This window comes from Mus caroli, unplaced genomic scaffold (assembly GCF_978045245.1).
Source record: "Mus caroli unplaced genomic scaffold, Mus_caroli_1 scaffold_13, whole genome shotgun sequence".
In the NCBI taxonomy this organism is placed as follows: domain Eukaryota; kingdom Metazoa; phylum Chordata; class Mammalia; order Rodentia; family Muridae; genus Mus; species Mus caroli.
In genome coordinates this window covers 70682688-70810980 of record NW_028227268.1, presented here as the reverse complement: position 1 = coordinate 70810980, position 128293 = coordinate 70682688, and the positions used below count along the sequence as shown (strand labels likewise).

General features: G+C 47.7%; 2 protein-coding genes and 1 long non-coding RNA gene across 5 annotated transcripts; 2 read left to right on the top strand and 1 right to left on the bottom strand.

Annotated features, from left to right (window-relative positions):
• Nucleotides 1-65504: 65504 nt before the first annotated feature.
• LOC147001524 (uncharacterized) lies at nt 65505-68473 on the bottom strand. Of its 2 annotated transcripts, none has more exons than XR_015045068.1 (3): nt 68372-68473; nt 66092-66372; nt 65505-65943 (listed from the first exon to the last, which is right to left on the bottom strand). It is a non-coding gene; the product is annotated as an uncharacterized LOC147001524 (long non-coding RNA). The 2 variants fall into 2 exon arrangements; XR_015045067.1 differs by having other exon boundaries at nt 67788-68409.
• Nucleotides 66915-97814, top strand: Vdac1 (voltage dependent anion channel 1). 2 transcript variants are annotated; one of them, XM_085830028.1, is made up of 9 exons: nt 66915-66976; nt 82457-82526; nt 83080-83129; nt 84940-85092; nt 85197-85249; nt 92145-92372; nt 94058-94208; nt 95869-95926; nt 96868-97814. In XM_085830028.1, exons 2-9 carry the CDS (start codon nt 82460-82462, stop codon nt 96957-96959), a joined length of 852 nt encoding a protein of 283 aa, XP_085686154.1. In that variant the 5' UTR covers nt 66915-66976; nt 82457-82459; the 3' UTR covers nt 96960-97814. The 2 variants fall into 2 exon arrangements, with proteins under 2 accessions (XP_085686154.1, XP_085686153.1); XM_085830027.1 differs by lacking the exon at nt 66915-66976 and adding an exon at nt 68414-68690.
• Nucleotides 97815-104514: 6700 nt separating this feature from the next.
• CUNH5orf15 (chromosome unknown C5orf15 homolog) lies at nt 104515-116302 on the top strand. Its single transcript, XM_021177772.3, has 3 exons — nt 104515-104695; nt 110991-111502; nt 114555-116302. Exons 1-3 carry the CDS (start codon nt 104560-104562, stop codon nt 114684-114686), a joined length of 780 nt encoding a protein of 259 aa, XP_021033431.1. The 5' UTR covers nt 104515-104559; the 3' UTR covers nt 114687-116302.
• The last annotated feature ends 11991 nt before the right edge of the window (nt 116303-128293 follow it).

Below are 128293 nucleotides of genomic sequence, written 5' to 3'. Positions count from 1 at the left end.
GGACTGCTCATTTCATTTTAAATTCCTTCACTGGCAGAGAATGGCTGCACCGTGTGTACTAGCTGGCCTGAGGATGACTCCAGACACATGCCCACCACTTCACTGTTTACCAGTGTCTTCCTGTCTGTTATCTCCTGGGTACTGCAACGCTCAGAGGTCTCAGCCCATTTTACAGACTAAGGAAATTGGTTGCTCAGAAAACGGAAGTGAGTCACCCAAGGTCACACAGCTCCGAGTTGATTCTAACTCTGCAGCCCGAAGACATCTTCCATTCCTAGCGTAAGAATGCTAGAGGGTGAGAAGCCTCCAGGTAAAGGTTCCCTGGTCTCCTTCAACACACAGGTGCTCCCAGAGGCTTCTCCCGGATGCTCTGGAGAGTGTGATGGCTGCCAGAGCCACAGCCCCTAGGTTTTCTGATGGGACAGGGTGCCTCAGGGGTCCCGTGGCCACTTGTTAACCAGACCAGCTCTCCAAAGCCGTCTTCCAGATACTAGGACTGTCTAGTTCCTTCCTAGTTCTCACAGGGATGTATGTGGGTTTGATAGCTCCAACCATTTTTTCCCCAAAGTCATCCCATCTCTTCCTCACATAGTTGGGGGGTCCCCTGCCCTTGTCTCCGGTCTCTGGGTGGATCTGTCTGGGAGCAGGGTGGGGGCTAGGTGCTCAGAGTGCCAGCGGCTCTCACGGTGAAAGTAGCTCCTTCACCTGGGGTCACCGGTGGCCTCTGCTGACACTGCGGTTTTCCTCAGCGTCATTGAAGCTTTTGTTCCCTGCTCTGTTATTAGTGACAAAGGGATTCCCCTCAGGGTCAAGCTTGCCTTTTTTTTTTTAAATGACTTTGGAGTCTCTGTCCTCTCCCCTTATGACTTTTCCTATCTGCTCTTGTGAAGCAAAAGTTGGTAGGGGTTGGTTTAAAAGTAGCCCCATTTGTACCCCTGTCTTCCTGTCCTTGATTCCAGCTGGGCCTGAGGGGTCCCCACAATATCCCCAGCTCTGAGAGCCTCTGGAGAAGATGGTGCCTTTCTGAGCTGGGGGGTGGAAGGTTTGTTTGTTTTCGTTTTCGTTTTTTTGGAGATAGGGTCTCTTGTAGCCCAGGCTAGCTTGAGACTCACTGTTTACCTGAGGATGGCCTTGAACTTCAGATCCTCCTGCCTCTGTTCCCCAAGCACTGGGGTAATGTTCTGTTTATGTGGTGTGCAAGCCAGGCAACTGCACAATCAACTGAGCCATATTCCCAGTCCCCGGGGATTCTTTTTTCCTGCTGTAAGCTCCTTGTAGAGCGACCCACTCGTTCCCACTTTCTCCTTGCCTCCAACTTTACGCCCACCTAAGGCTGCTCCCATGACTGGGGGGAAGCATCTGGCTCAGAAGCCTGTTGACTAAAAGGCGTGATGGCGCACGTCTTCAATCCCAGCACTCGGGAGGCAGAGGCAGGTAAATTTCTGAGTTTGAGGCCAGCCTGGTCTACAAAGTGAGTTCCAGGACAGCCAGGGCTACACAGAGAAACCCTGTCTCTGTGAACAAACAAAAAACAAACAAACAACAACAACAAAAGAAGCCAAGTCCCTTTCCTTCCTGGGTGCAGAGCAGAGAAGAAACGGGAGATGGTCCCCTCTGTAACTCCTGATTCATTGTGGTACTGGCTCTGTGGCTGAAACCCCACTTTCTGAGGTCCACAGCCCATGGGGCTCCAGTGGGGTCTCGATTGTTCATTTGAATTCAGAAGGGCCCCCAGACCTGACTACTTGGCAGTTGGATTTTGGGAAGGCAAGAACCAGGATTGAGGAACATCACGAGATTCACCCCAACTCCTTCATCTGCCTTGCAGTCAGAGAACTACTACCAGCTCTTTGTGGGCCCGTTCTGAGGACCCCACAGTGGGATGTCTCTGTGACAGTTTCAAGGAATCTATTCCAGCCTCAACTTTGTAAAGCAGTGTGTGTGTGTGTGTGTGTGTGTGTGTGTGTGTGTTTGCCAAACTACTGCTGCCTGGGTGAGTGGCTGCTCTCCTGTTGGCTTTGAGGAAGAGATACAGACCTGCAGGGGAAAGCCCTCAACCCCCTTGGCTGCTGAGAATCTTGCGTGAGACTGACCCACAGAGCCTCTGTGTTCCCCACAAGACCTTTCCTTTATACCCACAGAAAGTCCCAAAGTTGCCCCAGACACAAGCTTTCAGGCTAGGTGGGAGCTCAGTGGAAGGATTAACAGGGCGTCCTTGTCACCCAGGCAGCCCAGACACATAGAACAGGGAGCTAGGAGGCAGCACTGTATGGATGGGTGTGAGAGATGCCAGGCAGATCTCAGAGAGGTTGGAGAACAGCCAGGAGGAAAAGTGTGGGGACAGGGAGTAAGGGGTTCTGTGGAGTACATGTTGAAGGTACTCCCTAAACACTGAGGAGAAAGACTGCTAGACCTCAGAGAAGCTAGGACAGAAGAGCAGATGTGGTAGACATGCGTGTGCCCAGGAGGAACTGAGGCTCACAGTCATTGAGAGTTCCTCTACCTTGTTGCCCAGGAATATAGATACCATGTTAAAACAGGATCTCACTCTTTAGCCCAAACTGACCTGGAACTTGTCACCCAGGCTGGTCTCAAACTTCTGACAAGCCTTCTCCCTCAGCCTCCCCCAAAACGCTGGGATTGTAGATGTGAGCTACTGGGCCTAGCTCTAAGGGAGTCTTATATAAATCTAGATATAAGACAGGCAAACCAAAAACACCATTTCATGTACAAAGCATTATTGCTCTTGGAACAGAACCTGAGACTATTTAATGTTATTATTCTAAAAAAATGCATGAGTCTGGTAGTGGTGGCACATGCCTTTAATCCCAGCACTCAGGAGGCAGAGGCAGGTGGATGGATCTCTGTGAGTAAGGGTAGCCTGGTCTACAAAGTGAGTTCTAGGATTGTCAGGGCTACACAGAGAAACCCTGTCTTGAAGAACAGAATAATAATCATAATGATAATAATAATATAATAAAGAATGAAATAAAAAATTCATGAACTGGGCTGTCGATTCAGTGTGTAAAGGTCTATAACTCCTGCTCCAAATCTGAGATCCCCTCTGTCCTCCACAGGCACAGGCACATTTAACATACACACATCGTACTTTAAAAAAAAAAAATCGAATGCAGGTGGAAATCAGACCTTCAGCTGTGGGTACTGGGACTAAGCCCTTGCATTGCCAAGCAATCCATTTATTATTCGTTGCCCCGGGGCCAGCCTTACCCAGGGCCCCATTCAACAGCCCCCTGCTCTCTCTGTATGGGGAGGCTGTGATTCAGTGTGGGCAGCAGGGGCTGTGCATAGGCGCCCCCTGGTGGTTGGCTCCGGAAGAGGCCGATCTCTGCCCTGCAGTAGTGTGAAATTAAATTCTGCTGTTCGAATGCTGGGTCCCTCAAAGGAGAATCCATTCCGCCTTTCCTTTCCCATAGTGCCTACCTCTGCATTCTGAGGAACTCCATCTCATACAGGCCATCAGGGGCTGTGGCAAATGTGTTCATCGGGGCTCTGAAGCAGGCCAAGTGGTCAGACATATTGGATTCCACAAGAATCTTTTGTAATGGAATTGTCATCACACAGGGCCCAACAGAAATGACAGGCTGTGTCAGAGCTCTGGCAGCTTCTCAACTGTCCCCAGCTCTCCTACAGTCACCTCATCCTCAGTATTGATGACTGATTGGTGACAGAGCTGACAAAGACTCCAGCAAGTGTTAGTGCTAGGTATCTCTGACAGGAGTCCTGGCTGTACTTCTTGGGTTGGTGGGCTAACGCCAGGCTCGACTGTGACAGAATTCACTCCAATTGACTGAACACCAACATCCTTTGACACCCAGTGCAGTCCCTCCCTCAGGAAGGGACTCTGAGTTTGGTGTTTTGAGACAGGCTCTCGTGTAGCTCAGGCTAGCCTCAGATTCACAGTGTAATTAAGGACAATTCTGAGCTTCTGGTCTCCCGACAGGTGCTGGGATTACAGGTGTGGGCCAGGCTGAGAATGACCTTGAACTTCTGATCTCCCAACCTCTACATAGTTCTGAGTGCTGAGATCACAGATAGTTGCCTGGTTTAAGAATATAGATATTTTCAGCTGGCAGCGGTGCCTCGTGTCTTTTATCGCAGCACTCGGGAGGCAGAGGAAGGTGAATCTCTGTGAGTTGAAGGTCAGCCTGATCTACAGAGCAAGTTCTAGGACAGCTAACGCTGTTACACAGAAAAGCCCCGTCTTGAAAAAAAAAAGAAAGAGAGAAGAAGAAAGAGAGAAAGAACGAGAGAGAGAGAAAGAAAAGAATATAGATAATTTCTTTGCCCATCAAGATGACTCAGTTGATAAAGGCTCTTAGTACCAAAACTGAAGACCTGGATTTGATCCTTGGGAGAAGAAGAGAACCAACTCCACATAAACACACACATACTAAATTAATTTAATTAAAAATTTATTTTCTTGTATGGCCACAACGCCATGATCACATTCTTCGAAGTCAAAATCCCCCACGCTTAAGGCAGGAGGAACTAGTCACTTTCAGATCAACAGACTTGAAGGACACAGATAATTATGACCAAGGTCACACAGCTTCTAAAGTCTGGCTGTGGGATTTGAACCTAGGGAGTTGGTTTGGAAGCCCATCTCTGGGCCTCAGCTTCTCAGTCTGAAGTGGGTGTGATAGTGATTGGCTGCCTCTCAGGGCAATGGATGCGATGCTCTTCCACGCTTCCAGTAGCCAGGAAAGAACAATGCAGGGCAGGATTCACAGAAATGAGTATAATTGAGAAAAAATACGACAGCTAAGAGAACCCAGGTGTGCTGGGCCCGCCCCCATTCAAGTAGATCTCTCCTTATCTCATTTATGCTTTACCTGAGCAGGCTGAGCATAATTAACAGCTTCATTTTACAGGTGAGGGGACTAAGGGGCTCAGAGGGAGGAAGTGCGCGGGGTCGAGGTGGGGGCTGGCGAGAGTAGATTTTGAAACCAGGCTGGTCTGTTGGAGGGGTAGAGCAAGAAGATGGTAGAAAACCCAAGGGTGTGTCAGGAGCTGAACACAGCCTTTGTCAAGGGCTTCGGGGCAGCCTGCCACCCTGGAGTGTGTGTTTCTGGAATTATTCCTTGAAGGCTGGAGGAAGTCAGCTCTGGTGGTCCTGGGCAAAATAGGATTTCATTGGAAGCATGTGGGATTGCTCACGAGATGGATTAGGAAGAGGAAGCCATGCTGAGAAAAACAGGAGTGTGGCCTAGCCCCTGGTGCCTCAAGTCAGCAGCTTGTCCATCTGGGCCCAACCTTTGGCATGAATCTCCAGCTGCCTGGTTCTCTGTTCGGGTGTGCTTTCTGAGACTTAGCTTCAGAGACTCAAAGGGCCAGGCCAGGGAGTAGCAGTGAAACCTAGTGCTTGCCCATCACAGAAGACCGGAGGCCGGCACTTTCTTGGAAGGTTCTAGAGCACTCGGGGCATGGCCAGGGTGTTTTAGCGGAGTGAAGTAGCTTGAGTTGGAGGGGGTTCCCCACCACTCTCCTCCCCACCCCAGACTCAGCGAGCTCTGGTTTTCACACTATAGTTTTGCTTCTGGTCCTCCGGCGTGAGTCACACGTCAAAGTATCTTGTTTTGCTCTGCCTGTGTCTGTTGCTGCTGCCACCTTCACCGCAGCTGCCACCTCAAGGTAGGAGGCTGGGTCCCAGGCTTCTAGATAAAGAGCAGGATACCCTGTCTGCTATTGGGTGCTGTAGTTTAGAGCGCAAAGCCAGTGTCAGGGGGAATTTTCCAGCCTTTGTGGCACATGCAAATTGGATGCAAATGACCGGGGAAGAAAAGGTGCCTGCCCTAGAGGACTTGGGCGAAGAAGGTGCTGCTCTGGCTTAAGGGGCACCTGTTCCCTATGATTCTCAACATAGCTCACTCCCTGTAAGAGAGTGCCCTGGCCACTTCTTCCTTCTCCTGGAGCTTGGCCCTTAGTATATCCTGAGGGCCTCCGTGTAAAGGCTGGGGAGCCATAAACAGGGTGGCCAGAGTTCATTATATACATCTATGGAATTGTGAAATAATAATTAATAATTTAAAATTTGTCCCAGCTGTTTTGGTCGTGGTAAGCAAGCTTGAAAGACAAGGAAGATTATGGAGACATAGGGAAGACAGAGGCTCTGCCTCTCACTGTCCTGTTGAAGCCTCTTGTTAGCTAAGGATCCCTGGGTCTTGAATTAATTAGTTTATTTATTTATTTATTTATTTTTGTCTTAACACAGCAGCCACGGTTTAAGGCCTCTCTCCCTTCCCAGTCGTGATCTGTAGTTCCCCCGGGACTCTCACCAGGAACACCCTTTACAATAGAAAGACATGATCTAACCCCCAGTGTAACCCTAGTGGAGCCTGGTCTTATTTTATCAGATTGTCATCCCATCTCCAGAGCCACCCTGCAATCTCACTTATCAAAAAGAAAGAAATGAGAAAAAAAAATTTCTTAACAATCCTTTGAGATGTAACACAGAAACTCACCTAAATGGCAAATGTGATTAATGCCAAGATCCTGCCTTGTGACTCCCAGGAGAAGCCTACACCCATACTTGGGGGTGGTTTTTGTTTTGTTTTGTTTTGGTTTCTTGGATGTCTTTCTCTATTCTTAACTCCTGCTTTCATACTGGTCATCCTGAGATTCCTTTCTGTGTTGAAGTCAGCCATCCATCTATACCCGAGTCAGGTCCTCAGATGATTAAGGACAGTCCTCTTGCTGCTGTGGATGATGTCATCGAGCTGTGTCTCCTGCCCTGCAGCCCCGCAGCCCCGCAGCCCCGCAGCCCTGCAGCCCTGGCCAAGGATAATGCATGCCTACACTTGTGGTCTTAACGGCAGAGACCTATTCTAAAGCCCTGGTTTTATATATATATATTTGTGTGTGTGCATGTGCACATGTGTGTGTGTGTGCCTGTGTGCCTGTGTGTGTGTTTTGCCTATATGTATGTCTTCATACCACTTGCATGCAGTGCCCTTAGAGGCCAGAAGAGAGTGTCATAATCCCTGGAGCTGGATTCATATGTGGTTGTAAGCTGCCTGATGTTGTGGGGGCACTGGGAATTGAACCCAGGTCCTTTACAAGGGCAGCCAGTGCCCTTAACCTCCTGAGCCACCTCTCCAGTTCCCAGAAAATATTCTTTTTTTTTTTTCTGTTTTTGTTTGTTCATTTTTTTCATGGTGTGTGTGTAGGTCAGAGGACAACCTTTGAGAGCTGATTCTCTCCTTCCACAGAATCTGAGAATTCACCTCAAGTCCTCAGGCTTCATGGCAGGTGTTTTTACCCCTGAGCCATGTCATTGGCTTGAAGAGAGGAGATATTCTATGAAAATCTCATGGCAATCCTCCCACCTTAGCTTCCTCGAGTTCTAGGATTACAGACATGAGCCAGCAAGCTATGCTTGCTTTTGATATGGGGCGGGAGTGAGGATAGCTTTTTTTTTTTTTTTTTTTTTTTTTCGGTTGGTTGGTTTTTTTGAGACAGGGTTTCTCTGTATAGCCCTGGCTGTCCTGGAACTCACTTTGTAGACCAGGTTGGCCTCGAACTCAGAAATCCACCTGCCTCTGCCTCTGCCTCCCCAGTGCTGGGATTAAAGGCGTGCACCACCACGCCCAGCGAAGATAGCTTATTGACTCATGTAGACTGATCCCCATGTCTGGGCCCAATTTCCTGAAGGCTGAGACTGTTACCAGGCATTTGGGTCCAGACTCTGTGTCACACAGTGAAGGCAGGAGGGCTAGAAGTTCAAAGTTATCTTTGGCCATATAGCGAGTTCAAGGCCAGCCTGGGCTACATGGAACCCTGGTGATAGAGGAACACAGAGGGAACAGGAGGGACAGTGAGAGGGAGGGAGGGAAGGAAGAAGAGAGAGACTTGTGTCCTTCCCTCCTCTTGGTTGTCAGACTGTCGAGGCAATGGGCTTCAAAGAATTAACATTTCTCTAGGATTTCCAATCTGGTGAAGACCAACGCCAGCTAGAAGAGGAGCTCCCTGACTCTCACAACTCAGCTAGTGCCTGCCTAGTTCCTGGATTTTAAAAAATCTTATCTATAAAACCGTAACAGCTTTATATAAAACTGCTCTAGGGAAGATGTAGAAAACTGGAGTCTTTCTCATCCCACCTTAGTCCAACTGTGTCTTAACAATTTTCAGACTCAGATTCTATTCACCCATATTCCACTTATACCTAGGTAGGAGGATAGGGGGCCCATCTAGCCTAGGGTGGTTTTGAGTGTGTACACATTAAGGCAAATTCTCCTCAAAGCAAACATTGAGGGGAGAAGCCCCTATTTACCCTCTTACGCATATGCATAACTGAGTGTGCATGCGATTAAAGTAGATGCATTAGCTGTGTGGTGGCGGCGCACATCTTTTTTTTTTAATTTATTTTTTTATTAGGTATTTTCCTCGTTTACATTTTCAATGCTATCCCAAAAGTCCCCCATACCCACCCACCCCCAATCCCCTACCCACCCACTCCCCCTTTTTGGCCCTGGGGTTCCCCTGTACTGGGGCATATAAAGTTTGCAAGTCCAATGGGCCTCTCTTTGCAGTGATGGCTGACTAGGCCATCTTTTGATACATATGCAGCTAGAGACAAGAACTCCGGGGTACTGGTTAGTTCATATTGTTGTTCCACCTATAGGGCAGCACACATCTTTAGTTCCAGCACTTGGGAAGCAATTCAAGGCCAGCTTGTTCTACATAGTGAGTTCCAGGATAGCCAGTCCTACATAGTGATGAGGCCAGGGCTACATAGTAAGACCCCTGTCTCAAAAAATACTTTTTTACTGGGTAAAAAAGAAGAAAAGAAAGAAAGAAAGAGAAAGAAAGAAAGGAAGAAAGGAAAGGATGAAAGAAAGAAAGAAAGAAAGAAAGAAAGAAAGAAAGAAAGGAAGGAAGGAAGAAGTCAGATGCATTATGGGAAGGATAATGTACAGTAGAGAAATGGTTACTTAATCTGTTAATCAAAATAAAGCCCCACCCAAACTATGAATTTAACAATTAAAAGTCTTCTTTAGAACCCTATAAAAGGAAGCTTGCCCCATACAATAATCCGAACCTGAGTATCCTCACTCCTGTGGTCTGGTGTCAATCTTTTAAAAACTATTTTGGGGCATTGGATAGATGACTTAGCAGTTAAGAGCACTGGCTACTCTTGCAGAGGACCCAGGTTCTGTTCCTAGCCTCCATACAGCAGCTCACAACCATCTGTAACTCCAGTTCCAGGGGATCTGATGTCCTTTTCTGGCCTCCATTGGCACCAGGTACTCATGTGACATACACACATGCACGCAAAACACTCATAATATAAAAGAAAAAAATTAATCTTAAAAACATTTGCTGGCCGGGCGTGGTGGCGCACGCCTTTAATCCCAGCACTCGGGAGGCAGAGGCAGGCGGATTTCTGAGTTCGAGGCCAGCCTGGTCTACAAAGTGAGTTCCAGGACAGCCAGGGCTATACAGAAAAACCCTGTCTCGAAAAAAAAAAAAAAAAAAAAAAAAAAAAAAGCCATTTGCTTTGGGCTAGAGAGATGGCTCAGCGGGTAAGAGCACTGACTGCTCTTCCGAAGGTCTTGAGCTCAAATCCCAGCAACTGCATGGTGGCTCACAACCATCTGTAATGAAATCTGATACCCTCTTCTGGTGTGCCTGAAGACAGCTACAGTGTACTTACATATAGTAAATAAATAAAATCTTTTAAAAACAAAAACATTTGTGTTGTTTGTTTATTTGTTTGTTTTTCGAGACAGGGTGTCTCTGTGTAGCCCTGGCTGTCCTGGAACTCACTCTGTAGACCAGTCTGGCCTCGAAATCTGCCTGCCTCTGCCTCCCAAGTGCTGGGATTAAAGGCGTGCGCTACCACCGCCCTTGTTTTTATTTTTTTTTTAATTTTTTTTAAAGATTTATTTATTTATTATATGTAAGTACACTGTAGCTGTCTTCAGACACTCCAGAAGAGGGCGCCAGATCTTGTTACGGATGGTTGTGAGCCACCATGTGGTTGCTGGGGTTTGAACTCTGGACCTTCGGAAGAGCAGTCGGGTGCTCTTACCCACTGAGCCATCTCACCAGCCCTTGTTTTTATTTTTAAGTGTGTGTGTGTGTATGTGTGTGCGCGCTAGAGTGTGCATTTCTACACATGAATACAGGTGCCTGAGAAGCCAGAGGAGGCATTGGATTCCTTGGGACTGGAGCTACACGTTGTTGTGAGCTGTGATGTGGGTGCTGGGAACTGAACTTGGGTCCTCTACAAGAGCTGTATGTAGTCTTAACCACTGATCCATTCTTCCGGTGCTTGCTGTCATTCCACACAGTGTGCCTCTGATCTCTACCAGCAATTTGCTTTGAATAAAGCTACTTTTATAAACCTATGTGAGCCTTCACTTTAGTTCCCTGAATAAGAAGCCAAGAATCTGAGGGTTCATTAAGAGAGCTTCCGAGGATGATGCTGCCCTGGGTGAAGTTGTAGATGGTCTGACCTGAAAAGACTCTTTCCCCAGGACCCTAGGTGAGCTGCCACAGGGCTGAGTCTCGGGCTAATGAACTCTGTCCGGACTTTTTGTTCATGAGTGTTTTCTATCCTTACTTTTTAATTAGAGACGTTGTTTAGTGTCGGCCTTTTCTTTCAGTGTGTGTTTCTTTCCGAACCAAATTCTGAGGTTAACTAATAGATGCATTTGTTAATCAATCCAGCCTGGGTTTCCAAGAGAAAACAAGATGCCATGATCAGAATGTCGGGCTGGGGGTAGGGATGTTTGAGACCTCGGGGGCTTCTGTGATCTGATCTTGGCTATGTGAAGGGTCCTGAGGGTCTCTGGTCAGGACTCACAGGTATTGATGGTGTCTGGTTGCACAGTGATGGGCTTTGCAGAAGCAGAGAAGCTGAATCTGCTGTTGGAAAATGCAAATTCGATCCAGTTGAGGAGTTGCTATTGAGGGCAGAAAGCCTGGAAACTTAAAGCTCCCTGAGAAGAGGCTGCTGGACTTGTGAAGGCTTTGGTGTGCCTACAGGGAGCCCCACAGTCTATCTGAAGATGTGGAATGGAGAAAGGATAGCCATCAGGCCATAGACCAGGTCAAACCAGCTCTTGGAACCCCTGTGTGATGTTTTTAACAGAATATCAAACATTCAGTTTTGCCAGTAAAGACTGAGGAGCCAGATGCTGGGGTGAAAGCCTGCTAGCTCAGAGAGGCAGAGAAAGCATCCAGTTAGCCTTCCTCCACAGCCGATGTCCCCAAAAGAGGTTTTCCTTCTCCAAACCAACTCAAAAACCCTTCAAGCTGAATGTCCCTCCTTTCCACTTCTGTGCATCTCTCTATCTGTCCTCCTGACTCCTCTCACTCCCTATGTTTTCCCCATGTGCATTCCCTGTCAACTGGTTGCTTGTTCTGCCTCTTGGCCTATGGTTGACTTGATTTAATTCTGTTTACAATAAACAGAAAGCTGCCCCTCTTTTGAACATCATCCCAGGTATTTCTGACACTTGTAGCAGTAATCCATGCTGGGGGTAGTTCACACATAGGCAAGTCTGTCTGTGGCTAATCCCTAGCTGTAGAAATCTTGCCCAAACAGGAAGAGCATTTGGCCTGCCATTGTGATAAGAATGTTGCCTCCATAGGGGAGCTCCCGGCTCAGAGCTGTGTGGTTCACCACAGCCCCACTAGTTACCAAAAAGGACGATGGCCTTCTGATAGGAGCGGCCCATCCACTGGATCTGCGTTCTGTTCTACCAGAGGATTGAGATCCCATTTTTTAAAAAAAGAATTATTTATTTTATGTATATGAGTACACTGTAGCTGTCTTCAGACACACCAGAAGAGGGCATCAGACCCAATTACAGATGGTTGTGAGCCACCATGTGCTTGCTGGGGTTTGAACTCGGGACCTCTGGGAGAGCAGTCAGTGCTCCTAACTGCTGAGCCACCTCTCCAGCCCTGAGAGCCCATTTTTAAATTCTTCATCTCTTAGCTTTCTATGACTTTCATCTATTTTCCTTTGGGTTGTTAGACTTCTGAGTTTTTAGGGGTGACATGCCTGAGCTAAGCATGAGTGTATATGTGTCTGTAATCCCAGAACTTGGTGGGGCTGGAGCAGGAGGGTCAGCCTGGGCTACATGAGACCTTGTCTCAAAAACAAACACGCCCCCACCCCCACCCCTGGCAACATGAAAACGAGAGACTGGGAGATAGCTCAGTGGGTGAACCTGCTGCTGTGCCAGCATGGGGACATGAATCCAGGTTCCTATCACTCATGGAGAAAAGCCATGCACAGGGTGTATGTGTGTGGGTGTGTGGGTGTGTGTGTTGTGCCAGTGCTTGTGTGTACATACAGACAGGAGGACTCAGGGCACCATTGACCAGCCAACTGGTGAACTCCGGTTTCAGTAAGATAAGACAGTCTCAAAACTAAAGTGGGAGCAAATGTTCCTCCTAGCTCTAGAGAGGCAGAGGGATCCCTGTGAGTTCTAGACTAGCAAGGGCTAAGTAGTAAGACCCTCTATCAAAACAAAACAAAACAAAACACAAAACAAAACAAAACAAAACAAAACAAAACAAAACAAAACAAAACACCCTAAGAGTGATTGAGAAAAATAGCCCACATTGACTTCTGGCCTAAATCGATTCCTGCGTGGGAAAAGAAGTCTCTGTGTGAATGAACGTGCATAGGCACACTCAGGCACGCATGCATGCAGTATGAATGACCCCAGTCCTGGCCTCTCGCCTTGGCTGAAGCTCTATGCTCGGCTCTGTGGAACTTGCAAGGCTCTGAGGAGGACTTGTCTGGTCATTGAGTCTCCATGGTGACTGGTGGGGAGAGAGGTGAGCTCCAAGGTCCTGTAGTCTCGGCCTTCTCCACAGGAAATGTCAACGGTCTGTCTGGCTTCAGTTGCTACCAAGGCTGACACTGCACACAGCTAGGAGGGAGGTACTATTATATAGAGACTGTGATATAAACAGTACTCCTGACCATAGGACTATGTGACATGGCAGTTCTGTGACCTTCTCCTCTTCCTCCTCCTCTTCCTCCTCCTCCTCTCCCTCTTCCTCCTCCTCTTCCTCCTCTATTTCCTCTTTCTCCTTCTCCTTCCTCCTCTTCTTTTTCAAGACAGATTTTGAGATACCACTGACTGTCCTGGAACTCACTCTGTAGACCAGACTGGCCTCAAACTCACTGAGTTCTGACTGTCTCTGCCTCCTGAGTGCTGGGAATAAAGGCAGGTGGGTGCCACCCCTGCCGGCAATAGGTCTTCTATTCTAAGGAGCCCATGGTCAAGCTCTCAAGTGTGCCTTGGTCCTTCCCTGGAGGTCTCTCTTTCTTACTTTTTTCTTATTTATTTGTTTATTGAGAAAAGGTCTCATTTTATAGCCCTGGCTGGCCAGAAACTTACTATGCAGATTAGGTTAGCCTCAGACTCCGTGATTTTTCTGTCTCTGCTTTTCCAGTGCTGGAATTAAGGACTTGTATCTTAAAGTGGCCTTAGAGTTTATTTTTATGTGAGTGCACACACCTGCAGAGGCCAGAAGCATCAGATCTCCCTGGAGCTGGAACTATCTGGGTGCTCTGTAAGAGCAGTGTGTGCTCCTTAGCCACTGCCCTGCCTTTAACCTGTCCCCCCTGTCCTTTTTGTGTAGAGCTGGGCATCAAATGTGTGTCCTCAGACGTGCTAAGCTCTGTCACTGATGTATCCCCAGCCACATTTTTTCCCTAATGTTCAGTTGCACCAGCATTTTGCATGTAAAGGGCCAGGGTTGTCTGGAGGTCAGTGGCCCGCACCCTGCAGGAAGGATCCCAGAGGACCCAAATGGAACAGATGGTGCCTGCTGGGATGAGCAAGTTCTCTGTCTGCTGACCCTACATTAAGCCATGTAGCAGGGCAGCAGGGGCCAACCACCCCATTGGGCCCTCTGAGCTGGCAGTCAGACAGCTCTGAGCACCTCAGTGGCATTGGTGCTGCCAAAGGTAGGTGAATAGCAGTTGCTCCTTGTGAGGCCAGAGTGGACTCACGGTGTGTGGGGGGCGAGGGGTCAGTGGAGTCCTACTGTGCTTCCCAGAACAGGAAATGACCTAAAGGGGCATGGATGTTTAGGCTGCACTTTGGGCTGTTGCCCTCTGAGGAACTTCAGCTCAGTTCTCTCAGGGCAGCAGGGAGGGGTGGTTCCCTAGTCACCCCTAATTGATCTCTAACTACCCCAGAGCTTCGCTGATGTGGAACTTGTCCTGCCTTCCTGGTACTGACCTTTCAAACCAGCACAGTGTTTAGAGCCCAACGTGCAGTTTCTCCAAGGACTCCACTCTGACAATGGGGCACATCTGGAGTTACATCTGGAGTTAGGTAAAAGACATCACCAGCCAGTGAGCACTCACAGACTTGCAAGGGTTGGGCCAGGTGGGATTTCAGCTTTGGATATTTTTCTTTCTCTCTCTTTTTAAATCATGTGTGCATCAGCCTTGCATCTTGTAGGGACAGGCTACCTCAGTCTGCAGCCTTTCTGGGTTTTCTTTTTATTCTGTCTCTGTCTGTCTGTCTATCTGTCTCCTCTCTCTCTCTCTCTCTCTCTCTCTCTCTCTCTCTCTCTGGTGTCTCTTATATCAGGCTGGGCCCTTTCTCTCTCTCTCTCTCTCTCTCTCTCTCTCTCTCTCTCTCTCTCTCTCTCTCTCTGGTGTCTCTTATATCAGGCTGGGCCCTGATGTCCTTGAATTGCTGATCCTCCTGCCTCTGCCTTCCAAGTGCTAGGATCACCGAGCAAGTTTGGTGTGTGCGATGTTAGAGATCAAACTCCAGGCTCTGTGCATACTAGGCAAGCACTCTACCCACTGAGCTACATCCCCAGGCTTCTGCCTATCTGTCCTGGAACTTGCTCTGTAGACCAGACTGGCCTCCAGTTTAGAGATCTGCCTGACTCTGTCTCCAACATAGTTTTGACTCACACCCCAGAAGGCTGGGGACTACCTGCAGGACATCTACAGTGGGGTATCTTTTGTATCTAGCCCTAGAGGATCACAAGGTGTACCCCAGTGCCTATAGCTCACTGCAAGCCAGAGAGCCATATATTCTCACCTGGAGCAGATGGCTAGGAAATTCCTAACTTGGGGTCATGAACCTATAATCACCTCTAAGTCCCTGCAAAGATGGTGACACATAAGTTGAAGGGGACTTTGTTGCAGATGTTCGAAGGACTTTTGGCAAATCCTGGTAAAGGTGTGAACCATCAGACTGGCTAGTCAGTCAGTGCCATCAGACTGGCTAGTCGGTCAGTGCCAAGGGTCCTCTTGTTTCTGCACTTGGGAGGTAGAAGCAGAAGGATCAGGAGTTCAAGGCTAATGACCAGAACTGAAGCCAGCTGGCTACATGAGACAGGACTCATGGCAATTAATCCTCCATTTTTAAATTATTTATTTGTTTATTTAATGTATATAAGTGCTCTATCTGCATGTACACCTGCATGCCAGAAGAGAGCATCAGATCCCAGTACAAATGGTTGTAAGTCACCATGCGGTTGCTGGGAATTGAACTCAAGGCCTCTACAAGAGCAGACAGTGCTCTTAACCAATTAGTTAAGTAATTAATTAGTTGGGGGGAGCTTAATCTCTCTAGCCCCCTCCAATTCTCCATTCCTGTCTTCCTTATTTGAGTGCTGATATTTCTATCACTAATTATCCTAGTTTTTAGATGAGAGGATCTTGTAAACTTGCATAAAGTTCTGCGGCTGATAGGTGCTCTGGCTGCCTCTGTCTCTGACCCTAGACCTCCTCACCCAGGGCAGGACCAGCTGTGAAAGCTGTCACCAACTGAGCATGTGCAAAAGGTCCAGGGACTACCATGCCCAGCTAGGGATTCAGTGTCTTGGACATGTAACCCCCAAAGGAAGATGGCAGCTTCAGGCTGTTATTGACAGTAAGTAAAAGGGCTTGTGTGAAGATCAAAGCCCGGAGGAAGTAGGTGGTTCTCTGACAAAAACATCATATTTTTAGAAGTTCTCTGTGGGGTAGGATGTTTTGCCTCAGGCTGCCTGGTGGTGAAGGGATGCAGCTGGAGGTGCTCCCCACCCCGGAGGCTGCCATCTTGAGCTGAGGGGTCCTTGGAAAAGGGTTGCCTGACACGGGCTAGCTGGAGCTGGGAGGCTGCGGATGGGAGGGGCATCCACTTTTCCTAAAGGTCAGAGTACCCACTTAGGCCAGTATTGTTTTGGGTTGGGGGAGGGGCCTTCAAGCCCCACCCATCATGTGGCCCAGGCTGTCTTTGAGCTTGTTTTTATGGTTCTAACTCTGCAGGGCTGGGGTCTCCCCAGTGCTCCACCACATCCTACTGAGAAGATCGGAAGCTTGACCCACCTTCACCTCCTGCTTCACCTTCAACATACACATCCCCCCCTCCATCTTCTGAAGACCAGGGTCTGCACACAGCGGCCAAGGAGAGCTATACATTCATTCTGTAATCAGGGCTAATTGGTATGGTCTATAAGAAGGGAGAAGCCAAGATCCAGGGGGTAGAACATCAGAGGGTTGCTAAACCAAATGCCCAGAATATTCCATGAAGGATCGGAATAGTTCTTGGGAGCTGGGGAACCTCAGATAGTGGGGGACCCAGCTTGGCTGGAGAACAAGAACGGAGGAAGGCAATGTTCGTGTTCATAGAATGGGCGAGGTTTGAGGACGAAGCTTCAGGTCTCCCTTGCTGGTTGTTAGGATGCCTGGTCCTTAAAGATGCCTGGGTGAATTGAGTTGGCCCCTTCCTTTCATGCAAAAAGGAGCAGAGAGAGGACAGGTTGGGTCCCCCACCCTTCCTAGCTCTCTGCAGTGTCTCTCCCTTATAATCAGTAAACCTTTGCCTTGATGTTTATGCCACAATCCCAAGCAGGCAGGCTGGAGTGGCCAACTGTAATTTATATCATTTTGCATCTGGGCTACAGGCTCTAAAGACTCAGCCTCATGCAAATGGGAACCACATTGGAGAGGGGGAGACCGAGCTGAGGCCGCATTAGGATACACTCGCAGGAAGCCACCTGTTTCTCGTTTGGATTGTGCCTTGGTTTGTTGTCCTCCCGTCCCAGTGCCCAGTGGTTTTTGGAGACGGTGGAGCAGCCATGTGCATTTTCCTTGACTGGCATCCGGCACTGAGTCTGGGCGGAGCCACTCGCAAACCTCAGAATGCCCTGTGCAGAACTCTGCAGAGGTCGTTGGGCACACTCTGCTCTGTGTTCTCATCGGTCTCCACAGAGAAAGCAGCCTCCTAGAGAAAGTAGAATGTGGTCAAACCTTAAAGTCTGTGGGAGGCCTGGGGCCCCTGACTGGGGGCAGGGCCTTGAGGATCCTATATCCCCCAGTTCTCTTGAAACCCAAGAATAGATACACTGAGGTAGGCCAGGGAGCCAGCTATGCTGAAAATGAAGGGACTTAAGATCAGTTAGGTCTGCTGGCTCAGATTTGTAATCCTAGCGGTAAGGAGGCTGAGGCAGGAGGATTGCAGTGAGTTGAGGCCGGTCTGGGCTACATATAGTGAATTCAAAGTCAGCATAGTATATACTAAATGAGACTTAATCTCACAAAAGCAAAAGAAGGTATGGAGATACTGCCTATAATTCCAGAACTTGAGATAGTCAAGAGGGTCAGAAGTTTAGTAGCAGGGCAAGGGACGTAGCTCTGTTGGTAGCGTGCTTGCCTGGCATGCAGGAATCCCTGGGTTTGACTTCCCAGCACTGGGAGAGGTGGTGTATACTGTAATCTGAGGTCTCAGGAAGGAGAGGCAGGGCAATCTTCAGACATATGTGGGGCCAGCCTGAGCTACATGACACTGTCTTCAAACAAACAAAAACGCTAAATAAGCAAATGTACAATGGCTGGGACAGCACACACAAGCGCACACATGAGAGTGAGTGAGCGTGCGCGCGCGCACACACACACACACACACACACATTCACCTTTTTTTTTTTTTTTAAAGATTTATTTATTTATTATATGTAAGTACACTGTAGTTGTCTTCAGACACTCCAGAAGAGGGAGTCAGATCTCGTTACAGATGGTTGTGAGCCACCATGTGGTTGCTGGGATTTGAACTCCGGACCTTTGGAAGAGCAGTCGGGTGCTCTTACCCACTGAGCCATCTCACCAGCCCACATTCACCTTTTAGTATAAGTAAAATAACTTTTAAGAACACTGTCACAGGGGCTGGAGAGATGCCTCAGCAGTTAAGAGCCCCGGCTGCTCTTCCAGAGGACCCCAGTTCAGTTCCCAGCAACCACATGCAGCTCACTGTCTGATGCCTTCACACAGATATGCAGGCAGGTGAAGCACCAATGTACATAAAATAAAAATAAATAATTAAAATGAAAGAATGTGGTCATAATGGCGATCTTGAATGCGGGCTATGTGTGGGTCTGGGGCATTTCCAGGAGTAATCATGCTTGCTTTCTGTTAGTTCATTAGTTTGTTCGTTAGGGTTTTGTTTTTTAAATAATATAATGTTTTTATTCATTCTTCAGACGTGTCATGTAAGGTATCTTGATTATATTCACCTCCTTCTTCCTCCCAGCTCTTTCTAGATGCCCCTCCTCCATACCCACTCTGCTCTGTCTCCCTCCCCCATCCCACCCAGAACAGACAGTCTCACAGCAATATTCCTGGGCTTCTGGCTTTAAAAATCTTTCCTTCCCCCCTTCCTCCATGCCTCCTGAGCCTCAAGTGGAGGGGTTGTGTTGTAAATGTCTCAACGGGGGTCAGGCACCTCATGGCCAATTGATCTCTGCAGTTTAGCCAGTGATGGCATTCTGAAACCATCTCTGCTTCTTTGATGAGGAGTAAGAGCTACACATGCCTGTGGGTGTGGGGATAAGTATTTAAAATGCAGCTAGAGGTTATATGAATATATTTATATATATTCTATATAAGTATATAGAATGGAGTTAGAGATTATATGAGAATATATAGATTCTATGTAAGTGTATATCTTCCCTATAAATATTTAGAATGCAGTTAGAGATTTTATAAGTATACATAGAGATTCAATATAAATATATATATTCTCTATAAACATACAGAATACAGTTCGATGGAGCTTAGTGGTAGAGCTTGTATTTGGAATCTGTAAGATACAAGGCCCTGGCTTCAACCTCTAACACTGCAAAAAAGAAAAATCCAACTTAAAAAATATTTGGGAACCTACAACACGGGCATGAATAACAAGCTGGCCTCATTACACTCTCTAGTTGGCCTTCTTCTGGCCTCATGTTTGTCCCCTTAGTCCTTCTATAAGGTTTTCTTTGTCCCTTCTTCCATACCTGTGGTCAGCTCTCCACCCACCTGGCTCAGGTCTAGGACTGTGCTGTGATTTGAATGTGTGCCCCATAAAGGCTTTGCCAGCTCAGTCTTCCCAGCCACGGGTGGATGGCATTTGGCTATGGAGACCTGGGAAACTGGTCAGGAATGTGAGAGAGGTTCAAGTGTCACTCTAATGGCCTTATAGTGCAGCCAGAAGACACTCACCAGATGCTGCTGTTGTGCCTCTGAGCCTCGAGCCAAATAAACCTCTATTCTTTTTTTGTTGTTGTTTTTCGAGACAGGGTTTCTCTGTATAGTTCTGGCTGTCCTGGAACTCACTTTGTAGACCAGGCTGGCCTCGAACTCAGAAATCCGCCTGCCCCTGCCTCCCGAGTGCTGGGATTAAAGGCGTGCGCCACCACACCCGGCTACCTCTATTCTTTATCAATTATCCCAGCTTTGGAATTTTGTTCGAGCAATAGAAGATGGACCAAGGCAATTTGGCTTCCGGCTGATCAGATCACAGGCTGATGGGACTCCAGAGGGCCTGAAATTTAGGGATCATAGAATAACTTCTTCAGTAGCCCCTGACACTCTGGCCTTAGTCTGGCACTGGGACCTGGAGAGGGCCTCCTCCTGGACTTGGGGACCCAGTCTCTTGCTCAGAAAGATTCCATGACTTTCCTCTGGAGTAAGGAATTGTCAGAATTCTTTGGCCATTTTGACAGGACCCTCCCACCTGCCACTGTCCCTAGCAGAAGCAAATGAACCTTGTGTGTCGCCACACGGTGTTCTCTGGTAGTATTGCCTGGACAATGTCAGCTGACTCTTAGAAACACCCAGTAGGCCTTTTGCTGTGATATAGAGCATATCTCTAGACATAAACATGTTCTTTGAGATGAGGTCTCACATAGCCCAGGCTGGCCTTGAAATCACTAAATAGGATACCTTGAGGTTCTGATCTTCCTGCCTCCATCTCCCCACTGCCGGGATTAAAGGAATGAACCACTACACCGTTTATATGGCGCTGGGAATTGAACTCAGTACTTCTGTGCATGTGAGGCAAGCACTTTACAACTGAGGTAGGTCCCTAACCCCATGTACCTTTCTTTTGGGGGGGGGGTGGAATCTCTGATCTTCAAAGTTCTGTTTGCTCACTTTATTTTCTTCAAAAACCAGGGCATCTCCTTCAGTAGAAGAAACCTATGACAACGAAAATAAACACTGTGGGCCAAGGGGGCTCCTGGGTGGGAGGGGGCTGGCTTTCTCAGGCTTCTTATTTTTCTGGGGCATACGAGTCTCCCCGGGGCACACAGCACTCCCCTTCCCCTCCCCCAGACCTTTCAGGTGAGAAAACTTTCCATTGTTGCCCTATCTCGTGGTAATCCACTTGCCTCCTTGCGGGAACCACAGGTGCACAGATCTGAGGCCTGATCTGTTCCACTGGGTGCCAGGCAGGGCCGAGGACGCGAACCCCAGCAAGAAATAGCGCCCGCAACCGCAAGGCCCGGTGTGTGCGCCCTCTGAAACCATAGGTAAAGACAATTACCGGCAGTTTCCATCCACCGTTTTGTTTTTTGTTCAAAGGCCACCGAGCATTCTCAGCAGCAGACCCGAGACGTAGTATTCCCACCACACGCCACCTTCATAAACGTGCGATAAAAGCTGTGGTCGCTTTGTCCCGGCTCTTCCTTTTAACAGTCAAACTTTCAAGTTTGATGTTGAAACTGCTTTTTTTCTTCAAGTGGGCTTTGATGCTTAGATAACGCTTAGAGATAAGGAACCTGCCTTCAAAACCGCTCACTGTACCTCCAGCTCACCACTAGGAGCGTCACAAGGGAAAAATCAGACACCTGAGCTCATGAGAGGGAAGAATGTGCTGAGTCTGTGAAATGCTCCTCCTGCCTGCCTGCCTGCCTGCCTGCCTGCCTGCCTGCATGGGAGATTTGCAGGGGAGAGAAGGAGAGGGAGGGAGAGAGGGAGGAAGGGAGAGGAGAGAGAGACAGAGAGAGACCCGAGAGACACAGGGATTGCCTCCTGGGGGTGCAGCTTAGTTGATAGAGGGCTTGTATAACTTCAGTGAAGCCTTAGGTTCGGTTCAGTATGATGCAAATGAGGAATGGTGGCTCATGACTGTAATTTTGGCACTTGGAAAGGGGAGGCAGAAGGATCGAAAGTTCATCATCCTTGGTTATCAAGTTTTGGGCTAGCTCTGTTTAAATAAACAAACAGAAAGAAGGAGGGAAAGAGGAAGGGAGGAGTAGAGAGAGAGAACTGAGGAACGTAGCTTAGTTGGCAGAAAGCTTGCCCTTCATGTACAAAGCCCAGGGCACTGCATAGATTAATGACGGTGACATTTGCCTGTGATCCCAGCACTGGGGGTGGAGGCGGGAGGATCAGTCGTTCAAGGTACATATATCTCTATGTACCATATGTGTTCAGTGCCCACAGAGGCCAGAGGAGGGCTTTGGATCACGGGGAACTGGAGTTAGAGACTATCATGAGCCACCATCTAGCTGCTGATAACTGAACCCCCATCCTCTGGAAGAGCAGCAAATGCTCTTAACCACGGAGCCATCTTTCTCCAGCCCCACTTCTCCCCACCCCATTCCTTTTTTAGAGTCTCATGTAACCCAGGCTAGCCTAGAACTTCCTGTATAGCTAGGGTGATCTTGTACTCCTCATCTTCCTGGGTCTACTTCCCAAGTGCTAGGATTACAGGCGTGAGCCACCAGGCCGGATTTATGATGTTCTGGGGGTGGGATCCAGCCAGAGCTTTGTTCATGTGCACTACAGGTAGATCTCTGAGTCCAAGGCCAACCTGATCTATGATCTACAGAGTGAATTCCAGGGTAGCCAGGAATACACAGAGAAACCCTGTCTTGTCTAATAATAATAAATATTAATAATAATAATGATGATGATGAGTTGAGAAAGAAGCACTGTCTAGTAATAATAATATAATAATAATAATATAAATGGGATAAAGACATTAGCTCACTCCTAAGCAGCCTTCATTTTTAGCTATGTCTTGTGTCCATGAACCCCAAGGATATGAGTCTATGAGGTTGAGGGGTGAGAGCCAGTTTAGATCTGAGAAATTAAGTCTTAAACTGTCTCTTACTAGCTGTGTGACTTTAGGTGAGTGACTTCACTTCACTGGGCGTCAAGTTCTTCATCAGGAAGATGCAAGTTTCATAGTAAAAGCTCTCTAGATGCGAGTGCCACTGCCAAGCAATCCGGTCCGTGATTCTATGAATTGCCAGGATTTGCATAAATATAACATTTAGGTTTCTAAATGTCTTATATCTTTCAGCAGCTGGTTTGATCTCTGCTACGAGAGCTGTGAGTAAGCAGGCAGATGTGCCACACTTTCATACTCCCATTTCAGAGATGGGAAAATGGAGGCACAGAGAAATCAAGTGGCTAACAGGAGAACAAACAGTGACAAGTTGGTCACTGTCCAGGCCTGGACAGACATAGAGGGAGCCATGGACCCCTGTCGTATGGGGCAGCCTCACAGGTGGAAAACACCAGTACCACAAAAGAAAAAAAGACAAAATCTTGCTTTGGTCTTTGGCAGCTTCATGACCCCAGGGATTGAACTTAACTTCTGAGCTGGGATTAGAGTTTCGGGTTTTGAGCTGCAGAGAATGAGAGCTCTACCTCACCCCAGCCCTGGAACCCAGAATCTGAATCTTAGGAACTTTATGATTTGACACCCCTCTCCCAAACACACACTCCTGTCCCTCCCTATAGAACCTGGCTATATGATCTTGAACTTTTAGCATCCTCCTGCCTCTATCTCTGGAGCGTTGAGACTACCGATGAGTGCCAGCATATCTGGCTATGATCTCACTTTCAGAGCCCAAGGCTTTATGTGGAGACAGCAAGGTCAGAAGTTCAAGAGAGACCTTGACATGTCAAATTCGAGAGCATCCTGGAATACAAAAGGCCCTTTCTCATGAGGCGTGTAAAATGGCTTCTTGAGTCAAAGCCTTTGTCACCATGCCTGATGACCTGGGTTAGCGTTCTGGAACCACAGGGTGGGACAAGAGAACTGAGTCCTGAAAGTTGTCCTCTGATGTCTACTCATTCACTGTGGCATGAGCATGCCTTTGACTCCCAACATACACATGTCATATATACACACACAATATACACAGTCATACATATACACACACAGCATACACACATCATACATACACACACAACATACACATGTCATATACATACACACAACATACACATGTCATATACATACACACAACATACACATGTCATATACATACACACAACATACACATGTCATATACATACACACAACATACACATGTCATATACATACACGCACAACATACTCACACACAACACACACACGTCATATACATACACACACAACACACATATATACACACAATGGTGATAGAAATGAAATTTGAAAGGTTTTCTCTTTAAGGAAACTTTGTCTTTGTTGGGCTGTGGTAGCACATGCCTTCAATCCCAGCACTCAGGAGGCAGAGGCAGATGAATCTCTGAGTCTAAGGCCAATCTGGTCTACAGAGTAAATTCCAGGATAGCCAGGAGTACACGGAGAAACCCTGTCTTGAAAAACCAAAACCAAAACAAATGAAAAAAGAAAAAGAGAACGACAAGAAATGAAACACTGTCTATAAATAAATAAATAAATAAATAAATAAATAAATAAATGGGGTAAAGATATTAGCTCATGGGGCTGGTGAGATGGCTCAGTGGGTAAGAGCACCTGACTGCTCTTCCGAAGGTCCAGAGTTCAAATCCCAGCAACCACATGGTGGCTCACAACCATCCGTAATGAGACCTGACGCCCTCTTCTGGTGTGTCTGAAGACAGCTACAGTGTACTTACATATAATAATAAATAAATAAATAAATATTAAGAAAAATTTTAAAAAAGATATTAGCTTACTCTGTGTATACAGGATAGGGCCACAGTTAAGTCAGCTGCTGGTGCCCAACACTTGCCCTATTGGGGAGCCTAACCTGGAAGTTTCTATAGGACTCTTTTTCTTTCATGGATCTGAAACTGGGAGAGGAGAGGAGAGGAGCCCCTGTCCCTCAGGAAGTTTATGCCAACAGCAACGTTCTTGTACAGAGCGGATCCCTTGACCTCAAGTAGGGCAAAAGAGGACACCACCAGTTTCCAAGGACCTAGCAATGGCTTACTTTTTTTTTTTCTTTTAAATGAGGGCCAGTGGGGACTGTGACTACAGATGCCCTCCATCTCTGATGGCGCATTCTTATCGAGGGCGACCGACCACAATGAGCAGCCTTTGAGAGACCGCAGCTCAGCTGGCTTTGATGTCGCCTGGCCTGTGGCCTGCCTGTGTGGATGCAGCGATCCTTCTACCCGGCCACACGCCCACTGGGCCCCGCACACCCTGCAAGCAGCTGGAAGTCAGGCTTTGCAGCCACTGTGAGAAGCCCCCACCGCAGGCCACCCTAACATCACTCACAGCTTCCAGTGCCTGCCCAAGTTCAAACAGGAAGCCTGGGTTTTTCCTGTGTTGACGACAGCTTGTGTTCTCTTTCTGTTCAGCTCTGGGGTGCCCTGATGGCTTGGGCTCCTGGGGATGAATGTTTGAGGGTATCAGTGTGCTTTGGGGTCTTTCTGGCAAAGGTCTCAGCAGAACCACTTCTTCCGGGAAGGCTGGGCAAAGGCCCAGAGGGTGACCTAGATCATCAATTGCTTTGCCAGTGAAAGCGGACTCTGGCCAAGCACTTAGTGAGCCTGCAGTACACACATGTTCTATCAATCCTCACTGAAGTCGCATGTCTGCAGACAAGCCAGGCTCTTTGCATGTACCTGGGATACCACCTGCTCTGTGCCCGTGGCCTAGACAGTCACCCAGGAGGTATCTCCTGGCTTTCCTCTTCCTCATTCCCTTCCCCAGCGGAGACAAAGACTGTCTGTCTCTTTTCCTTGGTGTCCCCACGTGCAGCTCCTCCCCATGGCGCCTATGAGGGTCTTCCTCCACTATGTCTTCACAGTTCTGCCTCATCTCTTTCCACCCACAGACCACATGGTGGTCAAAGCATCTTCCTGGATGCCCGAGGGACCGTGTCAAAACCAGACATCTTTGCTTCTCATCCTTGCCCACCTCCTGTGTGCTGAGTCTGAACGCCCTACTATGGAGTCCCTCATCCATAGGAGCCTTCGACCTCCTGGAACGCACCCTTGCCTCTGTCTGTGCTGATGGCACTCAGGCCTTTGTGGGTCCCTATAGAGGCCACAGTCTTATTAGTTTCCTGAGCTCACTGCATGGTTCTGACTGAGCCTGCTTGTCCTGTCCTCTGTAGCATGCCAGCTCTTACCCTCTGTTGACCCCTGTCACTCTCCTCTGATATTTGCTTGCTGGCTGGCTGGCTGGCTGGCTGGTTTTAATATAGGGTCTCTTGTAGTCCAGCTTGACCCCTAATTTACTATATAGCCGATGATGACCTTGAACTCTCTGATCCATTGGTGCTTCCTCCCAAGTGCTGGGACAACAGTATTTGCCCCACACCAAATTTGATCTCTTTTCTCTGCATGTGTATGATAATCCATTCTGCAAGCATCCTCTTCAGGGGTCTCTAACCTCAGAGGGCAGGGATTGGATGTGGCTTCCTGTCTGAAGATCAGCCCCACCCTGCTTGGTTAAGAGGAGCCCTTCTCGGTTGGGAGTGGAGAGGGGCCCAGGCACTGAGACCCCTCTGCCTAACTCCCCGTTGGAGCATGGGAGTGTATGTTTTTCTGAAATGAGGCCTTTCCATAGCTCAGCCTGCCTGCTCTCACCACATTTGGGCCTCTGTGGAAACATAACATAGGTTCCCAAGGGAGGGCTGAAGAGATAACCTGGTAACATTTAATGTGCATTAGGGTGCCTTCTAAATAACTCCAAGCATTTCTTCTCTTAAGAGACTAAACCTTCCCCTTAAACCTTCATTTTTCTCAATCAAAAACTCTTCCATCCTGGGCAAAGGGGGAAATTAGTGAAGAGCAAACCTCACCCCCACCTGAGCTTGAAAATCAGAGACTTCAAACGCACCCACCAAACTTCTCCTCTCTCTCTAAACAGGGTCTTGGATTAACCTGAACTGGCCTCAAACTCATTACCTTGGGTGACCTCCAGTTTCTGATCCTCCTGCCACCCACATCCCCAGTTCTGGGGTTGCAGGCATGCTCCACCCTGCCCAGTTTTATGCAGGTTTGGGATCTAACCCATGGCTTTGTGCTTAGTGGACAAACTCGATACCAACTGAGAGGCATCTCCATTTCCAACCAATTAACTGAGGGCTTACCATGCACAGCCTCTGCCTTCACGGTCACCCAGGTGGGCACTGGGCCTGTCTTCTCTACACTGGGACTTGTAGGCTCTCTGCTTTGCTGGTATGCCCCAGAGTCATGTCTGCCGTCATTATTATGACATCAGAACTGAGAGTCAGCCTGGTAACACTGTTGTCAACACAACTCCCAAGAGGCTAACTGAGGCAAGAGCATTGGATGTTCAAGACTAGCCTAAGCAACATAGCAAGACCCTGTACCAAAATAAAAGAACAGCTGTGAGTCACTGTGGTTAGAGTTTTGCATGTATTCTCCCAGTTAATCAATATTACAACCCTACATGCTAGTCATTCGTTGTATGAGGGGACTGAGGCACAGAGAAAAGCCAGGCCTCCCTTTGGCCTTCCCAGTACTTACTCATGCTGGCATAATGACTGTGTATGTGTATGTGTATGGGGTATGGGTATGGATATGGGGTATGGGTATGGATATGGGGTATGAGGTATGGGGTATGGGTATGGGGTATGGGTATGGGGTATGGAGTATGGGGTATGGGTATGGGGTATGGGTATGGGGTATGGGGTATGGGTATGGGGTATGGGGTATGGGTATGGGGTATGGGGTATGGGGTATGGGTATGGGGTATGGGTATGGGGTATGGGGTATGGGGTATGGGGTATGGGGTATGGGGTATGGGGTATGGGGTATGGGGTATGGGGTATGGGGTAGTTTCTTCAGAGCCAAGGGAAAATGGAAGGTGGGTGGCCTGGGGAGGAGGGGTGTCCCAAGACTTGGCTGAGGTCAGATCTCCAGTTAATACCGCGAAAGGACATTAAAGGTACTCAGTGAATGTCCAGAGGAATTCCCCCACAGGCCAGAAGGGACTTTGGCCTTGCTCCCTAAATTTAATGTCACAGAATTTTCCTAAAGCAAGCTGCCCAATAGGGCATGATAGCATACTTCAGTAATCTCAGCACTCAGGAAACTAAGGCAGGAGGATCACAAGTTTAAGGTCAGACTAGGTTACAGAGTAGAATCTAAGCATTCATTTGTTCAAAACAGCCTGATCCTCTAGATGTGGCAGTGCAGGTCTTTAAGCCCACCTCTCAGGAGGCAGAAGCCAGTGGGTCTCTGTACTGCATAATGAGTCCCAGGCTTGTCAGGGCTACATAGTGAGACCCTGTCTCAAACAGAAGACAGACAGACTGATGGACTGACAGACAGACAGACAATAAATAAACAAATGAATAAAACTAAATTATAATTGGGCTTGGTGTCACAGGCCTGTGATCCTAGCCCTTGGGAGGCAGGAGCAGGATGAGGAAGGAGTTCAGAGCCTTCCTGGCTACACAGGGAGTTTGAGGCCAGCATCACTACCTGGCATCAAGCCCCAGTACAAACCCTAAGCCCCAACTTCATCTCCTGAACCAGAAACGCCCTGTTTGGCTCAGCATCTACAGCTTTAGAAGCTCTCCAGGGAATTCTCATGCACTACAAAATTTGAGCATCACCAAACTCCAGAGACATTATTTTCTCTCTGACTTGAATGCCTTCTCTGATAGAGAGCTCATTGCTCAACAAAGCAGCCAACCATTAGCTGAAGTAGGCTGAGGTAAGCACAAGGACATTGGGTAGAATGTTGTTTACAGTTGTGGTAATCCAAACACGATGTACATTTTCAACAGTGGGGGAGTGGGTACACACTTGGAATTCTGTATAGTCATCTCAGCCAAGCAGGAGGACCCCCCAGATCAAGTTCTGCCTGGCTACAGCATGAGATCAAGGCTAACTTAGGCAACTTACTGAGAACTTGTCTCAAAATAGAACATAAAAAGAAGGTGGTGTAGCTCAGTGGTGCTTACCCAACACGTGTGATGCCCTGAGTTTAATCCCCATACAAGAAAGAAAGGTGGCTAGCCGGGCGTGGTGGCGCACGCCTTTAATCCCAGCACTTGGGAGGCAGAGGCAGGCGGATTTCTGAGTTCGAGGCCAGTCTGGGCTATATAGAGAAACCCTGTCTCGAAAAACCAAAGGGGGCGGGGGAGAGGGAGGGAGGGGCAGAGGCACACAGAGAAAGACAAAGAGAGACACAGAGAGACACACAAAGACAGAGATATACAGAGACAAAGAGACAGAGAGACAGAGACAGAGAGAGAAAGAGATAGGGGGGTAGATAATCTCCAAGATGTGCCATTAATAAAAAAGGTGCTAGGAGCTGGAGAGACTGCTCAGTGGTTAGAGCACTGGCTGTTCTTCCAGAGGACTTGGGTTCAATTCCCAGCTGCCTCCCACCCCCATGGTAACTCACAATTATCTGTAACTCCAGTTCCAGGGGGTACAACACCCTTTTTTGGCTTCCATGGAAACCAAGTATGATGCAGGGAAAACGTACCTACACACAAAGCAAAATAAAGTATAAAAAAGGAGTTGCTAAAGAAATATATATGTGTATTTAGCTCAGCTGTAGAGTGCTTGCCTAACATGCACAAGACCTTGGGTTCCATCCCAAGCCCTGCAAAAAACCCCAACCCTCTCAGGCTTATCTAATATTCTGATATATTCAGGTATACTGAATATACTGCAAGCAAATCCATCTACCACTGTGTGTTTATATATATACACATGTAAATGAGTATATGTGTATATATATATATATATATATATATATATATATATATATATGAGAAAGTATATTGAAAACTGACCAAGAAGACCAATCCATCTGCTGCCTCTGGCTTTTTTTTTTAAGATTTATTTATTTATTTATTTATTATAAGTACATTGTAGCTGTCTTCAGACATCCCAGAAAAGGGCATCAGATCTCATTATGGATGGTTGTGAGCCACCGTGTTGTTGCTGGGATTTGAACTCAGGACCTCTGGAAGAGCAGTCAGTGCTCTTAACCACTGAACCATCTCTCCAGTCCCTGAGAGCTTTAGCTATACTATTTTTCTTGGGAATTGGTATTATTGATGTTGATAATAGAAGTTTATTTCATTTAAAAGCCCATTTTAGTGCAGGTGAGAGGGCTCAGCATGGAAACCACCTTGCCTCCAGCCTGAATTTGATCCCTAGGACCCACATAAAGGTGGAAGAAGAGAATTTACTCCACAGAGTTGCCCTCTAACCTCCATGCGTGCACTGTGGCAATTGCCTGTACACACACACACACACACACACACACACTCAGAGGGTCAGAGAGACAGAGACAAAGTTTATTTTAAAGGATGTTGTCTCAGAGAGACAGGAGAGGGAGGGAAGGGGAAGGAGGAGGAAACAGTAACAACCCCCTCCTGGGGGGGTCTTCTTTAGGTTTGGGGGCTTCAGGGTTAGGAAGCCATCTATGTTCTTCATATAGGTGCAAGAGGTCACACAGGATGAGGAGAAGTGGGATTCTGGACCCCTCCCTCTAAAGGCCATCCAAAAGGAACCTTTGCCTTCCCAGGTCTTCTTGGACTTTAGAAGTTTCTTCTGCAACCCGTGCAAGCAGCTCATCACTAGCCTGAGGGTGGTCTGGTAGTGGGCTGAAAGTCAGATCTAGGGTGCATTCATCTTACACCTCTGCCAAAGAGCCATGAAGGCCTTCTGCTCACTTGAGTCCTTACCCATTCCTCCCATGAACATGGGCAACCTGATCTTCAGTGGGAGGCTCCCTCTGGACTGCTGTCTCCTCTCTGTATTGCAGGTATTCCATGGGAGGCTGCTACAAACAAGATGAGAAGAGAGCTGCTCAGGACCCCAGCATCTGTGGGGGGACACAGCTCTGATCCAGTTGTGATGCTAAGATGCCATGCAGCTGCTGCCGGGGCAGAGGTGTGCCGGCATTGGGTGACATCTGAAGTCCTGTCTGTCCTGGCTGACATGTACTGGTGTGTGACCCCAGCACGTGTCACGTTCGGTTAGCAGATTGCTGGGTGAGTGAAGAGAGGTTTTGGAAGGCGTCTGCAAGGTGGGCTCAGCAGCTGATCCCCTGAGAGTGGGGGCTACAAGGGCTAGCCGTTTAGGTATCTGAGGTCCCCCTTGTACCCTACAGTGAAGAGGGCTGAGTCCCACCCCTAGAAACTTCTGTATCCAGTTAACTTGAGACGCTTAGCCTCAAGGGAGAAGAGCCCTTCTAGAGAGGGTAGGATGCGATGGATCCATGAGCACTGTCTGAGGCTGCTGGAGCCCAAGCTCTCAGTGTGAGGCAGGGGGCTGTGTCCAGGATCCCATCAGACAACACTCACACTCACCCAGCTTCCCCGCCAACTCTGCAGTAATATTGGAACTAGGGTGGGGGTGGGAATGGCAGAAGTTTTTAATCCTTTGTGACTCAAAACCTGACTTCTTATTTCTTTCAAGCCTCTCCTCTAACCCAATAGGGGACAACGGAGCTCAGGGGAATTCTGCTCGGTGGAAAAGCTTCAGGTGTTACTTTTGGTCTGGGTGGAACAGGCCTCCTCGGCCTTCCTTACTAGCATCTCAGACGGAAAAGTGCCCGTTAGTTGGAGCGCCCGCCCGCGTCGCTGGAGGGTCTGCGGATCTGACCCCTAAGGGACTGAGCCTGAGTAGGTAGGCATAGAACAGGGTCACCCCTCCGTGGAGTCCTAACGGGTCCTCTTCATTTACAGTTCCCAAGCAGAGAGCTTTGAAGTGGTAGTTGTCCCAGGTATATCAGCTTCTGCTCTGGCTTCGTCCATCCGTCTGTCCGTCTTCCAGTCTGCAATCACTCCACCCCCCCCCCCAGCACCAGCACCTTGGGAGTGGCAGCCGGTGCTTTGCAGAGCAATGGGTTGGTGACACCCACTGGGTGCTTTTTGTTCTTTGTGAACCCAAGTCCAGGGAGGAGAGCTAGGGACTTCCCTGCAGGTTCCTGTTTTGAGTGTCATGGTGTAGGCATGTTCAGCTAAGAGGGGCGGGAGGGACCATACCAACACACAAGGATTTCCTTTCAAGGAGTAGGGAGGTCTGCGCAGGGCCAAAGCCCAAACGGACCTGCACCTGGCAAGTCAAGGAGCCAGGACCAGTTTCCAGTGGAATCCCTGCTCAGACTTCTGACGTATGAATAGCATTGCTAACAAATAAGCATAGAGGATCTGGAGAGATGCCTCTGCGGTTAAGAGCACTGACTGCTCTTCCAGAGGTCCTGAGTTCGATTCCCAGCAACCACATGGTGGCTCAAAACCTTATCCGTAGAGCCGGGCAGTGGTGGTGCATGCCTTTAGTCCCAGCACTTGGGAGGCAGAGGTAGGGGGATTTCTAAGTTTGAGACCAACCTGGTCTACAGAGTGAGTTCCAGGACAGAACTCACAGAACTATGTCTCTTGGAAATCTGTCATGGCTGAGTTCTTCCAGTTTGAGGGATATGGATGGAGCCATAGAGTGGAAAGCAGGAAGCACGAAGATTAGAGCTTCCTGACCAGATACCCTTAGGCTGTGCCCAGTGGTCTGTGCCAGTGTTCAGGGCATGGCCAGCATGCAGGCATTCTTAGCCTCTCTGGTACTGACCACACTAGGATGTCTCTGTCAGTGTGAGAGGGAGTGAGACAGCTCCATACTGCTGCCCCAGTAGCCTGAGAAGTTCCCCCTGGACTTTTAGGGACCTTGAGTCAAGCCAAACCTGGGTTTGTGGCTTTGAAGCTGAAAAAATTTACAGGACTGGATAGTTTACTGGGGCTGACAACTTTCATAAATACATTTTTAATGACTTTTTAAAAACATTTATGTGTCTGGCAGTGGTGATGCCTTTAATTCCAGCACCCGGGAGGCAGAGGCAGGGGGATCTTTGTGAATTCTAACTCTAGGCCAGCCTGGTCTACAGAACAAGTTCCAGGACAGTCTGGTCTACAGAGTGAGTTCCAGGACAGCCAAGGCTAGACAAAGAAACCTTGTTTTAATAAACAAACAAAACAAAGCAAAACAAAAATTTTATTTTATTTGTGCACACGTGTGGGTTCTTATGCCACGGTGTTTGTACAGAGGACAGACGACAGCCTACTGGGGTTGGTCCTCCCTTTCCACACTCGAGGTAGGTAGTAGGGATTGAACTCAGGCTATCAGGCTTGGTGGCAAGTGTCTTTGCCCCTGAGCCATCTCACTGGCCTAGAGGTATTTTAGTATGGGCTTATGCCTGAAGAGGAGGGGCAGTCAGAAGAAAGTTTAAGACATACCAAGTGGGGTGGGGCGGGGCGGGGCAGGGTGTGTGTGTTTTAGGAAGAGTAAGGAGTAAATCAGAGGCCGGGCATAGTGGCGCACACCTTTAATCCCAGCACTTGGAGGCAGAGGCAGGTGGATTTCTGAGTTCGAGGCCAGCCTGGTCTACAGAATGAGTTCCAGGACAGCCAGGGCTACACAGAGAAACCCTGTCTTGTAAAAACAAAAAACAAAACAAACAAACAAACAAAAAACCCAACAACAACAAAAAAACCTGCTACATTTTAGGCAAAGGTTTCCAGGCAACAACCTTTCTACTCCAGGCACATCTTAGGAACCTCTTTACTAAGTACATGCAGCCATAAGGGTGGGTTCTATAGCCAAACCGCTAGAGTCTGGAGGCGGGGGCGGGTCTGACCAAGATAACATAGAGCTCAATAGGCCATAGAGTACACATGACATCTCCCCTAAGCATAGGTAATGGTCCAGGGAGGGAAGAGTCTGGGATAACCAGTCTGGGAGATTTGGATTCTGTCTGCCTCTATAGCAAAAGGTGGGTGAGGTCTGCCTCTACATAGCAAAAAATGTCACCAGGTCATGAACAAAATCTACTCTCAAATCCCTGGATGGGAAAATAGACATTTTATCTCCTCCAGTGAGAAAAGGTCCCTGTGTGTTTAACATGCCTGGCTTCCTATTGATCTGTGGGCATAAAGATCTTTGTGCCCCCAACCCTTTGGGGGTTCCTTCTTCTTTCCCACTTCTCCTGTCCCAAGATTTCCCTCCTTTGGATCCTGCCTCAGCCCAGCCTGCATCTTCAGAGCTCGCACTTTGACAGAAGTGTTAGACAACAAGAGTGAGTACTCCAACCCCAGCAAAGCCCCATGAGTCCCAGGGGCCGTGAGTCCGTCACCTTTGCTCTGTCTGCTCAGGACACTTGAGGTGTTTGAACACGGTCTTTCTGCAGCTTCTCTCTGAAAAGGTGGTGGCTAGTGAGGGGGTGGGCTGTGGCAGAGACCCTACACCCTGTGCAGTCGCTCCCATGATTACCAACCCTGGTTTTTAGGGGATGGCCAGTGGGAGACAAGCAATGAGGCATGGGTCATGTCCTCTCCATTCACTCACTACACACACACACACACACACACACACACAAAATCCCCTTCATTCCGAAGCCCTGGTTATCCTTTGAAGTTTGAACTTGGCAGTTCATTACAGTAAGTCATTCTAAACTTCTGATTTTTTTTTTACCATTCATATTTTACTTTCATTTGAAAGCAAGTGAAACCTGGGGGGGGGGGATGCAGTATGTGGGGAGACTTGTTGTGGTTCCCAGGGGCACGGGAACTAACTAAAATTTGCTCTAAATCAATCTCTCTCCCTCTCCCTCCTCTCTGTCTGTCTCTGTCTCTCTGTCTCTCTGTCTCTCTGTCTCTCTGTCTCTCTCTCTCTCTCCCTCACACACACACACAAACACATATACACATCCCATGGAAGTCTTTCTTCTAAATATGCTTTAAAATTTGGGAGGAATGTAACAATTAAGCCTAGAGGTTTAAGGTTTAGTATGTGTGACTGTTTGTATGTATATATGTGTGTGTGTGAGTATGTTTGTGTATGCATATGTGTGAATGTGTGTATTCGTGTGAATGAGTGTGAGAGTGTGTATACATGCATGTGTGTGAATGAGTGTGAGAGTATGTGTATGAATGTATGTATGTGAGTGTGTGTGTGTGTGTATGCGTGTGTGAATGAGTATGTGTATGTGTATGCATTTTTTTGTGTGTGATGGGGTTTTATATTTTCTGGATTAACCTCAAAGTAGCAGTCTTGCCTCAGTCTCCTGAGAGTAAGGATTAAAAGTCTGTGTCATCATGCCCAGAGAACACAGCGTTTAAAAGACTGAGAAAAAATGGTGCTGGTCGTGTAGCCAGGTGGGCAGAGTGCTGCTGGCTAGTGTGCACGAAGCCCCAGGCTGGGTCCTCAGCACAGACTGCATGCGGTGCTGTGTGTGGTGCTGCGTGTGGTGCTGCGCGGTGCTGCATGCCTGAGCCCTGCTACTGGAGAGGTGGAGGCAGGGAGACCAGACGTTCAAGATAATCCTCAGCAACGTAGAATTTGGGGACAGCCTGTATTACATGACAATTTATCTAAAAACTTACTTTTTATATTTTTATTTTAGTATCGGTGGGGTGGAAGGGTGTGTAAGTCTCAGTTGGTGTGCAGGAAAGAAAACAGTTCACTAGAGTTGGTTCTCTCCTTCCGCTAGGTAGATTCCCGGGATTGAACTCGAGTCCCTGGGCGCTTTTACCCACTGAGTCATCTTGCCGAACCAAATAGGTTTTTGTTTTTGTTTTTAAGGAAAATACTGGGGAGTCAACGCACCCCATAAAGTGCTTGCAAACACCAGGACTTGAAGCAGGCCCGGAGAACTCACATACAAGAGCCTTGCAGCCTTAGAGCAGAGGAGGTTGAGACAGGGGTGGGGGTGGGTGGGTGTTCCTGGGGCTCACTGGGCTAGCCTAGCCTAATCAGCAAACTACCTCCTTTTTTTGAAAACACAAACAAAAGGAAGTACTCCACAAAGAAAGCATAAGGAAACATCCCTCTTGTCAGCTACAAAAAGAGGTCAGAGAAGTGTCAAGGGAATCGCCATCCTAAAATACCACAGAAAGGATGCGCTGATCCCCAACGAGCGACAGACATTTCTTCTGGCCTCTGCAGTCACCTGCTGACTTACACATGAAAATAAAAATGGGAATACATCTTTTTTTAAAAAAATACTTTCTTTTGTTTTCTTTTCTTTTTTCTTTCTTTCTTCTTTCTTTCTTTCTTTCTTTCTTTTTTTTGAGGCAGGGTTTCTCTGTGTAGCAAAAAAAATACTTTCTTTCGTTTTCTTTTCTTTTTTCTTTCTTTCTTTTTTTTTTTTTTTTTTTGGTTTTTCGAGACAGGGTTTCTCTGTGTAGCCCTGGCTGTCCTGGCACTCACTTTGTAGACCAGGCTGGCCTCGAACTCAGAAATCCGCCTGCCTCTGCCTCCCGAGTGCTGGGATTAAAGGCGTGCGCCACCACGCCCGGCTTTTCTTTTTTTTTTTTTTTGAGGCAGGGTTTCTCTGTGTAGCCCTGGCTGTCCTGGAACTCACTCTGCAGACCAGGCTGGCTTTGAACTCAGAAATCCTCCTGCCTCTGCCTCCCAAGTGCTGGGATTAAAAGCGTGCGCCAACACTGCCCCGCAGAAATACATCTTTTTAAAAGAGTAAATATAATGAGAGATGCCGAGGTGAGAGGACAGTGGCCAGCAACTTCTTTTTCCCAAGTAAATGTCAAAAGATGTCGTATTTGTATTACCAGTAAAAAGATTTTTTTTTAGGATGTTGCATTTTTTTGTTTTGTTTTTTTAAATTTGTAATAAAATAGTGTATATTTTTAAAAAAGAAAGAAAAGAAACCCGAAAAGCCCCAATCCTACTCAAGGTCTCAGAGGAGGCAGCTGAGAGGCAGCTGGAGAGGTTAAAGCTACCCAAACTTGAGGACCAGAGTTGGGACAGAAACCCCATAAAAAGCTGGGTTGGTAGCTCACAGCCTCCTGTATGTAAATCCAGCATGGAGGGTCTGAGCCTCTTCTCCCTCCTCAGGCCTCTATGAGGAAACACACAGACACACACACACATACACACAGACATACAGACACACAGACACATACACACACATAGACACACAGACACACAGAGAGACACACAGACACACACACATACACAGAGACATATACACACAGACATACACACAAACAGAGAGAGACACATAAATAAAAATTAAAATTTAAAAAGAATATACAAGAAAACAGAATAGTTCTAACCATTTGTATCAGTTATCTATTGATGGGTGACAAACCACACCCAACCATTCCTCATGCTTTGGACGCTGGCTGGCAGCTCAGAAGGGCACTTTTGAATAGCTTGGCTGCTGGTCTCTGCTGGGGTCCCTGCAAGGGCAGCCATCCTGTAGCGTGGTCTTCCCTCATGCACCTGGCAATTGCATTGAGTCACAGTTCCATTAGGTCATTGCAGACCCTTATGTTTGTAGGATTCCCCGCAGGCCACTGAGCAGGGCAAAGGCCATAAATGGCTGCTTTTGCAAGTCTTTGTTGGCATCATGGTTGTTAATGTCTGATTGGCAAATTATAACAGTTCTGGGTCAAAGCAAGTCACCGAATCAGTGTGGAAAAAAATTGTGCATAGGATTAGATAATGGGGTAACATTCCAGCCAGCCCTGGTAGTGCAAGCCTTTAATCCCAGTACTTAGGAGGCAGAGGCAGGCAGGTCTCTGAGTTCAAGGGCTGCCTGGTCTACAGACTGAATTCCAGCCAGGGTTGTGCAGAGAGACCATGTCTCAATCCCAAACACAGAGGAGTAGGTGGGAGGGCTTATTAGACTATTAACCAAATTACCAAATGTGGTGGTTAGAATAGGGATGGCCCCTATAGACTCATGTGTTTGAACGCTTGGCCTACAGGGAATAGCACTATTAGGAGTGGGTGTGGCCCTGTTGGAGGAAGTGTGTCACTGCGGAGGTGGGCGCTGAAGTCTCATATAAGCTCAAACTATACCTGGTCACACAGTCCCCTTCTTCCTGCGGATAAAGATGTAGATTTCTCGGCTCCTCCAGCACTGTGTCTGCCTTCACACTGCCATGCTTTCAGCTGAGAGACCAGACCAACTCCATCTTGGGTTCAGGCTCCATCTTAGAGAACTTGACCTAAGATTGAACTCTAGTTAACCACCAGGCCTGCACCTAGCACTGGTTTCCAGGTCACTTCCTAGCAAGCACCAATCAGGAGGAATGCAGGCGTTGTACCTAGAGGTCTTTACCTATGAAAGTTTATGGTTTGGCTCCTAACACCAGCCAATCATTTCAAAGGGCAACAAATCCCATAATACGCCACCACACATAACCAGATGTGTGTCATGCTGGATCCCTCCTTGCCTGCTTGCTTGCCTCTATAAATGCTTGCTTGAAACTGGACTCAGGGGTTTACCCCCCACCCCTTGTCCTGCCACATCATGTGTATATTGCATCAGAGTCGGCTCCTTGGTGGTCTTTTGGGGCTCACGAAATGGGCCATGAATTATGGACTGAACCCCTGAAACTGTAAGCCAGCCCCCAAAGAAATGCTTTCCTTTATAAGAGTAGCCTTGGCCATGGTGTCTCTTCACAGCAACGGAAACCCTAACTAAGACAACCAAATTAGCAAGAAAATCCATATTGCTTTGGGCACCAAGACAGAAAACTGTTAAAATGCAAGCAGAGAGTCCAGAGCTGGCAAGATGACTTCAAGCTGGCGGTTGTCACAGGCTAGAGAGACGGCTCAGAGGTTAAGGGTACTTGTTGCTCTTGCAGAGGACCAGATTCAATTCTCAGCACATATATAGAGGCTCACAACCATCTGTAACTCCAGTTCCAGTGAGCCTAATGCCCTCTTCTGTCCCAGTCCATAGCCACTGGGCATGTGCACAGTGAACATACATACACATGCATACATGCATACATACATACATGCATATATACATACATACATATAGGTAAACACTTATACACATAAAATATGTAAAAAAAATTCTAGCTGGTTCTGGTGGAACATTCCTTTAATCTAGAACTTGGAGGCAGAGGAATTCACAGATGAATTTCTGTGAGTTCAAGGCCAGCCTGGTCTACATAGTGAGACCCCGTCTTAAAAACAACCAAACACACAGACACACAGACACACACACACAAAACCAGAGTGGGGGGAATGGCTAGAGAATTGGCTCAGTAGTCAATAGCACTTGTTTTTGTTGTTATTGTTGCTGAGAGAGAGAGTGAGAACAATTAACAAAAAGTGAACAAATGAACTAAATAATATAAGAGAAAGATGCACAGTCCCAGTGAGAGGCTCAGCAAGTAAAGGTGCTTGTTATTCAAACCTGGAAACTGGAGTTCAACCCCCGAACCGATTTTTAAAAAAGGATGGAGGGAAGGGACACCACAAACTCATCCTTTGACTTCCAAGTTGCATGGTGTCACATGCCTTCCCGCACTGAGAGGAAACATCCGGGTGTGGTGGCTTGTGCCTGTAACCCCAGCATTTGGGAGGCTAAAGCAGGAGAGGATTACTGCGGGTTCCAGGCTCACACATCTGTAATCCCAGCACTGGGATCACCCTGAGTTGGAGGCGAGCCTGAGCTACATAAGGAGTTCCTGGTCTGCAAAGAGAGAGCCCATCTCAAGAAACAAATCAAAAAGGGAAAGGGAAATGGAAGAGAGGGGAAGGGGAGGGGAGGGGGAAGGGCAGGGGGATGGGGAGGAGAGGCTAGCCTGAGCTACATAAGGAGTTCCTGGGCTGCAAAGTGAGAGCCTGTCTAAAGAAACAAATCAAAAAGGGGAAGGGAAGGGGAGGGGAGGGGAGGGGGAGGGGAGGGGAGGGGAGGGGAGGGGGAGTAAAAGGGGGAGGGGAGGGGCAGGGGGAGGGAGAAGGTGTCAAGATACTTTGCCTGGGAGAGACGAGGTGTGGCTTTCTGATTTCCTGGGTGCACCGACCTCAGTGCATTTAGTCCTGTATTTCCCGAGGACCTTCCCGATGCCAGGCACTGTGCCAACTGGGAGAACGGTTGGGAGAGCGGTTGGGTTGCTCTGGGATAATGTGAACTGAGCATCCTGGCACGGAAGCCCCGGGTCAGCTGTGGCTCAGTGGTGACCCTGTGATCATTATGTTCATATTTTTCTATTGGTTTCTAAGACATGGCATTGAGCGTTCCGGTGCGGAGGTGCAGGGCCGGGCTCTCATTAGTCCTGCTTGGTTGTACCTGAGGCATGCTCATTAGTCTGTGTTTGGCTGTTCCCCGCGGTTGCTAAGGCTCCCAGCCCAGAGTGTAAACAAGTCATCACTAGCAGAACCCTGGGTGAGAGGCCCTCTGTGCAGCAGTGCAGGCCTTGTCGGGGTCAGGAGGAGGCATCCCAAGGAGACACACAGTCTCCCTGGTCCTCTGCCCAAGCTGGGCTCTGGCCCTCATTCCTTCCTGAGTGTGCCTCTCTGCATCCACTTCAGCCACACAATCAAAACATTTCTAACAAAAAGAAGAACCTGATGAGACATCACATTTAGGGAGTGTGTAAATTTGCTGTTATGGAGCTGTGGTCCTGAGCTTAAAGGAACTTTGTTGGGGGTAGAATGCAGTTAGCTTCATTTTATCAGCGTGAGAGTTCTCTGAACATTCTAGAAGCCCTTGATGCCTTGACTAAGCATATGCGAGAGCTCAGAAGGCCTGTGGTACCATATCTGTTTGGCCTCAGAGGTGGTACATTGGCCTCTGACCTCGTGCTCTTAAACAAGGCAGTTCCACATCCTGGAGTATCTTGGGGGACAAAGGAGCAGCACCCCAAGAGGCCACCCACTGCAGCACAAAGCATTCTGTCACTGTACTCTCCTTAGCTGAAGTGGGAAGACTCTGGCTTTGAAATTCCACTAGGCTCCCAGTAAAGCCAGTTTCCTTCTGGTCTGAGGCCGAGGAAGTCCTGTGTCAGAGCATGTCCAAGCCTAGGCGTTGGCACTACAGCTTGGCGGCTGGTGGGAGAGAAGCCATAGGAGGGCCCTACAGTGTGCAGGCCTGTCTGGACCTTTCTTTTCCCATGGCCCCAAGCCTAAAGCTCCGGAGTTCCCTGCCAGCGTTGCCGCCTCACAGGCTGGCACCGCCTGCTCATGTGGAAGGCCTATAATTTGTGACTCATGGCCTGTCGCCGACTAGGTGTTGGCAAGCTCAGTGCCCGGAAGCACTGACTCACCAGGCTGGTCTGTGCCCGCAGCCTCCTCATGGGCATCAGGAGTAGTAAGGTCCACCAGGAGTTGCTGAGGACAGCTAGTTCAAGGGCGAAGGTGAGAAGCAGGACTGTCTTTGGGGCTCGGATACCAGTCAGAGGTTATTGAATCCCAAAACATCGGTGCTGTGTTAGGTATGACAGCTTCCATCTCAGAAAGGCTCACGAAGGCCTTGACACCCAGCAGCTTGTATTATAACCATAAAAAAGTGTCATGGGGGGGGGGCTGGTGAGATGGCTCAGCGTGCAAGAGCATCCGACTGATCTTCTGAAGGTCCTGAGTTCAAATCCCAGCAACCACATGGTGGCTCACAACCATCCGTAAGGAGATCTGACTCCCTCTTCTGGAGTGTCTGAAGACAGCTACAGTGTACTTACATATAAAAATAAATAAATCAATAAAAAATAAATAAATCTTAAAAAAAAAGTGTCATGGGTTGGTCTCATGCTGCCTTCATTCAAATGCTAAATTCTGTACCCCAAGATCAGGTTGCTCCAAGACAAGCAGATCCTCACGTATACCAGCTTTTGTTGTGTAAACCTTTCCCCCAAAGTTATCCATGATTGGTTAATAAAGATGCCTACAGCTTATAGCTGGGCAGAAAAGAGGTAGGCAGGGCTGAAGGTTCCCAGGCTTAGAGTCTCAGGGAGAGACCATGAGGAGAGAGAAAAAAGGACACCGGAGAAGAAGGAAGTCATCGTGGGGTAGGTAGGTGGGTCATGAGCGCGTGGACATGAGGGCTGGTCAATTGGAGTAGGAGCGGCCCAGGAGGAACATGATGAGTGATATCTCAGGGTTATTGACAAAAAAGCAGACAAAATAGCACAGAGAGCTGACATCTGCCCAGCTCTGGTGCTTTAAGGCTTATTATAAATATAAAGGTTTGTGTCTTTTATTTGGGAACTAAATGATCTAAGGTGGGGTAGGAGCCCCCAAATAATATTTACCACAACACTGAAGACTCATTAAAGCAGTGTTGTTCAGCCGGTGGGTCATGGCGCCTTTGAGAGTCAAACACCCCTTTTACAGAGGTCACCTACGACCATTGGGAAGCACAAATATTCACATTACGATTCATAATAGTAACAAAATGACAGTTATGAAGTAGTAATGAAATAATTTTACGGTTGGGGAACTCACTTTGTAGACCAGGCTGGCCTCGAACTCAGAAATCCACCTGCCTCTGCCTCCCAAGTGCTGGGATTAAAGGTGTGTGCCACCACGCCCGGCAGGAATTCTTTTCCCTTATGGTCAAGACAATGAAAGCTCTGGCCTGGGTTTTTTGCTTTTTTTTTTTTTTTTTTTTTTTTTTTTTTTACATTTACTTCAACAGATCAGTCGTTGGCTAAAGGGCCACCCCTCTGGAAGATGGGGCTACCCTCTTTAGGAGTGTGGATTTACCCTGGCCACACTAAAGAGAAAGGAAGAACAATTAATTATCCTTCAATGAGATAATGTACTGTTTACAGTTTTCACTCCTATTATTTGTGTGTGTGTGTGTGTGTGTGTGTGTGTGTGTGTATGTGTGCTGTACCTGAAGAGGCCAGGAGAGGGCGCCAGATGCCCTGGAGCTGTTGTTTATAGCTCTTATGAGCTACCCGACCTGGGTGATGGGAGCCAAACTCTAGTTCCACAGAACAGCCAGGGCTTTTAACTACTGAGCCATCTCTCCGGCCCCGAGATAACACACTTCTCTTTCCCACAATTCCTGCCTCTGTGTGCATTTGCTGAGCTGCAGCCACACGGCTGACTTGGTAAGTTGGCTGGATTTCCTGAAGCTCGGGAAAGTGAATCTTTCTCCTTTTCCTAAGCTTGCTGTCCATAAGCATTTAACTTCACTCTTTCTCTATGTCCCCCTCCCTGCCCTGGGCTCTTTCTCTGCAGTGTGGCTGACTCCATGCTAGCCAAACTCAAAGCAATGGCAGACTCTCTTTCTTCGCCACCTCCTTCCCCTATGCAGCCCACGAGGTTCGTCGCTTACCTGCTTTGGAACTTTTCTTCTAAACTGAAATGAGATGGGATTCCTTTAGAGTTGGTTCTTAAGTTCTTTTATGGCTGAGACTGACCCAAGAACGAACCCTGATTTCCTGCTAACCCCTGGGAATGGAAGTTCCTTCCCTCTTCCACCCCACTGTGTCTGGAACATACTGTATACAGTCTGCTGCTCTACTAGGCTGCCCAAGACTGCTTATGACTCACCAGCCGGGGATTCGCAGTAAACCTGGGCCCTCCTGCATTCAGCCTGGCAGAGCACGAGCCCAGACACCACACCTGTTTCTTTTCCTTCCTCTCACTTGTTTTTCTGCCTCTCAGACTGGCAGCAGAATGTAAATAAAGAACAAATGCTATTCAGTGTGGAAAAGGGTGTAGGGAGCTTCGTACTGTGGGGTGCAGCCTGTTTCCTAATTTAATTGTATTTATGTGTATATGTATGTATTTAGTGTGTGTGCACGCGCGAGAGTGCAAGTGTGCGTATGCAGACATGCCGTAGAATGTGTGTGGAGGTCAAGGAGCAATGTTGTGGAGTTACTTCTCTGCCTTCACATAGGTTTGGGGGATTGAACTCAGGTTGTCTGGCCTGGACAGGAAGTGCTTTTTTTTACTGGATTCATCTTGCCAGCCCTAATTTTTATTTATTTAGGTTTGAGCCAGGGTTTTACTGTGTCTCCTGTGTCCAGGAGCTCACTATGTAGACCGGGATGGCTTCAAACACACAGAAATCTATCAACCTGTTTGCCTCCTGCTGAGCACTGGACTTAAAGGTGTGTACCACCACACCCAGTATAATTTTTATTTTTAGAATGAGTCCACTTGCTTTATTGAGAGGATCAAAAGTTCAAGTCAGCATCAGCTGCATAGCAAGACCCTGTCTCATTAAGAGAGAGGAGGTTGGGAGTGGTGCCCAGGATCCCAGCACTGTGCTGGGAAGGTTGGGGTTGGAGGATCAGGAGTTCAAGACTCTCCTCAGCTAGATAGCAAATTTCAGACCACCTGGGGCTACATGAGATCCTAGCCTTAAAACCTAGAGGACACACACACATACGAGAGAGGGGGGGGGGAATATGAATGAATATATGAATATACAGGAGTCGAGGCTCATCTCAAGGAAGCCATATTCTAATATTACATCAGCCAGAGGCTGGAAAAGGCACGGTAGCACTTGCTGCCCTTTCAGAGGACTGGAGTTCAGTTCCTAGCACTCAAGTCAGGTGGCTCACAACTGCTTATATACCAGTTCCAGGAGGGCTCTGATACCCTCTTCTACCTTCCATGGGAACCTGTGGTTACATGGTTACATGTGCACACGCAACTCTCACAGAACACCCACAAATTTATATATATATTAAAGGCTAGGCATGGTAGGCCATACCCTTAATCCCAGTATACTTGGGAGGGAGAAGCAGGTAGGTCTCTGTGAATTCAAGGACAACCTGTTCTATATTAGTGAATTCCAAAACAGCTACATAGTGAGATTGAGCCTGTCTCAATAACAACAAAGATAGTAATAATGAAGGAGGAGGAGGAAGAGGAGGAGGAGAAGATAATTAGAGTGGCTATGATAGAATATGAGACAAGTAACAGTCTGTAGCCCCTTAACTACTCATGTGCACTAGTTCTAAGTAGGATTTGTATCAAACCGCCACAAACCGGTGGCCTGACACTGTAAGAATGCAGTATCTGAAACCTGGATCCTGGGAGACTTCACCTCTGGCATCCATTTGCCGCCCACAAAGACCTTGTCGCGTCCCAGCAGGTCAGCCCCACCCTCGCCACCACATTGGCAGAGCACCTTGAGCATTAGAAACCAAGTAATTAGTACTCCAGGGTAGCTTCATTCAGAAAATTACCGCACCAAGGACGAGTCTCATTGAGAACCAACTTAATTAAAAGACACTTGGTGGATTCCTGTAAGAGATGAGGATGGCGCTTTCCAGAAGTGTAATGGAATGTTTTACTGCATATCAAGTAGTTATTAAATCCTTAATATCCTAATTCCTGAAGAATGCCATTGTCAGGGACAACCACACGCCACAAAGGAGAGAATTGTTCCCTTTTCTTGGCTCCAAAAGCCACAGGAAGTCAGAAGAGGGCTGGGCTCCTCTGGGCTGCCTCCTTCTCTGCCTCTGCTCTGGGTGCAGGAAATGCCAGCTCTCTGGGGAAACCCAGGTTTATCCGGGTATGGCAGCATGCTGCTATAAGCCTTGCCCTCTGGAGATCAGTCATCCTCAGCTACAAGATGAGTCTGAGGCAAGCCTGGGCTCCATGAGGCCTTGTCTTGAAACAACAGATTTGGAAAAAAGAAGAAAAAGTGGTGCAAAATGTGTTCCTCGCTGTAGGGGGGATTCACTGGCAAACAGGTCTAGGGCACCTACGGGGTTTCTTCTTTCTATCCTTACCCTGTTCTGACACTTATCTCTAACATACTTGTAAACTCCCCAGAGCCTGTGACAAAGCTATGTTACTCAGCAAACAGAGATTTACAGATATAGGGAAGCTCAGGTCCTAGAGAGAGGCCATTCATTCCCCAAGCAGGCTGAGCGATGTTGCTGGAATCACAGGAGAAGCTGAGCCTGGAGATGCGCTGGCGTGGGGACTGGGATCACGTCAGGAGCCAAGGAATGACAGCAGAGGCCAGCAGTGAGAAAAGGCAAGGCCACAGAAGAGAGAGCCACGGCTGCTGGAGAGAGAGCCATAGCCACTGAAGAGAGAGCCGCTGAAAAGCCACTGCTCTGTTGGTGCCTTGGCTAGGACCTCAGTCCTCTAGGTGGTGAGGGGTGTACTTCTGTCTGTCTGTTACATTGGGATGTGAAGCCAACACCCTGGGACAGACACGTGTGCGTGCACTCACACACACACACACACACATGCACGCACGAAAGCATATGCATTTGGTGAGGATAGCACATGGTCCACATGTGGAGGTCAGAGGACAACCTCCAGAAATCTGTTCTCACCTTCTACCATGAGGATCTGGTTGTCAGGTTCCGTGGCAGGTGCCTGTATGCGATGTGCCATATTGCCGGTTGGAACCTGTAGCTTTATTCATTGTGGGCTTTGCGGAAGTTCAGCCCATGATCTGACTGAAGAGGTCAAGGCACAGGGCTGTGCAGAGTTCACTTTGTTGGGAGTTGCTGGACCCTTGTTGGTCCTAGCAGCAGTTCATTCACCAAATGCTTCAGTCTGGGCCGTGCCATCTGTCTAGAATAGGCTGAGGGTGTCTCCAAGGAAGGTGAGCTTACAAGGAATCAGCCATGTGTGGGGCTGGTCTCTTCTGTGTGCTAACCCTCAAAATGACACCGGGAGGCAGTGTTGACTGGGTGGACAGAAGGGCCAGTGATGGATGCACAGTGTGGGTACCAGTTACTTCTACAAACACACAGACCAGCAGAGCTCACACATGGTGTGCACACAGTGAAAACACACACAGGTAAGGAGGTGCACACACAATCTGCACAGATCACATATACACATATAGCTTCACATAGAGGTGCACAGAGAGATGTGTATACAGAGATGTACACAGCCACGTACACCTCATGTGCCACGGAGCTATGGTCTGTGGAAGAGAGATGACGGCTGTGTGCATAGTAGGAGCTAAGATGGCAGCTAGCTGGGCAAAGCTTTGTGAGTTCAAGGACACCCAGGGGCTTTCCTGTGGGCCCAGCAGCTGGGGACGCAGGCAAGAAATATGGCTCAGGTCTTTCACTGGTGGGGAGCAGACACCCGGATGTTGGCTGCCGTTGGTGGGGGCCGTTAGCGCACACCTGTGCCAGGCAAGCGAGGGTGGCAAGAAGGAACAGAGTCCCCAAGCAGATGTCCCACCAGCAAGAGGGGGTGAGCCTTGAAGCTTAGGTTCCAAAGTGCAACTCAAATTGATCCTAGAGCAGACCCCCAGGAGGGAAGGGGAGACTGGGTGGGATCCAGAAGAGCCCCTGCCTGCCGTGCAGTGCTTTAGAAAGGCACCGTCTGCTCAGCCTTTTCTTTCTTATTTTATCTTACACGTTATTATTGTGTTAGGAAGCACGCCTACTATAGGGACATGTGCGGAGGTCAGAGGACAGCTCTGTGGAGTTGGTTCTCTCCTTCCACTTTTTATGATCTCGGGGATCAAACTCCAGTCACCAGGCCTGGGCAGCAATCACCTTTAGCCGCTGAGCCATCTTGCAGACCCCTGCTTCAGCATTATCATCTCTGAAATGGGCTAATGAAGATCCCTCCCTCTGGGGATGCAGGGAGGATTGGATGAGATTGGGAGCCACTGCTCAGTCCCTAAGAACTAAAAAATGGTGGCCTTTAACAAAAACCTACCCATCCCCATCGTTCACCATCAGAATGACAATGCAGAGCTGTTGGCAGCGAAAGTCCTCATTCTATAGTCACCTCCCACCAGGCAATTGGATCCTGCTCTGAGTGAGTTAGTTCCTGGCCCTGGTGTGGTCCAAAGCTGAGCTGCTCCTAGTCTGGCTCGTTGTGTGTCCTTGAGTAGTCGCTCTGCCTTTCTGAACCCCAGCAGCCTCATCCACTCTAGCCTGTGAAGCACAAATAAGATGGTGCGTCTAAAACTATCAGGGGAGGCCAGGAATCAGCCGGGAGCTACCCTGGTTCAGGCTTTGGAATATCACTCTATGAGCCGTCTGCCGGCCACCACCCTTCAGACTGCCGCTCACAAGTGCCAGTGAAGGCTGCTGAGAGGCAGTCCCCATCAGCCTGTCTCCTACACCCACACACTCAGTGTAGAGACCACAGGAGCCCAAGGGATATGCTAGTCTCTGCTCTACTGCGTACCCTCTCCTGGAGGCAGGCATTTCAGAGATTCCAGTTTCACCAGGAAGCTCAGATCCAACCAACAGGCTGGTTGGACAGGACCTGACTGCACACCCTGGAGACAGCCCGTGCTAGATGGGCCCAGCCTGTCCCTTGGGGCAGGGCATCTAGCCTGGGCCTGTGAACTAAGGGATGGAGATAAATTTGCACTAGGGGCTTGCATCAACTTAATCCATTCCCACCCATGTAAGTAAGTCTGGAGCCAATGAACGAGAAGCCTGGCCCTACCTGGGCCTAGTCATCCTCAAAGAAACGCTACCCAACGTGAGTGGAGGCGGCCATGGCTCTGGCCCCTCAAAGTGGTGAGCAGACAGCCTTGCTGCTGAGTGTCCCCCTCCCCCGCCCTGCCCTGACTCATCCAGAAAACACGTGGCCACAAGAGACTCTGTCCTTTGCCTTGGGTTTCTGCTCCCCACTCAAACAACCTTGTTTTCAAGTGAAAACCCACAGAATGCTCTCCCCGGCTCTGATCCTCCAAACAAACAAAGGATGTTGGTCTGTGTTTTGGTTTGTTTTGAAGCTGCAGAAGAGAGAGGGAAATGGGTCACCTCAGGAACTCCAAGGGTGGTGGCTGAGGGGTGTGTGGTGGCCTTGGTGGTGGTGGTGGTGGGAATGACCGCCCCCCCAGGATGCTCTGACCTGGGTGGGGGGTCCTTATGGGGCTCCAGGAGAGGACCACATGGGGAAGGCAGCTGGCTGGGATCCTAGGCAAGACTCAGAGATCCTTTGCCAGGTGACATCAAGCAAAGCTTGTCTTTCTCTGAAATTTGGTTTCCAGGCTACCAGGCTCAGCCCTGACCCCGAGCTGCTGCGGGAACCTGGGGCCACTGGGGACACACTGCCAGGCTTGAGGCCGGCTTCCTGCTTCTTTCCACTGCTCTGCAGAGGCCCCCACAGTACCTAGGGCCCAAGTTTTATGACTGTACCCTTTTGGGGCTTGTGGCTGTTCCTCCAAAGTGCTCTTCCCTTCTTGCCCATGTGGCAATCTGGATGCCAGCCAGCCCCTGAGGGATTTGTTTTTTTGAGGCGAGGTCTCAAGGAACCAGGATTAGCCTGAATCTCACTGTGTAGCCAAAGATGAACTTTACAGTCTGATCGTTTCGTTCCCACCTCCCAAGTGCTGGCAACACTGGCGTGGACCACCACACCCTGGTAAACAGCACTGGGGATTGAACCCAGAGCTTTGTATTAGGCAAACACTCTACCAACAGCTGCATCTCCAGCCATTTGTTAGTTTGTTTTACCATAGGTCTTACACGTAGCCCAGGGTGGCCTTGAACTCATGGGGATCCTCCTGCCTCAGCCTCCCCAGTGTTAGGCATAAGTCTGCCTCAATGGTTCATGCTCAGCTCAAGTCAATGTTTTGGCCTCTGTGTGTGTGTGTGTGTGTCCTTAATTCTTATTGTGAAAGAGACATAGCTCATTCGGGCAAGATACACAAGCCTTGTTTTGCACATTATATAGAGAGGCTCCCAGGCCTCCCTGCTGAGTCCTTGACCAGTTAAAGAAATGTAGGCAGAAGGCTCCTGAGGACCCATTTCTCACTTTGGAGATGTCATAGTGAACTCTGGGTGCTGCCATCAGAGAAGACATCTTATTGATGAACAAAAGATAAGGTGGAGACCCCAACCTGGGCCTTTTTTGGGGTTCCCCTGGCACTGGAAGGGCTATGATGACACCATTTGCTGTCCCACTGGCTGTCGTAGGTGTGTGGGCAGGTGCTTTGGGAGGAGGGGGCTCTGCAGCACATCCGCCCACCCCACTGACTCCACACAGGAGCAGAATTGAAAACACCCCTGAGTGGACATCTTGGTAAAGTCACGAGTGAACAGGGAGTGGGGGTGTACACCTGTAATCCCAACACTTGGGAGGTAGAGGCAGAGGCAGGTGCTTCTCTGTGAGTTGGAGGCCAGCCTGGTCTACAGAGTGAGTTCCAGGACAGCTAGGACTACCCAGAGAAACACTGTTTCAAAAAACAAAAACAAAACAAAAACAAAACCAAAAAGTCACAAGTGGAGCCAGCCAGGTGGTGATGGTGCACAGCTGTAATCCCAAAACTTGGGAGATAGAGGCAGTCGGATCAGGAATTCAAAATCAGGAGGTCAGCGTGCAATACACGAGACACTAACTCATAAAAAGCCAAATAGGATGACGGGATGGTTCAGCAAGAAAAGGGGCTTGTCCCACAAGCCTGGTGACCCGAGTTCATCCCCCCAAACTATGTAAAGGTGGGAGGGGAAAATTGACTTTAGAAATTCCTCTGTCTTCCGCAGGAGTTCTCCGTGCCCCCTCCTCCTCCTCTCCCTCCTCTTCTCCTCCTACCCCCCACATAGTAATTATAAAATTCTTAAAAAGCTAAACAAACAAACAATCCACCTCAGCGGCCAGAGGCTAGTGAGGACTCCAGGTTCACCCTCTCTCTTACCTGTTGGGCACCAGGAAGACAAAATCCCTTCTCTTTGGTCATCTTCTAGCGCCACCTGGTGGCCAACTCCTCAAATAGCAATGGCGCTTTCAATAGACTTGGTCAGAGGGAGCTTCAACAAATGCAGTCAAGGCAAAAATGGTCTTTGGGGCAAGGGCCAGCTATGGTAGCGCTTCCCCCAGATGATTTCAACATAAACCAGGGTGGAGAGTCCCTATGATACCATGGGTAGGCTTTCTGTTTCTCTAAACACCAGCAAGGAAGGGTGAGTGGGATGGATGGGAGATACCCCAGGCACCTTCCACAGAGCTTTACTTCCCTGGTGTGGACTCTCCCGTCATTGCTAAGGGCTCAGAGGCCTTCAAACCAGTGGACAGTGACCACCGGAATGGAGCACCGTGCAGATCACCCACGGAGCCCATGATAGACCCATCATTGTCTGTGCTGTTTCACTAATTCCCAGTTTTCATTCAGAGCCTTTATTAATTTATTTTATGTCTTTATTTTTGGGCTAATATCTTGTCCTGTTATTTAATGTGGTGTGTGTGTGTGTGTGTGTGTGTGTGTGTGTGTTAGTCACACGTGAGCATGAGCACATTTGCCCTGGCATAGATGTGAAGGGTCAGGAATCAGCCCCGTCCTACAGTGTGTTCTGGGGATCGACCTCAGACCCTCAGGCTTCTGTGGCGAGAACTTTACCCACTGGGCCGTCCTGTCAGCCTTACTTTGAGCCAGGGTCTCTACTGAATCTGGAGCATATTGGTTCAAGACCAGCATATCTTTCAGAGAATACAATTTAATTTACTATGTATAACATAGTTAAGTTGCTGGCCCCAAATATCCTTCTGAAAAACACATGTCTTAGTATCTAGGGCTTTTTGTCTTTATTTTTCTTTTCCTTTTTTCTTTCTCTTTTTTTTTTGTTTATTTTTGCTTTTTTTTTTTGTGGGGTTTGTTGCCATTTTGTTTTGGAGAAAGAGTTTCTCTGTAACAGCCCTTGCTGTCCTGGAACTCTATGGACTAGGCTGGCCTTGAACTCACAGAGCTGCCCCCTCACCCCATGGAGTTCTGGGATAAAACAAATGTGCCCACCATGCCCAGCCCCTGTGTGGTTTTGGTTTTGGTTTTGTTTTTGAGGCAGTGGTCTCACCACGTATCTCTGGCTGTCCTGGAATTCACTCTGTAGATCAAGCTTGCCTCACTCACAGAGATCTGCCTTCCTCCTCTGCCTCTGCCTCCCCAGAGCTGGAATTAAAGGTGTGCACTAGAGTGCCTAGCTAGAATATTGTTATTTTTATGTTTTAGTTATTTGCTTGTCTGTTTGTCTGCTTATATATTTGGTGGTGGTGGGAGGGTTTGGGTCTACATGCATATGAAAATCAGAGGACATTTGGAACCCACCCTTTGGATTCCAAGGAGTGAGCTGATCCCAGCTGTCAAGCTTGGCAGGAAGCATCCCTACCCACTAAGCCACCCCACCACCCCTACATTTGTTTCTTTATGCTGCTCTGAATTAGCACACATTTGGTGGTCCAAAGGAACACCATTTTGAGTCAGGAGTGTTGGTACACACCTAGAATCCCAACCCTTTCGAGGCAGGAGCAAGAGGATGGCCAAGGCCGCTCCGGGCCACATTAAGTATGAGGCCATCCACGCCTACAGCCTGAGACCCTGGCTCAACAACACCAAACAATATTTACAGTGCTGGCAGCCAGAAGCCTAAAATGGCTTCCCTGGGTAGGCACAAAAATGTCGTCAGGCAGGCTTCCTCCCTGGCTCTTAGGGATATCCTTATATTTGTCTTCTTCAGCCTGAGGAGTTATGGTTCCTGCCACGTGGCCTCTTCCTCCATCTTCAAAGCCAGCAGGTGACGTCTTCTCTTGTCACTGGAGCTTCTTCGGAGCAGGCTCTCCTGTCTCCCTGTGTGAGGACACAGATGAGTAGACACGGGGGCGATCCCATGAGATAACGAATTCCTATTGCCTCTGGGTGAGGGGGTAGCACACACTTTTAATCCCAGCACTGGAGAGGCAGAAGCAGGTGGATCTCTGGAGGCTCATGGTCTACAGAGCGAGTTCCAGAACAGTCAGAGCTACATAGAGAAACCCTGTCCCAAGGAATCTAAAGAAGAATTCCCATTGCCTCCATGTGGTCTATCACATGCAACACATCGATCCCCTATCCATAGTGATGTAGTGCAGGCACATCCACTGAACTGCTAGTAACGGAAAAATAGAACGCACGGGGTGCTGGAGAGATAGCTCAGTGGTTAGGAGTGCTTGCTGCACGTGCAGAGAGCAGAGCTTGGCTTCCAGAACCCATATCTCCGGCCCCACACTCCATCATGGCTGTTAAATTCGATCTTGTCTATGCCATTCCATCTTAGTCCCTCAGTTGTCCCCATGACCACACTTCTCTCTTCACAGAGACATCATCTCTCTCTGAAGCCTGATCTCCTGGAAGGAAGGCAAGGACTTTGGCATGCCTGGTCCCTCCAGGGTCCGGCACAGAGGCCTGCCTGCGCCCCCCCCCCTTAGCATTATCCCTTGATTCCTCGTGGAGGTGGCTCTGGGGGAAGGATGTGGGGATGCTGACCATGAGGGAGGTTGTGGAAGCCTTTCCTGTCTCTCTACAGCCCACTGCTCTTGAGAGTCTCAATCTTATCACGGTTGCTCTTAGGGAATAGATATTTCTTTGTCACTGAAGCCTGGTCTATGTAGATCTTTGCCTTGGCCACTGCCTCAGCGACTCCAGTGTCTTACTTATTTCTCCTGGTGCTGCGATGAAATTCCTAAAAAGTGGCTTCAGGAAGGTAAGGTTTATTCTGATTTGAGGGTACACTCCGTTGTGGTGGGGAAGGCTTGGGGGCAGGAGTGTGTGGATTCTAGTCACACTGCATCTGCGGGTAGGAGATGGGAAGGGGTGCCAGTGGTCGGCTTGCTCTTTCCTTTCCCCCCTGTTTGATTCAGTCTTGCCCCCTCCCCGCCCCCGCCCCCAGTCATGGGATGGTACCACCTACATCCAGGGTCTTCCCTCCTCTGTGCAACCACCACACACGGGTGTGTTTCCTAGGTGATTCCAAACCCAGGCAGGTTGACAATGAAGATTAATTATGACAGCCTCCTACACCCAACCTGTGAGGATCAAAAATACCTCAAGAGATTGCTAAAATACTCCCCAGAAGCAAGGACTGAATCTCCTTTGGAACCGGGTCAGAGAGCCATCAGAACACGCTGTTGGGGATGAAATGAAACCCTCATCGTTTTCTTACTGGCCCCACTTTCCTCATCAGGAAATAAGTGCACTGATGCCTGCAGGGAAATGAGAGAACTTTCTTCAAGAGATCACACAGTCTTCCAAGCAAGCAACCTGGGGTGGTGCTGCCACCTCTTGGTGAGTGGGTGGAAGTGCATCCGTGGGCGTGGTTGGCAAGCTATTGCTACCTAGTAAGAGCCTCTCTCTCTCTCTCACTCTCTCTCTCCCTCCCTCCCTCCCTCCCTCCCTCCCTCCCTCTCTCTCTCCCAGGAGTCAGCAGACACAGGGAATTTTATATCAATCATCAGTGATGTTGAGAAGAAACCTGGTCTAGGTTCAATTCGCCCCTTTTCCTGTATCATTATGTATCTCTGACAGGAAAAGGACACCAAGAGCTGACATCACGTCTGGCGACTTGCCCCACAATAGCTGCCCTTGACTAGATTGGTGGGCGTCCCAGAGGCTGTCCCCTCCCCCAAGATTGGCCTCCGTGGAAATCAGGAGGGTGGTGCAGCCAATGGTCGTACCTAGATCCGCCATCTTCCCCGGAGGCCACGCCTCCTCCGCCCTTTCCCCAGTTACAGCTAGGAACATAGCTTCAGTCCGTGAAGTCTACGATTTCCACTTCATCTAATTCATCTGACCCACTGCCACCTTCATCTTAAGCCCGGCTTCCCCGGGACTGTACTTTAGTCTTCCATGACTCTGGCTGCAGTGTTCATGGGGCTGTATTCAGCTGTGTTTGGCTACGCCTAGAATCTTCTATGGGGCTGCTATAGATTACATTCCTGTAGCATTCCTCTTTGGAGGAAAATGGGATGAGGACGCTGCTGGGGGCCTTTCTGCAGCTTCTTTTCTTCTTCTTCTTCTTCTTCTTCTTCTTCTTCTTCTTCTTCTTCTTCTTCTTCTTCTTCTTCTTCTCCTTCTCCTTCTCCTTCTCCTTCTCCTTCTCCTTCTCCTTCTCCTTCTCCTTCTCCTTCTTCTTCTTCTGATGTATTTATTTATTATATGCAAGTACACTGTAGCTGTCTTCAGACATACCAGAAGAGGGCATCAGATCTCATTACAGATGGTTGTGAGCCACCATGTGGTTGCTGGGATTTGAACTCAGGATCTTCAGATGAGCAGTCAGTGCTCTTAACCTTAACCTCTGAGCCATCTCTCCAGCCCTTTTTTCTTCTTCTTAAACATAGTCTCATTGCATAACACTGACTGGGCTAGAACTTGCCATGTAGACCAGGCTAGCCTCAAACTCAGAGATCCAACTGCCTCTGTCTCCTGAGTGCTGGGTTTAAATGTGGGTCCAGTCAGTCTTTATTTTTGTTTTGTTTCGCTTTGCTTTTTTGAGAAAATATTTCACGTGGTCCAGACTTCAACCTTTCTCTGACCTTGAACTCCTGATCATCCTTCCTGTACTCCAGAGTGCCTGGGTCACAGGCGTGTGACACTGTGGCCAGTCTTTACATGCTATTTCTACGGCATTTTGAGCAAAGTCTATCTAATCCTTTGATTATTAGTTTTGCAAGGGCAGCGGTGGCACCCGATTCTCCCATATCCTATTCTGGTTCAGTTCTTAGTGCTGGGGAGCAAGACTTTCAGTGGAAGCTGAGTGAGCGAGGGACATCTGAGGGAGAGGGACATGACAGAAGCTGAGAGATGTCTGGGCATAGGTGTGCTTCCTCCTACCATGCAGGTCCCAGACCCTGAAGAAGGTACAGAGCTGTGGTGGTTTAAATGGGAATGGCTGCTAACAAGGGTGAGCACACACACACACACACACACACACACACACACAATTTCTTTTTGCTGTTGTTGTTTTTGTTTGAGACCATGTGCACATACATTTAGACACATAAATACACACAACAACAATAACAACAACAAAAACCCAGAAACAGGTGCTGGGCCAGTTTCTCTGTGTAGCACTGGCCATCCTGGATCTCTATATGTAGATCAGGCTGGCCCCAAACTTGGAGATCAGTCTGTCTCTGCCTTCTGAGTGCTGGGATTAAAGGCCACCCAGCTTTGACTCATATATTTGAATGCTTGTTCCCTAGCTGGTGGACTGTTTTGGGAAAGAGGAGGCCTAGGTGGAAGAGGCCATGTCATTGGGGGTGGGCTTTGAGCTTTTGAAAGCTTATGCCAGGCCCTGTCTGTCTGTCTGTCTGTCTGTCTGTCTGTCTCTGCCATGTACTTACGGGTTAGGATGCACATCCTCACCTATTGCCCAGTGCCATGCCTACCTGCGGCCACGCTCTCTGCTGTGATGGCCATAGACTTACCCTCTGAAACTGTAAGCAAGGCCCTTGTGTAAGATGCCTTGGTCATGGTGTCTCTCCATAGCAATAGAAAAGTAGCTAAGACAAGGGCTAGTTCATTGTTCCCTCTGAGAGCTGTGTTGAAACCTAACTGCTAAGGTGACTACAGAGGCCATTAGGTCACGAGAACTCTGACCTTGTGAGATGATTAATGCCAGTGCAGCAGGAGCTACATTCTTTAGCTCACCCGACCTTTACCTGTCTATCCTGGGAAGTCCCCGACCATGGGAGGCAGAAGCAGGCAGATCTATGAGTTCAAGGCCACCCTGGTCTACAGAGTGAGTTCCAGGATAGTCAGGGCGAACTGAGAAACCCTATTTCAATATAAATAAATAAATAAATAAATAAATAAATAAATAAATAAATAGCAGCAAACCTGGGAGTAGGAAAGATGGCCCAGCAGTTAGACTGAGTACCACTCCAGCAGAGCCCCCAGGTTCAGTTCCTAGCACTCACTCTGGGCAGCTCACAACAGCCTGTGACTCTAGCTTCAAGGAAGCTGATGCCCTCTTCCAACCGTGTGCACATACATATAGGCACACAGATACACACAACAACAAAAACAACAACAAACATCCAGAAGCAGGTGTTGGGCCAATTAGCTGGCTCAGGGGGTACAAACCACCCACTGACAAGCCTGACAAGCCAGTGTCCCGTCCTTGGGACCCACATGATGGGAGGAGGAACAGAACCAACTTCAGCAAGTTATCTCTGATCTCCACCTGTGCTGTGACTCACACACACACACCTGCACATACTCCCCTGCACACATGCCCCTGCACACACACTAAATTGTTGAGGTTTGGTCTTTTGCTATGTATTGTAATACTAAATACTGGTTCCCAGGGACAAGACAATCTGCACACACACAAGAGATACCATGTAATCTTGCTCCCCAAGCTATCCCTGATTGGTGAATAAAGATGCCTACAGCCTATAACTGGGCAGAAGAGAGATAGGTGGGGTTTGGGTTCCCGGACTTGGAGTCTGAGGAGAGACCACAAGGAGGGAGTCTTAGGTGGAGAGAAGGAAGATACTATGGGATAAGTGAGTCATGAAAACATGGCCTTGAGAGCTGGCCAGCTGGAGTTAAGAGCAGTCCAGATGGAACATGACAAGTTATAACTCGGGGTTATTGGCAGGGAAGTAGATATAAAAGCTTAGAGGGTAGATATCTGCCCAGCTCTCGTGCATTAAAGGCTTATTATAAATATAAAGGTTGTGTGTCTTTTATCTGGGAACTGAATGATCAAAGGCAGGGTAGGAACCCCCAGTTGAGATTGAATACTTACTACAACACTAAATATTTAGAAATACTAATTTATTTTTATCTTATACGCTTGAACATCTTGCCTGCATGTACATAAATGCCCCATGTGTGCACCTAGTCCCCGAAGAGGCCAGAAGAGGGCGCCAGATCCCCTGGAACTGGGGTATAGATGGTTGAGAGTCACCATGTGGATGCTGGGAACAAAATCTGGGTCCACTGCGAGAACAACAAGTGTTTTTAACTGCTGAGCCATTTCTCTAGCCCCATAAAAGAATGTGGCTTGTTGTTGCTGTTATTGTTGTTGTTGGGTTGTTTGGGACAACCTCTCTTCTATGTAGACCAAGCTGGCCTTGCTCAAACTCAGAGATCCACCTGCTTCTGCCTCCCAAGTGATGGGATTAAATACATGTATCTTCACACCCAGCCTTTTTTTTTTTTTTTTTTTAAATATCCTGAAGCTCTCAGAATGGTGGAGCATGCACTTAGGATGCTGAGGCAGGGCAAGGTCTAGTTCAAAGCCACCCTGGATACAGAGGGATCCTTATTCCCAAGATAGGAAAGGAGAAAGGGTTCTGAAATGTCTTTTCACACAGGTTGAGTGTGGTGATGCATGCTTGTAGTCCCGACACTCCAGAGGCAGAAGTATTGCCACAAATTAGAGGCCAACTGAGCCACGCAACTCGGGCCTCAAAAGGCTAAACCACTAGAGGACACCACAGAATGTGGAGCTGAAAGCAGCCACACTCTGACTTTGTTTCCTTTTTTCTTGCTAAGGGGGCACTCTCCTCTGGGCCGGCTGTTCTCAGGGACCTTGAGGGGCTTTGGGGTGTGTGTGTGTGGGGGGGGTTGTGAGTAACGGCAACACTCATGGTAGAAGTGGAGACCCTCAAACAGAGCCATGGTCCACCTGCAGCTACCCAGCCCTCCTCCCAGGCCTCCCAGGCATGAATCCTTTGAGAATCTATTTCTCTTCACCTCTCTTGGCCAAGTTGGCCACAGTGGCAATCTCCTTCAACCCCAGCATCCCAGAGGCAGAGGCAGATAGATCTCTGTGAGTTCAAAGCCATTCTGGGAGTTCTAAACTAGCCAGGGCTATGTACTGAGGTCCTATCTCAAAATTAAATTAAATTAAATTAAATTAAAAAAAAAAAACAAGAGCAAAACAACAACAAAAAAAAACCATTAACAACAAAACACAAAATTGGGACTGTTTTGTGAGACAGGTGCTCAGGCTAGCCTGGGACTCACCTTGAGCTCCTGATTCTCCAGTTTGTACCTCCCAAGTGCTGGGATTATAGGAATGTGCTAGGTTTGTTTGTTTGTTTGTTTTTATGACCGCATCTCATTCTGTTGCCCAGGTTAGCCTGGACTTCCTTATGTCACCCAGGCTGATTTAAATTTCTTTGTAATCTTGCCTCAGTCCTCAGAGCTAGGATTACAGGCATGAGTCACCATACCTGGCTTCAAATTGGGATTTTCTTCAACTGACTTTTCCTCTAGGATACTGCCTTAGTTATTTTTCTATTGCTGTGAAGAGACACTGGGACAAAGACAACTCTTATACAAGAAAACATTTGATTTGTGGATTGCTTACAGTTTTAGATGGTTAGTTTATGATCATGCATGCACTGTAGAAAGCAGACAAGCGTGGTGCTGGAGCAGTAACTGAGAGCTTTATATCCTGATGCTTAGGGCAGCTGGCAGGGAGGGAGGGAGGGAAGGAGAAAGGAGGAGGGGAAGAAAGGAAGAGAGAGAGAATTTCCTGGTTCATCTGTGTCCATAGCTGATTGGTTAGTACCTATTGTCATTTAGAGACTGGGCCAGGCCTGAGTTTTTGAAACCTTAAAGCCTAGCCCCCAGTGGCACAATTCCTCTAATCCTTCCCAAACAAGTTCACTAACTGGGGACCAAGCATTCAAACACTGGGGCCTATGGGGGCCTTTCTCATTCAAACCACCATAGGGACATTGTGTCTCTTAGGGGCTTTGTGGTTTTATTTTCACAGAGGAGAAAATAGAGGCAGGGAGAGCAATGGGGTTCCAGGGGCAGAAGGAAAGGCACAGCCAGGTGTCTGATGATACAAAGTTTCAGCTACACATGTTACATAATTTCCAGAGCTGTACCTGCTGCAGCGTCCATGGTTAACAGTCCAGGGACAGGGACGGCTGCTGTCCTGTCTATTTGATGGGGTTTACAATTTGTAAACCTGGGCATGCTGGTGAGGGAGTTTCTAGAGTGGGTTGATCGAGGAGGGAAGCCCCGTCCTAATGCTGGGTGGCATCTGCTCAGGGGCTTAGCCTACATAAAAAGGAGAGTGAGCTGAGCCACCAACATTCATCTCTCCCTTCTTGCTGACTGCAAATGCCCTGTGACCCACTGCCTCATGTGGCTCTTGTCATGTCTTTGAAAACAAGCAACCCTCTACGTTTCCCTCTGCAGGCTGGGTAGGGAGGGGTCCAGTCTCCTCCAGCTGGGCAGGATCATTTGCCCTGGGATTCTCTTGCTCTGTCTCTGTCTGTCTGTCCACATGTCTGTCCGATAGACTGGCAGATAGAATTATAAAGTTTGTGTTTGGGGCTCTGTGTATGGGGAAAAGGGAGGTGCCCTTGACAGATGCAGCTTTGGCACAGTGACGAGAAAGCTTCAGGGAGGAGCTGGGGGGCGGGGCGGGGTGGGGAGGACTGAGGGAGGGGCTGCTTATGTAAGAGTTGCAGACAGAACTTGTTGGGTGACCCCTAGGTGGCAGAGCTGCTAAGTTTAGACTTGAACCTGAAACTTTTGATCCTGGAAAGGCATCAGAGGCTGGTGTCTTTGGTAAGAAGTGCTGTGTGTGCCCTGAACCTGGGATATGGAGGGGCCTGATGGGTTTGGGGGAAGAAGCTGACGAAGTTATGGCATGTCAGAGCAAGCCCTTAAGGTCAGTTCCCTGCCTCCCTCCTCTAGGGTACTCAGAGTCCAACCGGCTTGTTGATTTATTATCTTTCTACCTGTCACAGTCAAGAAAGTCCTCTCCCCGAGAGGGACAAAGGGCACTGTAGGAAGGGCAAAAAGGATCCCATAGTTGGAGATGCCTAAGCGGATCCAGACTTTGCAGGTAACATTTTGTGTGTGTGTGTGTGTGTGTGTGCAATTTCCACGGAGGCGTAGCAGTAGCAAACCATATCAGAGGCAGTACAGATACTACTGTCAAGATAGGCAACAGGTCACATCCATACCCGCTCTCTCCTGACACCAATTACAAACCCAGGGATCCCTGAGGCCACCCTCACATTTAAGATCACTCCCAGTCACAGGTAAAAGCAACTCAGGAAAGGGTCAAGTGGGCAAGACCAGGAGGCGTCCCAGGGAACTGTCTGCCGTCTCCTGCAGATGGAGTCCCAGCTGGGGCTCACTGCTCTCCAAATGTGCCAACTCACACAGAGCACCATCACACAGAGCAGCATAAAGTGCATATTGGGGTTCCATACTTGCTGCCTGTGAGGCCAACACCAGTCCTTCAGATATTCCAAGGCCCAGCTTCGTAAGCTTGGCTCAAAGCTGGTAACCATGGCAATCTCGTTGATGTAGGCTGTAAGGTCAACTCTCTAAATGAAGATCCGCTCCTAGAACAGCACTTTGTGGAAGCTAAGGGCAAAGGCCAGACCTCCTTGCAGACAAGGTTAAGAACTTTACTTGAGTGTAGATAAATTCAACTTCTGGCCTGCATTTGGCTGCAGAGGCCATTCTTCAGGACTGAAAACCCCCAGGACATGGTTCTCAGCTGTCCCCAAGCACAGACTGTAGAAGGAAGCCCAGGGGACTGGCTGCCTGCTTGCATGCTGTAGTCACCTGTCATACCCTGATGGCATGTTGAACGCCAGATGGGGGATAGCGTCCTGGAAAGGGACAGGGTGGACAAGCCAAAGCCAGCCCTGACCCCAAGGCAGCATCGATTCCAGAAAGGAAGTTAGCAAAGCTGCCATTAGGTATTGAGTTCTATGATGGAAGCAAAAAGCCAAGTTCAAAACAATGTGGAAGGAAGAACCTACCTGTGAATAGGAGTAGAGGAAGCGACCACCTGGTGGAGGATGTGGTCCCGATGGCAGAGTGCTTAGCGTCTAGCATGCAGGAATCCCACAGCACTGGGAGATAGAGGTAGGAAGGTCAGAAGTTCAAACTCATCCTTGGCTACCGAATAGTGAGTTTGAGGGAAGCCTGAGCTACGTGAGATGCAGAGATGCAGTGTCAAAACAAAAAACAAAACACAAAACAAAACAAAACAACAACAGCAGCAACAACAACAACAACAACAAAACAAAAACAACCTTTAATCCTAGCACTCAGGAAGAAGATATAGATGGGTCTCTTTGAGTTCAAGGCCAGCCTGGTCTACATTGTGAATTCTGTAACAGCTAGGGCTACATAGTGAGACTATGTCTAAAAACAACAAAATTCCCCCCAAAACAAGAATCAAGTGATGCTTGTTCAAGTCTTCTTTGTTTTTTTGTTTGTTTGTTTGTTTGTTTTGTTTTGTTTTGTTTTTTCCAAGACAGGGTTTCTCTGTATAGCCCTGGCTGTCCTGGAACTCACTTTGTAGACCAGGCTGGCCTCAAACTCAGAAATCTGCCTGCTTCTGCCTCCCGAGTGTTGGGAGTGCACCACCATGCCCGGCACTTGTTCAAGTCTTAAGGAGTTGGGTTGTTAAGTCAAAGGACAGAGGCAGGTACAGCTTTGCCCCAGGGCAAACCCCATGTATCTGTTCACTTGTGCAGCCTGAGGAGACAATGCTATCTCTTGCAGTAGTAGGGTATCTTAGCCAATGATATCTCTCTCTCTCTCTCTCTCTCTCTCTCTTACACACACACACACACACACACACACACACACACACACACACACACACGCTGAGCAGAGAAACTCTGGCTTCTTTCCCACTTAAGGTCTCCGGTAGAAAGGTAGCCTCTGACAATTTCACTTTCCACACTCCAGTCCAAATTGGAGAGCCTCTCACAGCTGCCAGGGCAGGCAGATAAGTTTGCCACTCAATAGCAGGAACGACTGCACTTACTCCAAACCCAATCATTCCAGTGCAGCAAATGGAGAAAGAGCCTCTGCCTTTATTAAGATTTTTTTAAAAACTTATTTTATTTTTTTTGAATGTAGCCCTGGCTGTCCTGGAACTCACTATGTAGTCCAGGCTGGCCTCAAACTCACAGAGATCCTCCTGCCTCTGCCTCCCGAGTGTGCTGGGAATATAGGCGTGCACCACCACGCCCAGCTAAGAAGAGATTCTAAAATACAAGTGTGTGTCTGTGTGTCTATGCCCATGAGTGCAGTGCCTGCTGAGGTCTGAAGACTGAAGCTCAAGATACAGGGACATGGGACACAGGTGGTGGGATGCAGACGAGGGTCTTCTAGAAGGGCAGAAAAGGTACTTAACTGGTACCTTCAGCCTCCTGTCCCGGATTTGAGACAGGGTCTCACTCTGTAGCACAGGCTGGCCCACACCCATAGAGGCAGGGAGAGCAATGGGGTTCCAGGAGCAGAGGGAAAGGCACAGGGAGGTGTCTGATGATACAAAGTTTCAGCTACATATGTTACATAATTTCCAGAGCTGTACCTGCTGCAGCGTCCATGGATAACAGTCCCGGGACAGGGACGGCTGCTGTCCTGTCTATTTGATGGGGTTTACAATTTGTAAACCTGGGCATGCTGGTGAGGGAGTTTCTAGAGTGGGTTGATTGAGGAGGGAAGCCCCGCCCTAATGCTAGGTGGCATCTGCTCAGGGGCTTAGCCTACATAAAAAGGAGAGTGAGCTGAGCCACCAACATTCATCTCTCCCTTCTTGCTGACTGCGAATGCCCTGTGACCCACTGCCTCATGTGGCTCTTGTCATGTCTTTCCTGTTATGATGGCCTGCCTTCTCAACTCCCAAGCCAAAATAACCCTGTCCTTCCTTGAGTCGCTTTCGTCGGACACCGTGTCTCAGTAAGAAGAGCAGTTACTCATACAATGGTGGATTGTAAGTTTAAGTTAGATGTGAAGACAGACTTTTTTTTCCTTTTGTTTTGTTTTATTGTTTTGTTTTGTTGGTTTTGAAGACAAAGTTTCTGTGTATAGCCCTGGAACTTGCTCTGTAGACCCATCTGACCTGGAACTCAGAGTTCTGCCTGCTTCTGCCTCCTGAGTGCTGGGATTAAAGGAGTGTGCCACCACTGCCCCGCTTGCTTTGGTTTTCTGAGACAGGGCCTTGCTCTGCAGCTCTAGGCTGGTCTTAAACATAAAATCTTGTAGCTTCCCTCATGCACACACACACTGCCACTTATATAACTATTATAATTATATTATAATTTTTTAAAGTTTCTAAAAGCAGATGGTAGACAAGATGGCTCAGTGGTTAAGAGCATTTGCTGCTCTTATAGAGGACTATGGTTCAGTTCCCAGCACTCTCCGGGAGGCACACAATGATCCTTAACTCGTTTCAGGGGATCTAGCGCCCTCTTCTGGCCTCCATGGTCAATGCATGCACATGGTACACAGTCATCTATGCAGGCAAAACACTTATCACATAAAATAACAATAACATATAAATCTCCTTTTAAAAAGTCAGGAGAGGGGCTGGAGAGATGGCTCAGAGGTTAAGAGCACCGGACTGCTCTTTCAGAGGTCCTGAGTTCAATTCCCAGCAACCACATGGTGACTTACAACCATCTGTAATGGGATCCGATGCCCTCTTCTGGTGTGTCTTTAGACAGCTACAGTGTACTCATATACATTAAATAAATAAACAAACAAACAAATAAATAAATCTTTTTTAAAAAGAAGGCCAGGAGAGATTGGTTAGTGGGTAGAGATGCTTGCTATGGGAGCCTAACTAGTCTTTGGAACCTAGAGAAGTAAACTGACTCCATATAATCTCTCACTGTAGCCCCCTCCCCTAATAATAATTAAAGAAATTGTTTTTCAAAAGATTTCTTTAGTTTTATGTTATGTGTATGAATGCTTGCCTGCATGTATGTAGATGTACCACATACTTGCCTGGTACCCTCAGAGGCCAGAAGAGTGTTAGATTACATGGAGCTGAAATTACAGGTGTTTATGAGCCAATATGTGGGTGCTGGGTCCTCTGCAAGAGCAGCCAGAGTTCTTAATGGCTGAGCAATCTTTCTTTCTTGTCCCTAAGATCAGTCATTGCAAGGGAATGTAGGGATGTGGCTGGCATCTGTACAGCTTGTTGATGGAGATAGATGGTTTCCTGGGTATTTGTATCTAATGTCATGGAAATCTATATATTAAACATGTATAGCTTTTAATATGCCAACCACACTTCAGGAAAACAATTTATTCTTATTTTGTATTATTTATGTATATACATGTGTGTGTGTAGGGGTTGTGAATGTGTGTCACATGGGTACAGATACCTACAGAGACCAGAAGAGGGCATTAGATCCTCTCCAGCTGGATGACAGGTGGGTGTGAGCTGCCTGAAGTGTGTGTGTGTGTGTGTGTGTGTGTGTGTGTGTGTGTGTAACTGAACTCAGGTCCTCTGGCAGAGCAGGAAGTGCTCTTAACTACTGAGCCATCTTCAGCCCCAAGAAAATAGATTTAAAAAAAAAATCTCTTTAATCCCAGCACTTGGGAGGCAGAGGCAGGAGAATTTCTGAGTTCGAGGCCAGCCTGGTCTACAGAGTGAGTTCCAGGACAGCCAGGGCTACACAGAGAAGCCCTATCTCAAAAAACCAAAAACCAAACCAAACCAAAACCAAACCAAAACAAACAAACAAAAAATCCTGCTAGCCTTGAATCCTAGGACTCAGGAGGTAGAGGCAGGAGGATTTTTATGAGTTGAGGCCAGCCTGGTCTGTCTATATAGTGAGTTCCAGGCAGCCAGGAGTATAGAGAGAGACCCTGTCTCAAGAAACCAAAGTGAGTGGAGATATACCCTTGTGGTTAAGAGCACTGATTGCTCTTGCCAAGGACCTGAGTTCAATCCCTAACACCCACATGTTGGTTCATAATTCTTAACACTTGCATGATAGTTCACAACCATCCAGAGCTCTGAGGGATCCAACGCCTTCTTCTGACCTGCAGGGGCACCAGGCATGCATGTTGCACACAGACATAAAGGCAACATCCTTAGTGTAAAAGAAGTAAGTCTTTTTTAAAAAATAATTTTTGCTGGGGATGATGGTACATACCCATAATCTTAACAGTTAGGAGGTTGAGGCAGGAGGATCACGATGAGTTACTCGCCTCCAGCTACATACCAAGACTATGCCTTAGAGAATGAATATACTCACAGGGCCCCGTGTATAGGATGGGCATCGCTCGCCCTTGTTGGGCCTGCTCTAACTTGCCAGCAGTCAGTACTGTGGTTCCAGTAATGTGGAGAGCGTTATAATTGCTCCCGTTAACTTTATGAATGAAGATTTCCTCATAGGAAGCCTCTAAGACACTTTAGCAGGCTGAAGATGATGGGGGTGGGTCAGGACCGAGGGCCATTTTGTTCCCTCAGTCCCCAGGACTCACATGGAAAAGGGAAAGAACTGATCCCTGCAAGCTGGTTTTTAACCTGTGCACACATAAACAAAAACTTAAAATATAATTTTTTAAAAGAAGACCTAGGGCTGGCAAGATGGCTCAGTGGTTAAGAGCGCTGACTGCTCTTCCGAAGGTCCAGAGTTCAAATCCCAGCAACCACATGGTGGCTCACAACCATCCGTAACGAAATCTGATTCCCTCTTCTGGAATATCTGAGAACAGTTACAGTGTACTTACATATAATAAATAAATAAATCTTAAAAAAAAAAAGAAGAAGACCTAGTATAAGAAAGAACTTCCCTAAGGTGAAGAAAAAAAATACTTTTTTTTTTTTTTTTGGAGACAGGGTTTCAGGTAACCTAGGCTGGGTTTGAGGTCATTATGTAGCCAAGGATACAGTAAACTTCTGATCCAGCCTCTGAAATAAAATAGTCTCACACTCATAGACCATTTCATTATTAAGAGAAAACTGCATCCTCTCTGGATGGTTTACTTTGTTGTGTGCAAAGGAAGACTGCAACTGATTTTGCACCTAAAAGAAAATACAATGTAAATAAATTAGGCAAAAAGAAAGAAAGGAAGAAAGCAAGCAAGCAACCCATTACTCAGGTAGCTGGCAAACAGCAGGAGAGGCCAGATGCAGGTGCACACTAGCTGCACAGCTAATCTTAACCCTATCGTTGGTTTTAGTCTATTTTCACAGCTAGAGAACTCCAGGGTCTCAGTGATTCCTCCGTAGAGTCAGGGGAAAGAGAGCAGGAGGACTATGTCACTTGTCAGCTCCAACGAAGCCTGTGCATGAGACAAAAGCGAAATAGGGTCACTTATCCCAACAGACCTATGGTCAGGACAAAAGTGACATAGGGATCTCTTATCCCCAACAGAACTATGGTCAGGACTGGCCCATCCCCACAAGTCAACAAGACATCTCTGGACTCACATGGAACTGAAGTAGCTCTGGGGACCCCAAACTCAGGAGGGGGGTCCATGAGGAAATGAGCCCAAAGCGTCTTGCAACTGCACAGTGTTCTGCTTGCTTTTCTGGGCCAACAGAGATGCAAGCCTGCCCGAGGAGCTTGCAGACTCAGGGCATCCTGCTGTTTTCCCTAAAGCTTCTGGATTTCTTAATTTGAATCTGCAAGTAAGAACCCGACTGGCCAGGCTTGGATCAGGTTTTCTGTCTCAGGCCAATCAGCTTTGGCAGGCTCCGTGGAGGGGAGGCTGGGCAGAAAAAAAAAAAAAAAAAAAAAGGGTGACTTGCTTTTCCCTTCCCTGCAGGCTGTGACCGGGAAGAAAGATCAATGAATAACATTGCTGGTGCACTTTGATTCCAATCCCAGGGGCTCCCAGGTCTCCTCCTATTCTGGCTGTTTTTCTTTGCCTTTCTTGTGTGGCTAATTCTTTGGATTAAAAAACCTTCCCTTCTGGAAGGAAAGAGATTCATAAAAGTCAGGTTCAGTCCTCAGCACTAGAAAGTTAAAAACAAACAAACAAACAAACAAAACCCAAAACATACATGGCTTGGGAAGTTCAGCTATCAGACTCACGAGGTCCCTCTAGTCAACAGTTGCTGGAGATGGAACTCTTGAGCTGCTGGTAAGTCATGCACTGGCCCAGGGATGCATGCAAGGTTTTGTTAGTTGGGGGCCTTTAGGGTGATCTTTTTAGCTACCTTGAGTTACCTTGTAAATAAATTAAACACACTCCCTGGCTTGCCAAGTAGACTTTGGGTGGAATTCTTTAATCTGTCATCTGTGCCTTCTCTACAGCAAATAGCTGTCTGTCTCCCCAGGAAAAGTGACACAAGCCACTCACTGAGACTTAGGTAAGTGCCTTACCAGTCCTCTGCATCTCCATTCATTTTAAACTAATACCAAGACTCCCAGGGCGAAGTTCCGAGGAGCCAGACTTTCTGCCCACTCACGACACATAGCCCTGGGCATCAGGGCTCAGGGTCAAGTGTAAGATTCTTGGAGACAAATCTTGTGTCCCCAGGTCTCGTCCTTCCTACTCTGCCTCCCGTATGCCCCTGTGACTCAGCAGCTTTCCCTGCCTGGTTTTTACTCCGGGAATGGGCTGGGCGTTTGTTGCCAGGTAGATAGAGCTGTAGACTTGGGAAGCTATGGCTTGAACTCAGGTTCTTTCTAATGCAAAGCAAGCCCTGTACCAAGGAGCTGTCTGTCTGACTACATTCTATTTTGAAGGGTTTTCCCTCATAGTCTTAACTAGATTTGGGCTTAGGCCCCCTCACATTCCCTCTCCTCGGCCTCTCTCTCTCTTCGTTCCCTTTATTTATTTATTTATTTTTGGTTTTTCGAGACAGGGTTTCTCAGTATAGCCCTGGCTGTCCTGGAACTCACTTTGTAGACCAGGCTGGCCTCGAACTCACAAATCCTCCTGCCTCTGCCTCCCCAGTGCTGGGATTAAAGGCGTGCGCCACCACGCCTCTTCGTTCCCTAATTTCAGCCCATGGAACAGCATTTTAAATCTAGAGTGGCTGCCGATGCCCAACTGTCTTGTTCAGCCGCAGCAGGTTGTGAGCAACCACCTGGCGTCTCCTCTACTGAACCCTAAATGCCCGGATTCTCCTCGGATGTCTGTTAGTAGAAGGCAAAGGGTGTGAAGTCTTCACTCACATGTGATTTCACAAACTCTCCAAGCCTGATTTGGTTAGTCTTGGTGTGGCACGCTCAACAGGGCAGGAGGCCACGTGCTCAGGCTGGGAAAAAGTGACCGCCCGCTCTACACTGCAGGAAAGCAGACATCCAGAACCCGCGTGACCTCCTCACGTAGCGAGACTCAGCAGTCTCACAAACCCACTTTGTCTTTTTTAATTTCTTAAATGCTTGGGAAATGGCGGAAAGAGGCTTTGACAACCAGGGAGGATTGCACGCAAATTTGCAGTGCGGAGCCGGCTCTCGGGAGAGTTTAATTTGCAATTGATTCGCTGACGCACGCGGGCGTGTCGCAGGCTCCGGAAACCAAGGTTGGAGCAGAGGGGACAGTAGCCGCTCTGCCCTATACAGCGCCACTTCCAGAGCCCAGTGTCCCCACTGGGCCTCCGAGTGACTCGCAGCCTCGTCGACTCCGGCGATACTATCCGCTGAGGTCCCTAGGCCACCGCTCTGTGTGCCGGAAGCTCCCCTCCCCCTCTTCCCAAATGCTTCCAGCAGCCTAGAGGCTGCAACAGTGACCCGCGTGTCCCCGCGCACGCACACACCTCACGCACGTCAGACCCACGCCTCCCTATCGCCCCGTGCCAGAGTGCACGCAGGCCTTTACGCGCGGCCACACATGATCACAGAGCCGCAGAGGGCGAGAGCGCCGCTCGCGAGTGGGAAGAAGACCCCGGGACTGGTCTGGGCGCTGTCCGGGGTGGAGCCGAGGGCGGAGCTTCGGGGTCCGGCGCGCAGAGCTGGGGCGTGTCCGCGCCGCCGCGATCTGCGCCGCTCCGCCCTCGGCCCGTTCGCTGCGCTCCCAGCCTCCTCGCCGCAACCCCCGCCGTAGCTGCCGCTGCTCCCGCCGTCACCGCCTCCGAGGTAGGCGCAGCGGAAAGGGCCTGGGCTATGCCTGAGTCCCCAGGGCCTCGGGTCGCGCTCCTGGGAAGTCGCCAGGGAGGCGATCGAGGGAGGTTCGGGCGAGGGCGCTGGGCCTAAGAGCTTGGCCCCGGGAAGGGTGAACCAGGGACGGTCATTGCGGGCCTGGAGGGGCAGCGGGCTTGTAGGGGAGGCCTGGAGGGCGGGCGCAGAGTGGATCTCCCAGATCCTAGCTCGAGCGTTCAGAGCACCTGCATTTGGAAGCCAGGGGCGGTTCGAACTTGCGAGGGGCGGAAGGGCAAGGGCGGCCGCGTGGAGGCCCGGCGGGCCGCGGGTCTAGGTGACCTTCCCGGCGGCGCCCTCTGGCTCTAGATTCCGTCAGCGTGGATCTGGTAGAGACCCTCCCACGGCCCAAGACCTTCCCCGCCAGTCCCAAGGGCCTGTGCAGACCCAGCTTCCTCCGCCGAGAGGACGAACTCCAGGCACGGCCATGCCCTGGATCCCCCAGCCCCTACACGCCCTAGCCGGCCCACGCCCGGAGTAGGTGGCGCCGGGTCCCTCCCGCGCATGCCAGTGTCTTCCCGGGCGGAACGGGCTGCCCTGAGTGGACTTAGGCCGCAGGAACAGGGACCTGGGCCTGGACTAAAAGCGAGACCCCATAGGGAGCCATATGCCTGGCCTCCTTGGCCTCGGGGATGGGACGGATTCTGTGTCCTGTGTCGTCAAATGCAACTGTGCGTTCTGGAAACTGTTTTCAGGGCCTGACATCAGATTGGAGGCCCGCAACTCTACACGGTTTGTCCAAGGTCACACTGATAGGAAGATTTAAAACTTCAATCTTCTCATCTGCGAAATAGGAGCAATTATATACACTTCACTGAGTTTGGGGGAAAGAATAAAATGATCCGATTAACACGAAGCCTTGGGGCATGCACAAGGACACCTTAGAAACCTTGACACTTACCTAGAAGACCTAGGAGCTTTTGGGGGAGGGTTGAACTCATCCTGCACAGACTTTTTTTTTTTTTTTTTTTCCCACATGGTGTACTGGAAGGGACTCCATGAATATACAGGCGTATTATTTTAATGCCATTATTACTAATGTCAGAAGCAAGCATTTGTGCAGCACCAGGTATTGAGTCATTGGAGAATAATTGACAAGACACTGTCAGTTTGCAGATTGACAGCTGTCAGGCTGGAGCACTAAATCTGACTGCAGACCCAGAATGCAGGAAGAGTGTGGGCTTAGCTCAGGTGTGTGCTGTCCAAAGCTCCTCTTTCCTTGACCAGAGATATAGGTGAGGGGCTTAACTCCGGCTTGTTTACTAGCAAGCCAGGCATAACTGCGGAGGGCCTGCCTGCTTTTCTCGGGACTGACAAAACTGTAGGGCCAAACTCAGGCTTGTCTTCAGGGACTCGGGTGGGAACACTTGGCACACATTAGGTGGCTAAGAAAGGTCTGTGGGGTAAATTCATTTTTTAAAAATGTCTATTTAATGTGTGCATGCTTGTGCCTATGTGAGTTTATGTACATACATGCAGGTGACCTCAGTCCAGAAGAGGGTGTTGGATCCCCTGAGCTGGAGTTATAGGTGGTTGTGAGACGCCCCACGTGGGTCTGGGAATCGAACCTGGGTCTTGTGCAAAAGCAGTAAGCACTTTTTTTTTTTTTTGCTTTTGTTTTTGTTTTTTCAAGAGAGGGCTTCTCAGTTATAGCCCTGGCTGTCAGCAATAAGCACTTTTTTTTTTTTAAGATTTATTTATTATTTTATGTAAGTACACTGTAGCTGTCTTCAGACACTCCAGAAGAGGGCGTCAGATCTCATTACGGATGGTTGTGAGCCACCGTGTGGTTGCTGGGATTTGAATTCAGGACCTTCAGAAGAGCAGTCAGTGCTCTTAACCATTGAGCCATCTCTCCCACCACAGCAGTAAGCACTCTTAACCCCTGAGCTCTCTCTCCATTTTTTTTTTTCTTTCATACCACTCTTAACTACCCAGGCATGGTAGGTCACATTACATCGTGGACTCTTAAAACACCCATTAGATGACCTTGACAGCTCACTCACTTCTAGAAGCTATCCTGTCCTAGCCGAGTCATAGATGTCATAAGAGCTGTAACTGTACATACTCACCTACAGCAGTAGTCATGAGAGACGAGAAGCAGCAACTCCTTTAGCATTCTACAACTTCCCAAGTCCTGGGGGAACTTGTCCAACTGGTGTTTCTGGGCTTGAAGCTAGAGAGTGATATGGGTGGATGGGATTCTGGCCAAAGCTGTGGGGCCTGTTGCTTCTTCCCTTTCTGACAGGTGTGGGGGTATGACAGCTCGAGTCAGGTGCCAGTCCCCAGTTGTAGTAGTGGGTGCTCACAGCTGATTCGTTTTATTTCTGGTTTCTAGAATGAGGCTTTGGACAGGGGCTGTCTGGGGCCATGCGGTCCTCATGCTGGACCTGAGCCCCTAGGATTCCAGAAAGGATGTACTGTGATTGTAGCTTTGCGCTTTCCCCGGGTTCCTTTGGTACCTGAAAGGATGACAGAGGCATGCTTAGTTAGACCTGGGTATGGGTCTCCATTCTGCTGTTAAGTCACAGCATGTGAGCACTTTACTTAGGGCTGAGCTAGAAAAAGCTCCAGAGGGCAGCCTGGGCTCTCAGTTCTGATCTAACTGACAAGAGCCAGAGTCTAGCTCAGGTGAAATAGCTTTCTCGTGTCTTAGTTCCTCTCTTATAATGTGGTGGTTCTATTTATTTATTTATTTATTTATTTTGGCTTCTGTTTTAAAAAAATTGTTTGGAGGTGGCTAGCACATGTGGAGGTCAGAGGTCAACTTCTGGTCTTCCTGTCTCCACTCAGGCCTTGGGAATCACCTGGATCTGCAGTAGAAATGTGACTGTCAGTGCTGGCCATTCTGGTGTTCTGCGGCCCTGCTGTGTACACTTGGTGCTTGGGCACCAGTCCCCTGCTAGTATCCCCACAATGCACTGCTGCTGTGTTCTGAGGAACCCATAGGTGTGAGTGCCTCTGTACAGCAGAAGTTACCAACTGGTTGGGAAAGGAGAGAGGTAGCTGCTGTGGGCCATCTGTAGTGGACGGTGCTCGTAGAAATCATTTGCCCTGGGGTGAGATGGGAGGTATTTTTCCAGGACCTGGCCAGACAGTATCCGGCTAAACAATACCTCTCTATGGGTGGGGAGGACTCTGGACCCTGTGGTTCAGGGTGAGCCTCTGACAAGATGCTCAGAAACCATTATTATAATAGTAAATATACAAGACCGGAGCTTGGTTAGATTCCCTAGCCATAAATGTAGCAACGGAAACTGTCTATTGGACTGCCTTGCGTGGGACTTAGTAGAACGCTAGCCCAGCATACAGGAAGCCCTGGATTCTACCTTCAACACTGCAGAAACTCAGTGTGGTGGGTCACACTCTCAGAGGTGGAGGCAGGAGGATCAAGTTCAAGGTCATCCTCTGGACATAGTGAGTTTGAGACATTAGATCCTGTTTCAAAGCCAAACCAAACTGGCTAGTGGTGCACACCTTTAATCCTGGTACTTGGCGGGGTGGGGCAAGGGGAGGGCACAGAGGCAGACAGATCTCTGTGAGTTTGAGACCAGCCTGGTCTACAAAGTTTCAGGACAGCCAGGGCTACACAGAGAAACCCTGTCTTGAAAAACGAAGAACCAACCAACCAAAGAAACCAAACTTATTATTTATTTGTCTGCTCATCTCAGATGATAAGTTGACCTGTCATCTTAATAGAATTCTACTTGTGTTTGTTTCATGGCTTCTGCATGTACCATTGGCAGTATTAAGGGATGTATACCAAGGGGAATTGGGTCAGAGAGACTGACTTTGGGGTCTTTAACTTGGAAAGGGAGTAGGATATAGACCCATATGTCCTTGATTCCCAAGGCTGAGCACTTCCCAAGTCTGAGCACTTAAAGAAAGCGCTGACTGTGTTAACCCCCTATGCCTTGTGGTACCTGGGCTATCCTGGAGCTCTGGTGTGCCTGGCTGGACCCTAGACCCTAGAGTGCTGCTGGCTGCCTGCATGGCCTTCTCTCCACAGGTGGGTGAGGGAGAGAAGGCAGGCTGCCTTGAGTCAACCACAGCCTCCACAGCCTTATAGAAGGCTGTGCTGCTGCTGGTGGCCCAGCTTCCAGAGGGTTTTAAAATAGAAGCAGAGCCTGGAAAGCCAGACTGTCCCCCTGTGAGATTCTGTGGAGGGGGGAGGGGAAGGCAGCTGCTTTGGGAACTCAGCCTGCTTCCAGAGCAGAGGGCCACTGCCTTGCCAGCATCTGGAACCAGCGACTGTTCCCTGGGCTGCCTTTGCTTGAAAAGAGCGCACTGGTGTGTGTGTGCCTGTGTGTGTCTGTGTGTGCCTGTGTTTATGTCTGTCTGTGGTGCAGGGAAGCTCCTGAACTGAGCCTGCTTTCTGCTAAGAGGTTGATTTTTGCCCCTGGTCCCTAGGGTTGGAGAAGTGGTTGATTTTGCTGTAATCTATCATGACCTCTTTTTTATTTGTTATTTTTATTTTTTAGATATATTTGTTCATTTTATGTATATGAGTACAATGTAGCTGCCTTTAGACGTACCAGAAGAGGGAATTGTATACATTACAGATGGTTGTGAGCCACCATGTGGTTGCTGGGAGTTGAACTCAGGACCTCAGGAAGAGCAGTCAGTGCTCTTAACCTCTGAGTCATCCCTCCAGCCCCCAACCTCTTTATTTCTTTATATGTATAAGGGTTTTCCCTGTACATATGTATGCATATCATGCTCATGTAGTGCCCACAGGGTCCAGAAGAAAGCATCCATCAGATCCCCTTTAACTGGAGTTAGAGATTATTTTGAGCCCCTGTGTGGATGCAGGAAGCAAACCTGGGTCCTCTGCAAAAGCAGCCAGTGCTCTTAATGGCTGAACCATCTCTCCATCCCCTTGATACCTCTTTTGTTTGCGGGTCAATTTTTTTTTGCCCTGGCAAACCATCCAAAACTGTTGGAGAAAGCGCAGAACCAAAAGTTTTCCCATGATTCCCTGACCTGGGATGGTGATGCTAATATTTGGTGGCTTTGGCTCCTGACAGTAGCTATGTACTGTTAACCGGTTATTCATGCAGCGCAATAAGGAAGTCGCTTTCGGGTGTAGGGTACCTGAGAAAGGGTGGGCTCTGGGTCACACCCAGGGGCTCTTCTGCCAAGTTGATGACTCCTCCATCATCATCTGTAGTTACCTGGATGGTCTGAGAGATGCCACGGCAGGTGGCTCCGGATCTTTGGGAAGTGGTCTTGTTTCCCCTTTGCTTTTGGAGATGGGGGTCTGAGCTCACTGCGGGTGTTTCCAGTGTTGAGGAGACTCTACTTCCTGGTTAGGTGTGAGACCTGTGTTAGCGCCTGTGTTAGCTTGGGGTTCCGGTGGGTGCACAGTACCGAGTGAGGCTAATCTCTTTTGTAGTCCATTGCCATCCTCCCTCAGGCTGCTTGACAGCTGCCCTGGCAGTTTTTATACACATGGAAGTTAAGGAGCTTTGCCCTGTTCTTTGCCTTCTGGGCGGAGTGGCCCAGATGTTCGTGGTTGCTTGGGAGAGGAATGTGCCCCTATAGGCCTTGCCCAGTGATAGGGCTACCGTCTCAGTTTGAATCAGTCCTTAGAACCAGTATGGACACTGTCCAGACAACTTTTCCTTCCTGTATCTTAAAATATTAGTCTTATGTCAATGGGTGTTTTGTCTGCTTGTGTGTATATATACCATGTGTATGTCTGGTGTCCTCAAAGGGGATTGGACCTCCTGGAACAGGAGTTACAGATGGTTGTCAGCCACCACATAGGTGCTGGGAATTGAACCCTGGCCCTTTGGAAAAGCAGCTATTGCTTTAAACCAACTACCATTTCTCCAGTTCTTTCTCTTAAAAAATACTTTATGTGTACATATGTGCACTACATGTGTGCAGTGCCCGAGAAGCCAGAGGAGTGCATTGAGCTCCTGGAGCTGGAAACCCAACCCTGGTCCTGAGACGAGTGGGCAGTGCCCTTAGTTAGCCTCGGAGCCATCTCTCCAGCCCTCTGGTGTCTTGACTGTGATGACATGTTGGAAGGTTGCTGACTTCCAATGTTTTCTGCTCTTCACAACACTATTTCAATAATGAAGTAGAATAAAAAATGGAAACCACATCTGAATTCCGCATCTACTTTCCCCAAACCACATTTCTCCCCGAGGCAGCCATCCTGCCCAGATGGGGCCCCTCTTTCCTGATTTCACCCACTTACTTACAAGTTCCTGAATGGATAAAGGACCCACTAATTATGCGGAATTAGAAATTTCCCTGGCATGTTCTTTTCTTTTCTCTCCTTTTCTTTTCTTTCTTTTTAAAAATATTTATTTTTACTTTTTTTAAAATTAGGTACTTTCTTCATTCACATCTCCAGTGCTATCCCAAAAGTGCCCCCCCCCCCCCCCCCACACACACACACTTCCCGGCCCTGGCGTTCCCCTGCACTGAGGCATATAAAGTCTTCATGACCAATGGGCCTCTCTTTCCACTGATGGCCTTATTTTTACTTTTTGAGGCAGTGTCTCACTATGCAGCTATGGCTGGCCTTGAACTCACAGAGATCTGCCCTCCTCTGCCTCCTGGGAGTTGGGATTTTAAAGGCCTGCACCACAACACCCAGCTTGGCTTTCTCTTTTCATTCGGTGGTACATAATGTTCTATGTTCTCATATATAAATTCATCACTGTTAATTGTGTTGAGATAGACTCATAACCCAGGCTATTCATTCCCTGTGTGGCCAACAATGACCTTGAACTTTTGGTCCTCCAGCCTCGTCCTAAGCGCTGGAATTTCAAGTTTTCCGCCCTGGTACCCATCTCCCCTCATTGCTTTTGATGACTCTTTGGTGATCCTTAATTTGTTACTATCCTGCTTTTTTTGGTTTCTTCGTTTTTCTAATGATGGGCATATTGGCCACATCTAGGTTTGTGTGACACAGGCGATGGGGTAGAGAATATGTTCTGTAGGTTTTTTGGTGCCTAGAACACTTAGTACGTGGGGTTCCTAGGAGTAAGATTAATGCTGAATTAATTGTTTATCAATTGTTCTCTAAAAAAAGTAGACTGTATTCACATTCCGTTTCCTGACATTTTTCCAGTCTTGGGGTCGTCAGTGTACAGCAGCTCCTGGAATAAAACCCATAGCTGGTTTTAAGGCCTGAAGCACCCAGGATACCCCCCCCCCCCCAGAGGTCCCTCAGCCTGGGCTCAGCTCTTTCCTAGGGGGCTTGCTGCTCTGGGGACTCCTGGTCTGCTCTGCTCTGCTCCGGCTTGCCAGCTGCCTCTCGGGGGAAGCGCCTACTTCCTGGTTACATTGTAATTTACTTGTTCCTATTGTCAGACACCAAGTTTCTACTTTCCTCTTTTTGTTACAATGATACTTTTTTTTTTTTTTAACTAAGTCGGGCTGTGGCCTGAGTCCTGGTTCATCTAGAACTCACCTTCTGGACTATCCCTGTTTGTCTTTCACTCTTTTTCTTCTCTTAAATTTTATGTATATGAACATTTTGCATGTGTGTACTCTGAGCCATCTCTCTAGCTCCTCCTCTCCACTGTTTTTTGTTTTTGTTTTTGTTTTTTTTTTTTGAGACAGGTGTCTTACGTCGCATAGGCTGGCTTCGAACTCACTATGTAGCCAGTGATGACTTAGAACTTCTGGTCTTCTTGCCTCTCTCTCCTGCAGGCTGGGATTATTGTCATATGCTACCAAGCCTGGTTTATGCAATGCAGTGATAGTACTCAAGGCTCTGTGCATGCTAAGCAAGCATTATACCAACGGAGACTCACCCACCCTCAGCTAAGCAAGCATTATACCAACGGAGACTCACCCACCCTCAGCCTCTGAAACTGCTGCAGCAAAGAGCACGAAGCAAACCCAGCTTGCAGTGATGCTTTGGGAGGGCTGCTGAGATAGCTCAGCAGTTAAAGGCACTTGCTGCCAGGTCTGAAGTTCTCGGAATCTATATGGTGGAAGGAGAGAACTAACTCCTGTATGGTGTCCTCTGACCCTCACAGGTGCACCACGGTACACACAGGCTCACTACATACACGTAATTAAAGATATAAGATGTGATACTCACTGCATAGTAACTCATGAATGCCCATCATGTGCTGGGCCTTGACTTCTTTATAGACATTTGGGTAAACATATGCTTGATGGGCTCTGAGGAGCTTTGAGTTCAGGGGGTGTATGGTGGGAGGAGGGGTAGAGGGTGGGAGCACAGTGAGTGAGCAGCTGTCGCTGCCATGTAGTTGATGAGTCAGGAAGATGTTGTCCTCCCCAGGCCCCAAGATGGAAGTTACATAAGTGGGTTGTGTGAACTGCTAGGTGATACACAATCCTTCCCCTCTGCTTCCAGTATGGCTGGGTATCCATTCCTTAGGCTGGAGTGGCGTTTGCATAATTTGTTCAAGGTCAGCCAGGGAAAGCTTGGGTTGGTAGGCTGGCAGACAGGGGGGCAGGGGAGTGGGGGAGGGGCAGGTGTCCCCCTAGCCCCCCCCCCCCCCATGAAGGCAGTATGGTGGAATAGAAAGGAAGGGAGCCTCACTGAGCCTGGCCCCTACCCTGAGCTCAGAAGTTCCGACTCACTCCCTGGATGATAATCTCCTTAGAGCTGATGCAGTAGCTGGTGTTTGCTATGGGTAGTGGTGTTTTTTTTTTCTCTTTTGACAGGTGGCTTTCCATGCTGGGTTTGAGGATTAGTGTCAACAGACTGCATTTGGGGAACACTAAATAATGAATGTTCTGTCTTTTCCTCAAGGTGGGATCTGGCCTAGATGCCTGCAGGGTGGGGGCTCTGGGGGCTGTCTTTTCTGGGAGGTCAGAGAAGAGTAGCAGGAAAGACCTGGCTTCTGATAGGCTGGAGACACAGCTGGCTTGGTAGAGTGCTTGCCTAACGTGCACACTGCTAGCCCCAACACCACATACGTCCGGAATGCTTGTATACTCTCAGCACTCTCAGATGGACACAGGAAGATCCGAAGTTCAAGGCCATTCCTGTCTGCATAGTGAGTTGAAGGCTCGATTGGGCTACATAAGACCCTGCCTCAAAAGGAAAAAAAGAGGCAGGTGTATGGGCACACTTTCAAGGTTAGCTCAGGGCTTAAGAGCACTGTATTTTTGTTGTTGTTGTTGTTTGTTTTTTTAAACATTGGACCTGCAGTTTTGTTCCCATGACTACCTTTAACTCCAGCTCCAGGGGATCTGGTGCCTCCTTCTGGTCTCTGCAGGCACCTGCACACAAGTGGCACACACAGATATATATTTATATACACAAAAATAAAATGAAATCTTAAATATTGGTTAGAGTGTGTGCAGGGTGCTTTAGTGTTCTTGGATGCTGCAGATGGGCCCGCTCCCCCTCTGTTCCTTCCTCTAGGGAAGAGACAGCAAAGTCTGTAGATGTTTCTTTTTGTTTGCTTAGTTTTGTTAGGGGTTTTCAGGTTTATTTTATTTTATTTTATGTGTAGAAGTGTTTTTGTGTGTGTGTGCACGCGCGCTGGGTCCCCTAGAACTGGAGTCATGGACAGTTGTGAGGCACTGTGTGGGTGCTGGGAATTGACCCCTGGTCTTCTACAAGAGCAACAAGAAGTCTTAGCCAGGGAGCCATCTCTCTTGTTTTTGTACTTTCATGGATGGCTCTTAATCCAGCAGAGATGGAGAATGTTCTGGGCTCTCTGCCAAGATTTTCTTCTGCAGGTCTGCTGGGCTGGGCTGTCTTTCAGCCCAGGATTGCTTGGGGGTGACTTTTCTTAGGGGAGGGCTAGGCCCATCTGGCCTGAGGGGGAAGGGGAAGAGGGGAGTCCCCAGCTCTGGAAGAGTGGGTGGGGCGGTATTGGGTATATCTCTGCCCTCTTTTGACCTGACCTTAATGTGGGCCGGTCCACCTACATTAGGTTCCAGCCTGTTGGTGGGCGAGAGCAGCAGCAACACAAAGAAGGATCGAGCTATCTCTGAGGATGTGAACCATGGCCTGGACCGCAGATTCCATTCACATTGGAGGCCATGGCTGTTTCTTCTGTAGTGTGTATTGGGTTTGGCCGTAGGCTGTCTTTAGTTATTGACTGATGGATTGGTTTATTATGTGGAGGTAACTTTTGGGAGTCCCGTTGCATCCTGCAGGTTCCAGGTGTGCCAGCAGGCACCTTCACCTGCTGGATTACCTTGCAGGTCCTGCTGTGAGCTCTCTGTGGTGTCCTTGATTCAGGTGTTGGTCAGTTGATATTGTTTCCCTAGAATCATTTGAAATCTTCAGTGGGTGCCCACTCGCCAGGAATATACCATAGTATATTCGTGTTTGTGAATGGGTACGTGTGTCATGTCAGATGTTGCCTATGCAGATCCAGTTTGATAAATTAGGTGTACAGTTGTTGTTGTTGTTGTTTGTTTGTTTGTTCATTTGTCTCCTCACCCCTGAGACAGGGTTTCTTTGTGTAACAGACCTGGCTGTCCTGGAATTCACTTTGTAGACCAGGCTGGCCTCAAACTCACAGAGATCCACCTGTCTCTGCCTCCTGAGGAGCTAGGATCAAAGGTGTGTGCCACCCTCACCTGGCAGGTGTGCAGTATTTTAAAATGAAGGGAACCAGCTGAGGATGTAGCTCCACTGGCAGTGTGCCTGCTGGGGAACTTGAAGTCCTAAATTTGATCCCAGCAGTGCAGAAACTAGGTGTGGTGATGATGCCTGCAATCTCAGCAGTTGAGGGATGGAGGATTAGAAATTCAAAGTCATACTTGGCTACATAGAAAGTTCCAGGCCATCCTGGACTACATAAGATCTTGTCTCAGGAAGAGGGGGCGGAAAATGGAACCACTCTTCTGTTTAGTGACGTTATGGTTCTGGGATGGGACTCTGTCACTCATGGGTCCTTCTCTTCAGGACAGAAGTCACAGTGTGTGCTGTCCCAGAGCAAGGGTTTAATTTTTTCTACACAGCTTGTCAACATAAAACCTTCCAGGAATATAATGTCACAGAGACCATTAGAGTTATTCTCTTTCTCTGACCACTGTGATATTTAACTAATATTTGCTCACTAACTTAATTATGTGTAACAACTAAGTCCTGCTTCTGACCTCCTAGGGTACCAGCACCCGTGTGTGTGTGTGTGTGTGTGTGTGTGTGTGTGTGTGTGCACTCACTCATAGATACGTAAATAAAAGAGATGATAGCACTTTTGATGGAACCTGGAGCCTTTCAGATGCTAAGCTGATGTGCTACCCTGACTCTAGTCTCAGCTCCCTGGAGAGTATTTTTTTTCTAAAGACTTATTTATTTTATGTATGTGAGTACACTGTATTTGTCTTCAGACACACCAGACGAGGGCGTCAGATTACATTGCAGATGGTTGCGAGCCACCATGTGGTTGCTGGGTTTTGAACTCAGGATCTTCGGAAGAGCAGTCAGTGCTCTTAACCACTGAGCCATCTCTCCAGCCCGTTTTTTTTTTTTTTTTTTTTTTAAGATTTATTTTATTTATATGAGTACATTATAGCTGTCTTCAGACACACCAGAAGAGGGCATCAGATCTCATTACAGATGGTTGTGAGCTGCCATGTGGTTGCTGGGAATTGAACTCGGGACCTTTGGAAGAGCAGTGCTCTTAACCGCTGAGCTATCTCTGAGGCCCCCAAGTAGTATTTTATGTGCATTGGTGTTTTGCCTGCATGTGTGAGGCTGTTGGATTCCCTGGAACTGCTGTTGCAGACAATTGAGACCTGTCCTATTTGAGTGCTGGGAATTGAACCCAGCTCCTCTGGAATAACAGCCAGTGCTTTTAACCACTGAACCATCTCCCTAGCCCCACCCCTCATAGTATTTTGATAGTTGCCTTTTAAAATAAAGGCCCACTGGAGGTGAACAAATATTTGCTGCTCTAACAGATGACCCAGTATCCACATGGAGGCTCACAGCTGTCTGTAACTCCAATTCTAAAGGATCGGACTTCCCTCCTTTGGCCTCCACGAGCACCAGGCATGAACATGGCTCACATACATACATGTGTGAACGTGGTTCACATATATACATGTGGAAACACATAAGGTGAAAAAGAAGGGGCTGGAGAGATAGATGGCTTGGCTGTTGAGAGTACTGCTGCTAGGGCTGGAGAGATGGCTCAGTGGTTAAGAGCACTGACTGCTCTTCCAAAGGTCCTGAGTTCAAATCCCAGCAACCACATGGTGGCTCACAACCATCCATAATGAGAGTACTGCTGCTCTTCTGGAGGTCCTGGGTTTGAGTCCCAGCACCCACGTGGCAGCTGAGGTTGTCTGTTACCCCAGTTCCAGGGCATCCACACCCTCAACAGATGTGTGCAAAACATCAATGCACATAAAATCAAAAGAAATCGTTAAAGAAAAAGCCAGGCAGTGGTGGCACGTGCCTTTGATCCCAGCGCTTGGGTGGGCTTGGGGGAGTGACAGGTGGATATTTGTGAGTTCAAGGCCAGCCTGGTCTACAGAGCAAGTTCCAGGACAGCTAGGTCTATACAAAGAAACCCTGTCTAAAAACAAAAATCAAATCAAAACAAAACAACAGCCCCCCCAACCCAATATTTAAAATTAATTGGTGTGTGTTTGTGTGTGTGTGTGTGTGTGTGTCTGTGCTCGTGCACATATGCACACGTACATGGGCACATGAATATAGAGGCCAGAGGACAACTTGCTGGGGGAACTATATCATTTTCTCAGGGATTGAACTCAGGGAGCCTGGCTTGGTAACAAGTGGCGAAAGAGTCACTGAGCCTTCTTGCTGGTCCCTTCTTTTTTTTTTTTTTTTTTTTTTTTTTTTGAGACAGGGTTTCTCTGTATAGTCCTGGCTGTCCTGGAACTCACTTTGTAGACCAGGCTGGCCTCGAACTCAGAAATCCGCCTGCCTCTGCCTCCCGAGTGCTGGGATTAAAGGCGTGCGCCACCACGCCCGGCCTGGTCCCTTCTTTTGTACCCTTGTAGATACCCTTCTTCCTTCTTTCTTTCTCTCTTCTTTCTTTTTTTTGGGACAGGGTTTCTCTGTGTAGCCCTGGCTGTCCTGGAACTCACTCTGTAGACCAGGCTGGCCTCGAACTCAGAAATCTGCCTGCCTCTGCCTCCCAAGTGCTGGGATTAAAGGCGTGGGCCACCACGCTGGGCTATGAAACCCTTCTCTTGTAGCATGTTGTTGGACTTCATTTCCTGTGAGGAGATACTTAGCTAGCTTGTCGCGCTGTAAAGAAAGTTTTGTGGAGCTGGGCTTGCAGCAAGCAGTACAAGGAGGCACTCCTCTGATACTTGTTGAGGGAATGAAATCAGAACCATGTGAAAGATACATCAATTGCCATGGGAAGCGTCAGTTTATCCGTGCGCAGTTACTGGCTGGGCGGCCGGCATTTTGTAATTACTGGCAAGAGTTCTGCGGTTCAGTATAGTGGCTGACTCCTGGGAATATGTCTTGGATGGTTCATTCATTCATCAAATATTGACTGACTCCTTGTGCTCTGGGTCGGTGCTTGGGCCTGGCATTGCTACAGTCAAAAGCAATCACTAAGTGTCCCCAGCTCTGGCCTCAGAGGAAGGGTGAGACAGCTCAGGGCATACCCACACCTGGCGGGGAAAGATGCCTGAGACTTAGAGCGAGTGATTTTTATTGGTTGTTTAATTATATCAAATAAGTTTTATTGGTGGTAAACTAATTTCCATAATTACCTATGTGTTCATTCTTTCTCGTGCTTTTGTTGTGGCAGAACATGGCCGTGCCTCCCACATACGCCGATCTTGGCAAGTCCGCCAGGGATGTCTTCACCAAGGGCTACGGTGAGTGTCGGAGGAGTTGGGAGCAATGGAAAGCCTTTCACCTACTAAGGGAGTTGGCATCTTTGTGACACTTGACGTGGTCAGTTCCCAACTGACAACTTATATGTCCAGTCAAAAGGATGAGCTTCCTGTGGCTGTGCGCCACCCAGTGGTGAGGCTCAGGCATCACAGGGCAAGTGGCAGATCTATCCCTTGCAAGCTCCAGCGTCTGCCCCAGTAGAACACTGTTCTAAATTTACCCTGATGGTCCCACCTCTGATGACTGCCTCTGCCAGCTGCTGGAACCTGCCCCACAGGTCCTGCAAGGGCACAGGTCAGGCCTGTGTTTGTCTGTCTGCCACTGTTGCCCTGGCTTCCTTTAAGTATTTTCAGATAGCCAGGAGGAAAACAGTGGTGTCCTAGCTTCAAGCTATTATTTTTATTTATTTATTTTTTTTCTCAGTGCTGGGGGTCAAACCTTTAGCTTGCTAGCAATCATTCTGTGGCTGAGATACACGTCCAACTCCTCTGGCTTAATTAGTTAACCTGATTTTGGCTGTTTTTCCTTCTTTAGGCTTTGGCTTAATAAAACTTGATTTGAAAACGAAGTCAGAGAATGGATTGGTAAGTCTCTCCACTTGCACAGGATGTTATATTTGTCCCTTACCAGTAGTGGGTACTGTGGCCCGGGTGGCAGAGCCAAAAACAGTTGCCTGCTTGGATTGTGGCTGTTAGTCCTTGTCATCGAAGCTCTGTTCGATAGGTGGTCTGGGCTTTTAATGCTTTTTTTTTTTTTACCAGTTACTTTGTGTTGTTTGAAATCAAAACTAGGTGTGTGCTGTACCCACTGATCTACCCTGATCCATCCTTGATGCTTCTTATTTTAAATTTGACCTCTCCTTCCCCCGCCCCCCTCTTATTTTGAGGTAGAGTCTTACTCTGTAGTAGCTCAGGCTGGCTTCAAGTCACAGAAACTCTCCTGCCTTAGTCTCTCATGTGCTTGGAGCATAAGATGTGAGCCATTACACCCAGCTTTGACCTAGGTTGTTTTGTTTCTTTATTTAAAGACTTTATTTTTGTGCATGTGTGCGTGCCTTCAGGAGTTTGTGTGCACCACATGCATGCAGGAACCTGGAGAGGCCAAAGGAGGGCATCAGATTCCCTGGAACTGGAATTACTTTTATAGGCCATTGTGAGCTGCACAGTGTGTGCTAGGACTCAAACCCAGGTCCTCCATAAGAGCAGTAAGTGAGTGCTCTTAATTGCTGAACCATCTCTTCAGCTCCGCTGACCTGTTTTTTTGTTTGTTTGTTTTTGTTTTGTTTTGTTTTTTTTTTGTTTTTTCGAAACAGGGTTTCTCTGGCTGTCCTGGAACTCACTTTGTAGACCAGGCTGGCCTCGAACTCAGAAATCCGCCTGCCTCTGCCTCCCAAGTGCTGGGATTAAAGGCGTGTGCCACCACCACCTGGCTTTTTTTTTTTTTTTTTTTTTTAAAGATTTATTTATTTATTATATGTAAGTACACCGTAGCTGTCTTCAGACACCCCAGAAGAAGGCGCCAGATCCCGTTGCGGATGGCTGTGAGCCACCATGTGGTTGCTGGGATTTGAACTCTGGACCTTCGGAAGAGCAGTCGGGTGCTCTTACCCACTGAGCCATCTCACTAGCCCTTTTTTTTTTTTTTAAAATTACTTATTCATTTATCTTTTTTTTTTTTTTTTTTGGTTTTTTTTTTTTTTTTGGTTTTTCGAGACAGGGTTTCTCTGATAGCCCTGGCTGTCCTGGAACTCACTTTGTAGACCAGGCTGGCCTCGAACTCAGAAATCCACCTGCCTCTGCCTCCCGAGTGCTGGGATTAAAGGTGTGTGCCACCACGCCCGGCTATCTTTATTTTTTTGAGTCATTGTCTATCCACATGGCCCTGGTTGCCCTAGAACTCACTCTGTAGTCTAGACTGGCCTTGAACTCACTCTGTAGACTAGACTGGCCTTGAACTCACAGAGCTTCACCTGTCTCTGCTTGAGTGCTGGGATCAAAGGTGTATGGCACCACCTATGTTTGTAATGTTTCATTATTATTTAGGAAACATTTCTGGTATCTGTAGCAATTGTTGGAGGGAAGGGGTGTGTTGCTCTGTCAGTAGTAGCTCCCTCTGAGGCTGGAGGCAACATGGAAGCTGGGTGGTTTCCTGTTCAGACTTTAGGGCCCCCAAGGGAGGAAGGAAGCTGTCTTCCAACAAAGCCCTTTCCAGTAGGTTCCCTTGGGTAGCAGGACCCTCTCACTCCTCTGTATTTCCAGTATGTAATTGAACTGTAGAAGTAGTTCTGCCTGGACACGTTGGGGACTCTCTGTTGCTTAAGGGCCTGGACCAAGGGCAGACTGGAATGTAGGCTAAGGTCTCTCTCTCTCTTTCTCTCTCTCTCTCTCCTTTAAGGAATTTACCAGCTCAGGCTCTGCCAACACGGAAACCACCAAAGTGAACGGCAGCCTGGAAACCAAGTACAGATGGACTGAGTATGGGCTGACGTTTACAGAGAAGTGGAACACAGACAACACCCTGGGCACTGAGATCACTGTGGAAGACCAGGTAAGGGCTCCCTGCCTGTCGGAAGTCCTGGCTCCTCTAGTTCCCATTGAGACATCCTGGGTCCTGCCTTTGGTTAACCTGTGCCACCTCTCTCTTATTTGCAGCTTGCTCGTGGACTGAAGCTCACCTTTGATTCATCATTCTCACCGAACACTGGGTAAGGTTCTCCTTACCCATGAGGATATTCTGAGATGTTATGGGCCCTGGAAGTCCATTACAGCAAAGGTTTTTTGGGCTGACATCATGTCAAAGGTAGCCTCTTAGCTGGGAGGCTGGAGGGTGGAAGGAATTGTGTGGTCAGGACCAGCCAGGGGTATGTAGTGAGATTCCACATCAAAGAACAAAAACCAACCAGGTAGCAACAACAGTAAGGCTGCCTTGGTCCAAGTGGTACACATTCTGGTCTGTCGTGGTGTTCTGTCCAGGACACGAAGATCCAACTGTGAAGGGACAATGCTGCAGCAAGCATTTAAAAAAAAATTATTTATTTTATGTATGTGAGTACACTGTAGCTGTGTAGAGGGTTGTGAGCCATCATGTGGTTGCTGGGAGTTGAACTCAGGACCCCTGCTCGCTCTAGCCCCGCTTGCTCCAAGCCCCACTCGCTCTGACCCAAAGATTTATTTATTATTATATGTAAGTACACTGTAGCAGCTTTTAGACACACCAGAAGAGGGCGTCAGATCTCATTACAGATGGTTGTGAGCCACCATGTGGTTGCTGGGATCTGAATCCAGGACCTACAGAAGAGCAGTCAGTGCTTTTTAACCGCTGAGCCATCTCTCCAGCCCATTGCAAGCATTCTTAATTTAGGAAATGTATTTCTCTAGCAAATGGTTTTGTGTGTTCCTGTGCTCATTTGGAGACTGAAGGTGTCTGAGCTGGGATGCTATTTGCCCCAAGGAACTTCCCTTTTCTTTTTGACACAGGGTCTCCTGTAGCTCAGGCTGGCCTTGAACTTATTTTGTAGGCAAGGGTGACATTGAACTTCTGGTTCTCCTGCTTCTGTCTCTCAAGTCCTGGGATCATGGGCATGTGGTCCCATACCCAGTTATGGGGTGGTAAGGATGGAAGCCAGGGCTTATGCAGTCCATTTGTGACGTATGCTACATCTACACCGAGCTGTGTCTCCAGGGCTAAGGATTGTCCTTGGTAGTGGAGGACTCAGGCCAGTGTTTACTGCTAAGATCCCACAAAGCCACTGTGTGCCTGGCTGCAGGCCACGGGCTTTCTGTCCCAGCTGATCTGTTTCATAAGGATGCCAGTAAATGAAAGTGGCCAAGGCTGAAGGGCAGAGGTGGCATTTGGAATCAGGGGCTGACTGGTCACTGTTGCCAGCCTATTTTGTACATGTGGAGGGCCCTTCTCCCAGTTTTCTGAGACCCTGAGATCCTGAGAGCTTAACCACAAGGTGGCTCCTGGGGCTGCCAGGTCCTCCGGCCAGAAATAGTTTAGGCTTGTTGGTTATTGACACATCAGAGGACAAAGAGAGCAAGCTGGTCTGCCTCTCTTCCTGAGTGCTCCACAAGGCAAAGAATGAACTCTTCTTTGAGTTCAGGCTTTTACTAAGTTTCAAGCTTTAAGTTTTTGATTTGGCAGGTGTTTTGCTTGTTTGATTTTTGTTTGTTTGTTTGTTCCTTTTTTTTTTTTTTTTTGAGACAGGTTTTTCTGTGTAACATCCCTGGTTGTCCTGGACTTGCTCTGTAGGCCTGGCTGGTCTTGAACTCAGAGATCTGCCAGGCTCTGCCTCCCTAGTGCTGGGTTAAAGGCATGAGCCACCATTCCTGGCCTTTGGCAGGTCTTTAGCCTGGCAGTACATGTTTACCATCTCCCACCTTTTGCATCCATGGTTCGGTGGCATGTGCGTTTTTATCTTTTGTGATTCTGTGCTTTTTTTTTCTTCCTTTTTTTATTGCCCGCCTAAGCCTCTTCAGTGTTGGGATTAAAGGTATGAGCTGCCATGTGGGTGCGTGGAACTGAACCTTGGTTCTCTGCAAGAGCAGCAAGTGCTATCAACCGTTGAATCATCTCTCCAGCCCCCTCAATTTAACCTTTTCTTTTGAAATAGTTTTAAGGTTTTTTATAGGAAACTGTGATACAAGCAGTATGTAGAGCTCTCCTCTACTTCTCCCCTATCTCCCTCTGATGTTGAAGTTTTCTATCTGCCATCACATTATAACATACTATATAATATATAGCTATTCATTACATAATAATATTTCAGTCAAGCACCTATAGGACTGTGGCCTCTGAGATTATTACAGAGCTGAAAAATTCCTGTTGCTTATTGCCATCAAAGCACAGTGCATTTATTGAGTCTGTCAAAATTGACATGAACACCACCCACTCTGTTATCTCCCCATAAATGTGGAGCAGGTATAATTTTGCTCATGTACCAGTATTTGGGCCGAGCGTGTGCCTCTCTTGTGGACTCACTCCCTGTGTTTTTACCATTAGAGCATGTTTGTTTTTTTTTTTTTTTTTTATAAAATATTTACTGTGAACCCACGTGCTGTGTCACGTTTCCTGCCTTGGACATCTGTCTCTTGGTTACATGAGAAGGTCATGGTTGAGTGGCTATTCATGGTCATCTAGGTTTCTGTAAGTGCACCCTGTGATGTTTGCTTAATGACCAAATGGCCCAACGATGCAATTTTCAGAATGTGTCCCTGTCATTAAGCAATTGTGACTAACAAAGATCCATGCCATCAAGTGGCCGTTGGTACCACACTATTAACTGACGTCCCGCTGATATCACCTCTCTGACTTGGGACCTAGTTCTGGGTCCTCTATTGCATCAAGCTTTCAGGTCTCCTTTGTGGCCTCTCCCTGGGACACACTCTCCATCTTTCCATCTCTCGCGGCCCTGACATTTTTTGAAGAATTGCTGAGAGCTCTTTGCAGAGTGTCCTTCTATTTGGATTGGTCTGATATTTCCTCCTGAGTGTATTCAGTTGCATCTCTTGGGCAGCTGAAGAAGCGACACCTCAGTGTGCTGTCTGGAAGGCCACGATTGTGTGTCTTGGCCTGTGATACCAACCCTGATTATGCGGCTAAGGTGGCATCTGCTGGATCTCTGCTGTAAAGCTGTCAGTTTCCAGCTTTGTGCTTAGTAGCTGTGTTACAGGGAGATACTGAGACTGCAAATATTCTCTCTCATCACACTTTGGGTTACATGGAAGCATCCTTTGATGCTTGCCTGTGCAATTATTGGTAGGTGTTCCCTTCCTTCTTGTTTCTTGAGACAGGGTTTCCTCTGTGTAGCCCTGGCTGTCCTAGAACTCGATCTGTAGACCAGGCTGGCCTCGAACTCAGTGATCCTCTTGCCTCTGCCTCCCAAGTGCTGGGATTAAAGGTGTGCGTCACCAGGGAGCCGTCATTCCTTTCTTACTTATGGGCTTTTACTGTAGGGAAGGGCAGTCCTGCTCCTCCCTTAACCAGTTTTAGTTTTTATTTTGATGTATTTATATTTTGTCTATATATGTGCTTTGTCTACATGTGTGTATGTATGTATGTATACCACTTATGTGCCTGATGCCTGTGAAGGTCAGAGGATGAGCCTGTAGTCCCTAGAACTGGAGTTACAGATGTGTGAGCCACCATGTGGGCCCTGGGAATGGAACTCATGTTTTCTGCAAGAGCAGCCAGTGCTCTTAACCGCTGAACATCCATCTCTCCATCTCTTTATTATCTGAAAAAAAAAAAACACATACACATAGATATGTATATATGCAAACACACACACACACACACACGCAGTTTCTTCTGTGTATGTGTGTGACAGTGTATGTATGGACATCAGAGAACAACTTGGCAGGTTTGGTTTTCTCCTTTTTCCATGCTAGTCCCAGGGATTCGCTCAGGTCATTAGGTTTGCCTGCAAGCACCTCTACCTCCTGAGCTATCTTGCCCGCCCCTAATCATTTTTGACTCATGTATAGACTGATGGACATTTATTCTGTGAATTATATTCAGTTGCATCATTTAGACGGTGGCTCAGGCTGTGACAGTGTGGCATTCCTTCAGGTTGACATGTGTAGGCTCCTCTCACTGTCTTTGAGCTTCTCTGTGTTTCTTGTTTTGGAGTTGTCTTTCTTCCCTGGTCCTTCTGTCAGCCATTTGTCCTAGGTGCCTTGGCGCCTTATGTTGGGAATGCTGTTTAAAGGGCGGTGCTGAGGCCCTAGGTGTGTTGCAGATGAACTTTGATGACTTTGGCTCGTTGGGAATTAACACTGGCTTTCTGAAACTGGTGATACCCAGAATTCACTGACTACCCTGAGCCAAATGTAGGCACTACTGGACAGGACCGCAGGCCTCGCTTACGGATTAGCACCCACCCAGGAGTTGCCTCCCACAGATAGAGCCTGCTTGCTAACCATCAATCCGTTCTGTGTGTCTCTCGAGTGCTCGTCAAATTAGCACCACTCCTTAAGTAGCTAAAAAAAAAATATCCCAGTGACATTTGAGAAAGGAAAATCTCCATAGCTGTGCTCTGGGCAGATCGCAGGGGGAATCTGAGTCACTGCCCCTCCTCTGTCCATTTTCTTGGGATGCTTGGACCCTTAGGTAGAATCCCATGAGAATTGATGTGGGTGGTACCCACCATTGGTCAGAGGCTCTGCCACAGGCACCACATTTTGTGGTCAAGGGCAGCTTTTTGCTGGTTTTGTCTTTTGAGAGAAGGTCTCCTGTAGTCCAGTCTGGCCTTGAGTTTTTATGTGTCTGAGGCTGGCCTTGAACTCCTGATCCTCCTGCCTTCATGGCCAGGTGTGTGCCACTCATGTTTTATTGAGACAGGTCTGATTGTGTAGCCCAGGCTGACCTCCAAGTTATGATGCTCTTACCTCTTTAGGAGTTGGTTCCCTCTCTCCATCATGTGGGTCCGGGCCATTGAACTCAGGTTGTTAGGCTTGGTGGCAAGTGCCAGTACCTTAAGCCATATTACTGGCCCTAAACTAATTTTTTTTTTTTGATGTATTTTAGTCTATTGCCAATTCTTGTCTTACCAATGCTAACATTTCCCCATCTTTGAAGGCCTTGGGTGGAAACCTTATTTTAGCAATTAGATCTGTTTGCCCAATAATTCCTGCTAATCTCTGATAGCTTAAAGAGCCGCTTCAGGCTTACTTTGTATGTTTGCTGCCTTGGATCTGTAACTGGCCATTTCCCAAGAAACAGCAAGGCCTCTGGGTGATGGAATGGGTTTAGAGCCATGGTCTGAAAGCCGCAGATGAACCCTTAATGTCACTGGATAAGGCCAGGAATGGGCAAGTATGTGTTGTCTTTTGGAGCTCTGAGTCCTGGTTTCTGTGGTCTAGGCTGAGAAGCAGTTGGCCAGGAAGTCATCTCTTTTGCAAGCCTGTGATGTAGTTCTAATTGTACTTGATAGATTTGATCTTTAAATTTTTTTTTTTCTGGGCAGTGGTGGGTGGCCTTTAATCCCAGCACTTGGGAGGCAAACAGATCTCTGAGTTCAAGGTTAGCATGGTCTATAGAAAGAGTTCTAGGACAGTCAGGGCTGTTACACAGAGAAATCCTGTCTTGAAAAACCAAAAAACAAAGAATTTTTTTTAAAAAAAATTCACTTATATGTGGCCTATGTACACAGTGCCTCGGTGTGCTTGTGGGGGTCAGAGGAAAATCTCCGTGCTTCACTTTCTTAAAACAGGTTGGCTTTTTTTCTTCCTTCCTTCTTTCCTTCCTTCCTTTCTTTAAAAATACTGCATTTTTTTTTATTTTATGTGCATTGGTGTTTGGCCTGTATGCATGTCCGAGTGAGGGTGTTGGATCCCCTGGAACTATAGTTCCAGGCATGTATAAGCTGCCATATGGGTGCTGGGAATTGAACGGGGGTCCTCTGGAAGAGCAGCCAGTGCTCTTAACCACTGAGCCATCTCTCCAATCTGAGGCATAAGTTCTTTTGTTCATTGCCGTGTCCGTCAGATCAGCTGGCTTTCGAGCTCCTGTCTTGCTCCTCCCATCTTCTCATAGAGGTTTGCTGGGATCCTGGAGGCTTCTGTTGTGCATATGGCCCTTTCTGGGTTCTAGGGCTTTGAACTCAGGTCTTTAGGCTTGTCTGGCAAGCACTTTACCCACTGAGCCATCTACTCAACCCAGTAGGTGCTCTCTTATTCTCTGGGGTTTGTTTTGGAAAAAAGTTAGGCTATATAAATAAATATTGGTAGTTGACATAAATCCTTGCTGAGGGACACTGGGTCTTGAGAAACAGCTGACAGACACTGAGCTAACTGGGCTTAGATGTAAATGTGGGCTGGACCTGAGATCTGAAGGACTCAGGTCCTCACCAGTATCCAGGACTCTGAGTTGTGAACTCAGTGGGGTCTCACGACTATGGTGGCAAAAGGTCTCCTAGCATAGTCACTAGGCAAGGGAAAGACCCATTGTTTATTTTATGTGTATGTGTATATTCTTGAGTGTATGAATACGTATCACATGTGAGGGGGAGGGGGAGGTACCTGAAGGTGTCAGATGCCCAGGAACTGGAGTTACAGGTAGCTGGGTACTGCCAGTGTGAATGCTGGAAACTGAATCTCAGTCTTCTGCACCAGCACTCTTAACCTCTGAGCCTAATCTCCAGCCCCAGGGGTCTGCTCTTTCCTTTTTTGCTGGCTACCGGGTGAACCACAAAGATGGCCATTTCCCTCAAATTGCTGTGTGGGTAGCTTTGAGGTTCATGCTTCTTTTCTGTAGGTTTGGAAAACAGCAGAGAGGCGTAATAGATGCCTGTGTCGGGTTTTGGGTTAGCTGTGGGGAGAGGCTGGAAAAAGAACATGGTTGGCACTCACTTTTTGATCTCTTCCCATGGTGTACACAGTGCTGATGCGGCCTTTTTTCAGACCGAATTTGAGCTCAGGAGAAGTTGTGTCCTGTTGGTGGCTTAGCAGGTGTTTAGGGACAACTGGCCACTGACCTCACTTCTATTTCCTGGCTTCTACACAAACTGGGAACAGGCAAAATGTTTACTGTTCTTGCATGATTTTGTATCAAGATGAGTTAGCGTGGCTTTAATACACACTTCCTTTTCCCTTTAGGAAAAAAAATGCTAAAATCAAGACAGGGTACAAGAGGGAGCACATCAACCTAGGCTGTGACGTGGACTTTGACATCGCTGGGCCCTCGATCCGGGGAGCTCTGGTGCTTGGCTATGAGGGTTGGCTGGCTGGCTACCAGATGAATTTTGAGACCTCGAAGTCCCGAGTGACCCAGAGCAACTTCGCAGTTGGCTATAAGACGGATGAATTCCAGCTTCATACTAATGTGTAAGTGTGTGTGGGCGTTGTTTTAGTTATTTTCCTGTTGCTGTGACAGAATACCATGACCAAGGCAACCCGTAAAAGAAAGTGTTTGGTTAGACCCACCGTTTGAGTGTGTTACAGTCTATGAGGGCAGCAGGAACCACTGAGAGCTCCCATTTTGATCCACAACCACAGGGCAGGCAGAAAGAGGGAACAGTGGGGGTGGTGGGAGATTTTTTTTTTTTTTTTAGATTTATTTATTATATCTAAGTACACTGTAGCTGTCTTCAGATGCACCAGAAGAGGGCATCAGATCTCATTACAGATGGTTGTGAGCTACCATGTGGTTGCTGAGATTTGAACTCAGGACCTTCAAAAGAGCAGTCAGTGCTCTTAACCACTGAGCCATCTCTCCAGCCCTGGGAGATTTTTAAAACCTCCTCCAGCAAGGCCACACTTCCTAATCCTTCCCAAACAGTTTGACCAACTGAAAACCAAGTATTCAAGTGCAGGCCACGGGTGTTTATGTGTGTGACTAGGGTGGTGGCTTTTCTTTCCCTAAGTTCGGTTTTCAGTCATTTGGGTCAATGGGCCCCACGGCCTGTGAGCATTTTTGTTTCCCGTCACACGGAGGATAATCAGGCACTCTTTCTCTCCATTAACTCGGTTAACAGCTTGCTGGACAGTGGGGTGCTGGGCGGAGGGCTGTCCCGATAGGCTGGAGAGAGTCTGTTCGTGGACTTGGAGGTTGAAGGACATTGATGACGTGAGGTAACAATTTCAGTCATAAAGACAATCTGATTAGGGGCCGGAGGAAAGCTCAGCAGATGAGAACACTTGCTGAGAGGATAACCAGTTTGGATCCCAGCATCCCTATCATGCATGGCCTACAACTCCCAGAAACTCCAGCTCCAGGGGTCCATTGCTCTCCTCTGGGATTGGAAGGGGACATCCCCCCAGGCCCCATACATATAAAACTTTTTTTTTTTTTTGAAAAGTAAGTTTACTTGGGTTAATTCCATGAAGTACTAACCTGTTCTTTCCACTAGAGGGTGCTAAGTAAATAGCTTCTTAAATTCAGACCAATAATGGTATTAGTCTAAACAAATATTTTTTCCATTAATAACAATTAAAAACATGTATATGTATGTATGTGTGTGTGTGGCGGGGGTCTGTCTGTCTGCCTGTCTGTTTTTCTGTCTGAACTCCTATGCCTCAGTGTAGGTGTGAAGGTTACATAACAACTTTCAGGGAGTCTGTTGTCTTCTTCCTCATCCAAACCTCAGCACTTGCCTTCCAAGGAAAGTAGCACAGAACTTTCTTGACCATTCTGGCTGTATCAGCTTCCCTCCTGCCATCTTTGACGCAACCATTAACCACGGTGAATACACAAACACAGTAGACAGCAGAAAACTCTGTAGGATTCTAATTTTCTAGTTTCTGCTTTCATTTGGAAAAAAACAAAACAAAACAAAATGGTTTATTTTTGTTCACTGGTGTGTGTGTGTGTGTGTATATCTGTGTGTGTGTGTGTGTGTCACATGTGTACAAGTGCCCATGATGGCCAGAGGGGGTTCTGGATGCTCTAGAGCTGAGTTATGGGCAGTTGTGAGCTGCCTGATGTGGGTGCTGGGAGCTGAATTCGGATCCTTTGGAGAAGCAGCGAGCACTCTTCGCAGCTGGACATCTCTTGCTGTGCTTACTCACAGGAATGACGGGACAGAGTTTGGTGGTTCCATTTACCAGAAGGTGAACAAGAAGTTGGAGACTGCTGTCAATCTCGCCTGGACTGCAGGAAACAGTAACACTCGCTTTGGAATAGCAGCCAAGTATCAGGTCGACCCTGATGCCTGCTTTTCGGTGGGTACCCGAGAATCACCCATCTCACACCAATTCTATGCTTCTGCTTAGACATTCTCTCACCGGGCAAAGACAAGTCTTGTGTTTAATTGAGATACTTGAGACAGATGCTTTTTATAAAGTCTCACTATATGGCCCTGGGCGGTCTGGAACTTACTCTATAGACCTCACAGAGATCCACCTGCTCTGCCTCAGCAGCGCTGGGATTAAAGGTGTGCACCACAATTGACCTCCTTGGCTTTTGCTTTTGGTTTTTGTTTGTATTTTTTTTTGGAGACAGGGTTTCTCTGTGTAGCCCTGGCTGTCCTAGAACTCACTCTATAAACTAGGATGGCCTCAAACTCAGAGATCTGCCTGCCTCTGCTTCCTAAATGTTGGGACTAAAGGCATGTCAATTTTGCTTGACACCTGCATAGTTTTTATATCTCCAGTATTTTCACACTGGAGACGCTGAACGCTTATGGAGGTCGATTGGGTAGCTTCCTTAAAGGCACATAGCAGCCGGGCGTGGTGGCGCACGCCTTTAATCCCAGCACTCGGGAGGCAGAGGCAGGCGGATTTCTGAGTTCGAGGCCAGCCTGGTCTACAAAGTGAGTGCCAGGACAGCCAGGGCTACACAGAGAAACCCTGTCTCGAAAAACCAAAAAAAAAAAAAAAAAAAAAAAAGGCACATAGCAAGTATGTGCTGGGACCTGGCTGTAAGCAGACTGCTCTGCTATTGAGCCTCTCATGCAAACTGTTAAGGAGGGGATTCCCTTAAGTGTTTCACTCTTCCTCTCCTTTCCGTTTGGTTTTCAGTCTCTACATCCACATTAAGACATCAGTGGTCAGGATGGTGCATTCCAGTGGTAGAGCCCTTGCCCAGCATGTCTGGGCTTCAGCCACATTTCTGGGAAGAACCCAAACAAACAGAAACAAGGCTAGGATGTAGCTCAGTTGGTAGAGTGCTTGCTTAGCATACAGAAAGCCTGTGCTCGGTCCCCAGAACTGCGGAAACAGCAGGCAGAAGGATCAGAAGCAGGCCATTCTTGCCTATGATGTAGCAAGAGTTCAAAGGCAACTTTGGGCTACATAGTGAGATCACATCTCTAAAAAAGACAAAACCAGGTGGCATCTTGTCTTGCTTACCCCATGGTACCCATCAGGGTTCTGGAATGGCCCAGGTTTTGTTGTGAACTTATTTGAGCTGGCTTCTGTTATCACTCTGTAGGTGGCCACCTTTTTGAGGTGGGATGAGGGAGTGTCATGCTGCAGAATGTTTCTGCTGGTTGGTGTACCTCACAGAGAGTCTATTTTAAGTATCCTGACCTGGGAACGGAGCTCTCTCAACATGAGGCATGCATATAAAACTGAAAGACAAAGGCTCTCCTTGTTGGGATGTTGGGAGCATAAAGGAACAGTTAGAAGGGACAAGGACCGCTGAGAGCCCTTCTTCTCCTTGCTTTGTCCTTCAGAGTTCACAGGAGCAGGAAAGCACACACACTTGCACATGACACATTCATTGAGTTTTACCAGATGGCCATGAGCAGACAGGAACACAGTTCTGATGCCTGTGACTTGCCTAAGATACTGTCACCAAGTTTGGAGGTACACCTGTGGGACAGTTTTCACGGGTGAGGAACACTGTCTTCCCTTGGACTTAATCTTTTTTTTTTTCCAGGCCAAAGTGAACAACTCTAGCCTGATTGGCTTAGGGTACACTCAGACCCTAAAACCAGGTATGTGTTGCCCATGTGCTAAGCTAGTTCTCTGTTGCATTTTGCTGATGTCTGCTATTGTTGAGGGACATTATAAATGAGTATATATAAGCTTTTATAATTAAATGTTTATAAAGGAAGTTGTGAAGTCACTGTAAAAAGAAAAAGAGAGTCTGAGAAATAGAAAGCAGAAGGAACCTGTCTGGGCTAACTCACATCAACAGCTCTAGTTATTTTCTCCTTTCCTTTCCCCAGTATGTGATAAGTGACAGCTGCTTCCAGACTGTAGTCAAAACTAGCCTGTCAGTCATCCTCACGATGGAAAGACTAGGGTATAGGGATGTAGTGGGTCTTCTATGCATAGTTATTCCATCCTCTCACTGGTGTGTAAGGGCTGCAGAAATCCCACTCAAGGCTGATGATGTAATATGAAAATCAAGTTCTTCCAGGGAAAACCAGTCCGTTTGATCTAAAATTACAAGTAAGCCCCCAGGAAAAGAAGTTTATTGTTTTTGTGTGTGTGTGTGTGTGTGTGTGTGTGTGTATGCACACGTGTTATGAAAGTGAATGTAAGACTCGGGCTGTTACAAGATAGGGTTTCCCTCCAAGGCACTATTGCTCAAGTGTTATTGAGTCGGGGCAGCAGCAGACGGCACACTCGTTGTAATGGGACTGCGGGAGGCTGGAAGGGAAGGGGATTTGGAAGTACCTTCCAGCAGGGTCTCTGCTCTGTGTGCCAGTGATGGCCGTTGCATGTGTTCATTCGAGGATAGCAGCAGGTCAGGTTGTATTACAGAGCACACCTTGAAGGGTCACCTCGCTTGGCCACTGCTGACTGCACCTGGAACAGATTCTGACCTTGATGCTAACCTCTCTTCTCTTTCCTTTGTCTCTTGCCCCTTTCTCCCTCCTCCGTCCTTTGTCACCCCTCCCTCCCACACCTCTGTCTCAACTCCCCACAGGTATCAAACTGACGTTGTCAGCCCTGCTCGATGGCAAGAACGTCAACGCGGGTGGCCACAAGCTTGGCCTAGGACTGGAATTTCAAGCATAAATGAATATTGTACAATCGTTTAATTTTAAACTATTTTGCAGCATAGCTACCTTCAGAATTTAGTGTACCTTTTAATGTTGTATGTTGGGGATGCGAGAGTTGATAAATACCACGTTAGACCTCCAGGCTAAGGATGACTCGGCTTTAAGGTGTTTACCATTTCAGAGGTACAGCAAAAACCCCATTCCAGAAAGGGTCCTTTTTAGCTGTAGGCGTGGGTTGGGGAGGAGCCCCTGTAGAGATGCCAGGCTACAAGTGGAAAGCTGGGAACATGTGGGTCCTTTGTAAATCTGTATCCAGTCCCCAGATGAAATTGTGACTTCCCGAGCATCGAACCCTGGTGTCCAGATCCTACCTGCTCGGAAGCATGTACACACCTGCGTGAAAGGGATGTTTTTAGACCGATCCTCGCGCCCTGTCCCCACCCTAGCCCATCACTCACCTGTTTTACACCAAAAGTAGTCTTTAGGGTGTGGTTAGCTATTTCTTTTGTGCCATTTTAGGGTGGAGAGGGTGGGCACGATGGAGCCAGTCATTCAGGACTTAATTCTTCCTTGTGTTGTGGTGTGGTTTTCTTTCTTCTATTTTTTTTTTTTTTAATTCCTTCTTTTGCCATTGCACCAGAGTATGAAATAGCTTCCGGGTTCTCCGGCTCTGAGCTGGGCGGTGATTGTGGTCACACCCTGACAACACTAGGGATCTCAACTGACTCCTCTTGTAGCCTCACCACTATTTTTTAGCAGTTTAATGGGTACATTATAGAGTCTTCCATTTTGTGTGGAATTAGCTCCTCCCCTTCAAATGCTGTAATTAACATCACTTAAAATAAAACTTGAATAAAATACTGAAACCTCATCCTCTTGTTGTTTTTGTTAAAATACGAATGGCCAGGGCATTGATTTGGATTTGTGCTTTGCTCCTTTGTGGTGTCTATCTATAAATCACCACTAACCTGATGGTAGAAAAGAACACCTGGGAGGCTGGAGAGGTGACTCGGGGGTTTATAGTGTTTCCTGCTCCTGTAGACCTGAAGCGCTCACAACTTCCTGTAACTATGGGTTTGGGGTATCTGACGCCCTCTTCTGGTCTCCTTAGGTACCCACACACATGTGACGCACAAATAAAAATAAATCTTAATAAAAAGCACTTAGGGTTGATGTGGTGGCACATCTCAGTACCTTGGAGATTAGCACAGTGAGGAGGAAGGTTGTGGGGTTCAGGAGAGCCCACCCTTAGTTGAGGCACTGCTGGCATTGATGACTGTTGGGTGAGAGTCAATTTTCTTTGGGGGTGTATGCAGCTGCCCCAGGAAGCTAGGGCCGCTGGCTGGATCTAAGGAGAACTGCAGTCAGTCACAGGCAGTTTGATGAGGGTAGTGGGAACGGAACCAGGGTCCTCTGCAAGAGCATCCAGCACTGTTGAACCACCGCCTCTTCCAATAATACATAATAATCTCGCTGTTGTAGAAGGTGTGTCTGGTTGCTTTGCTCAGGGTTGAATGAGAATGTCCCCTTAGGCTCTGGCATTTGAGTATATGGTCTCTTGTAGGTGCTGTCTGGAGAGGCTTAGGAGGTGTGGCCGTGCCAGAGGAAGTACGTCACTGGTGGGTGGGCTCTGAAGTTTCGCCACTTATGCTGCTCCTAGATTGTACTCTCCAATTCGTGTTTGCGGTTTGATGCCTAGGCTTTCAGTTTGTCATTCCTGGTGCCAAGCCTGTCCGCTGCCACGCTTCCCGGCCTTGATGGTGATGGGCTGCTATCCCTCTGGAATTGGAAGCCCAGATGATTGCCTTGGTCACGGTGTTTTGTCACAGCAATAGGAAAGTAAACACAGCTAGGCTGCACCTTCATTCAGCAAGAGACTTTGGGTCCTTTTCCAAGTCCACGAGGTTGTGGTAGAATCCATTTGTCCGTTGTGAAACCGAGTCCCTTCTTGCCGGCTTGTTTCCTGACGACCACGCAGTACCTGGAGAGCACCAGCATTTCTTACATTGTCTCCCGTCTGCGGTGTATGGGACAGAAAGACTTCCTGTCTAATCCTTACTAGGCTCCTGTTCTTTAGGACCAGCTCTGTCTCTATTACCGGCTCACGATTAGGCGAGGCTCCCCTTTATAAGGATAACTGCCATGAAAAGTAAGCTCACCACACTTATAACTCTCATTTGCAGGCTTTCCCTTGTGGGCCATGGGAGGGGGTCGTTTTGAAGTTTACCCTTGGTTTTTCAAGACAGGATTTTCCTGTGCAGTCCTGGAACTTGCCCTGAAGACCAGGTTGGCCTCAGAGATTCACCTGCCTCTGCCTCTTAAGAGCTAAGGTTAAAGGTGTGCGCCACCACTGCCTGTCTTTTTTCTTTCCTTTTTTAAAAAAAAATTTATTTATTTGATTTATTTTTATTCATAGCTGTCTTCAGACAGACATATCAATAGAGGGCATCAGATCCCATTACAGATGGTGGTGAGCCATCATGTGGTTGCTGGGAATTGAACTCAAGACCTCTGGAAGAGCAGTCAGTGCTCTTAACCACTGAGCCATCTCTCCAGCCTGCTTTTTTTCTTTTTTTGAAGAAAGGTTTGATTGCTTCTATTTCACAGGTATGGATGTTTTGCCTGCATGTGTTTGTGAACCACATGCAGTCTGGGGCCTCCAGAGACCAGAAGAGGGAGTCGGATCCCCTGTGACTGGAGTTACAGATGCTTGTGAGCTGCCACGTAGAGCTGGGAACTGAACCTGGGACCTCTGGAAGAGCAGCTAGTGTCCTTAACCACTGAACCATCTCTGCAGCCCCCCTCTACTATTAACATTTTTTATGTTGTTTCTCCTTGTGTGTGCATGTGTGTTACAGAGAACAACCGAGGGAGTCTATTTCTTCCTAGTTTGTGGGTCCTGGGGATTGAACTCAGGTTGTTAGGCTTGGTGGCAAATGTGTTTACCTGTTGGGCTACCTCTCGATTTTTACTAAATCGTGAGTTCCTCCAAGAAATAGGAATTCTACACGCACACTCTTCAGCTTCTATAGGAAGTAAAATGGAGACTTCTGGTTTCTTTGGAAAGTCAGTTATGTCAGTGTTTTGCTGGGGCACCCAGGTGAAAGAATGTTTTGCTGAAGCAGACACAGGTGGAAGAATGTTCTGCCATAGCAGGCATGTGAAAGGACACATGATGTTTAGAAGGAATATAAATCTGACCCCGAGGACAGTGGGAGCTGGAACATTGGTCTACCTTGCTCTCCCTTGCTAGTTTTTGCTGACATCATGGATGCATTGGTTTGCCTTGCACTGCATTGCTGTGCTTTGCATGCAGTGACTTCATAGAGAGAGGCTTGCAAAAGAAAGATCCCTGCGGCTTCTTGAGGCTTCCGTGGCATCGGGCCAGTTGGTGAGTCTCACAGTTCCTTCTGGATTGAACTGCAGTTGCTGATTCCTGTGTGGTGTCTGCTGAGTAGACTGGACTGAGAACAACAGAGACTGGAATCTTCCCAAAGAGCTATGTCTAAACATAGCTTATCCTAATAGTCTTTCTTTTCCACTACCTTTGCTGGCTGGTGGGCTAAGAGGGGAGGTTGAACTCTTATAAAAGTAGGTTGAGAAAAATATATGCCTACAAGGAACATTCTTTTTTCTTGGCAAGATTCCTTTAAAAGAAAGAATTTTATTACTTTCTTTACTCTGTCTGGACATGTGTGGGCATACATTTGGAGTTCAGAGGACAGTTATCAGAACCATTTTCCCCCCATCTTTTTGTGAGTTCTACGGATGAAACTTAAGTTCAAGGTTGTGGCAAGTGTCATCTGCTCTTCTGTGAGAATTGAGGCTTGTTGGTCACGTCGACAGCACTAGGTATGTATAGACGTGCAGCTAATTCTTACGTGAGTGCTTAGGCTCTGACCAGAGACTTTAAAGAAAGTGGTTTTCCTGTCCATGTAGTTGAAGGCCAGGCATAGTGTAAAGTGTTGTGAAATGTATAAAAGCCCCCACCCCCGAGTATGATGGGATGTCATTCACCAGGCACTTATTACATCATGCCTGCACACAGTCTGCAGTGTGTTAGATGGAATTTCACTGCAAAAGGCCTTGAGTTCATAGTATCTCATTACTGAAAAGAACTCAGATGGGGCTGGATGCTTCAGCAGGTACAGCACAAGATGTTCTTGCAGAGGACCTGGGATTGGTTCCCAACATCCACGAGGCTGCTCACAACTGTCTGTAACTCCAGTTCCAGGGCATCTGATGCCCGTTTCTAGTCTCTGGTAATACTACTCCCATGCCTAAGCCTCAAAAGATGAGACATATACACAGACTTGAAAATAATCTGAAAAATGGACTCAGCTGATCCATCACTGAGGATGGAAGAACAAAGTAGATTAGGGAGAACGACAGACGGGGGTCGCAGAAGCGGATCAATTGAAGACCATCTCTAAACAGGCAGAAGCGCCGGGCGTGGTGGCGCACGCCTTTAATCCCAGCACTTGGGAGGCAGAGGCAGGCGGATTTCTGAGTTCGAGGCCAGCCTGGTCTACAAAGTGAGTTCCAGGACAGCCACGACTACACAGAGAAACCCTGTCTCGAAAAACCAAAAAAAAAAAAAAAAAAAAAAAAAAAAAAAAAAAAAAAAAAAAAACAAACAGGCAGAAGCTGGAATTGAGATTAGTCTTTGTAATGGTTTGTATAGGCTCAGCCCAGGGAGTGGCACTATTGGAAGGTGTGGCCCTGTTGGAGTAGGTGTGGCCTTGTTGGAGTAGGTGTGTCACTGTGGGTGTGGGCTTTAAGACTCTCATCCTAGCCGGGTGTGGTGGCGCACGCCTTTAATCCCAGCACTCGGGAGGCAGAGGCAGGTGGATTTCTGAGTTCGAGGCCAGCCTGGTCTACAAAGTGAGTTCCAGGACAACCAGGGCTATATAGAGAAACCCTGTCTTGAACCCCCCCCCAAAAAAAAAAAAAAGACTCTCATCCTATCTGCCTGGAAGTCAGTATTCTGCTAACAGCTTGCTTTCAGATGAAGATGTAGAACTCTCAGCTCCTCCTGCACCATGCTTGTCTGGATGCTGCTTTGATGATAATGGACTAAACCTCTGAACCTATATAAGCCAGCACCAATTAAATGTTGTCCTTATAAGAGTTGCCTTGGTTCGAAACACACACACACAAAGAGTGGCCTTGGTCATGGTGTCTGTTCACAGCAGTAAAACCCTAACTAAAATAGTCTCTAAACACTGGTATTTTCTAGACTGGCAGAAAGCAAAGCTTTGGGGTGCTTGGAAGGACTGTACCTCTGCTAATCTGGAAGGTTTGGGCACCATTCCATATACATGGGTTTTATGGCAGACTGTGAAATGAGATGAATGGCTTCTTGGTTTGTTTAACAGAATCTGTGTGCTTTTAAGATGTCCTGGGGTCAGAGAAATTGGCTTTGGGAAAACACAAGCTGTTTCTGGGGAGGGAATTACAGAGACAGCAGTGAAGCTGTTGGGGGCACAATAAATGCCAACTGCTCCACTGATTTTACTGAAAATTAGTGAAATGAACATATATGAATTGAAATCTATAGGAAACATTCACACAACATACTCACAGATGGAAACTGTACCAAGGCTCTAGGCAAACTTTCTAAATTCACATTTCTCATCTTTCTTTCTTTCTTTCTCTCTCTCTCTCTCTCTTTCTTTCTTTCTTTCTTTCTTTCTTTCTTTCTTTCTTCTGTGTGTGTGGGCGGGGAAAGAGGGAGAAAGCATTTCTCTGTGTACCCTGGCTGTCCTGGCACTCACTTTGTAGACCAGGCTGCCCTTGAACTCAGATATCCACCTGCCTCTGCCTCTCAAGGTTTATATTTTAGTGTTTCATCAAATATTTAACACTTCTCCGTAGTTAAGGGTGCATCAATAAACAAAGTAAAGTCAAGTTGGCCTTGGCAGGCTTGCTTTTGTGTGTGGGGTGCTGTAAGAGTGGATAATATTTAACCGGATGATAGAAAAGCAAGGAAATTGGCTAGAAAGTCAGAAGGAGACACTGGCATTGAGAATAGGTTCAAATGTTCCAAAGACATACGTCTATCACTTTTTACATTTTGTAAAACAAACCTCTCAGTATACAAAAATATAACCCAGCAAGTGGGAGGTGAAGGTGAAGGAGTTCAAGGTTATCCACTGGGTAGAAAGGGATTTTGAATGCCGGTGCCTGGCAAACACAGAAGTGGATGCTCACAGTCAGCTATTGGATGGAACACAGGGCCCCCAGTGGAAGAGCTAGAGAACATACCCAAGGAGCTAAAGGGGTCTGCAACCTTATAGGTGGAACAACAATATGAACTAACCAGTACCCCCGGAGCTCGTGTCTCTAGCTGCATGTGTAGCAGAAGATGGCCTAGTCGGCCATCATTGGGAAGATAGGCCCCTTAGTCTTGCAAACTTTATATGCCTCAGTACAGGGGAACGCCAGGGCCGAGAAGTGGGAGTGGGTGGGGGAAGGTATGGGGGACTTTTGGGATAGCATTTGAAATGTAAATGAAGAAAATAACTAATACAAAAATAAAATTAAAAAAAAAGAAAAGAAAGAAAGGGATTTTGAGGCCAGCCTGGGCCACTTGAGATCTTGTTTCAAAACCAAAACCAAAAAGGGTGCTGGAGAAATTATTCAACAGTTTAGAGCAATTGTTGTGCTTGTAGAGGGCCAGGGGGTGGTTCCCAGGAGCCACATGGGGTGGCTCATAATCACCGGAACCTCCAGCTCCAGGGGAGTAGATGCCCTCTTCTGGCACTGGAGGGCACTTGAACTTATACACAATTTTACTCTTTCTTTATTATTTCTTTAATGCTTATTTTATCATTATTATTTTTTGAGACTGGGTTTCTCTGTGTAGCCCTGGCTGTTCTATAATCGCTTTGTAGACCAGGCTGGACTCGAATTCACTTAGATTTACCTGCCTCTGCGTCCTGAGTGCTGAAACTAAAGATATGCACTATCACACCTGGCTAGTTTTAATTCAGAAGTGATTGCTTGCATATATGTATGTGCACCCCATATTCCTAATGCCTGTGGAGACCAAAAGAGGTTTTATAGTCAGATCCCCTGGAACTGGAGTTAGAGGTGGCTGTTTAATCTGAGTGCTGGGAACCAAATCCAGTCCTTTGCAAGAGTAGCAACAGCTGAACATTCTCTCCAGCTCCATGTATATAATCTTTATTAAGTGTTTTGCCTGTGAGTCTCTGCATCAGTTATACGTCTAGTGTTTGAGGATGCCTAAAGAGGGCACCGTATCCCCTGGGACAGATGGGTGTGAGTCCTCACTTACAGGGATGCTTGGAATCCAACCCAGGAGCTCTGGGGGAATCAGACAGTGCTCTTAACCGATGACCCCTGAAATACATCTCAGAGATGACAACGATAAACTACAGAGCAAAACAAAAACCACCAGTTGAAAATAAACCCGTCCCATTTGTCTTTTTTTTTTAAGCACCCTTCTCTACAATCCCCCGCTAACCTTTCGGGTTCAGAGATGCAACGTCATCACGCTGGGACGTAGCTGCTTCGGGAGTGCGCTTCGGACGCGTATCTGACGTCACCTCGCAGAACCTAGCAACAGCGCAGGCTCGGGGGCCGAGTCCGTTATGGCCGCCTCCGCCCTGGGCAGAATGTGCGGGGTTGCACGAGAGAAGCTGTCTCCCGGGCCCGGCGCCCGGGGCCTCGGAGCGCTGGCGCAATCTCTGGTGCTGGCGTTGCTGCTCGTGCCCATCCTGTGCTCTGGTAATGAACGCGTGGAGACGGCGAGGGACCGGGTCGGGCCCGACGGGGACGGAGCGCCGCCGACTCACGGTGGTTCCCACCGGCGGAGTTCCCGCGCCCAGGGCTGGGCCCGGGATGGGAAGCGCTCCCAGTGCGGTCTCCCCAGGCCTGAGAAGTGGGGTTGTGAGATTCAGAGACCCGAGTGGGTGGGCGGGGACAGGAAGTGCCCGTGTCGTGGACAGAGTCTCTGAGAATACGTGCTCCCTGGAGGAAGGGCGCTCGGTGTGGAGGGGGGAGGTCCCCAAAATGGGGAGTACAGAGATCTCGCAGACTGGATGGGAAACAGGCCGAAGTGATAGTCGGAGTTGGGGAGAGTGATGTTAAGAGAGATGCTCGAGGTTAGAGGGACAAGCAAGGCTAGGCAAGTTTTTGTTTTGTTTTCCCCCTCGAAAAGGTGAGCTCAGAGATAAAGATAGGGACAGCGACCCAGTGTTGGGACTGAATTGATTGTTTCAGAGTGGAAGAGGGGAGGAGCTGTTTGTGGATTCCATCTCTGAGGTCTGAGAGGTTCTGGGGCTTTTGGTGTTAGAGGCAGAGTCCGGGGACGCTGACCGGCTGAGGGGCATGGAGGAGGAGTAGAGTTTAGAAACAAAGGGAGATGCCCTTCCTTGAGCTGAGGTTTTACCGAACGCCCTCGCCTCTTTTGAGAAAGACTTTCTTTCCTTGCAGATGCTACAGCATAAATCAGGATATTAAAGCCGTTCTTGAAAGTGAAGAAATCTGTAAACCGAGGCGGAGATTAAGCAGGAGAAACTGAACGTTGTTGAGTAGTCATATTTTTCTTTCTGTCCAGCGTGCAATCATTTTCTCCCCAAGTCTTTATTGATTTTTTTTTTTCAGATGAAAACTTAATGTGAACTGGGGCTGACTTCCTTCTTTGCCCAGGGCGACTCTCCAGCCAGTCACCCTTCCCTTTATTACAGTGCTGGGTCGCATACATAGTTTCCTTCCTCAGCAGCACTGAAAGCAGGCAGCTGACTGCCCTAACTGGAGGGTTTTGGAGTCTGTGGGAGAAAAGACTAGGTTTTCCAAGGCTCTTATATCTTTGGTAGGATGTAATGAGGATTTCCCTGGTGGATGCAGACATAATTTTGATCTTTAATCATCTAGAGCAACAGTTTGTAACTGCATCTTTAGGAGTAAGCTGACACCTGTGGCTTCTGTGGGTACTGCACCTAAGTTTGTGTCTCACACACACACTCTCTCTAAATGTTACCTTTATTTATTTATTTATTTATTTGAGACAGGATTTCTCTGTGTAGCCCTGCCTGTCCTGGAACTCACTCTGTAGACAAGGCTGGCTTCGAACTCAGAAATCCACCTGCCTTTGCCTCCCAAGTGCCGGGATTAAAGGCGTGCGTCACTACTGCCCGGCTGAATGTTACCTTTAAACGAGAGGTAGTACCAGTTAGGCAAGGGGTCTGAGCAGTCTCATTGATAGATACCTTTGTTGATGAAGCTTGGCCATGAAGTCCATTAAGCACAAGCAGTCTGACATCAGCTGTTCTGAGTTCTCTTTCCATCCAGCTGGGTCAGCATCGCATCTGTTGTTTCATGTAAAGTCCTAGCTTATTTCCCTGTGCTGGACTTGTGTGTTCCTTCTAGCTTTATTTTTTGACTTCCTTGGTGCTGGGTGTGGGCATTCATCAATGAAGAGGGATTCTGCCCAGCTGGGTCTCAGGGGCGAGCCCTTGAGGAAGTACAGTAGGCGCTGAGACGCTCTCTGGGGTGCAGTGTGCATCGTGATGGGATTAGGTTGGGTTGAGTGCATTTACTGCTCATTCACTCAATGTTGTGGATTTTTTTTTTTTTTAAAGATTTATTATTATACATACACTGTAGCTGTCTTCAGACGTGCCAGAAGAGGGCGTCAGATCTCATTTTGGGTGGTTGTGAGCCAACATATGGTTGCTGGGATTTGAACTCAGGACCTTTGGAAGAGCAGTCAGTGCTCTTACTCGCTGAGCCATCTCACCAGCCCCAATGTTGTGGCTTTTTAAGTAGACAGTATGGGTCATTAGGAGGTTAGGAAGTGGCCAAAGGTGGTTGACTTTTTAAAAACATCTTTCTTTACATTTATTTAGTGTGTGTGTATAGGTATAGGACATTGGACAGTGGACAGCTTTTGGTTGGGAGTCAGTTCTTGCTTTCCACCATGTTGAGTTTCAAAGTACAAACTTCCTTATTTGCTGAGCTACCTCTCTGTCCCTCAGATAGGACCCTGTAGACGGTTGTTTGTTTGTTTTGTTTTAAAGTGTACCTGTGCAGTGGGGGCACACACCTTAATCCCAGCATTCAGGAAGCAAAGGCAGGCAGATCTCTCTGAGTTTGAGGTCAGCCTGGTGTACAGAGAGTTCTGAGACAGTTAGGACTATAGACAGAGTGACTCTTTCTCAGAAACAAACAAACAAAAAAAGAGTGTGTGCATGTGTCTGTCTCCCTGCCTGCCTGTGGGTGTGTGGTGGTGGTGCCAGTGGAGGCCAGAGCATTGGTGACTTGCAGGCAGTTGTGAGCCACCCAATAGGGGTGTTGGGAACAGAAATCTGATTCTCTGGGAAGCAGCATATCACCTTAGCTTCTGAGCCATCTCTCCAACCTGCTAAGGGAGGTTTTGAGTAGAGGAGTGGCCTCATGTCACTTCTGCATGATGCTGTGCTGAACTTGGGCAGTAGGGTTAGGGCGGAAGCAGGCAGATGAGTTACAAAAGCAGAGATGATGGTGGCTCGGACCCGGCCTGGGCACTGAAGTGAAAAGCCTTCAGGTCTTGTTTATGCTTGGTGCTAGGTGTAGGCATTAGTGTGTGTGTGTGTGTGTGTGTATATGTATGTGTGTGTGTGTGTATGTGTGTGTGGTGGTGGCAGCGGCGAGCCCTAGTGTGAGTGTGAAGGTCAGAGGGAACTTAGGGTCCACTCTGTTCCCATCGTCCTTGTGTTCCACATGGGTTGTTTGCTTTCTTCACTTGGGAGTTCTGAGGTTCTTGATTTTAGGAACACGTCCTTTGTTGTTTATGGAGCTTGCAAACAGTCTTTCTGCACTGTAGCTGGTCTTTTTATCTTGGGAGGCTCTTTGACAGAGCAGAAGTTTCTCTTTTGAAGAATAGCAGTTACGAGTTTTTCCCTTTTATGCATTGCGCTTTTTTATTTTATTGGTAAAATTTAAGAACTTCTTTTCTAGTTCCAGACTGCAAAGATTTTTCTCCTTTTTTTTTCTAGTTTTGTCCTTTAATATATTTTACTTGACTTATGCTTATTTAATTTTTGTGTGAGGTGTGAAGCCTAGGCTCATCTGGCTTGGTAGCGTGTGGATTACCCTGACGGACTTGCAATATCGTGTCGGGTTACAGCCTAGAATAAACAGCAGCATCTTCTCCACATTCCTCCCCTCAGTTCTTTCTGCGTTGTGGGTTGACCCCAGGACCTTGCCGCACACAGCTGGCCCGTTACTGCCCTGTGGCTGGCATGGAGAACCTTGGAAGACTTTAAAGGAACAGGGTTGGTTGCTCATTGTTTCAGGGGTTCCTGTCTGTGGTTGCCTGGTGTGTCGCAGGAGGGGTCTGTGGCAGAGGGCGGTGCTTAGTGAGGCGGTTGAATGAGCAGAGTTCTGGTGATTTGTGGACATTCTGACCAATGGGAGCTTTGGGGAGTAGGAAGGAAAATGGACTAGGAAATTAGCATAAGCACTAAGAGTTACACACTGGGTAGAAGCTTCCACATTGGATTTCAGATGAAATGAAAACAGTGGTATGGTTGTGTTTCCAGCTGTGGGCGGCTGTCTATTGCCCTTGGGGATAAAGAATTTGATTTAGCCTTTGCCAAATGAGGGAGACTCCGTATGAGTGGGGAGACCATTAGCTATGGACGCAAGAGGGATTTGAGTGCTTGGCCACACCATTGACCTGTGAGAAGGAGTTGGTAATAGTGGAGCTAGAGGCTGATGGGTAGTTGGGCTGACTCAGCAGAAGAGAGGTCATGGGCTTTGAAATAGAATAGCAGTTACCAGTTCCAAATAGGATGTCTTCTCTGGATGAGACAGAACCCTGCAGTTAGGAGCTAAAGTCTTATGATGAGGAGACTTGCCAGGTGTTGGTGATAGGGGAGATGTGTGCCCCCAAACCAGTGGCCCTTCTGGGGAAGAATGGGAAATTGTGTGCAGAGCAGACCCTTCTTCTGTCTGTGCAAGGGTGTGGGAGGGAAACCGGCTGTGGAGGAAAAGGGCTGTAGAACCTGTGTGTTTGCAAGGGAATCAGATTTCTGTCACGACAACAGAGAAGCATGAGGAGAGATCTGGAGGGCTCAGGAGAGGGTTTTTGTGTAGTTATTTCTGCCCTTCCCAGTGCAGGTCCATTAGAGACCATCCAAAAAGTTAGGTAGGGGAAGATGAATTTTTTTTTGTTTATTTTGGAAATAGGGTTTCCTGTAGTCCAGAGTGCCCTCAAAACTGTGTACTGCTGGCATACCAGGTGTGTGTTGCTATGCCTGGCTCTAATGTACTGTCTTTTAACATTTATTTTTCTGATGCTAGGGATCAAACCTAGTGCCCCACTTATACCAGGCAACATCGTTAATTCTATTATCTTTATAAACTATTTCTTCTCCTTCTTCTAAGATTTATTTGTAAGAGTATACTGTAGCTGTCTTCAGACACCCCAGAAGTGGTCATCGGATCCCATTACAGATGGTTGTGAGCCACCATGTGGTTGCTGGGAATTGAACTCAGGACCTCTGGAAGAGCAGTCTGTGCTCTTAACTGCTGAGCCATCTCTCCAGCCCCCTAGTTTTCTTTGTTAGAAATTGTTTTTCTGGGAGACTTCTGTCTAATTAAGACCCTCTACTCAGAGATTGACTACACGGTTCAGTTTAGCAGCTTTCCTCTGTGGACTGTCTCCATTGATTCTTCTTTTGGGTGGAGTTACTCTGTAAACAGTTTTAGCTGTACTCCAGTGAACTTCACTAAGGAGGTAGGGGCGAAGGGCTGGAAGATTGTGCAAGCATTTGGCCTCGTTTCTTACCTGGGACCTGCCTTCCCAACCTTTACACTGCTGTTACAAAGCTTTTAAGTTTCTGGTTCTTGTCCTTTAGAATTTTGGTGATATAAAAATTTTAAGAGTCTTCAAGTATCACTTAGAGATGCTGTCTACAGCTTGTTTGTAGCTTTGTATTCTGGTTGTATGCTTGAAACGAGATTGTTTTTAAGAGTAAAAGTCTAGCCTCTGGCAGCCCCAACACACTAGGCTCTGTTACCTATCTGCAGTGTTGTAAGTTAGAGTCAAGGATACTGAAAAGCAAAGAAGTAATGTGGCTATTTTGGGGAGAGAGAGAAACCGAGAAAGAGGTTTAGTGACCCCTAACCCCTATTTTTAGGAAGACCCTGACAGGAACTTTGAGCATGGGGCAGGGAGGGGGGCAAATGGTGCATAATTGAGCATCCGGTCAGGGTGTAGTCTGGGATTCTTGTCTCTGGTTTGATTCTACAAGGTGGTCAGAAGTTCCTATTGCTGGAGGGGACATGGAGTTCTCAGGGGATGTACTCCAGTGCTGGGGTACACCCTCTCCCTGGTGGATTGCTACTCTGTTCTAGGAGGGCCTGTTCTTTGTAGAATCCAGGGTGCCTACAAGGTTTAGGACAGTGGCTAGAAGGATGACAGACTAGGCAGACACTTTGATGGCTTACCATACCAACCTGCAGAGGGAAGCAGGACACGGACAAAGTGAAGGCTTTTAACCTGTGCTTTCTTGTGTTCTGGGCTCTGTTGAGGGTGAGTCAATTTGGGCAAAAGAAGTTTCTAAGTACCTGTTGTATACTATATTTAGTTCCAGATTCTGTGTTGAGAGTGTGTGTGTGTGTGTCTGTGTGTGATGTATGTGTACTAATTGTGTTTTGTGTCCCAAGGCCTCCTCCTCCCTTTCTGTTCTGGCAATGAGATAGAGCCTGGACAGGGCCGGCTGAGTTCTGGTCTTTGATAGGGAGACAGTGCAGTGGGGTGAGTGCTGTGTGGACTTTGAGGCTGACCTGAAGGCTGATGCTTGCTTATTCTTTGAGTGGTAGGCTGTTCATGCCATTACTGAGCAAAACAATTATTACCAGAGATTAACTGACCAGGAAGAAATGGAATTGATTGCTAGCCATTGAAACTTAACTAGATCTTAAGAGAAAGCTGCAGGAATTTATTATACTGAAGAGAAATGCTCAGGAAAAAATGGTAAATCCGTTTTTCTCTTGTAAAGGTTAGCAATGTTGGGATGCTTTTGTTTTTCAGATGGACCAGAGAATCCTCCAAACAATGTTACCGTTACTTCTCCAGTTGTGGTGACTACGCCTGGAAACCACACCAGCCCCTCTGTTTCCCAGATCAGCACCACACTTAGCCCAGCCAGTGCAGAGAAAAGTGGAAGCAGCTCTGTGGCGCCCACCCCCTCTGCTGCTCCGTCTGTGCCCGAGGAGGAGGCTGACAGCAATGAGGACCCCAGCATGGAGGAGGAGGACCTTCTGGCTCTCAACAGCTCCCCGGCCACAGGCAAGGACACCCTCGACAATGGCGACTACGGAGAGCCGGACTACGACTGGACCACCAACCCCAGGGATGAGGAGCCTGAAGACATCAACATTGCGATCAGCAAGGAGAGCAGGCGCTTCAGGGGCTTCCAGGACTCAGTGCAGGTCGTGAAGCTCCCGCCCCCCAACAGGGAGGATAGCCATTTCTTTTTTCATCTCCTTATTTTTGCTTTCTGTGCAGCTGTTGTGTATGTTACCTATCACAACAAAAGGAAGGTAAGTTGGGATTTTAGCCCTTTCTGTAATTCATTGTCTCAGCCACATTTGTATAAATTTTTTCAGTCAGGTTGAAAGTCCTGATAAATATTAACATTTCTAATGAAGTTATGGAATAATGAATGTTACATGTGCTTCTAGGAAATTACTTGAATTTTTTTCATAATGAACTAAACCAAGGGCCAGTGAGTAACATGTTGATTTTTCAGACAGGGCCTCACTAAAGTAGCCCTGGCTGTCCTGAAACTCACTCTGTAGACCGTGCTGGTTTGAACTCACAGAGATCCACTTGCCTCTGTCTCCCAAATGCTGGGGTCAGATGTGTGCCACTATGCCTGGCTTGTATTTCTTAATTTGGTAATGATGCTTCAGTGGGAATGTTTGTGGAGCAAGAGTATTAATTTAATAATTTATTATGCATTCACTTACTGACCTAACAATAATGTTATTTTCTGGCTACCAAGGATTGGGCTGAGGATGTGACTCCATTGGTAGTTCTTCCCTAGTGTACGTGAAGCTCTGGGTTCATTTCCCAGCATCACATAAACCTGGGCTTGCTAACACTTCTGTAAGCCCCGGTGAATCCCAGAGGATCAGAGATTCAGGCTTAGTTGTTGTCAGCTTTGACTTTGTACTGAGGGACAGGGCTATATCTTTAAGAACCTGCCTTAAAAAGAAAAGAAAAAACAAAAAAAGGATCTTATATATAAGCAGATGTGGTGCGTGCTTGTAACCTTGTCTCTTGGGGAGTAGAGGCAGGTGGGTCACTGTTGTCCATGGCCAGCTTAGACTGTTTGGAACTGTGTCAAAGATAATTAACTAGGCTGGAGAAATGGCTCAGTGGTTAAGAGCTCCGGCTGCTTTTGCAGAGGACTGGATTCCCCACACTCACGTGGTTGTTCGTACCCTGTAGCTCTACTTCTGTGGAATCTGGTTATAAACAGACAAACAACACTGCTCCCAAGCAACATGTTTGATGTAGAGAATGTGGAAATCTCAAGACTTTAGGAAAAAAGGAAAGTTTACGCTGTCACCCAGAGCATTAAAATATACCTTAAACATAATTTTGGTTCACAGGTACACATATACACACATGCCATAATTTTTAACTGAACGTTATATAGAATTTTACATTTTGCTTTAAAATCTTAGGTAATTGTGGGTATGGGGCCCTTGCCGTAGTCTTTGTGTGGACGTCAGAGGACAGTTTTGTAGACTTGTTTTCCACCATGCTTGTGTGACAGTGTCTTTACTTGCTGAGTCATCTCAACAGCCCAATATCTTATTTATTTATTATTGCTTATTTTGAATTGTGTGTGTGTGCGCGCGTGTGTGCGTGCGTGTGTGTGTGTGTGTGTGTGTGTGTGTGAGCGTGTGAGAGCGCATTGCCACCAGGGGCTGGAGTTAACAGGTGTGAGGTGCCTGAGGTGGGTGCTGGGCTCTAAACTTGGTCCTCTGTAAAAGCACTCACCAACTGCTGAGCTGCTTTTTCAGCCCCAGTAACTTGTGTTTTGCCAAACAAATTATGGATATTTCCCACAGCATGTGGCCCTCATTTCTTGAATAGAATTATATATTTGCAGTGCTCCAGGGCAGGGGAATAGGGTGATCCTGAGTGTTGAGACCCTGCAGTGATCGATGCTGAGAGGCCTGTGCTACCGGGAACTGGCCAAAAACTGGATCCCCACAGCCAGCATGAGGGGCACCGTGGGTGCCATAGGACTGGTATGGGCCTCAGATTGGCCGCTGACCCTGGACTGGGTGCTTCCCATAAACGACAAGTTTAAGGATGATTAGGCCGCCCCTCCCCCACCACAGGCCTCACTGGTGTCACAACGCTGCCTTAGTAACAGCTTAGCCCCGTGGAGGGTGCTGAGGAAGCCCACATCACTCCAGGGGAGCATCTGCAGTGATGGACTCTGGGGCTGCCTTGATGGGTGCAGCTTTAAACCATGTTCTAACACCGGGGATGGGAGGAACAGATATTCATCAGAATAAGCTGCTCAGCATGCATGTCACTTGTATGTGCACTTTCAGGGCTGACAGTTTATGTTAGGTAACCAAGTGGTGAGCTCTTCCCTTGAGCAGACGCTCTCAGCTCTCAGCGTCCCTTAGTGGCCTGAATTCTTTGTGTAGGCTGAAGCCTCGTGAACTTTCCCTGTCCACTGTGGCGCTGTAGCATTATTATTTACAAATGTGGTTTAGGGAGCTGGAGAGATGGCTCAGAGGGTAAGAGCACTGTCTGTTCTTCCAGAGAGCCTGAGTTCAATTTCCAGCAACCATGGTGGCTCACAACCATCTGTAAGGAGATTTGGTGATCTATTCTGGCCTGCAGGCATACATGCAGGCAGAACGCTGTCTACATAGTAAATAAATAAATCTTTAAAAAGTGTGGCTTAATATCTGCATAATTGATTGTGCTGTGTTCCTTCTGGATGGTTAGATGGTTCCAAGTTTCAGTTCAGAGGTAGCACAATGACGATCATTTCTGTGCTCGAGTTAAAGGAAGCAGAAGCTAATGGGGGGCGGGGTACGGGACGGTGTCAGTGCGACTGAGTGGTGGAGCCTTTGGGAGTAAAGGGTACTGAAGCACAGTTGCTCAGTGTATGCCTCCCCCCTTCCCTCTCTCCCTCCATCTATCTATCTCTGTCTCAAGGCTGAGCTCTCTGGACCTGCCTTGTCATTTAGGCTGTCTTCTTCCCCTCTGGGGCCTGAGAGAGGACAGAATGGTACAGTCACTGCTGTCAGAATGTCTTCCAGCCTCCAGTGTCGGTGAGCCAGTAAAAGCAGCAGTCAGAGCGCCAGAGGTGCCTGTTAACTGAGCTCAGTGCTGTCACTCAGGCTGTGGGCACAAGTGGGATCCTAGTCTTCACTCCTCACCCACTGAGAGGCACAGTTTAGTTGTGACAACAAGCTTGAGAAGGGTGTCATCTTATTATTGCTAATATTAGTTTTTGTGTCCCAAAGCTTTAGCAAGGTCCTGCACTTGTTACAAAAACATTACCGGGTAAGTTTTTTCTAAGGCGTGTCTAATTGTTTTGTTTTATTTCAGATTTTCCTCCTAGTTCAAAGCAGAAAGTGGCGTGATGGCTTGTGTTCCAAAACTGTGGAGTACCATCGTTTGGACCAGAACGTGAACGAGGCCATGCCTTCTCTGAAGATCACCAATGATTACATTTTCTAAAGCACTTGATTGGCATTTGCTTAGTATGCTGTTTTATTTGCTTAACTTTTCTATGATGTGCAGATGTTTGCCACGGGGCAAGAGGTACTTAGCCGAGAAGGGGGAACTCTATTTTGCCTTGGTGCTTTGAGAATTAACTGTCACAAACAAGGAGTATATGGTTTCTTTTTTCTTTCTTTTTTTAATCTTTCTTTAGAGCTAGATTCAATCAGGTGTCTGAAATGTGAGTTAAACATTACTTTATCCTTTGGTGTAGTTGTTATTATTTTCCATTTATTGTGCCTCTGGCAGCAGTGTTCCCTTTGAAAGGCCCATCCCGGGGCTCAGGCCCTGCGGGGTCAGCGCTGCTGGTTCTTATCACTTGCTGCCCCCCAGATGCTATTTCCGGTCCTTTATTCTACGTCTCTGGTTGAGATAGGGCCCCACTCAGTAGACCAGTCTTACTGCCTCGGCTTCTCAAGTGCTGGTACCACAGTGTACCCACTTCCAAATCTCATATTTTCAAACACATTTTTTGTGTGTGTGGTCCCCAATTTTAATGTACAAAGATATTGCAATACAATGCTTTGCTTTAAAATAACATTTCCCCCCTCTCTTTCAAAGCTGCTTTAAGGAAGTGAAGTGGGTTCAGTTAGTGAAGGCACTTGCTGCCTACTCTGACAGCCTGAGTTCAGCCCCCAGGGCCTACGTGGTAGAAGGCAATAGTCTTGGAGGTTGTCCTCTGACCTTCACATGTGGACCATGGCATCTGTGCACCTATGTACATGCTTACACACATGGTAAATAAATGTAGTTAAAAAGAACCCACTTGGGGTGTTTTAGGCACTTGACACACAGTGTAAGATGATGTAGTTGCTGCTTCATGGTCACGGTAAACTTGTGTAGGGATTCTGGCAAAAGAGACTGCAGTTCCCAGTGAGCACAGGTGACATGTTAGGTAGATTCCAGGTTTTGATTTGGATTACCGAATGACGATTAGGGTAGAAGCTGGTAGAGTATTTAACCCATGAGCAGGGACTATGTGTCAGCAATTGATTTTAGTATGAGCTCCAGGGTTCAGACGACAAGCAGAGTGTAAGACTGGTCAGAGGTTTCTCAGTTTGTTTCTTGATCACAGTAAGTTGGAGGAGACTCTAGAGCCCATTGTCACTTGCGTGAGATTGTGTCTTGGTCCTGCAGTTAAAGCAGTAATTGGGAAAAGTTCACACAGACTGTGTAACAGTGACCTTCAGACTTGCCTCCCTCCAGCCCCCAGCCACTGGGATTATTTGCTGTATTTCATGGTAGCCTGCCTTTTCAGAGTTGATCAGAATGTAAATGTGTGATTTGAACCATGCTTGGCTACCAAGCTTCTTTACAACTTTGCAGAAAGCATCGTCTTTACTGTGAGCTCAGTAAAGCCTGGGCGGGCAGGCGGGCCAGCAACCATGCTCCCTGTGTGGACACAGAAGCAGCAGCGTTGACTTCCCCCGTCAGGGACAGTTGACTGTCCGAGGGAAGGGCACTGTGGTAAAATAAACCTGAACTGTTTTATTGCAGTAGTTTTTTTCATATCTGAAATTGTATTATTTAATATTTTGAATAAGATTTTAAGAAATAAATGGTAAAGATATAAATCTGCTTTTGTTAGTGTGTTCTTTACAATGCTGACTTGAGTGCTTACCGAAGAGCTGTGCTGGCCGGGAGGAAGTGAGCCTCAGCCAGGTGTTCCTAGGCCTGCTCAGCCTCGGAGTTCGGAAGCCACTTACACTTCTGACTTGTTCTTAGGACCAGTTTGATACTGGGTCCTGACATCTGCTATCATTAGCATACCAGGATGGCAAGAAAGACTTTCCAGGTTGGCTCCCTGTTATGTGTGAGCTGCCCAAATCAGGAGGGTCAGCCCCGGTGATAGACCTGGGCCTCTCGCTGACCTCCTGGTGATGGTGTTCACTGTTGAAGGTGCCCACAATCCACATTTGAACCTCAGCACTCTTGGATGAAGGACCCATGATCTACATTTAAATCGTGTAGTACTAAATGGGTCCCAGTGGATTCGACCTGCTTCCTCCCAAACTGGCCTTCTGGAACCTCTGTCCTGGCTTGTCACTACTTAGCTCCTCTCTGTTAGCTCAAGAGGCGTGTCTTAGAACTTGCCAAGCAGGGGGGAGCAGCATTTATGTTTGTGTGGGGCCCTGTCTTGGTATGTCTGTGTGTGTTATTTTTTGAGACAGGTTCTTTTTTTTTTTTTTGGTTTTTCGAGACAGGGTTTCTCTTTTAGCTCTGGCTGTCCTGGAACTCACTCTGTAGACCAGGCTGGCCTCGAACTCAGAAATCCGCCTGCCTCTGCCTCCCGAGTGCTGGGATTAAAGGCGTGTGCCACCACGCCCGGCTCTTGAGACAGGTTCTTGCCATGTGTGGCCATGCCTGGCTTGGGTGAGGTTTTCTTTGAGGTGAGGGGCAGTGCATATGGATAGTCCCAGGCTGAGCTTGAGAACAGGAAGTGGCTGTTAGCTCCTCCCAGTCCCAGCCTGGTAGTTCCCACACATTCCTTTAAGCTTTTAGATAAAGTAAGGAATTAGAAGCAAGGCAGCCCCTGGCTCCTTCCAGGATTATACAGTTGGCATCTAGTCCACCTCAGCGGCTAACACTCAGGGCACACCTCTCTGCTGGGTAGACGGGACCAGCCTGCAGAGTGACAACTGTCACAGTCCTACGGGAAGACAAAGGACCTGGTCAGAGTTCTCTCTGCTTTGAGCGTGCACGCATGTATATTTGCGCGCGCATGTGTGCATGCGTCCATATGTGTATCTGTATGTTGAGGCTGTTCTTTGGTTTTTAGCTTGGTTTGATGCTGCAGCAGCTTGTACCCATTTTGGGTTCCCCATGAATTAGTTGAGACCTCTTTGCCCTGACTGGGCAGAGCCACAGTATACAGTATAGCAGTCTTTAGCTTGGGTGCTTTTCACTTGGGAGGGAAGTTGTCCAGACAGATGGTGGAGTTGGAGTGGGAGCTGCGCTGACATCTCAGCAGCCTTCTGTGGGAACCAGCTGTCTGTGTTGCTGAGGTCTGGTTTGGGGCAAGCAGCATTTTCTGTCAGGTGCCTTTAAACCCAGTGTTTCACTAACCCTGTAAGAACCCAGATACACTTGCTACCTGCTTATGAATGGCCTTTAAAGGCCTTGCTCACAGCTCTAGTGTTTGGCTTAATATGGGGTTCTCAACCTGTGGGTCATGACCCTTTGGGGGTTAGGTAGGAAGGATTGAAAGACCCTTTCACAGGGGTCACTTAAGACCATCAGAAAATACAGATGTTGGACTGGAGAGACGGCTCAGTGGTTAAGATCACTGACTGCTCATCCAGAGGTCCTGAGTTCAATCCCCAGCAACCACATGGTGGCTCACAACCATCTGTAGTGGGATCAGATGCCCTCTTCTGGTGTGTCTGATGACAGCTACAGTGTACTCATATAAATAAATAAATCTTTTTTTGTTTGTTTGTTTGGTTTGGTTTTTCAAGACAGGGTTTCTCTGTGGAGCCCTGGCTGTCTTGGAACTCATTCTGTAAACCAGGCTGGCCTTGAACTCAGAAACTCGCCTGCCTCTGCATCCCCAGTGCTGGGATTAAAGGCGTGCGCCACCACTGCCTGGCGCAAATAAATAAATCTTAACAACAACAGCAAAAAAGAAAACAAATGTTTATGATTAACAACAGTAGCAAAATCACAGTTATAAAGTAGCAATGAAAATAGTTTTATAGTTGGCAGGGAGTATGTGTGAGGTGGAGGGAAGTCACCCCAGCATGAGGAACTGCATTAAAGGGTCAGAGCATTAGGAAGGTTGAGAACCACTGCTCTAACATATTTGTAGTGAGACCTAGTCCTGTTCTCTGTAGTTATGGTGAATTCTGAGGTCCTGACACCCTTCTGGCGGAGCTTTTTGTGCCACTCCCTGGTGCATAGGTGGAAGCTCTGGTACCCGAGACTCCCCAGGGAGGTAGCACCCTGGGTAGGAGCTATTGTGTGCCTTGGGCACAGACCTGGATTGGATTCCTTCTCTGGATCTGGCCTCTCGGCTGAGTCCTATTTGTAGTTGTAGGGAGAAGTGAACACTTTTCATGTCTGTTTCTTGGGAAAAAGAGAGGTATCTCAAGGGCTGGTTTAAATGTCCCATCCTGGCTGGAGCCAGGGTAGTCCTGGTCTGTGCTGGTCTTAGTTCATCTGGGAGGAATTCTGACTGAGGAAGGAACGGAGGGAAAGGCAGAGTGTGGCACTGGGTGGTCTTGAGCTGAGTTGTGTCTGTCGGCCTTGTACTTTGTGAGATTGGTAATTGAGTAGTTCAGAGACCTTTTGGGAACAGGAAATGGATTAATCTTTCCTAAAGGAGATTGTAGATGGAGAAGTTTCTTACCACGTCATTGGCCACAGATGGGCCATCACAATCCTTGGACTCACCACAGTCCCCTGGGGAACTGTGCCAGTATAAGAGTGGTCTATAGTCCTGGGCTGCCTTCCAGCTCCCAGGGGCTGAGCCTTCTAGGCATGTGTGACCCTGCGAGGTGATGGATGGTAGGGTTTCTAGAGCTCTCTAATTCGTTCTCCATCCTTGTCCTTGTCCTGAAACAAGGCTGGGGCACTAATGGGATGGAGGAGGGGAAGAGAGAGGAAAGGGGACACATACACACATGGACAGACAGACAGACTGACTGACTTTAGGCTGTACAGCATGCCTGCCCTTCTCCTAGGGGAGTGAGGACTGGACTGAGCATGACCCGGGCTGCAGGGTTGCTCTCAGGTGCACACTTTTTGGCCATCACTTGGGGAAACTTGTTATCCTGCTCAGCGCTCTGTCATTGCTTGTAGTTCTTTGTCTAGGGTTGAGGCTCCATAAGATTCCCCATTCCACATTAGCATGTCTGTTTGTGTGTTCTTGTTTGTGACATGTTTTGGCAGCCATGTTGATGTGACTTCTCTTGACATTTCTAGGAGATACAGCCTCACAGCAAACTATCTGTTCTCCTGGCTTTTACAACCTTTCTGCCCTATCTTAGAGTTTCTGTTGCTATGAAGAGACACTGGTGGTTTGACTAGGTTTGGTCCCCATAGACTCATGTGTTTGAATGCTTCACCCATAGGGAGTGGCACTATTAGGAGGCGCCACAGCCTTGTTGGAGTAGGTGTGGCCTTGTTGGAGGAAGTGTATTGCTTGTGGAGATGGGTTTTGAGATATCATATATGAGCTCAAGCTATACCCAGTGTGCAATTCCAGTGTCCTCTTAGCTGCCTTCAGATCAAGATATAGAACTCGTGGATCCTCCAGCATCATGTCTTCCTGCATACCGCCATGCTTCCCACCATGATGATAATAGAACCTCTGAAACTGTAAGCCAGCCCCAAATAAATGCTTTCGTTTATAAGAGTTGCCTTGGTCATGGTGTCCTTTTCACAGCAATGGGAACCCTAACTAAGACAGATGCCATGACCATAGCAACTCTTTTTTTTTTTTTTTTTAAAGATTTATTTATTTATTATATGTAAGTACACTGTAGCTGTCTTCAGACACTCCAGAAGAGGGTGCCAGATCTCGTTGCGGATGGTTGTGAGCCACCATGTGGTTGCTGGGATTTGAACTCTGGACCTTCGGAAGAGCAGTCGGGTGCTCTTACCCACTGAGCCATCTCACCGGCCCCCATAGCAACTCTTAAAAAGGAAAACATTGAATTGGGGCTGGCTTCCAGGTTCAGAGGTTTAGTCCATTGTCAGCATGGCAGGAAGCATGGCGGCATGCAGGCAGACATGGTGCTGAACAAGGAGCTGAGAGTTCTGGACATCTGGATCTGCAGGCAGCAGGAAGAGGGTGTGAGTCGTTGGGTCTGACTTGAGCCTCTGAAACCTCAAAGTCCACACTCAGTGACACACTTCCTCCAACGAGACCACACCTCCTAACATTTTCAAAAAGTGCCACTTTCTATGAGCCTTTAGGAGCTATTTTCATTCAAACCAACACATGACTCTTTCCCCCAATCATCCTTGAGCCTTAGGTAGAGGAGTTGTGTTAGGGATGTTTTGGTTGCATTCAGCACAGGGAATCAGATGCCCTTGCTGGGTACCACAGAGTCACCTGTTCTCTGCGTTTTGATCTGTTGTGGATTTTCTGTAATGGTCTCCATCTGTTGCTAGGATATGTTTCTTTAAAGAGGGGTGGGACCTGTGCTTATCTGTGGGTATAAGGTACATATTTAGAATGCAGCTAGGACTTAAGCTGGCTTGAGAAGTACATTTTCTTTACTGCAGAGCCATCTCCCAGCCTCCTTCACTGCTCTTTTGTTTAGTTCCTCGATCCATTATTGAAGTGGTCTAGGAAAGTATTATTATGGATTTGTCTAGTTCTTATAAGTCTGTCGACAGTTTGCAGACATTCTGGGACTCTGTTGTTTGGTTCTCATATTTATAGTGGTTCTGTCTTGTATTCTTTTTTTTTTTAAAGATTTGTTTATGTTATGTATATGAGTACACTGTAACTGTACAGATGGTTGTGAGCCTTCATATGGTTGTTGGGAATTGAATTTAGGACCTCTGCTTCTCTCTGGTCGGCCCCACTCAGCCCCAAAGATTTATTATTATAAATAAGTACACTGTAGCTGTCTTCAGACACACCAGAAGAGGGCGTCAGATCTCATTACGGGTGGTTGTGAGCCACCATGTGGTTGCTGGGATTTGAATTCAAGACCTTCAGAAGAGCAGTCAGTGCTCTTACCCCCTGAGTCATCTTGTCAGCCCCCTGTCTTGTATTCTTAATGTTTGAGGCACTTTGTTAGGGAAGAATACATTCAAATAAGTAAAGAAAATGGCTTTTAGAAAGGATACAAGGTTGGGGCTGGAGAAATGGCTCATAGACAGCTCTTCCGAGTTCAGTCCCCAGCATCCATATGGCTGCTGACAAGAGTCTGTAATTCCAGGTCCAGGGGATCAGATCCCCTCCTCTGGACGCCACCAGGACTTTATGCATACAAACGTGCAGTCAGGCAAAACACTCATACACATAAAATAAAAGTAATAGTTAAAGAGGTGCAGGCTTCTAATGCTGGTAACGCGTGAGAATATTCAACCTGTCATTTATGGGGAACCTGAGTACTAAAGCCAGAGTAGTGGCTGGCAAGGTGGCTCAGCAGGCAGAAGAGGTTGCTGCCAACTCTGACAACTGGAGTTTGATTCAAGACCTGCCTGGTAGAACTAATTCCCTAAAGTTATCCTCTGATCTTCATGTACATGCCACAGCATGCATTCCCCTTCACACACACACACACACACACACACACACACACACACACACACACATCTTATGTATACAATAAATAAATGCAATAAAAAGGAAAGCTACAGTGGAACACAAAACATCTTATCCAGTGGGGTAGGAGAGACAGCTTAGCAATTAAGCACCCACTGCTTTTGCAGAGGACCCAAGTTCAGTTCCCATCATCCACACGGCTGCTCAGAACTGTCAAATAATTTCAGCTCCAGGGAATCTGGGAATCCAGGGAATGCCCTCATCTGGACTCTGCAGGCATCTGCACACATACAGACAGACACACTTAGTTAGAAGAATATTTATAGTTAAAATGGGTCTAGGAGAACTCTGTAACCAGTCCCATAGCACCCAGAGGAGGCTCCACTTCCCAACACTCTAGCATGCCCAGGATCTTAGGATCAGGGGTGAGTAGAACACAGCATGTGTTCCAACACCACTGGGAGTAACTGGGAATGGCAGGATCCAGGGAAGCAGGAACCTCGCCCAACCAGTGGCTCGGGTTCCTTCTGGTCTGCGCTAGTTTACCTTGGGTGTGAACTCTGTAGACAGTCCCACAGCACCCAGAGGAGGCTCAAAATTCCTGAACAGAACACCAACGGCTTATGGGTTAAGATCAAGAATTGACAAATGGGACCTCATAAAATTGCAAAGCTTCTGTAAGGCAGAGGACACTGTCAATAGGACAAAACGGCAACCAACAGATTGGGAAAAGATCTTTACCAATCCTACATCTGATAGAGGGCTAATATCCAATATATACAAGGAACCCAAGAAGTTAGACTCCAGAGAATAAAATAACCCTATTAAGCACTTGAGAGGCAGAGGCAGGCAGATTTCTGAGTTTGAGGCCAGCCTGGTCTACAAAGTGAGTTCCAGGACAGGCAGGGCTATACAGAGAAACCCTGTCTCGAAAACCACCACCACCACCACCACAAACCAAAAACAAACAAATAAACAAAACCAAACAAAAACAAAAAAAGCCAACCCCCCAAACAAAAACAAAAAAAACCCCAAATAACCCTATTAAAACTGGGATACAGAGCTAAACAAAGAATTTTAAACTGAGGAATATTGAATGGCTAAGAAGCACCTAAAGAAATGTTTAACATCCTTAGTCATCAGGGAAATGCAAATCAAAACAACCATGAGATTCCACCTCACACCAGCCAGAATGGTCAAAATAAAAAACTCAGGTGACAGCAGATGCTGGTGAGGTGGAGAAAGAGGAACACTCCTCCATTGCTGGTGGGATTGCAAGCTGGTGCAACCACTCTGGAAATCAGTTTGGTGGTTCCTCAGAAAATTGGACATAGTACTACCTAAGGATCCAGCTATACCAGTCCTAGGCATATACCTAGAAGATGCTCCAACATGTAATATGGACACATGCTCCACTATGTCCACAGCAGCATTATTTATAATAGCCAGAAGCTGGAAAGAACCCAGATGTCTCTCAACAGAAGAATGGAATCACGAAAATGTGGAACATTTACACAATGAAGTACTATTCAGCTATTAAAAACAACGAATTCATGAAATTCTTAGGCAAATGGATAAAACTAGAAAATATCATCCTGAGTGAGGTAACCCAATTGCAAAAGAACTCACATGGTGTGCACTCACTGATAAGTGGATATTAGCCCAAAAGCTCCAAATAACCAAGATAGAATTCACAGACCACATGAAGCTCAAGAAGAAGGAAGACCAAAGTATGGGTACTTCGGTCCTTCTTAGAAGGAGAACAAAATACTCACAGGAGCAAATATGGAGATAAAGTGTAGAGCAGAGACTGAAGGAAAGGCCATCCAGAAACTGTCCCACCTGGGGATTCAACCCATATACAGTTACCAAACCCAGACACTATTGTGGATGCCAAGAACTGCATGTTGACAGGAGCCTGATATGGCTGTCTCCTGAGAGGACCTGCCAGAGCCTTACAAATACAGAGGCAGATGCTTGCAGCCAACCATTGGACTAAGTGTAGGGTCCCCAATAGAGGAGTTAGAGAAAGGACTGAAAGAGTTGAAGGGGTTTGCCACTCCATAGGAAGAACAACAATATCAACCAACCAGACCCCTCAGAACTCCCAGGGACTAAGCCATCAACAAAGGAGTAAACATGGCTCCAGCTGCATATGTTACAGAGGATGGCCTTGTCATACATCAGTGGGAGGAGAGGTCTTTGACCTTATGAAAGCTCGATAGATGCCCCAGTGTAGGGGAATGGAGGTCAGGGAGGTGGGAGTGGGTGGGTGTGTGGAGGAACACCCTCATAAAAACAGGGGGAGGGAGGACAGGATAGGATATTTCCAGGAGGAGGGGAAACTGGGAAAGGGGATAACATTTGAAATGTAAATAAAGAAAATATCCAATAAAAAAGAAAAAAATGGATCTGGGAAGGTGCTCAGTGGTTAAGAGCACTGCCCACTCTACCTGAGGGCTCAGGTTCCAATCTCAGCACCCACAGGGATGCTCACAGGCTTCTGTAACTCCAGTTTCAGGGGATCCAACACCCTCTTCTGGCTCCTGTGGCCACCAACATGCCTGTGGTGCAGTCATACATGCAGGCAAACACTTGCACACATAAAAAAGTAAGTTAAAACATCTTTCAAAAAGATTTACAAGGTTTGTGGCATATGCCTGTAATCCTAGTCTGTGGGAAGCTGAGGCAGGAGGATTAAGAGTTGAAGGCTATCTCGGGCCACATAGTAAAATGCTGTCTCAACTATAACAAGACGAGTTTCGGGCTGGCGAGATGGCTCAGTGATTAAGAGCACTGACGGCTCTTCCAGAGGTCCTGAGTTCAATTCAACGTACAGCAATCCTCCTGTCTCAGTGTGCCACGTGCTGGGATCTATAGATGCCGGTGACCTTGAGCAGCTCTTTCAGCTCCTCAGTCATGGTGTTGTCTTCAGTTTCCTGAGTCTCGATGAGTACCTGGCTGTGATCGCGCGAGGGTCCCTTGCCTGGGATAAGTTGCTTTTCTTTGCTTCTTCATGGTCCTTGTGTTGTCACAGTTTGGGTCTCGTACGCTGTGGCAGTGAGGACCTCCCGGGGCCATCTGGCTTGGAGTTTGGTGAGCTGCTGCTGCTTTGTGGGTTCCTGGTTTAATTTCCCTTCTGTTGTTGCTTTTAAGAACGGGTCTCTCTGTGTAGCCCTGGCTCTTCTGAAACTTGCTATGCAGACAGGCTGAACTCAAACGCACAGAGATTTTCCTGCTGCAGATGGTTCTTCACGTTCGTAGTCCAGAGTAGGAAGTTTTTAGTCAACCTTCAAATGTTCCCTTTCTCCTTTTTGCCTCTCTAGTGCTGGGCTTCCTTAATACCTATATTAGGGTGCTTATTTGTGCCCCACATGGGTCCTGTAGGCTCTGTTCATTTTGTTTTTATTTATAATTTTTCTTTTTCTTTTTTGGTTTGATTTTTTGAGACTGAGTTTCTCTGTGTAGCTCTGGCTTTCCTGTTACTGGATCTGGTCTCAAACTCACAGAGATCCACCTGCCTCTGCCTTCCAAGTCCTGAGATTAAAGGTGTGTGCCATGACCTCCTGGCTTACTTATTGTTATTGTTATTATTGTTGCTGTCCTTCTTCTTATTAAATTTGTTTGTTGCTGGGCAGTGATGGCACACACCTTTAATCCCAGCACTCAGGAGGCAGACGCAGGTGATCTCTGAGTTTGAGGCCAGCCTGGTCTACAGAGCAAGTTTCGGGTCGGCCAGGGCTACACAGAGAAGCCCTGTCTTGAAAAACAAACAAACAAAAATTGTGTTGATTTTTATGTGTTTATGTATATATGCATGCACATGGTGTGTGTGTGTGTGTGTGTGTGTGTGTGTATGAGTGCTGTACATGTGGAGATCAGAGGCAGCTCTGTGAAGTTGGTTTTTCTCTTCCATTTCTATGTGAATTTCAAGGACAAAACTCAGGTTCCCAGGCTTGCATGGGAAGCACCTTTAACTGTGAACCACTGCATTGGCCCCTATTTTATAATTGTTTAGGCAGAAGGGCCACACACCATCACAGAGATCTCTCTCCTTCTCTTCCCACTTCCTCCCTTCTCTTCATCTCCCTTCCCTTTCTTTTGTTGAAGGAGGTACCCCAGACTGGCTTTCATGTAGTCAAAGTCATCTTTGAACTTCTGACTCTCCTGCCTCTGTCTTTACCTGTCGAGTGCTGACATTACAGGCACATGCTACCAGGCCTGGTTTATGCGGTGCTGGGGACTAAACCCAAGGCTCTGTGCATAGGAGGCAAATGCTCTACCAACTGTGCTACATCCTGGCTTCTCACCAACCCCTTTTTGCTGGTTGTTTCTTGATAAAATGAACCATGTGGTTGGTATTGACAGGCCTGAGGCAGAGCTAGCTGCTCTCCCTGGTTCCTTGGCTCAGTCAGGTTACCATTGATTCACCTGAACCATTGATCCATTGAACCTCATTAGGCTGCGTGGAGCCTGTGAGTGAGCTCTTGCGGTCATACTCCAAGCAAAGGCAGCTCTCCCCCGTGACCTTTGGTGGCAAGATTATTTGGGTCCCCGAAGTCAATGACCTTATTGTTGACTGTCAGTTTGTCTCTCCTTATATACCTAAGTCTGTCTGTTTACAGTGAGAAAGGCGAGGCTCTCTTCCCGCTTGGCTGAGGGTGGACAGGAACACAGCCTTTTCTAAGGCCTTCTGGGATGCTTTATTGCTGAGTGTCTTTAACACATAAACCAGGCTCTTGGCTTTGGGCCTGCAGGCAGAGAGCCGTGTATCAACAGTGTTCCAGAAGAAGGGGCCCACAGGGATGTCTTTGAGCTTGTTAGGGAGGTGGCTCGGCCAAGCCAAACACCAGCATAGTGCCTGGCGCTGAGACACACTGTACTTACAGTGTAAGGGAAGTTTGGCATCTCCTCCAGCCCCAGGAACCATAGGCAGTCCATTCATGCCTCAGACACTTAATCATCGCACACACTGAGCCCTGCCCTGGGCTGAGCTGCAGATACAGGACAAGGCTGAGAGCAGAGTCTTCAAGATCCAGCACTTAAGCTGGCCACTGGTCACGTCTTAGCTCCAAAGGAAGTCAGGAAAAGCCTCACAGTGGGCCCCTTTTCTCTTTTTAGTTTTCTATTTTGTGTGCATTGGTGTTTGGCCTGCATGTATGGGTGAGTGAGGGTGTAGGACCCCTGCAACTGGAGCTAAACAGTTGTGAGTCACCATGTAAGTGCTGGGAGTTGAACCCAGGTCCTCCAGAAGAGCAGCCAGTGCTCTTAACCTCTGAGACATTTCTCCAGCCCCTCCTTTTCTATCTTTGAAGAACATAAGGACCAAGTCGGAAAGGGGCCGCTGCCTTGAGGGGGCCCTGGTTAGCATCACCTGTTCCTCCCAACTCTGAAAATAGTCTCTGTTAGCTCAGACCTAAGCTGGGCACTGGTGGCACAGGCAGAGAGACAGGTGAAGCTCTGAGTTCAAGGCCAGCCTGATCTATTGAGGGAGGTCTACGACAGCCAGAACTACACAGAGAAATCCTGTCTCAAAAAACAAAACAATCCAAACAACAACAACAACAACAACAACAACAAAACAGAACAAAACGAAAAAGCCTGACCTAGCTGTGTCTCCATAGCTGAAAAGAAGAAGGAGAAGCTTGGAGCATTGGAGACTCTGGTTCTCTCCCTCCTCTTCCAGAAGAGCAGCTGTGTGAGCTCGAGGGGGTGGAGCCTGCTGGAGCACTGGGTGTGGCCCTTTAGATCACACCTCTGGGTTGCTCAGGGCCCCGCCCGCCCTCTCTTCACAGCCTCTCAGCATCTTCAAAATCACCCAGTCTATCTCTGGGTTTCTTTTTTTTTTTCCTGTAAGATTTATTTCTTAATTATATATCTCCCCCACATGTAAGGATGCACGTTTACATGAATGCAGGCGTGAGAAGACATTGGATCCTCTAGGGCTGGCATTGCACATGAGCCACCTGGCGTGGGCCCTGGGAACGCGGATCTTCTGTTGGAGCAGTACATGCCTCTAACCACTGAGCCATCTAGACCCCAGTGGGTAGGTTTCTAAGAAGTAGAAAGGGGTAGCTCTCTTCTCTGTGTCCTGAGCCCACTCACACTGGGGCAGGAAATAGCATTGGGCCTGTGGTTCTTGTGCCTTTCTTTTCTCTGAAATTTCAGTTTCTGTTGAAGGGGGCAGGGGTCTCTGAGCAGTCCTTTGCCTCAGGCTCCAGGAAACTGCTAGGTTTGCAGAAACACGTGCTTGGCTTCTTCATTGTACCTTGTACTTACACCCCTGCCTCTCTTCCCTGGTCATGGTCTTTGAGCCCTTTGACTCTGGTATAAAAAAGGA

Coding starts and splice junctions, on each gene's coding strand:
- Vdac1 (XM_085830028.1), top strand. CDS start 82,460: ATGGCCGTGCCTCCCACATACGCCGATCTTGGCAAGTCCGCCAGGGAT. Junction 85,250..92,144: donor TCATTCTCACCGAACACTGG/GTAAGGTTCTCC, acceptor TTTTCCCTTTAG/GAAAAAAAATGCTAAAATCA. Junction 95,927..96,867: donor CACTCAGACCCTAAAACCAG/GTATGTGTTGCC, acceptor AACTCCCCACAG/GTATCAAACTGACGTTGTCA.
- CUNH5orf15 (XM_021177772.3), top strand. CDS start 104,560: ATGGCCGCCTCCGCCCTGGGCAGAATGTGCGGGGTTGCACGAGAGAAG. Junction 104,696..110,990: donor CGTGCCCATCCTGTGCTCTG/GTAATGAACGCG, acceptor TTTGTTTTTCAG/ATGGACCAGAGAATCCTCCA. Junction 111,503..114,554: donor CCTATCACAACAAAAGGAAG/GTAAGTTGGGAT, acceptor GTTTTATTTCAG/ATTTTCCTCCTAGTTCAAAG.